Raw genomic sequence first — 144179 nt, forward strand, 5'->3', positions numbered from 1 at the left:
TTCTCTGTTATAACTCACAGACAGTGAAGCAATTTCTCTGTGATAAATCACCGACAATGCAGCAGTTTCACTGTGATAAATCACTGACATTGCAGCACTTTCTCTGTGATAACTTACCGACAGTACAGCACTTTCCCTGTGATAACCCACTAACAGTGCAGCACGTTCCCTGTGATAACCCACTAACAGTGCAGCACGTTCCCTGTGATAACCCACTGACAGTGCAGCACTTTCTCTATGATAATCCACTGACAGTGCAGCACTTTCTCTGTGATAACACACTGACAGTGCAGCACTTTCTCTGTGATCACACACTGACAGGGCAGCACTTTCTCTGTGATAACCCACTGACAGTGCAGCACTTTCTTTGTGATAAATCGCGACAGTGCAGCACTTTCTCTGTGATAACCCACCGAAAGTGCAGCACTTTCTCTGTGATAACCCACTGACAGTGCAGCACTTTCTTCGTGATAACTCGCGACAGTGCAGCACTTTCCCAGTGATAACCCACTGACAGTGCAGCACTTTCTCTGTGATAACACACTGACAGTGCAGCACTTTCTCTGTGATAACTTACTGACAGTGCAGCACTTTCTCTGTGATAACCCACTGACAGTGCAGCACTTTCTCTGTGATAACACACTGACAGTGCAGCACTTTCTCTGTGATAACCCACTGACAGTGCAGCACTTTCTCTGTGATAACTCACTGACAGTGCAGCACTTTCCCTGTGATAACCCACTGACAGTGCAGCACTTTCCCTGTGATAACCCACTGACACTGCAGCACTTTCTCTGTGATAACTTACTGACAGTGCAGCACTTTCTCTGTGATAACTTACTGACAGTGCAGCACTTTCTCTGTGATAACCCACTGACAGTGCAGCACTTTCTCTGTGATAACTTCCTGACAGTGCTGCACTTTCTCTGTGATAAATCACCGACAGTGCAGCACTTTCTCTGTGATAAATCACTGACAGTGCAGCACTTTCCCTGTGATAACTTACTGACAGTGCAGCACTTTCCCTGTGATAACTTACCGACAGTGCAGCACTTTCTCTGGGATAACCCACCGACGGTGCAGCACTTTCTCTGTGATAACCCACTGACAGTGCAGCACTTTCTCTGTGATAACACACTGACAGTGCAGCACTTTCGCCGTGATAACCCACCGACAGTACAGCACATTGTCTGTGATAACCCACTGACAGTGCAGCACTTTCTCTGTGATAACTCACCGACAGTGCAGCACTTTCTCTGTGATAAATCACCGACAGTGCAGCAGTTTCACTGTGATAACTTACCGACAGTGCAGCACTTTCTCTGTGATAACTTAACGACAGTGCAGCAGTTTCACTGTGATAACTTACCGACAGTGCAGCACTTTCTCTGTGATAAATCATTGACAGTGCAGCACTTTCTCTGTGATAACACACTGACAGTGCAGCACTTTCTCTCTGATAACCAACTGACAGTGCAGCACTTTCTCTGTGATAACCCACTGACAGTGCAGCAGTTTCCCTGTTATAACCCACTGACAGTGCAGCACTTTCTCTGTGATAACCCACTAACAGTGCAGCACTTTCTCAGTGATAACTCGCTGACAGTGCAGCACTTTCTCTGTGATAAGCCACTGACAGTGCAGCACTTTCCCTGTGATAACCCACTGACAGTGCCGCACTTTCTCAGTGGTAACTCGCTGACAGTGCAGCACTTTCTCTGTGATAACTCACCGACAGTGCAGCACTTTCTCTGTGATAACCCACTGACAGTGCAGCACTTTCTCAGTGATAACTCGCTGACAGTGCAGCACTTTCTCTGTGATAACCCACTGACAGTGCAGCACTTTCTCTGTGATAACTCACCGACAGTGCAGCACTTTCTCTGTGATAAATCACCGACAGTGCAGCAGTTTCACTGTGATAACTTACCGACAGTGCAGCACTTTCTCTGTGATAACTTAACGACAGTGCAGCAGTTTCACTGTGATAACTTACCGACAGTGCAGCACTTTCTCTGTGATAAATCACTGACAGTGCAGCACTTTCTCTGTGATAACTTACCGACAGTGCAGCACTTTCTCTGTGATAACACACTGACAGTGCAGCACTTTCTCTCTGATAACCAACTGACAGTGCAGCACTTTCTCTGTGATAACCCACTGACAGTGCAGCAGTTTCCCTGTTATAACCCACTGACAGTGCAGCACTTTCTCTGTGATAACCCACTAACAGTGCAGCACTTTCTCAGTGATAACTCGCTGACAGTGCAGCACTTTCTCTGTGATAAGCCACTGACAGTGCAGCACTTTCCCTGTGATAACCCACTGACAGTGCCGCACTTTCTCAGTGGTAACTCGCTGACAGTGCAGCACTTTCTCTGTGATAACTCACCGACAGTGCAGCACTTTCTCTGTGATAACCCACTGACAGTGCAGAACTTTCTCTGTTATAACTCACAGAGAGTGCAGCAATTTCTCTGTGATAAATCACCGACAATGCAGCACTTTCCCTGTGATAACCCACTGACAGTGCAGCACGTTCCCTGTGATAACCCACTGACAGTGCAGCACTTTCTCTGTGATAACCCACTGACAGTGCAGCACTTTCTCTGTGATAACCCACTAACAGTGCAGCACGTTCCCTGTGATAACCCACTGACAGTGCAGCACTTTCTCTATGATAATCCACTGACAGTGCAGCACTTTCTCTGTGATAACCCACTGACAGTGCAGCACTTTCTCTGTGATCACACACTGACAGGGCAGCACTTTCTCTGTGATAACCAACTGACAGTGCAGCACTTTCTTTGTGATAACTCGCGACAGTGCAGCACTTTCTCTGTGATAACCCACCGACAGTGCAGCACTTTCTCTGTGATAACCCACTGACAGTGCAGCACTTTCTTTGTGATAACTCGCGACAGTGCAGCACTTTCCCTGTGATAACCCACTGACAGTGCAGCACTTCCTCTGTGATAACACACTGACAGTGCAGCACTTTCTCTGTGATAACTTACTGACAGTGCAGCACTTTCTCTGTGATAACCCACTGACAGTGCAGCACTTTCTCTGTGATAACACACTGACAGTGCAGCACTTTCTCTGTGATAACCCACTGACAGTGCAGCACTTTCTCTGTGATAACTCACTGACAGTGCAGCACTTTCCCTGTGATAACCCACTGACAGTGCAGCACTTTCCCTGTGATAACCCACTGACAGTGCAGCACTTTCTCTGTGATAACTTACTGACAGTGCAGCACTTTCTCTGTGATAACTTACTGACAGTGCAGCACTTTCTCTGTGAAAACCCACTGACAGTGCAGCACTTTCTCTGTGATAACTTACTGACAGTGCTGCACTTTCTCTGTGATAAATCACCGACAGTGCAGCACTTTCTCTGTGATAAATCACTGACAGTGCAGCACTTTCCCTGTGATAACCCACTGACAGTGCAGCACTTTCCCTGTGATAACTTACCGACAGTGCAGCACTTTCTCTGTGATAACCCACCGACAGTGCAGCACTTTCTCTGTGATAACCCACTGACAGTGCCGCACTTTCTCTGTGATAACACACTGACAGTGCAGCACTTTCGCCGTGATAACCCACCGACAGTACAGCACTTTGTCTGTGATAACCCACTGACAGTGCAGCACTTTCTCTGTGATAACACACCGACAGTGCAGCACTTTCTCTGTGATAAATCACCGACAGTGCAGCAGTTTCACTGTGATAACTTACTGACAGTGCAGCACTTTCTCTGTGATAACCCACTGACAGTGCAGCACTTTCTCTGTGATAACACACTGACAGTGCAGCACTTTCGCCGTGATAACCCACTGACAGTGCAGCACTTTCTCTGTGATAACCCACTGACAGTGCAGCAGTTTCCCTGTTATAACCCACTGACAGTGCAGCACTTTCTCTGTGATAACCCACTAACAGTGCAGCACTTTCTCAGTGGTAACTCGCTGACAGTGCAGCACTTTCTCCGTGATAACCCACTGACAGTGCAGCACTTTCGCCGTGATAACCCACCGACAGTACAGCACTTTCTCTGTGATAACCCACTGACAGTGCAGCTCTTTCTCTGTGATAACTCACCGACAGTGCAGCACTTTCTCTGTGATAAATCACCGACAGTGCAGCAGTTTCACTGTGATAACTTACCGACAGTGCAGCACTTTCTCTGTGATAACTCACTGACAGTGCAGCAGTTTCACTGTGATAACTTACCGACAGTGCAGCACTTTCTCAGTGATAACTCGCTGACAGTGCAGCACTTTCTCTGTGAGAACCCACTGACAGTGCAGCACTTTCTCTGTGATAACCCACTGACAGTGCAGCACTTTCTCTGTGATAACCCACTAACAGTGCAGCACTTTCTCAGTGATAACTCGCTGACAGTGCAGCACTTTCTCTGTGAGAACCCACTGACAGTGCAGCACTTTCCCTGTGATAACCCACTGACAGTGCAGCACTTTCTCAGTGGTAACTCGCTGACAGTGCAGCACTTTCTCTGTGATAACTCACCGACAGTGCAGCACTTTCTCTGTGATAACCCACTGACAGTGCAGCACTTTCTCAGTGATAACTCACTGACAGTGCAGCACTTTCCCTGTGATAACCCACTGACAGTGCAGCACTTTCCCTGTGAAAACCCGCTGACACTGCAGCACTTTCTCTGTGATAACTTACTGACAGTGCAGCACTTTCTCTGTGATAAGCCACTGACAGTGCAGCACTTTCCCTGTGATAACCCACTGACAGTGCCGCACTTTCTCAGTGGTAACTCACTGACAGTGCAGCACTTTCTCTGTGATAACTCACCGACAGTGCAGCACTTTCTCTGTGATAACCCACTGACAGTGCAGCACTTTCTCTGTGATAAATCACTGACAGTGCAGCACTTTCTCTGTGATAACTTACCGACAGTGCAGCACTTTCTCTGTGATAACACACTGACAGTGCAGAACTTTCTCTGTGATAACCCACTGACAGTGCAGCACTTATTCTGTGATAACCCACTGAAGGTGCAGCAGTTTCCCTGTTATAACCCACTGACAGTGCAGCACTTTCTCTGTGATAACCCACTAACAGTGCAGCACTTCCTCAGTGATAACTCGCTGACAGTGCAGCACTTTCTCTGTGATAAGCCACTGACAGTGCAGCACTTTGCCTGTGATAACCCACTGACAGTGCCGCACTTTCTCAGTGGTAACTCGCTGACAGTGCAGCACTTTCTCTGTGATAACTCACCGACAGTGCAGCACTTTCTCTGTGATAACCCACTGACAGTGCAGCACTTTCTCAGTGATAACTCGCTGACAGTGCAGCACTTTCTCTGTGATAACCCACTGACAGTGCAGCACTTTCTCTGTTATAACTCACAGAGAGTGCAGCAATTTCTCTGTGATAAATCACCGACAATGCAGCACTTTCCCTGTGATAACCCACTGACAGTGCAGCACGTTCCCTGTGATAACCCACTGACAGTGCAGCACTTTCTCTGTGATAACCCACTGACAGTGCAGCACTTTCTCTGTGATCACACACTGACAGGGCAGCACTTTCTCTGTGATAACCCACTGACAGTGCAGCACTTTCTTTGTGATAACTCGCGACAGTGCAGCACTTTCTCTGTGATAACCCACCGACAGTGCAGCACTTTCTCTGTGATAACCCACTGACAGTGCAGCACTTTCTTTGTGATAACTCGTGACAGTGCAGCACTTTCCCTGTGATAACCCACTGACAGTGCAGCACTTTCTATGTGATCACACACTGACAGTGCAGCACTTTCTCTATGATAATCCACTGACAGTGCAGCACTTTCTCTGTGATAACCCACTGACAGTGCAGCACTTTCTCTGTGATCACACACTGACAGGGCAGCACTTTCTCTGTGATAACCAACTGACAGTGCAGCACTTTCTTTGTGATAACTCGCGACAGTGCAGCACTTTCTCTGTGATAACCCACCGACAGTGCAGCACTTTCTCTGTGATAACCCACTGACAGTGCAGCACTTTCTTTGTGATAACTCGTGACAGTGCAGCACTTTCCCTGTGATAACCCACTGACAGTGCAGCACTTTCTATGTGATCACACACTGACAGTGCAGCACTTTCTCTGTGATAACCCACTGACAGTGCAGCACTTTCTTTGTGATAACTCGCGACAGTGCAGCACTTTCTCTGTGATAACCCACCGACAGTGCAGCACTTTCTCTGTGATAACCCACTGACAGTGCAGCACTTTCTTTGTGATAACTCGCGACAGTGCAGCACTTTCCCTGTGATAACGCACTGACAGTGCAGCACTTCCTCTGTGATAACACACTGACAGTGCAGCACTTTCTCTGTGATAACTTACTGACAGTGCAGCACTTTCTCTGTGATAACCCACTGACAGTGCAGCACTTTCTCTGTGATAACACACTGACAGTGCAGCACTTTCTCTGTGATAACCCACTGACAGTGCAGCACTTTCTCTGTGATAACTCACTGACAGTGCAGCACTTTCCCTGTGATAACCCACTGACAGTGCAGCACTTTCCCTGTGATAACCCACTGACAGTGCAGCACTTTCGCCGTGATAACCCACCGACAGTACAGCACTTTGTCTGTGATAACCCACTGACAGTGCAGCACTTTCTCTGTGATAACACACCGACAGTGCAGCACTTTCTCTGTGATAACTCACTGACAGTGCAGCACTTTCCCTGTGATAACCCACTGACAGTGCAGCACTTTCCCTGTGATAACCCACTGACAGTGCAGCACTTTCGCCGTGATAACCCACCGACAGTACAGCACTTTGTCTGTGATAACCCACTGACAGTGCAGCACTTTCTCTGTGATAACACACTGACAGTGCAGCACTTTCGCCGTGATAACCCACTGACAGTGCAGCACTTTCTCTGTGATAACCCACTGACAGTGCAGCAGTTTCCCTGTTATAACCCACTGACAGTGCAGCACTTTCTCTGTGATAACCCACTAACAGTGCAGCACTTTCTCAGTGGTAACTCGCTGACAGTGCAGCACTTTCCCTGTGATAACCCACTGACAGTGCAGCACTTTCGCCGTGATAACCCACCGACAGTACAGCACTTTCTCTGTGATAACCCACTGACAGTGCAGCACTTTCTCTGTGATAACTCACCGACAGTGCAGCACTTTCTCTGTGATAAATCACCGACAGTGCAGCAGTTTCACTGTGATAACTTACCGACAGTGCAGCACTTTCTCTGTGATAACTTACCGTCAGTGCAGCAGTTTCACTGTGATAACTTACCGACAGTGCAGCACTTTCTCAGTGATAACTCGCTGACAGTGCAGCACTTTCTCTGTGAGAACCCACTGACAGTGCAGCACTTTCTCTGTGATAACCCACTGACAGTGCAGCACTTTCTCTGTGATAACCCACTAACAGTGCAGCACTTTCTCAGTGATAACTCGCTGACAGTGCAGCACTTTCTCTGTGAGAACCCACTGACAGTGCAGCACTTTCCCTGTGATAACCCACTGACAGTGCAGCACTTTCTCAGTGGTAACTCGCTGATAGTGCAGCACTTTCTCGGTGATAACTCACCGACAGTGCAGCACTTTCTCTGTGATAACCCACTGACAGTGCAGCACTTTCTCAGTGATAACTCACTGACAGTGCAGCACTTTCCCTGTGATAACCCACTGACAGTGCAGCACTTTCTCTGTGATAACTTACTGACAGTGCAGCACTTTCTCTGTGATAAGCCACTGACAGTGCAGCACTTTCCCTGTGATAACCCACTGACAGTGCCGCACTTTCTCAGTGGTAACTCGCTGACAGTGCAGCACTTTCTCTGTGATAACTCACCGACAGTGCAGCACTTTCTCTGTGATAACCCACTGACAGTGCAGCACTTTCTCTGTGATAAATCACTGACAGTGCAGCACTTTCTCTGTGATAACTTACCGACAGTGCAGCACTTTCTCTGTGATAACACACTGACAGTGCAGCACTTTCTCTGTGATAACCCACTGACAGTGCAGCACTTATTCTGTGATAACCCACTGACAGTGCAGCAGTTTCCCTGTTATAACCCACTGACAGTGCAGCACTTTCTCTGTGATAACCCACTAACAGTGCAGCACATTCTCAGTGATAACTCGCTGACAGTGCAGCACTTTCTCTGTGATAAGCCACTGACAGTGCAGCACTTTCCCTGTGATAACCCACTGACAGTGCCGCACTTTCTCAGTGGTAACTCGCTGACAGTGCAGCACTTTCTCTGTGATAACTCACCGACAGTGCAGCACTTTCTCTGTGATAACCCACTGACAGTGCAGCACTTTCTCAGTGATAACTCGCTGACAGTGCAGCACTTTCTCTGTGATAACCCACTGACAGTGCAGCACTTTCTCTGTTATAACTCACAGAGAGTGCAGCAATTTCTCTGTGATAAATCACCGACAATGCAGCACTTTCCCTGTGATAACCCACTGACAGTGCAGCACGTTCCCTGTGATAACCCACTGACAGTGCAGCACTTTCTCTGTGATAACCCACTGACAGTGCAGCACTTTCTCTGTGATAACCCACTAACAGTGCTGCACGTTCCCTGTGATAACCCATTGACAGTGCAGCACTTTCTCTATGATAATCCACTGACAGTGCAGCACTTTCTCTGTGATAACTCACTGACAGTGCAGCAGTTTCACTGTGATAACTTACCGACAGTGCAGCACTTTCTCAGTGATAACTCGTTGACAGTGCAGCACTTTCTCTGTGAGAACCCACTGACAGTGCAGCACTTTCTCTGTGATAACCCACTGACAGTGCAGCACTTTCTCTGTGATAACCCACTAACAGTGCAGCACTTTCTCAGTGATAACTCGCTGACAGTGCAGCACTTTCTCTGTGAGAACCCACTGACAGTGCAGCACTTTCCCTGTGATAACCCACTGACAGTGCAGCACTTTCTCAGTGGTAACTCGCTGACAGTGCAGCACTTTCTCTGTGATAACTCACCGACAGTGCAGCACTTTCTCTGTGATAACCCACTGACAGTGCAGCACTTTCTCAGTGATAACTCACTGACAGTGCAGCACTTTCCCTGTGATAACCCACTGACAGTGCAGCACTTTCCCTGTGATAACCCACTGACACTGCAGCACTTTCTCTGTGATAACTTACTGACAGTGCAGCACTTTCTCTGTGATAAGCCACTGACAGTGCAGCACTTTCCCTGCGATAACCCACTGACAGTGCCGCACTTTCTCAGTGGTAACTCGCTGACAGTGCAGCACTTTCTCTGTGATAACTCACCGACAGTGCAGCACTTTCTCTGTGATAACCCACTGACAGTGCAGCACTTTCTCTGTGATAAGCCACTGACAGTGCAGCACTTTCCCTGTGATAATCCACTGACAGTGCCGCACTTTCTCAGTGGTAACTCGCTGACAGTGCAGCACTTTCTCTGTGATAACTCACCGACAGTGCAGCACTTTCTCTGTGATAACCCACTGACAGTGCAGCACTTTCTCAGTGATAACTCGCTGACAGTGCAGCACTTTCTCTGTGATAACCCACTGACAGTGCAGCACTTTCTCTGTCATAACTCACAGAGAGTGCAGCAATTTCTCTGTGATAAATCACCGACAATGCAGCACTTTCCCTGTGATAACCCACTGACAGTGCAGCACGTTCCCTGTGATAACCCACTGACAGTGCAGCACTTTCTCTGTGATAACCCACTGACAGTGCAGCACTTTCTCTGTGATAACCCACTAACAGTGCAGCACGTTCCCTGTGATAACCCACTGACAGTGCAGCACTTTCTCTATGATAATCCACTGACAGTGCAGCACTTTCTCTGTGATAACCCACTGACAGTGCAGCACTTTCTCTGTGATCACACACTGACAGGGCAGCACTTTCTCTGTGATAACCAACTGACAGTGCAGCACTTTCTTTGTGATAACTCGCGACAGTGCAGCACTTTCTCTGTGATAACCCACCGACAGTGCAGCACTTTCTCTGTGATAACCCACTGACAGTGCAGCACTTTCTTTGTGATAACTCGCGACAGTGCAGCACTTTCCCTGTGATAACCCACTGACAGTGCAGCACTTTCTATGTGATCACACACTGACAGTGCAGCACTTTCTCTGTGATAACCCACTGACAGTGCAGCACTTTCTTTGTGATAACTCGCGACAGTGCAGCACTTTCTCTGTGATAACCCACCGACAGTGCAGCACTTTCTCTGTGATAACCCACTGACAGTGCAGCACTTTCTTTGTGATAACTCGCGACAGTGCAGCACTTTCCCTGTGATAACCCACTGACAGTGCAGCACTTCCTCTGTGATAACACACTGACAGTGCAGCACTTTCTCTGTGATAACTTACTGACAGTGCAGCACTTTCTCTGTGATAACTCACTGACAGTGCAGCACTTTCCCTGTGATAACCCACTGACAGTGCAGCACTTTCCCTGTGATAACCCACTGACAGTGCAGCACTTTCGCCGTGATAACCCACCGACAGTACAGCACTTTGTCTGTGATAACCCACTGACAGTGCAGCACTTTCTCTGTGATAACACACCGACAGTGCAGCACTTTCTCTGTGATAAATCACCGACAGTGCAGCAGTTTCACTGTGATAACTTACTGACAGTGCGGCACTTTCTCTGTGATAACCCACTGACAGTGCAGCACTTTCTCTGTGATAACACACTGACAGTGCAGCACTTTCGCCGTGATAACCCACTGACAGTGCAGCACTTTCTCTGTGATAACCCACTGACAGTGCAGCAGTTTCCCTGTTATAACCCACTGACAGTGCAGCACTTTCTCTGTGATAACCCACTAACAGTGCAGCACTTTCTCAGTGGTAACTCGCTGACAGTGCAGCACTTTCCCTGTGATAACCCACTGACAGTGCAGCACTTTCGCCGTAATAACCCACCGACAGTACAGCACTTTCTCTGTGATAACCCACTGACAGTGCAGCACTTTCTCTGTGATAACTCACCGACAGTGCAGCACTTTCTCTGTGATAAATCACCGACAGTGCAGCAGTTTCACTGTGATAACTTACCGACAGTGCAGCACTTTCTCTGTGATAACTTACCGTCAGTGCAGCAGTTTCACTGTGATAACTTACCGACAGTGCAGCACTTTCTCAGTGATAACTCGCTGACAGTGCAGCACTTTCTCTGTGATAACTTACCGACAGTGCAGCACTTTCTCTGTGATAACACACTGACAGTGCAGCACTTTCTCTGTGATAACCCACTGACAGTGCAGCACTTATTCTGTGATAACCCACTGACAGTGCAGCAGTTTCCCTGTTATAACCCACTGACAGTGCAGCACTTTCTCTGTGATAACCCACTAACAGTGCAGCACTTTCTCAGTGATAACTCGCTGACAGTGCAGCACTTTCTCTGTGATAAGCCACTGACAGTGCAGCACTTTCCCTGTGATAACCCACTGACAGTGCCGCACTTTCTCAGTGGTAACTCGCTGACAGTGCAGCACTTTCTCTGTGATAACTCACCGACAGTGCAGCACTTTCTCTGTGATAACCCACTGACAGTGCAGCACTTTCTCAGTGATAACTCGCTGACAGTGCAGCACTTTCTCTGTGATAACCCACTGACAGTGCAGCACTTTCTCTGTTATAACTCACAGAGAGTGCAGCAATTTCTCTGTGATAAATCACCGACAATGCAGCACTTTCCCTGTGATAACCCACTGACAGTGCAGCACGTTCCCTGTGATAACCCACTGACAGTGCAGCACTTTCTCTGTGATAACCCACTGACAGTGCAGCACTTTCTCAGTGATAACTTACCGTCAGTGCAGCAGTTTCACTGTGATAACTTACCGACAGTGCAGCACTTTCTCAGTGATAACTCGCTGACAGTGCAGCACTTTCTCTGTGATAACTTACCGACAGTGCAGCACTTTCTCTGTGATAACACACTGACAGTGCAGCACTTTCTCTGTGATAACCCACTGACAGTGCAGCACTTATTCTGTGATAACCCACTGACAGTGCAGCAGTTTCCCTGTTATAACCCACTGACAGTGCAGCACTTTCTCTGTGATAACCCACTAACAGTGCAGCACTTTCTCAGTGATAACTCGCTGACAGTGCAGCACTTTCTCTGTGATAAGCCACTGACAGTGCAGCACTTTCCCTGTGATAACCCACTGACAGTGCCGCACTTTCTCAGTGGTAACTCGCTGACAGTGCAGCACTTTCTCTGTGATAACTCACCGACAGTGCAGCACTTTCTCTGTGATAACCCACTGACAGTGCAGCACTTTCTCAGTGATAACTCGCTGACAGTGCAGCACTTTCTCTGTGATAACCCACTGACAGTGCAGCACTTTCTCTGTTATAACTCACAGAGAGTGCAGCAATTTCTCTGTGATAAATCACCGACAATGCAGCACTTTCCCTGTGATAACCCACTGACAGTGCAGCACGTTCCCTGTGATAACCCACTGACAGTGCAGCACTTTCTCTGTGATAACCCACTGACAGTGCAGCACTTTCTCAGTGATAACCCACTAACAGTGCTGCACGTTCCCTGTGATAACCCACTGACAGTGCAGCACTTTCTCTATGATAATCCACTGACAGTGCAGCACTTTCTCTGTGATAACCCACTGACAGTGCAGCACTTTCTCTGTGATCACACACTGACAGGGCAGCACTTTCTCTGTGATAACCAACTGACAGTGCAGCACTTTCTTTGTGATAACTCGCGACAGTGCAGCACTTTCTCTGTGATAACCCACTGACAGTGCAGCACTTTCTCTGTGATAACACACTGACAGTGCAGCACTTTCGCCGTGATAACCCACTGACAGTGCAGCACTTTCTCTGTGATAACCCACTGACAGTGCAGCAGTTTCCCTGTTATAACCCACTGACAGTGCAGCACTTTCTCTGTGATAACCCACTAACAGTGCAGCACTTTCTCAGTGGTAACTCGCTGACAGTGCAGCACTTTCCCTGTGATAACCCACTGACAGTGCAGCACTTTCGCCGTGATAACCCACCGACAGTACAGCACTTTCTCTGTGATAACCCACTGACAGTGCAGCACTTTCTCTGTGATAACTCACCGACAGTGCAGCACTTTCTCTGTGATAAATCACCGACAGTGCAGCAGTTTCACTGTGATAACTTACCGACAGTGCAGCACTTTCTCTGTGATAACTCACTGACAGTGCAGCAGTTTCACTGTGATAACTTACCGACAGTGCAGCACTTTCTCAGTGATAACTCGTTGACAGTGCAGCACTTTCTCTGTGAGAACCCACTGACAGTGCAGCACTTTCTCTGTGATAACCCACTGACAGTGCAGCACTTTCTCTGTGATAACCCACTAACAGTGCAGCACTTTCTCTGTGATAACCCACTGACAGTGCAGCACTTTCTCAGTGATAACTCACTGACAGTGCAGCACTTTCCCTGTGATAACCCACTGACAGTGCAGCACTTTCCCTGTGATAACCCACTGACACTGCAGCACTTTCTCTGTGATAACTTACTGACAGTGCAGCACTTTCTCTGTGATAAGCCACTGACAGTGCAGCACTTTCCCTGCGATAACCCACTGACAGTGCCGCACTTTCTCAGTGGTAACTCGCTGACAGTGCAGCACTTTCTCTGTGATAACTCACCGACAGTGCAGCACTTTCTCTGTGATAACCCACTGACAGTGCAGCACTTTCTCTGTGATAAATCACTGACAGTGCAGCACTTTCTCTGTGATAACTTACCGACAGTGCAGCACTTTCTCTGTGATAACACACTGACAGTGCAGCACTTTCTCTGTGATAACCCACTGACAGTGCAGCACTTATTCTGTGATAACCCACTGACAGTGCAGCAGTTTCCCTGTTATAACCCACTGACAGTGCAGCACTTTCTCTGTGATAACCCACTAACAGTGCAGCACTTTCTCAGTGATAACTCGCTGACAGTGCAGCACTTTCTCTGTGATAAGCCACTGACAGTGCAGCACTTTCCCTGTGATAATCCACTGACAGTGCCGCACTTTCTCAGTGGTAACTCGCTGACAGTGCAGCACTTTCTCTGTGATAACTCACCGACAGTGCAGCACTTTCTCTGTGATAACCCACTGACAGTGCAGCACTTTCTCAGTGATAACTCGCTGACAGTGCAGCACTTTCTCTGTGATAACCCACTGACAGTGCAGCACTTTCTCTGTTATAACTCACAGAGAGTGCAGCAATTTCTCTGTGATAAATCACCGACAATGCAGCACTTTCCCTGTGATAACCCACTGACAGTGCAGCACGTTCCCTGTGATAACCCACTGACAGTGCAGCACTTTCTCTGTGATAACCCACTGACAGTGCAGCACTTTCTCTGTGATAACCCACTAACAGTGCAGCACGTTCCCTGTGATAACCCACTGACAGTGCAGCACTTTCTCTATGATAATCCAATGATAGTGCATCACTTTCTCTGTGATAACCCACTGACAGTGCAGCACTTTCTCTGTGATCACACACTGACAGGGCAGCACTTTCTCTGTGATAACCAACTGACAGTGCAGCACTTTCTTTGTGATAACTCGCGACAGTGCAGCACTTTCTCTGTGATAACCCACCGACAGTGCAGCACTTTCTCTGTGATAACCCACTGACAGTGCAGCACTTTCTTTGTGATAACTCGCGACAGTGCAGCACTTTCCCTGTGATAACCCACTGACAGTGCAGCACTTTCTATGTGATCACACACTGACAGTGCAGCACTTTCTCTGTGATAACCCACTGACAGTGCAGCACTTTCTTTGTGATAACTCGCGACAGTGCAGCACTTTCTCTGTGATAACCCACCGACAGTGCAGCACTTTCTCTGTGATAACCCACTGACAGTGCAGCACTTTCTTTGTGATAACTCGCGACAGTGCAGCACTTTCCCTGTGATAACCCACTGACAGTGCAGCACTTCCTCTGTGATAACACACTGACAGTGCAGCACTTTCTCTGTGATAACTTACTGACAGTGCAGCACTTTCTCTGTGATAACCCACTGACAGTGCAGCACTTTCTCTGTGATAACACACTGACAGTGCAGCACTTTCTCTGTGATAACCCACTGACAGTGCAGCACTTTCTCTGTGATAACTCACTGACAGTGCAGCACTTTCCCTGTGATAACCCACTGACAGTGCAGCACTTTCCCTGTGATAACCCACTGACAGTGCAGCACTTTCGCCGTGATAACCCACCGACAGTACAGCACTTTGTCTGTGATAACCCACTGACAGTGCAGCACTTTCTCTGTGATAACACACCGACAGTGCAGCACTTTCTCTGTGATAAATCACCGACAGTGCAGCAGTTTCACTGTGATAACTTACTGACAGTGCAGCACTTTCTCTGTGATAACCCACTGACAGTGCAGCACTTTCTCTGTGATAACACACTGACAGTGCAGCACTTTCGCCGTGATAACCCACTGACAGTGCAGCACTTTCTCTGTGATAACCCACTGACAGTGCAGCAGTTTCCCTGTTATAACCCACTGACAGTGCAGCACTTTCTCTGTGATAACCCACTAACAGTGCAGCACTTTCTCAGTGGTAACTCGCTGACAGTGCAGCACTTTCCCTGTGATAACCCACTGACAGTGCAGCACTTTCGCCGTGATAACCCACCGACAGTACAGCACTTTCTCTGTGATAACCCACTGACAGTGCAGCACTTTCTCTGTGATAACTCACCGACAGTGCAGCACTTTCTCTGTGATAAATCACCGACAGTGCAGCAGTTTCACTGTGATAACTTACCGACAGTGCAGCACTTTCTCTGTGATAACTTACCGTCAGTGCAGCAGTTTCACTGTGATAACTTACCGACAGTGCAGCACTTTCTCAGTGATAACTCGCTGACAGTGCAGCACTTTCTCTGTGAGAACCCACTGACAGTGCAGCACTTTCTCTGTGATAACCAATGACAGTGCAGCACTTTCTCTGTGATAACCCACTAACAGTGCAGCACTTTCTCAGTGATAACTCGCTGACAGTGCAGCACTTTCTCTGTGAGAACCCACTGACAGTGCAGCACTTTCCCTGTGATAACCCACTGACAGTGCAGCACTTTCTCAGTGGTAACTCGCTGACAGTGCAGCACTTTCTCTGTGATAACTCACCGACAGTGCAGCACTTTCTCTGTGATAACCCACTGACAGTGAAGCACTTTCTCAGTGATAACTCACTGACAGTGCAGCACTTTCCCTGTGATAACCCACTGACAGTGCAGCACTTTCCCTGTGATAACCCACTGACACTGCAGCACTTTCTCTGTGATAACTTACTGACAGTGCAGCACTTTCTCTGTGATAAGCCACTGACAGTGCAGCACTTTCCCTGTGATAACCCACTGACAGTGCCGCACTTTCTCAGTGGTAACTCGCTGACAGTGCAGCACTTTCTCTGTGATAACTCACCGACAGTGCAGCACTTTCTCTGTGACAACCCACTGACAGTGCAGCACTTTCTCTGTGATAAATCACTGACAGTGCTGCAATTTCTCTGTGATAACTTACCGACAATGCAGCACTTTCTCTGTGATAACACACTGACAGTGCAGCACTTTCTCTGTGATAACCCACTGACAGTGCAGCACTTATTCTGTGATAACCCACTGACAGTGCAGCAGTTTCCCTGTTCTAACCCACTGACAGTGCAGCACTTTCTCTGTGATAACCCACTAACAGTGCAGCACTTCCTCAGTGATAACTCGCTGACAGTGCAGCACTTTCTCTGTGATAAGCCACTGACAGTGCAGCACTTTCCCTGTGATAACCCACTGACAGTGCAGCACTTTCTCAGTGGTAACTCGCTGACAGTGCAGCACTTTCTCTGTGATAACTCACCGACAGTGCAGCACTTTCTCTGTGATAACCCACTGACAGTGCAGCACTTTCTCAGTGATAACTCGCTGACAGTGCAGCACTTTCTCTGTGATAACCCACTGACAGTGCAGCACTTTCTCTGTTATAACTCACAGAGAGTGCAGCAATTTCTCTGTGATAAATCACCGACAATGCAGCACTTTCCCTGTGATAACCCACTGACAGTGCAGCACGTTCCCTGTGATAACCCACTGACAGTGCAGCACTTTCTCTGTGATAACCCACTGACAGTGCAGCACTTTCTCTGTGATAACCCACTAACAGTGCTGCACGTTCCCTGTGATAACCCACTGACAGTGCAGCACTTTCTCTATGATAATCCACTGACAGTGCAGCACTTTCTCTGTGATAACCCACTGACAGTGCAGCACTTTCTCTGTTATCACACACTGACAGGGCAGCACTTTCTCTGTGATAACCAACTGACAGTGCAGCACTTTCTTTGTGATAACTCGCGACAGTGCAGCACTTTCTCTGTGATAACCCACCGACAGTGCAGCACTTTCTCTGTGATAACCCACTGACAGTGCAGCACTTTCTTTGTGATAACTCGCGACAGTGCAGCACTTTCCCTGTGATAACCCACTGAAAGTGCAGCACTTTCTATGTGATCACACACTGACAGTGCAGCACTTTCTCTGTGATAACCCACTGACAGTGCAGCACTTTCTTTGTGATAACTCGCGACAGTGCAGCACTTTCTCTGTGATAACCCACCGACAGTGCAGCACTTTCTCTGTGATAACCCACTGACAGTGCAGCACTTTCTTTGTGATAACTCGCGACAGTGCAGCACTTTCCCTGTGATAACCCACTGACAGTGCAGCACTTCCTCTGTGATAACACACTGACAGTGCAGCACTTTCTCTGTGATAACTTACTGACAGTGCAGCACTTTCTCTGTGATAACCCACTGACAGTGCAGCACTTTCTCTGTGATAACACACTGACAGTGCAGCACTTTCTCTGTGATAACCCACTGACAGTGCAGCACTTTCTCTGTGATAACTCACTGACAGTGCAGCACTTTCCCTGTGATAACCCACTGACAGTGCAGCACTTTCCCTGTGATAACCCACTGACAGTGCAGCACTTTCTCTGTGATAACTTACTGACAGTGCAGCACTTTCTCTGTGATAACTTACTGACAGTGCAGCACTTTCTCTGTGATAACCCACTGACAGTGCAGCACTTTCTCTGTGATAACTTACTGACAGTGCTGCACTTTCTCTGTGATAAATCACCGACAGTGCAGCACTTTCTCTGTGATAAATCACTGACAGTGCAGCACTTTCCCTGTGATAACTTACTGACAGTGCAGCACTTTCCCTGTGATAACTTACCGACAGTGCAGCACTTTCTCTGTGATAACCCACCGACAGTGCAGCACTTTCTCTGGGATAACTCACTGACAGTGCAGCACTTTCTCTGTGATAACACACAGACAGTGCAGCACTTTCGCCGTGATAACCCACCGACAGTACAGCACTTTGTCTGTGATAACCCACTGACAGTGCAGCACTTTCTCTGTGATAACACACCGACAGTGCAGCACTATCTCTGTGATAAATCACCGACAGTGCAGCAGTTTCACTGTGATAACTTACTGACAGTGCAGCACTTTCTCTGTGATAACCCACTGACAGTGCAGCACTTTCTCTGTGATAACACACTGACAGTGCAGCACTTTCGCCGTGATAACCCACTGACAGTGCAGCACTTTCTCTGTGATAACCCACTGACAGTGCAGCAGTTTCCCTGTTATAACCCACTGACAGTGCAGCACTTTCTCTGTGATAACCCAATAACAGTGCAGCACTTTCTCAGTGGTAACTCGCTGACAGTGCAGCACTTTCCCTGTGATAACCCACTGACAGTGCAGCACTTTCGCCGTGATAACCCACCGACAGTACAGCACTTTCTCTGTGATAACCCACTGACAGTGCAGCACTTTCTCTGTGATAACCCACCGACAGTGCAGCACTTTCTCTGTGATAAATCACCGACAGTGCAGCAGTTTCACTGTGATAAATTACCGACAGTGCAGCACTTTCTCTGTGATAACTTACCGTCAGTGCAGCAGTTTCACTGTGATAACTTACCGACAGTGCAGCACTTTCTCTGTGATAAATCACTGACAGTGCAGCACTTTCTCTGTGATAACTTACCGACAGTGCAGCACTTTCTCTGTGATAACACACTGACAGTGCAGCACTTTCTCTGTGATAACCCACTGACAGTGCAGCACTTTCTCTGTGATAACCCACTGACAGTGCAGCAGTTTCCCTGTTATAACCGACTGACAGTGCAGCACTTTCTCTGTGATAACCCACTAACAGTGCAGCACTTTCTCAGTGATAACTCGCTGACAGTGCAGCACTTTCTCTGTGATAACCCACTGACAGTGCAGCACTTTCCCTGTGATAACCCACTGACAGTGCAGCACTTTCTCAGTGGTAACTCGCTGACAGTGCAGCACTTTCTCTGTGATAACTCACCGACAGTGCAGCACTTTCTCTGTGATAACCCACTGACAGTGCAGCACTTTCTCAGTGATAACTCGCTGACAGTGCAGCACTTTCCCTGTGATAACCCACTGACAGTGCAGCACTTTCCCTGTGATAACCCACTGACACTGCAGCACTTTCTCTGTGATAACTTACTGACAGTGCAGCACTTTCTCTGTGATAACTTACTGACACTGCAGCACTTTCTCTGTGATAACCCACTGACAGTGCAGCACTTTCTCTGTGATAACTTACTGACAGTGCTGCACTTTCTCTGTGATAAATCACCGACAGTGCAGCACTTTTTCTGTGATAAATCACTGACAGTGCAGCACTTTCCCTGTGATAACTTACTGACAGTGCAGCACTTTCCCTGTGATAACTTACCGACAGTGCAGCACTTTCTCTGTGATAACCCACCGACAGTGCAGCACTTTCTCTGTGATAACCCACTGACAGTGCAGCACTTTCTCTGTGATAACACACTGACAGTGCAGCACTTTCTCTGTGATAACTTACCGACAGTGCAGCAGTTTCACTGTGATAACTTACCGACAGTGCAGCACATTCTCTGTGATAAATCACTGACAGTGCAGTACTTTCTCTGTGATAACTTACCGACAGTGCAGCACTTTCTCTGTGATAACACGCTGACAGTGCAGCACTTTCTCTGTGATAACCCACTGACAGTGCAGCACTTTCTCTGTGATAACCCACTGACAGTGCAGCAGTTTCCCTGTGATAACCCACTGACAGTGCAGCACTTTCTCTGTGATAACCCACTGACAGTGCAGCACTTTCTCAGTGATAACTCGCTGACAGTGCAGCACTTTCTCTGTGATAAATCACCGACATTGCAGCCGTTTCACTGTGATAAATCACTGACATTGCAGCATTTTCTCTGTGATAACTTACCGACAGTGCAGCACTTTCTCTGTGATAACCCACTGACAGTGCAGCACTTTCTTTGTGATAACTCGCGACAGTGCAGCACTTTCTCTGTGATAACCCACTGACAGTGCAGCACTTTCTCAGTGAAAACTCGCTGACAGTGCAGCACTTTCTCTGTGATAACCCACTGAGAGTACAGCACTTTCCCTGTGATAACACACTAACAGTGCAGCACGTTCCCTGTGATAACCCACTGACAGTGCAGCGCTTTCTCTGTGATAACCCACTGACAGTGCAGCACGTTCCCTGTGATAACCCACTGACAGTGCAGCACTTTCTCTGTGATAATCCACTGTCAGTGCAGCACTTTCTCTGTGATAACCCACTGACAGGGCAGCACTTTCTCTGTGATAACCCACTGACAGTGCAGCACTTTCTTTGTGATAACTCGCGACAGTGCAGCACTTTCTCTGTGATAACCCACTGACAGTGCAGCACTTTCTCAGTGATAACTCGCTGACAGTGCAGCACTTTCTCTGTGATAACCCACTGACAGTGCAGCACTTTCTCTGTGATAACCCACTAACAGTGCTGCACGTTCCCTGTGATAACCCACTGACAGTGCAGCACTTTCTCTATGATAATCCACTGACAGTGCAGCACTTTCTCTGTGATAACCCACTGACAGTGCAGCACTTTCTCTGTGATCACACACTGACAGGGCAGCACTTTCTCTGTGATAACCAACTGACAGTGCAGCACTTTCTTTGTGATAACTCGCGACAGTGCAGCACTTTCTCTGTGATAACCCACCGACAGTGCAGCACTTTCTCTGTGATAACCCACTGACAGTGCAGCACTTTCTTTGTGATAACTCGCGACAGTGCAGCACTTTCCCTGTGATAACCCACTGAAAGTGCAGCACTTTCTATGTGATCACACACTGACAGTGCAGCACTTTCTCTGTGATAACCCACTGACAGTGCAGCACTTTCTTTGTGATAACTCGCGACAGTGCAGCACTTTCTCTGTGATAACCCACCGACAGTGCAGCACTTTCTCTGTGATAACCCACTGACAGTGCAGCACTTTCTTTGTGATAACTCGCGACAGTGCAGCACTTTCCCTGTGATAACCCACTGACAGTGCAGCACTTCCTCTGTGATAACACACTGACAGTGCAGCACTTTCTCTGTGATAACTTACTGACAGTGCAGCACTTTCTCTGTGATAACCCACTGACAGTGCAGCACTTTCTCTGTGATAACACACTGACAGTGCAGCACTTTCTCTGTGATAACCCACTGACAGTGCAGCACTTTCTCTGTGATAACTCACTGACAGTGCAGCACTTTCCCTGTGATAACCCACTGACAGTGCAGCACTTTCCCTGTGATAACCCACTGACAGTGCAGCACTTTCTCTGTGATAACTTACTGACAGTGCAGCACTTTCTCTGTGATAACTTACTGACAGTGCAGCACTTTCTCTGTGATAACCCACTGACAGTGCAGCACTTTCTCTGTGATAACTTACTGACAGTGCTGCACTTTCTCTGTGATAAATCACCGACAGTGCAGCACTTTCTCTGTGATAAATCACTGACAGTGCAGCACTTTCCCTGTGATAACTTACTGACAGTGCAGCACTTTCCCTGTGATAACTTACCGACAGTGCAGCACTTTCTCTGTGATAACCCACCGACAGTGCAGCACTTTCTCTGGGATAACTCACTGACAGTGCAGCACTTTCTCTGTGATAACACACTGACAGTGCAGCACTTTCGCCGTGATAACCCACCGACAGTACAGCACTTTGTCTGTGATAACCCACTGACAGTGCAGCACTTTCTCTGTGATAACACACCGACAGTGCAGCACTTTCTCTGTGATAAATCACCGACAGTGCAGCAGTTTCACTGTGATAACTTACTGACAGTGCAGCACTTTCTCTGTGATAACCCACTGACAGTGCCGCACTTTCTCTGTGATAACACACTGACAGTGCAGCACTTTCGCCGTGATAACCCACTGACAGTGCAGCACTTTCTCTGTGATAACCCACTGACAGTGCAGCAGTTTCCCTGTTATAACCCACTGACAGTGCAGCACTTTCTCTGTGATAACCCAATAACAGTGCAGCACTTTCTCAGTGGTAACTCGCTGACAGTGCAGCACTTTCCCTGTGATAACCCACTGACAGTGCAGCACTTTCGCCGTGATAACCCACCGACAGTACAGCACTTTCTCTGTGATAACCCACTGACAGTGCAGCACTTTCTCTGTGATAACCCACCGACAGTGCAGCACTTTCTCTGTGATAAATCACCGACAGTGCAGCAGTTTCACTGTGATAAATTACCGACAGTGCAGCACTTTCTCTGTGATAACTTACCGTCAGTGCAGCAGTTTCACTGTGATAACTTACCGACAGTGCAGCACTTTCTCTGTGATAAATCACTGACAGTGCAGCACTTTCTCTGTGATAACTTACCGACAGTGCAGCACTTTCTCTGTGATAACACACTGACAGTGCAGCACTTTCTCTGTGATAACCCACTGACAGTGCAGCACTTTCTCTGTGATAACCCACTGACAGTGCAGCAGTTTCCCTGTTATAACCGACTGACAGTGCAGCACTTTCTCTGTGATAACCCACTAACAGTGCAGCACTTTCTCAGTGGTAACTCGCTGACAGTGCAGCACTTTCTCTGTAATAACCCACTGACAGTGCAGCACTTTCCCTGTGATAACCCACTGACAGTGCAGCACTTTCTCAGTGGTAACTCGCTGACAGTGCAGCACTTTCTCTGTGATAACTCACCGACAGTGCAGCACTTTCTCTGTGATAACCCACTGACAGTGCAGCACTTTCTCAGTGATAACTCGCTGACAGTGCAGCACTTTCCCTGTGATAACCCACTGACAGTGCAGCACTTTCCCTGTGATAACCCACTGACACTGCAGCACTTTCTCTGTGATAACTTACTGACAGTGCAGCACTTTCTCTGTGATAACTTACTGACACTGCAGCACTTTCTCTGTGATAACCCACTGACAGTGCAGCACTTTCTCTGTGATAACTTACTGACAGTGCTGCACTTTCTCTGTGATAAATCACCGACAGTGCAGCACTTTTTCTGTGATAAATCACTGACAGTGCAGCACTTTCCCTGTGATAACTTACTGACAGTGCAGCACTTTCCCTGTGATAACTTACCGACAGTGCAGCACTTTCTCTGTGATAACCCACCGACAGTGCAGCACTTTCTCTGTGATAACCCACTGACAGTGCAGCACTTTCTCTGTGATAACACACTGACAGTGCAGCACTTTCTCTGTGATAACTTACCGACAGTGCAGCAGTTTCACTGTGATAACTTACCGACAGTGCAGCACATTCTCTGTGATAAATCACTGACAGTGCAGTACTTTCTCTGTGATAACTTACCGACAGTGCAGCACTTTCTCTGTGATAACACGCTGACAGTGCAGCACTTTCTCTGTGATAACCCACTGACAGTGCAGCAGTTTCCCTGTGATAACCCACTGACAGTGCAGCACTTTCTCTGTGATAACCCACTGACAGTGCAGCACTTTCTCAGTGATAACTCGCTGACAGTGCAGCACTTTCTCTGTGATAAATCACCGACATTGCAGCCGTTTCACTGTGATAAATCACTGACATTGCAGCATTTTCTCTGTGATAACTTACCGACAGTGCAGCACTTTCTCTGTGATAACCCACTGACAGTGCAGCACTTTCTTTGTGATAACTCGCGACAGTGCAGCACTTTCCCTGTGATAACCCACTGAAAGTGCAGCACTTTCTATGTGATCACACACTGACAGTGCAGCACTTTCTCTGTGATAACCCACGGACAGTGCAGCACTTTCTTTGTGATAACTCGCGACAGTGCAGCACTTTCTCTGTGATAACCCACCGACAGTGCAGCACTTTCTCTGTGATAACCCACTGACAGTGCAGCACTTTCTTTGTGATAACTCGCGACAGTGCAGCACTTTCCCTGTGATAACCCACTGACAGTGCAGCACTTCCTCTGTGATAACACACTGACAGTGCAGCACTTTCTCTGTGATAACTTACTGACAGTGCAGCACTTTCTCTGTGATAACCCACTGACAGTGCAGCACTTTCTCTGTGATAACACACTGACAGTGCAGCACTTTCTCTGTGATAACCCACTGACAGTGCAGCACTTTCTCTGTGATAACTCACTGACAGTGCAGCACTTTCCCTGTGATAACCCACTGACAGTGCAGCACTTTCCCTGTGATAACCCACTGACAGTGCAGCACTTTCTCTGTGATAACTTACTGACAGTGCAGCACTTTCTCTGTGATAACTTACTGACAGTGCAGCACTTTCTCTGTGATAACCCACTGACAGTGCAGCACTTTCTCTGTGATAACTTACTGACAGTGCTGCACTTTCTCTGTGATAAATCACCGACAGTGCAGCACTTTCTCTGTGATAAATCACTGACAGTGCAGCACTTTCCCTGTGATAACTTACTGACAGTGCAGCACTTTCCCTGTGATAACTTACCGACAGTGCAGCACTTTCTCTGTGATAACCCACCGACAGTGCAGCACTTTCTCTGGGATAACTCACTGACAGTGCAGCACTTTCTCTGTGATAACACACAGACAGTGCAGCACTTTCGCCGTGATAACCCACCGACAGTACAGCACTTTGTCTGTGATAACCCACTGACAGTGCAGCACTTTCTCTGTGATAACACACCGACAGTGCAGCACTATCTCTGTGATAAATCACCGACAGTGCAGCAGTTTCACTGTGATAACTTACTGACAGTGCAGCACTTTCTCTGTGATAACCCACTGACAGTGCAGCACTTTCTCTGTGATAACACACTGACAGTGCAGCACTTTCGCCGTGATAACCCACTGACAGTGCAGCACTTTCTCTGTGATAACCCACTGACAGTGCAGCAGTTTCCCTGTTATAACCCACTGACAGTGCAGCACTTTCTCTGTGATAACCCAATAACAGTGCAGCACTTTCTCAGTGGTAACTCGCTGACAGTGCAGCACTTTCCCTGTGATAACCCACTGACAGTGCAGCACTTTCGCCGTGATAACCCACCGACAGTACAGCACTTTCTCTGTGATAACCCACTGACAGTGCAGCACTTTCTCTGTGATAACCCACCGACAGTGCAGCACTTTCTCTGTGATAAATCACCGACAGTGCAGCAGTTTCACTGTGATAAATTACCGACAGTGCAGCACTTTCTCTGTGATAACTTACCGTCAGTGCAGCAGTTTCACTGTGATAACTTACCGACAGTGCAGCACTTTCTCTGTGATAAATCACTGACAGTGCAGCACTTTCTCTGTGATAACTTACCGACAGTGCAGCACTTTCTCTGTGATAACACACTGACAGTGCAGCACTTTCTCTGTGATAACCCACTGACAGTGCAGCACTTTCTCTGTGATAACCCACTGACAGTGCAGCAGTTTCCCTGTTATAACCGACTGACAGTGCAGCACTTTCTCTGTGATAACCCACTAACAGTGCAGCACTTTCTCAGTGATAACTCGCTAACAGTGCAGCACATTCTCTGTGATAACCCACTGACAGTGCAGCACTTTCCCTGTGATAACCCACTGACAGTGCAGCACTTTCTCAGAGGTAACTCGCTGACAGTGCAGCACTTTCTCTGTGATAACTCACCGACAGTGCAGCACTTTCTCTGTGATAACCCACTGACAGTGCAGCACTTTCTCAGTGATAACTCGCTGACAGTGCAGCACTTTCCCTGTGATAACCCACTGACAGTGCAGCACTTTCCCTGTGATAACCCACTGACACTGCAGCACTTTCTCTGTGATAACTTACTGACAGTGCAGCACTTTCTCTGTGATAACTTACTGACACTGCAGCACTTTCTCTGTGATAACCCACTGACAGTGCAGCACTTTCTCTGTGATAACTTACTGACAGTGCTGCACTTTCTCTGTGATAAATCACCGACAGTGCAGCACTTTTTCTGTGATAAATCACTGACAGTGCAGCACTTTCCCTGTGATAACTTACTGACAGTGCAGCACTTTCCCTGTGATAACTTACCGACAGTGCAGCACTTTCTCTGTGATAACCCACCGACAGTGCAGCACTTTCTCTGTGATAACCCACTGACAGTGCAGCACTTTCTCTGTGATAACACACTGACAGTGCAGCACTTTCTCTGTGATAACTTACCGACAGTGCAGCAGTTTCACTGTGATAACTTACCGACAGTGCAGCACATTCTCTGTGATAAATCACTGACAGTGCAGTACTTTCTCTGTGATAACTTACCGACAGTGCAGCACTTTCTCTGTGATAACACGCTGACAGTGCAGCACTTTCTCTGTGATAACCCACTGACAGTGCAGCACTTTCTCTGTGATAACCCACTGACAGTGCAGCAGTTTCCCTGTGATAACCCACTGACAGTGCAGCACTTTCTCTGTGATAACCCACTGACAGTGCAGCACTTTCTCAGTGATAACTCGCTGACAGTGCAGCACTTTCTCTGTGATAAATCACCGACATTGCAGCCGTTTCACTGTGATAAATCACTGACATTGCAGCATTTTCTCTGTGATAACTTACCGACAGTGCAGCACTTTCTCTGTGATAACCCACTGACAGTGCAGCACTTTCTTTGTGATAACTCGCGACAGTGCAGCACTTTCTCTGTGATAACCCACTGACAGTGCAGCACTTTCTCAGTGATAACTCGCTGAGAGTGCAGCACTTTCTCTGTGATAACCCACTGAGAGTACAGCACTTTCCCTGTGATAACACACTAACAGTGCAGCACGTTCCCTGTGATAACCCACTGACAGTGCAGCGCTTTCTCTGTGATAACCCACTGACAGTGCAGCACGTTCCCTGTGATAACCCACTGACAGTGCAGCACTTTCTCTGTGATAATCCACTGTCAGTGCAGCACTTTCTCTGTGATAACCCACTGACAGGGCAGCACTTTCTCTGTGATAACCCACTGACAGTGCAGCACTTTCTTTGTGATAACTCGCGACAGTGCAGCACTTTCTCTGTGATAACCCACTGACAGTGCAGCACTTTCTCAGTGATAACTCGCTGACAGTGCAGCACTTTCTCTGTGATAACCCACTGACAGTGCAGCACTTTCTCTGTGATAACCCACTAACAGTGCTGCACGTTCCCTGTGATAACCCACTGACAGTGCAGCACTTTCTCTATGATAATCCACTGACAGTGCAGCACTTTCTCTGTGATAACCCACTGACAGTGCAGCACTTTCTCTGTGATCACACACTGACAGGGCAGCACTTTCTCTGTGATAACCAACTGACAGTGCAGCACTTTCTTTGTGATAACTCGCGACAGTGCAGCACTTTCTCTGTGATAACCCACCGACAGTGCAGCACTTTCTCTGTGATAACCCACTGACAGTGCAGCACTTTCTTTGTGATAACTCGCGACAGTGCAGCACTTTCCCTGTGATAACCCACTGAAAGTGCAGCACTTTCTATGTGATCACACACTGACAGTGCAGCACTTTCTCTGTGATAACCCACTGACAGTGCAGCACTTTCTTTGTGATAACTCGCGACAGTGCAGCACTTTCTCTGTGATAACCCACCGACAGTGCAGCACTTTCTCTGTGATAACCCACTGACAGTGCAGCACTTTCTTTGTGATAACTCGCGACAGTGCAGCACTTTCCCTGTGATAACCCACTGACAGTGCAGCACTTCCTCTGTGATAACACACTGACAGTGCAGCACTTTCTCTGTGATAACTTACTGACAGTGCAGCACTTTCTCTGTGATAACCCACTGACAGTGCAGCACTTTCTCTGTGATAACACACTGACAGTGCAGCACTTTCTCTGTGATAACCCACTGACAGTGCAGCACTTTCTCTGTGATAACTCACTGACAGTGCAGCACTTTCCCTGTGATAACCCACTGACAGTGCAGCACTTTCCCTGTGATAACCCACTGACAGTGCAGCACTTTCTCTGTGATAACTTACTGACAGTGCAGCACTTTCTCTGTGATAACTTACTGACAGTGCAGCACTTTCTCTGTGATAACCCACTGACAGTGCAGCACTTTCTCTGTGATAACTTACTGACAGTGCTGCACTTTCTCTGTGATAAATCACCGACAGTGCAGCACTTTCTCTGTGATAAATCACTGACAGTGCAGCACTTTCCCTGTGATAACTTACTGACAGTGCAGCACTTTCCCTGTGATAACTTACCGACAGTGCAGCACTTTCTCTGTGATAACCCACCGACAGTGCAGCACTTTCTCTGGGATAACTCACTGACAGTGCAGCACTTTCTCTGTGATAACACACTGACAGTGCAGCACTTTCGCCGTGATAACCCACCGACAGTACAGCACTTTGTCTGTGATAACCCACTGACAGTGCAGCACTTTCTCTGTGATAACACACCGACAGTGCAGCACTTTCTCTGTGATAAATCACCGACAGTGCAGCAGTTTCACTGTGATAACTTACTGACAGTGCAGCACTTTCTCTGTGATAACCCACTGACAGTGCCGCACTTTCTCTGTGATAACACACTGACAGTGCAGCACTTTCGCCGTGATAACCCACTGACAGTGCAGCACTTTCTCTGTGATAACCCACTGACAGTGCAGCAGTTTCCCTGTTATAACCCACTGACAGTGCAGCACTTTCTCTGTGATAACCCAATAACAGTGCAGCACTTTCTCAGTGGTAACTCGCTGACAGTGCAGCACTTTCCCTGTGATAACCCACTGACAGTGCAGCACTTTCGCCGTGATAACCCACCGACAGTACAGCACTTTCTCTGTGATAACCCACTGACAGTGCAGCACTTTCTCTGTGATAACCCACCGACAGTGCAGCACTTTCTCTGTGATAAATCACCGACAGTGCAGCAGTTTCACTGTGATAAATTACCGACAGTGCAGCACTTTCTCTGTGATAACTTACCGTCAGTGCAGCAGTTTCACTGTGATAACTTACCGACAGTGCAGCACTTTCTCTGTGATAAATCACTGACAGTGCAGCACTTTCTCTGTGATAACTTACCGACAGTGCAGCACTTTCTCTGTGATAACACACTGACAGTGCAGCACTTTCTCTGTGATAACCCACTGACAGTGCAGCACTTTCTCTGTGATAACCCACTGACAGTGCAGCAGTTTCCCTGTTATAACCGACTGACAGTGCAGCACTTTCTCTGTGATAACCCACTAACAGTGCAGCACTTTCTCAGTGGTAACTCGCTGACAGTGCAGCACTTTCTCTGTGATAACCCACTGACAGTGCAGCACTTTCCCTGTGATAACCCACTGACAGTGCAGCACTTTCTCAGTGGTAACTCGCTGACAGTGCAGCACTTTCTCTGTGATAACTCACCGACAGTGCAGCACTTTCTCTGTGATAACCCACTGACAGTGCAGCACTTTCTCAGTGATAACTCGCTGACAGTGCAGCACTTTCCCTGTGATAACCCACTGACAGTGCAGCACTTTCCCTGTGATAACCCACTGACACTGCAGCACTTTCTCTGTGATAACTTACTGACAGTGCAGCACTTTCTCTGTGATAACTTACTGACACTGCAGCACTTTCTCTGTGATAACCCACTGACAGTGCAGCACTTTCTCTGTGATAACTTACTGACAGTGCTGCACTTTCTCTGTGATAAATCACCGACAGTGCAGCACTTTTTCTGTGATAAATCACTGACAGTGCAGCACTTTCCCTGTGATAACTTACTGACAGTGCAGCACTTTCCCTGTGATAACTTACCGACAGTGCAGCACTTTCTCTGTGATAACCCACCGACAGTGCAGCACTTTCTCTGTGATAACCCACTGACAGTGCAGCACTTTCTCTGTGATAACACACTGACAGTGCAGCACTTTCTCTGTGATAACTTACCGACAGTGCAGCAGTTTCACTGTGATAACTTACCGACAGTGCAGCACATTCTCTGTGATAAATCACTGACAGTGCAGTACTTTCTCTGTGATAACTTACCGACAGTGCAGCACTTTCTCTGTGATAACACGCTGACAGTGCAGCACTTTCTCTGTGATAACCCACTGACAGTGCAGCAGTTTCCCTGTGATAACCCACTGACAGTGCAGCACTTTCTCTGTGATAACCCACTGACAGTGCAGCACTTTCTCAGTGATAACTCGCTGACAGTGCAGCACTTTCTCTGTGATAAATCACCGACATTGCAGCCGTTTCACTGTGATAAATCACTGACATTGCAGCATTTTCTCTGTGATAACTTACCGACAGTGCAGCACTTTCTCTGTGATAACCCACTGACAGTGCAGCACTTTCTTTGTGATAACTCGCGACAGTGCAGCACTTTCTCTGTGATAACCCACTGACAGTGCAGCACTTTCTCAGTGATAACTCGCTGACAGTGCAGCACTTTCTCTGTGATAACCCACTGAGAGTACAGCACTTTCCCTGTGATAACACACTAACAGTGCAGCACGTTCCCTGTGATAACCCACTGACAGTGCAGCGCTTTCTCTGTGATAACCCACTGACAGTGCAGCACGTTCCCTGTGATAACCCACTGACAGTGCAGCACTTTCTCTGTGATAATCCACTGTCAGTGCAGCACTTTCTCTGTGATAACCCACTGACAGGGCAGCACTTTCTCTGTGATAACCCACTGACAGTGCAGCACTTTCTTTGTGATAACTCGCGACAGTGCAGCACTTTCTCTGTGATAACCCACTGACAGTGCAGCACTTTCTCAGTGATAACTCGCTGACAGTGCAGCACTTTCTCTGTGATAACCCACTGACAGTGCAGCACTTTCTCTGTTATAACTCACAGACAGTGCAGCAATTTCTTTGTGATAAATCACCGACAATGCAGCACTTTCCCTGTGATAACCCACTGACAGTGCAGCACGTTCCCTGTGATAACCCACTGACAGTGCAGCACTTTCTCTGTGATAACCCACTGACAGTGCAGCACTTTCTCTGTGATAACCCACTAACAGTGCAGCACGTTCCCTGTGATAACCCACTGACAGTGCAGCACTTTCTCTATGATAATCCACTGACAGTGCAGCACTTTCTCTGTGATAACCAACTGACAGTGCAGCACTTTCTCTGTGATAACACACTGACAGTGCAGCACTTTCTCTGTGATAACCCACTGACAGTGCAGCACTTTCTCTGTGATAACCCACTGACAGTGCAGCACTTTCTCTGTGATAACTCACTGACAGTGCAGCACTTTCCCTGTGATAATCCACTGACAGTGCAGCACTTTCCCTGTGATAATCCACTGACACTGCAGCACTTTCTCTGTGATAACTTACTGACAGTGCAGCACTTTCTCTGTGATAAATTACTGACAGTGCAGCACTTTCTCTGTGATAACCCACTGACAGTGCAGCACTTTCTCTGTGATAACTTACTGACAGTGCTGCACCTTCTCTGTGATAAATCACCGACAGTGCAGCACTTTCTCTGTGATAAATCACTGACAGTGCAGCACTTTCCCTGTGATAACTTACTGACAGTGTAGCACTTTCCCTGTGATAACTTACTGACAGTGCAGCACTTTCCCTGTGATAACTTACCGACAGTGCAGCACTTTCTCTGTGATAACCCACCAGCAGTGCAGCACTTTCTCTGTGATAACCCACTGACAGTGCAGCACTTTCTCTGTGATAACACACTGACAGTGCAGCACTTTGGCCGTGATAACCCACCGACAGTACAGCAGTTTCACTGTGATAACTTACCGACAGTGCAGCAGTTTCACTGTGATAACTTACCGACAGTGCAGCACTTTCTCTGTGATAAATCACTGACAGTGCAGCACTTTCTCTGTGATAACTTACCGACAATGCAGCACTTTCTCTGTGATAACACACTGACTGTGCAGCACTTTCTCTGTGATAACCCACTGACAGTGCAGCACTTTCTCTGTGATAACCCACTAACAGTGCAGCACTTTCTCAGTGATAACTCGCTGACTGTGCAGCACTTTCTCTGTGATAACCCACTGACAGTGCAGCACTTTCTCTGTGATAACTCACCGACAGTGCAGCACTTTCTCTGTGATAACCCACTGACAGTGCAGCATTTTCTCAGTGATAACTCGCTGACAGTGCAGCACTTTCTCTGTGATAACCCACTGACAGTGCAGCACTTTCTCTGTTATAACTCACAGACAGTGCAGCAATTTCTCTGTGATATATCACCGACAATGCAGCACTTTCCCTGTTATAACCCACTGACAGTGCAGCACGTTCCCTGTGATAACCCACTGACAGTGCAGCACTTTCTCTGTGATAACCCACTGACAGTGCAGCACTTTCTCTGTGATAACCCACTAACAGTGCAGCACGTTCCCTGTGATAACCCACTGACAGTGCAGCACTTTCTCTATGATAATCCACTGAAAGTGCAGCACTTTCTCTGTGATAACCCACTGACAGTGCAGCACTTTCTCTGTGATCACACACTGACAGGGCAGCACTTTCTCTGTGATAACCCACTGACAGTGCAGCACTTTCTTTGTGATAACTCGCGACAGTGCAGCTCTTTCTCTGTGATAACCCACCGACAGTGCAGCACTTTCTCTGTGATAACCCACTGACAGTGCAGCACTTTCTTTGTGATAACTCGCGACAGTGCAGCACTTTCCCTGTGATAACCCACTGACAGTGCAGCACTTTCTCTGTGATAACACACTGACAGTGCAGCACTTTCTCTGTGATAACTTACTGACAGTGCAGCACTTTCTCTGTGATAACCCACTGACAGTGCAGCACTTTCTCTGTGATAACACACTGACAGTGCAGCACTATCTCTGTGATAACCCACTGACAGTGCAGCACTTTCTCTGTGATAACTCACTGACAGTGCAGCACTTTCCCTGTGATAACCCACTGACAGTGCAGCACTTTCCCTGTGATAACCCACTGACACTGCAGCACTTTCTCTGTGATAACTTACTGACAGTGCAGCACTTTCTCTGTGATAACTTACTGACAGTGCAGCACTTTCTCTGTGATAACCCACTGACAGTGCAGCACTTTCTCTGTGATAACTTACTGACAGTGCTGCACTTTCTCTGTGATAAATCACCGACAGTGCAGCACTTTCTCTGTGATAAATCACTGACAGTGCAGCACTTTCCCTGTGATAACTTACTGACAGTGCAGCACTTTCCCTGTGATAACTTACCGACAGTGCAGCACTTTCTCTGTGATAACCCACTGACAGTGCAGCACTTTCTCTGTGATAACCCACTGACATTGCAGCACTTTCCCTGTGATAACCCACTGACAGTGCAGCACTTTCGCCGTGATAACCCCCCGACAGTACAGCACTTTCTCTGTGATAACCCACTGACAGTGCAGCACTTTCTCTGTGATAACTCACTGACAGTGCAGCACTTTCCCTGTGATAATCCACTGACAGTGCAGCACTTTCCCTGTGATAATCCACTGACACTGCAGCACTTTCTCTGTGATAACTTACTGACAGTGCAGCACTTTCTCTGTGATAAATTACTGACAGTGCAGCACTTTCTCTGTGATAACCCACTGACAGTGCAGCACTTTCTCTGTGATAACTTACTGACAGTGCTGCACCTTCTCTGTGATAAATCACCGACAGTGCAGCACTTTCTCTGTGATAAATCACTGACAGTGCAGCACTTTCCCTGTGATAACTTACTGACAGTGTAGCACTTTCCCTGTGATAACTTACTGACAGTGCAGCACTTTCCCTGTGATAACTTACCGACAGTGCAGCACTTTCTCTGTGATAACCCACCAGCAGTGCAGCACTTTCTCTGTGATAACCCACTGACAGTGCAGCACTTTCTCTGTGATAACACACTGACAGTGCAGCACTTTGGCCGTGATAACCCACCGACAGTACAGCAGTTTCACTGTGATAACTTACCGACAGTGCAGCAGTTTCACTGTGATAACTTACCGACAGTGCAGCACTTTCTCTGTGATAAATCACTGACAGTGCAGCACTTTCTCTGTGATAACTTACCGACAATGCAGCACTTTCTCTGTGATAACACACTGACTGTGCAGCACTTTCTCTGTGATAACCCACTGACAGTGCAGCACTTTCTCTGTGATAACCCACTAACAGTGCAGCACTTTCTCAGTGATAACTCGCTGACTGTGCAGCACTTTCTCTGTGATAACCCACTGACAGTGCAGCACTTTCTCTGTGATAACTCACCGACAGTGCAGCACTTTCTCTGTGATAACCCACTGACAGTGCAGCATTTTCTCAGTGATAACTCGCTGACAGTGCAGCACTTTCTCTGTGATAACCCACTGACAGTGCAGCACTTTCTCTGTTATAACTCACAGACAGTGCAGCAATTTCTCTGTGATATATCACCGACAATGCAGCACTTTCCCTGTTATAACCCACTGACAGTGCAGCACGTTCCCTGTGATAACCCACTGACAGTGCAGCACTTTCTCTGTGATAACCCACTGACAGTGCAGCACTTTCTCTGTGATAACCCACTAACAGTGCAGCACGTTCCCTGTGATAACCCACTGACAGTGCAGCACTTTCTCTATGATAATCCACTGAAAGTGCAGCACTTTCTCTGTGATAACCCACTGACAGTGCAGCACTTTCTCTGTGATCACACACTGACAGGGCAGCACTTTCTCTGTGATAACCCACTGACAGTGCAGCACTTTCTTTGTGATAACTCGCGACAGTGCAGCTCTTTCTCTGTGATAACCCACCGACAGTGCAGCACTTTCTCTGTGATAACCCACTGACAGTGCAGCACTTTCTTTGTGATAACTCGCGACAGTGCAGCACTTTCCCTGTGATAACCCACTGACAGTGCAGCACTTTCTCTGTGATAACACACTGACAGTGCAGCACTTTCTCTGTGATAACTTACTGACAGTGCAGCACTTTCTCTGTGATAACCCACTGACAGTGCAGCACTTTCTCTGTGATAACACACTGACAGTGCAGCACTATCTCTGTGATAACCCACTGACAGTGCAGCACTTTCTCTGTGATAACTCACTGACAGTGCAGCACTTTCCCTGTGATAACCCACTGACAGTGCAGCACTTTCCCTGTGATAACCCACTGACACTGCAGCACTTTCTCTGTGATAACTTACTGACAGTGCAGCACTTTCTCTGTGATAACTTACTGACAGTGCAGCACTTTCTCTGTGATAACCCACTGACAGTGCAGCACTTTCTCTGTGATAACTTACTGACAGTGCTGCACTTTCTCTGTGATAAATCACCGACAGTGCAGCACTTTCTCTGTGATAAATCACTGACAGTGCAGCACTTTCCCTGTGATAACTTACTGACAGTGCAGCACTTTCCCTGTGATAACTTACCGACAGTGCAGCACTTTCTCTGTGATAACCCACTGACAGTGCAGCACTTTCTCTGTGATAACCCACTGACATTGCAGCACTTTCCCTGTGATAACCCACTGACAGTGCAGCACTTTCGCCGTGATAACCCCCGACAGTACAGCACTTTCTCTGTGATAACCCACTGACAGTGCAGCACTTTCTCTGTGATAACTCACCGACAGTGCAGCACTTTCTCTGTGATAAATCACTGACAGTGCAGCAGTTTCACTGTGATAACTTACCGACAGTGCAGCACATTCTCTGTGATAACTTACCGTCAGTGCAGCAGTTTCACTGTGATAACTTACCGACAGTGCAGCACTTTCTCTGTGATAAATCACTGACAGTGCAGCACTTTCTCTGTGATAACTTACCGACAGTGCAGCACTTTCGCTGTGATAACACACTGACAGTGCAGCACTTTCTCTGTGATAACCCACTGACAGTGCAGCACTTTCTCTGTGATAACCCACTGACAGTGCAGCAGTTTCCCTGTTATAACCCACTGACAGTGCAGCACTTTCTCTGTGATAACCCACTAACAGTGCAGCACTTTCTCACTGATAACTAGCTGACAGTGCAGCACTTTCTCTGTGATAACCCACTGACAGTGCAGCACTTTCCCTATGATAACCCACTGACAGTGAAGCACTTTCTCAGTGGTAACTCGCTGACAGTGCAGCACTTTCTCTGTGATAACTCACCGACAGTGCAGCACTTTCTCTGTGATAACCCACTGACAGTGCAGCACTTTCTCAGTGATAACTCGCTGACAGTGCAGCACTTTCCCTGTGATAACCCACTGACAGTGCAGCACTTTCCCTGTGATAACCCACAGACACTGCAGCACTTTCTCTGTGATAACTTACTGACAGTGCAGCACTTCTCTGTGATAACTTACTGACAGTGCAGCACTTTCTCTGTGATAACCCACTGACAGTGCAGCACTTTCTCTGTGATAACTTACTGACAGTGCTGCACTTTCTCTGTGATAAATCACCGACAGTGCAGCACTTTTTCTGTGATAAATCACTGACAGTGCAGCACTTTCCCTGTGATAACTTACTGACAGTGCAGCACTTTCCCTGTGATAACATACCGACAGTGCAGCACTTTCTCTGTGATAACCCACCGACAGTGCAGCACTTTCTCTGTGATAACCCACTGACAGTGCAGCACTTTCTCTGTGATAACACACTGACAGTGCAGCACTTTCTCTGTGATAACCCACTGACAGTCCAGCACTTTCTCTGAGATAACTCACTGACAGTGCAGCACTTTCCCTGTGAGAACCCACTGACAGTGCAGCACTTTCCCTGTGATAACCCACTGACAGTGCAGCACTTTCTCTGTGATAACCCACTGACAGTGCAGCACTTTCTCTGTGATAACCCACTGACAGTGCAGCACTTTCTCTGTGATAACCCGCCGACAGTGCAGCACTTTCTCTGTGATAACCTACTGACAGTGCAGCACTTTCTCTGTGATAACCCACTGACAGTGCAGCACTTTCTCTGTGATAACCCACTGACAGTGCAGCACTTTCTGTGTGATAACCCACTGACAGTGCAGCACTTTCTCTGTGTTAACCCACTGACAGTGCAGCACTTTCTCTGTGATAACACATTGACAGTGCAGCACTTTCCCTGTGATAACCCACTGACAGTGCAGCACTTTCTCCGTGATAACCCACCGACAGTACAGCACTTTCTCTGTGATAACCGACTGACAGTGCAGCACTTTCTCTGTGATAAATCACCGCCAGTGCAGCAGTTTCACTGTGATAACTTACCGACAGTGCAGCACTTTCTCTGTGATAAATCACTGACAGTGCAGCACTTTCTCTGTGATAACTTACCGACAGTGCAGCATTTTCTCTGTGATAACTTACCGACAGTGCAGCAGTTTCACTGTGATAACTTACCGACAGTGCAGCACATTCTCTGTGATAAATCACTGACAGTGCAGTACTTTCTCTGTGATAACTTACCGACAGTGCAGCACTTTCTCTGTGATAACACGCTGACAGTGCAGCACTTTCTCTGTGATAACCCACTGACAGTGCAGCACTTTCTCTTTGATAACCCACTGACAGTGCAGCAGTTTCCCTGTGATAACCCACTGACAGTGCAGCACTTTCTCTGTGATAACCCACTGACAGTGCAGCACTTTCTCAGTGATAACTCGCTGACAGTGCAGCACTTTCTCTGTGATAAATCACCGACATTGCAGACGTTTCACTGTGATAAATCACTGACATTGCAGCACTTTCTCTGTGATAACTTACCGACAGTGCAGCACTTTCTCTGTGATAACTCACCGACAGTACAGCACTTTCCCTGTGATAACCCACTGACAGTGCAGCACGTTCCCTGTGATAACCCACTGACACTGCAGCACTTTCTCTGTGATAACCCACTGACAGTGCAGCGCTTTCTCTGTGATAACCCACTGACAGTGCAGCACGTTCCCTGTGGTAACCCACTGACAGTGCAGCACTTTCTCTGTGATAATCCACTGTCAGTGCAGCACTTTCTCTGTGATAACCCACTGACAGGGCAGCACTTTCTCTGTGATAACCCACTGACAGTGCAGCACTTTCTTTGTGATAACTCGCGACAGTGCAGCACTTTCTCTGTGATAACACACCGACAGTGCAGCACTTTCTCTGTGATAACCCACTGACAGGGCAGCACTTTCTCTGTGATAACCCACTGACAGTGCAGCACTTTCTTTGTGATAACTCGCGACAGTGCAGCACTTTCCCTGTGATAAATCACTGACAGTGCAGCACTTTCCCTGTGATAACCCACTGACAGTGCAGCACTTTCTCTGTGACAACCCACTGACATTGCAGCACTTTCTCTGTGATAACCCACCGACAGTGCAGCACTTTCTCTGTGATAACCCACATTCAGTGCAGCACTTTCTCTGTGATAACACACTGACAGTGCAGCACTTTCTCTGTGATAACCCACTGACAGTGCAGCACTTTCTCTGTGATAACCCACTGACAGTGCAGCAGTTTCCCTGTGATAACCCACTGACAGTGCAGCACTTTCTCTGTGATAACCCACTGACAGTGCAGCAGTTTCCCTGTGATAACCCACTGACAGTGCAGCACTTTCTCTGTGATAACCCACTGACAGTGCAGCACTTTCTCTGTGACAACCCACTGACAGTGCAGCACTTTCTCTGTGATAACCCACCGACAGTGCAGCACTTTCTCTGTGATAACCCACTTTCAGTGCAGCACTTTCTCTGTGATAACACACTGACAGTGCAGCACTTTCTCTGTGATAACCCACTGACAGAGCAGCACTTTCTCTGTGATAACACACCGACAGTGCAGCACTTTTTCTGTGATAACCCACTGACAGGGCAGCACTTTCTCTGTGATAACCCACTGACAGTGCAGCACTTTCTCTGTGATAACTCGCTGACAGTGCAGCACTTTCTCTGTGATAACCCACTGACAGTGCAGCACTTTCTCTGTGATAACCCACTGACAGTGCAGCAGTTTCCCTGTGATAACCCACTGACAGTGCAGCACTTTCTCAGTGATCACCCACTGACAGTGCAGCACTTTCTCAGTGATAACTCGCTGACAGTGCAGCACTTTCTCTGTGATAAATCACCGACATTGCAGACGTTTCACTGTGATAAATCACTGACATTGCAGCACTTTCTCTGTGATAACTTACCGACAGTGCAGCACTTTCTCTGTGATAACTCACCGACAGTACAGCACTTTCCCTGTGATAACTTACTGACAGTGCAGCACTTTCTCTGTGATAACCCACTGACAGTGCAGCACTTTCTCTGTGATAACTTACTGACAGTGCTGCACTTTCTCTGTGATAAATCACCGACAGTGCAGCACTTTCTCTGTGATAAATCACTGACAGTGCAGCACTTTCCCTGTGATAACTTACTGACAGTGCAGCACTTTCCCTGTGATAACTTACCGTCAGTGCAGCACTTTCTCTGTGATAACCCACTGACAGTGCAGCACTTTCTCTGTGATAACCCACTTATATTGCAGCACTTTCCCTGTGATAACCCACTGACAGTGCAGCACTTTCGCCGTGATAACCCACCGACAGTACAGCACTTTCTCTGTGATAACCCACTGACAGTGCAACACTTTCTCTGTGATAACTCACCGACAGTGCAGCACTTTCTCTGTGATAAATCACCGACAGTGCAGCAGTTTCACTGTGATAACTTACCGACAATGCAGCACTTTCTCTGTGATAACTTACCGTCAGTCCAGCAGTTTCACTGTGATAACTTACCGACAGTGCAGCACTTTCTCTGTGATAAATCACTGACAGTGCAGCACTTTCTCTGTGATAACTTACCGACAGTGCAGCACTTTCGCTGTGATAACACACTGACAGTGCAGCACTTTCTCTGTGATAACCCACTGACAGTGCAGCACTTTCTCTGTGATAACCCACGGACAGTGCAGCAGTTTCCCTGTTATAACCCACTGACAGTGCAGCACTTTCTCTGTGATAACCCACTAACAGTGCAGCACTTTCTCAGTGATAACTAGCTGACAGTGCAGCACTTTCTCTGTGATAACCCACTGACAGTGCAGCACTTTCCCTGTGATAACCCACTGACAGTGCAGCACTTTCTCAGTGGTAACTCGCTGACAGTGCAGCACTTTCTCTGTGATAACTCACCGACAGTGCAGCACTTTCTCTGTGATAACCCACTGACAGTGCAGCACTTTCTCAGTGATAACTCGCTGACAGTGCAGCACTTTCCCTGTGATAACCCACTGACAGTGCAGCACTTTCCCTGTGATAACCCACTGACACTGCAGCACTTTCTCTGTGATAACTTACTGACAGTGCAGCACTTTCTCTGTGATAACTTACTGACAGTGCAGCACTTTCTCTGTGATAACCCACTGACAGTGCAGCACTTTCTCTGTGATAACTTACTGACAGTGCTGCACTTTCTCTGTGATAAATCACCGACAGTGCAGCACTTTTTCTGTGATAAATCACTGACAGTGCAGCACTTTCCCTGTGATAACTTACTGACAGTGCAGCACTTTCCCTGTGATAACTTACCGACAGTGCAGCACTTTCTCTGTGATAACCCACCGAACGTGCAGCACTTTCTCTGTGATAACCCACTGACAGTGCAGCACTTTCTCTGTGATAACACACTGACAGTGCAGCACTTTCTCTGTGATAACCCACTGACAGTGCAGCACTTTCTCTGAGATAACTCACTGACAGTGCAGCACTTTACCTGTGAGAACCCACTGACAGTGCAGCACTTTCCCTGTGATAACCCACTGACAGTGCAGCACTTTCTCTGTGATAACCCACTGACAGTGCAGCACTTTCTCTGTGATAACCCACTGACAGTGCAGCACTTTCTCTGTGATAACCCGCCGACAGTGCAGCACTTTCTCTGTGATAACCTACTGACAGTGCAGCACTTTCTCTGTGATAACCCACTGACAGTGCAGCACTTTCTGTGTGATAACCCACTGACAGTGCAGCACTTTCTCTGTGTTAACCCACTGACAGTGCAGCACTTTCTCTGTGATAACACACTGACAGTGCAGCACTTTCCCTGTGATAACCCACTGACAGTGCAGCACTTTCTCCGTGATAACCCACCGACAGTACAGCACTTTCTCTGTGATAACCGACTGGCAGTGCAGCACTTTCTCTGTGATAACTCACCGACAGTGCAGCACTTTCTCTGTGATAAATCACCGCCAGTGCAGCAGTTTCACTGTGATAACTTACCGACAGTGCAGCACTTTCTCTGTGATAATCCACTGACAGTGCAGCACGTTCCCTGTGATAACCCACTGACAGTGCAGCACTTTCTCTGTGATAATCCACTGTCAGTGCAGCACTTTCTCTGTGATAACCCACTGACAGGGCAGCACTTTCTCTGTGATAACCCACTGACAGTGCAGCACTTTCTTTGTGATAACTCGCGACAGTGCAGCACTTTCTCTGTGATAACACACCGACAGTGCAGCACTTTCTCTGTGATAACCCACTGACAGGGCAGCACTTTCTCTGTGATAACCCACTGACAGTGCAGCACTTTCTTTGTGATAACTCGCGACAGTGCAGCACTTTCCCTGTGATAAATCACTGACAGTGCAGCACTTTCCCTGTGATAACCCACTGACAGTGCAGCACTTTCTCTGTGACAACCCACTGACATTGCAGCACTTTCTCTGTGATAACCCACCGACAGTGCAGCACTTTCTCTGTGATAACCCACATTCAGTGCAGCACTTTCTCTGTGATAACACACTGACAGTGCAGCACTTTCTCTGTGATAACCCACTGACAGTGCAGCACTTTCTCTGTGATAACCCACTGACAGTGCAGCAGTTTCCCTGTGATAACCCACTGACAGTGCAGCACTTTCTCTGTGATAACCCACTGACAGTGCAGCAGTTTCCCTGTGATAACCCACTGACAGTGCAGCACTTTCTCTGTGATAACCCACTGACAGTGCAGCACTTTCTCTGTGACAACCCACTGACAGTGCAGCACTTTCTCTGTGATAACCCACCGACAGTGCAGCACTTTCTCTGTGATAACCCACTTTCAGTGCAGCACTTTCTCTGTGATAACACACTGACAGTGCAGCACTTTCTCTGTGATAACCCACTGACAGAGCAGCACTTTCTCTGTGATAACACACCGACAGTGCAGCACTTTTTCTGTGATAACCCACTGACAGGGCAGCACTTTCTCTGTGATAACCCACTGACAGTGCAGCACTTTCTCTGTGATAACTCGCTGACAGTGCAGCACTTTCTCTGTGATAACCCACTGACAGTGCAGCACTTTCTCTGTGATAACCCACTGACAGTGCAGCAGTTTCCCTGTGATAACCCACTGACAGTGCAGCACTTTCTCTGTGATCACCCACTGACAGTGCAGCACTTTCTCAGTGATAACTCGCTGACAGTGCAGCACTTTCTCTGTGATAAATCACCGACATTGCAGACGTTTCACTGTGATAAATCACTGACATTGCAGCACTTTCTCTGTGATAACTTACCGACAGTGCAGCACTTTCTCTGTGATAACTCACCGACAGTACAGCACTTTCCCTGTGATAACTTACTGACAGTGCAGCACTTTCTCTGTGATAACCCACTGACAGTGCAGCACTTTCTCTGTGATAACTTACTGACAGTGCTGCACTTTCTCTGTGATAAATCACCGACAGTGCAGCACTTTCTCTGTGATAAATCACTGACAGTGCAGCACTTTCCCTGTGATAACTTACTGACAGTGCAGCACTTTCCCTGTGATAACTTACCGACAGTGCAGCACTTTCTCTGTGATAACCCACTGACAGTGCAGCACTTTCTCTGTGATAACCCACTGACATTGCAGCACTTTCCCTGTGATAACCCACTGACAGTGCAGCACTTTCGCCGTGATAACCCACCGACAGTACAGCACTTTCTCTGTGATAACCCACTGACAGTGCAGCACTTTCTCTGTGATAACTCACCGACAGTGCAGCACTTTCTCTGTGATAAATCACCGACAGTGCAGCAGTTTCACTGTGATAACTTACCGACAATGCAGCACTTTCTCTGTGATAACTTACCGTCAGTCCAGCAGTTTCACTGTGATAACTTACCGACAGTGCAGCACTTTCTCTGTGATAAATCACTGACAGTGCAGCACTTTCTCTGTGATAACTTACCGACAGTGCAGCACTTTCGCTGTGATAACACACTGACAGTGCAGCACTTTCTCTGTGATAACCCACTGACAGTGCAGCACTTTCTCTGTGATAACCCACGGACAGTGCAGCAGTTTCCCTGTTATAACCCACTGACAGTGCAGCACTTTCTCTGTGATAACCCACTAACAGTGCAGCACTTTCTCAGTGATAACTAGCTGACAGTGCAGCACTTTCTCTGTGATAACCCACTGACAGTGCAGCACTTTCCCTGTGATAACCCACTGACAGTGCAGCACTTTCTCAGTGGTAACTCGCTGACAGTGCAGCACTTTCTCTGTGATAACTCACCGACAGTGCAGCACTTTCTCTGTGATAACCCACTGACAGTGCAGCACTTTCTCAGTGATAACTCGCTGACAGTGCAGCACTTTCCCTGTGATAACCCACTGACAGTGCAGCACTTTCCCTGTGATAACCCACTGACACTGCAGCACTTTCTCTGTGATAACTTACTGACAGTGCAGCACTTTCTCTGTGATAACTTACTGACAGTGCAGCACTTTCTCTGTGATAACCCACTGACAGTGCAGCACTTTCTCTGTGATAACTTACTGACAGTGCTGCACTTTCTCTGTGATAAATCACCGACAGTGCAGCACTTTTTCTGTGATAAATCACTGACAGTGCAGCACTTTCCCTGTGATAACTTACTGACAGTGCAGCACTTTCCCTGTGATAACTTACCGACAGTGCAGCACTTTCTCTGTGATAACCCACCGAACGTGCAGCACTTTCTCTGTGATAACCCACTGACAGTGCAGCACTTTCTCCGTGATAACCCACTGACAGTGCAGCACTTTCTCTGTGATAACCCACTGACAGTCCAGCACTTTCTCTGAGATAACTCACTGACAGTGCAGCACTTTCCCTGTGAGAACCCACTGACAGTGCAGCACTTTCCCTGTGATAACCCACTGACAGTGCAGCACTTTCTCTGTGATAACCCACTGACAGTGCAGCACTTTCTCTGTGATAACCCACTGACAGTGCAGCACTTTCTCTGTGATAACCCGCCGACAGTGCAGCACTTTCTCTGTGATAACCTACTGACAGTGCAGCACTTTCTCTGTGATAACCCACTGACAGTGCAGCACTTTCTGTGTGATAACCCACTGACAGTGCAGCACTTTCTCTGTGTTAACCCACTGACAGTGCAGCACTTTCTCTGTGATAACACACTGACAGTGCAGCACTTTCCCTGTGATAACCCACTGACAGTGCAGCACTTTCTCCGTGATAACCCACCGACAGTACAGCACTTTCTCTGTGATAACCGACTGGCAGTGCAGCACTTTCTCTGTGATAACTCACCGACAGTGCAGCACTTTCTCTGTGATAAATCACCGCCAGTGCAGCAGTTTCACTGTGATAACTTACCGACAGTGCAGCACTTTCTCTGTGATAAATCACTGACAGTGCAGCACTTTCTCTGTGATAACTTACCGACAGTGCAGCATTTTCTCTGTGATAACTTACCGACAGTGCAGCAGTTTCACTGTGATAACTTACCGACAGTGCAGCACATTCTCTGTGATAAATCACTGACAGTGCAGTACTTTCTCTGTGATAACTTACCGACAGTGCAGCACTTTCTCTGTGATAACACGCTGACAGTGCAGCACTTTCTCTGTGATAACCCACTGACAGTGCAGCACTTTCTCTGTGATAACCCACTGACAGTGCAGCAGTTTCCCTGTGATAACCCACTGACTGTGCAGCACTTTCTCTGTGATAACCCACTGACAGTGCAGCACTTTCTCAGTGATAACTCGCTGACAGTGCAGCACTTTCTCTGTGATAAATCACCGACATTGCAGACGTTTCACTGTGATAAATCACTGACATTGCAGCACTTTCTCTGTGATAACTTACCGACAGTGCAGCACTTTCTCTGTGATAACCCACTGACAGTGCAGCACTTTCTTTGTGATAACTCGCGACAGTGCAGCACTTTCTCTGTGATAACACACCGACAGTGCAGCACTTTCTCTGTGATAACCCACTGTCAGTGCAGCACTTTCTCTGTGATAACCCACTGACAGGGCAGCACTTTCTCTGTGATAACCCACTGACAGTGCAGCACTTTCTTTGTGATAACTCGCGACAGTGCAGCACTTTCTCTGTGATAACACACCGACAGTGCAGCACTTTCTCTGTGATAACCCACTGACAGGGCAGCACTTTCTCTGTGATAACCCACTGACAGTGCAGCACTTTCTTTGTGATAACTCGCGACAGTGCAGCACTTTCCCTGTGATAACTCTTTGACAGTGCAGCACTTTCCCTGTGATAACCCACTGACAGTGCAGCACTTTCTCTGTGACAACCCACTGACAGTGCAGCACTTTCTCTGTGATAACCCACCGACAGTGCAGCACTTTCTCTGTGATAACCCACATTCAGTGCAGCACTTTCTCTGTGATAACACACTGACAGTGCAGCACTTTCTCTGTGATAACCCACTTACAGTGCAGCACTTTCTCTGTGATAACCCACTGACAGTGCAGCAGTTTCCCTGTGATAACCCACTGACAGTGCAGCACTTTCTCTGTGATAACCCACTGACAGTGCAGCAGTTTCCCTGTGATAACCCACTGACAGTGCAGCACTTTCTCTGTGATAACCCACTGACAGTGCAGCACTTTCTCTGTGATAACACACTGACAGTGCAGCACTTTCTCTGTGATAACCCACTGACAGTGCAGCACTTTCTCTGTGATAACCCACTGACAGTGCAGCACTTTCTCTGTGACAACCCACTGACAGTGCAGCACTTTCTCTGTGATAACCCACCGACAGTGCAGCACTTTCTCTGTGATAACCCACTTTCAGTGCTGCACTTTCTCTGTGATTACACACTGACAGTGCAGCACTTTCTCTGTGATAACCCACTGACAGTGCAGCACTTTCTCTGTGATAACACACCGACAGTGCAGCACTTTCTCTGTGATAACCCACTGACAGGGCAGCACTTTCTCTGTGATAACCCACTGACAGTGCAGCACTTTCTCTGTGATAACTCGCTGACAGTGCAGCACTTTCTCTGTGATAACCCACTGACAGTGCAGCACTTTCTCTGTGATAACCCACTGACAGTGCAGCAGTTTCCCTGTGATAACCCACTGACAGTGCAGCACTTTCTCTGTGATCACCCACTGACAGTGCAACACTTTCTCAGTGATAACTCGCTGACAGTGCAGCACTTTCTCTCTGATAAATCACCGACATTGCAGACGTTTCACTGTGATAAATCAATGACATTGCAGCACTTTCTCTGTGATAACTTACCGACAGTGCACCACTTTCTCTGTGATAACTCACCGACAGTACAGCACTTTCCCTGTGATAACCCACTGACAGTGCAGCACGTTCCCTGTGATAACCCACTGACAGTGCAGCACTTTCTCTGTGATAACCCACTGACAGTGCAGCGCTTTCTCTGTGATAACCCACTGACAGTGCAGCACGTTCCCTGTGATAACCCACTGACAGTGCAGCACTTTCTCTGTGATAATCCACTGTCAGTGCAGCACTTTCTCTGTGATAACCCACTGACAGGGCAGCACTTTCTCTGTGATAACCCACTGACAGTGCAGCACTTTCTCTGTGATAACCCACCGACAGTACAGCACTTTCTCTGTGTTAACCCACCGACAGTGCAGCACTTTCTCTGTGATAAATCACCGACAGTGCAACAGTTTCACTGTGATAACTTACCGACAGTGCAGCACTTTCTCTGTGATAACCCACTGACAGTGCACCACTTTCTCTGTGATAACACACTGACAGTACAGCACTATCCCTGTGATAACCGACTGACAGTACAGCACTTTCCCTGTGATAACCCACTGACAGTGCATCACTTTCCCTATGATAACCCACTGACAGTACAGCACTTTAAATGTGTTAACCCACTGACAGTGCAGCACTTTCTCTGTGATAACACACTGACAGTGCAGCACTTTCCCTGTGATAACCCACTGACAGTACAGCACTTTCAATGTGTTAACCCACTGACAGTGCAGCACTTTCTCTGTGATAACACACTGACAGTGCAGTACTTTCTCTGTGATAACTTACCGACAGTGCAGCACTTTCTCTGTGATAACACACTGACAGTGCAGCACTTTCTCTGTGATAACCCACTGACAGTGCAGCACTTTCTCTGTGATAACCCACTGACAGTGCAGCACTTTCTCTGTGATAACCCGCCGACAGTGCAGCACTTTCTCTGTGATAACCTACTGACAGTGCAGCACTTTCTCTGTGATAACCCACTGACAGTGCAGCACTTTCTGTGTGATAACCCACTGACAGTGCAGCACTTTCTCTGTGTTAACCCACTGACAGTGCAGCACTTTCTCTGTGATAACACACTGACAGTGCAGCACTTTCCCTGTGATAACCCACTGACAGTGCAGCACTTTCTCCGTGATAACCCACCGACAGTACAGCACTTTCTCTGTGATAACCGACTGGCAGTGCAGCACTTTCTCTGTGATAACTCACCGACAGTGCAGCACTTTCTCTGTGATAAATCACCGCCAGTGCAGCAGTTTCACTGTGATAACTTACCGACAGTGCAGCACTTTCTCTGTGATAAATCACTGACAGTGCAGCACTTTCTCTGTGATAACTTACCGACAGTGCAGCATTTTCTCTGTGATAACTTACCGACAGTGCAGCAGTTTCACTGTGATAACTTACCGACAGTGCAGCACATTCTCTGTGATAAATCACTGACAGTGCAGTACTTTCTCTGTGATAACTTACCGACAGTGCAGCACTTTCTCTGTGATAACACGCTGACAGTGCAGCACTTTCTCTGTGATAACCCACTGACAGTGCAGCACTTTCTCTGTGATAACCCACTGACAGTGCAGCAGTTTCCCTGTGATAACCCACTGACTGTGCAGCACTTTCTCTGTGATAACCCACTGACAGTGCAGCACTTTCTCAGTGATAACTCGCTGACAGTGCAGCACTTTCTCTGTGATAAATCACCGACATTGCAGACGTTTCACTGTGATAAATCACTGACATTGCAGCACTTTCTCTGTGATAACTTACCGAGAGTGCAGCACTTTCTCTGTGATAACCCACTGACAGTGCAGCACGTTCCCTGTGATAACCCACTGACAGTGCAGCACTTTCTCTGTGATAACCCACTGACAGTGCAGCACTTTCTTTGTGATAACTCGCGACAGTGCAGCACTTTCTCTGTGATAACACACCGACAGTGCAGCACTTTCTCTGTGATAACCCACTGTCAGTGCAGCACTTTCTCTGTGATAACCCACTGACAGGGCAGCACTTTCTCTGTGATAACCCACTGACAGTGCAGCACTTTCTTTGTGATAACTCGCGACAGTGCAGCACTTTCTCTGTGATAACACACCGACAGTGCAGCACTTTCTCTGTGATAACCCACTGACAGGGCAGCACTTTCTCTGTGATAACCCACTGACAGTGCAGCACTTTCTTTGTGATAACTCGCGACAGTGCAGCACTTTCCCTGTGATAACTCTTTGACAGTGCAGCACTTTCCCTGTGATAACCCACTGACAGTGCAGCACTTTCTCTGTGACAACCCACTGACAGTGCAGCACTTTCTCTGTGATAACCCACCGACAGTGCAGCACTTTCTCTGTGATAACCCACATTCAGTGCAGCACTTTCTCTGTGATAACACACTGACAGTGCAGCACTTTCTCTGTGATAACCCACTGACAGTGCAGCACTTTCTCTGTGATAACCCACTGACAGTGCAGCAGTTTCCCTGTGATAACCCACTGACAGTGCAGCACTTTCTCTGTGATAACCCACTGACAGTGCAGCAGTTTCCCTGTGATAACCCACTGACAGTGCAGCACTTTCTCTGTGATAACCCACTGACAGTGCAGCACTTTCTCTGTGACAACCCACTGACAGTGCAGCACTTTCTCTGTGATAACCCACCGACAGTGCAGCACTTTCTCTGTGATAACCCACTTTCAGTGCTGCACTTTCTCTGTGATTACACACTGACAGTGCAGCACTTTCTCTGTGATAACCCACTGACAGTGCAGCACTTTCTCTGTGATAACACACCGACAGTGCAGCACTTTCTCTGTGATAACCCACTGACAGGGCAGCACTTTCTCTGTGATAACCCACTGACAGTGCAGCACTTTCTCTGTGATAACTCGCTGACAGTGCAGCACTTTCTCTGTGATAACCCACTGACAGTGCAGCACTTTCTCTGTGATAACCCACTGACAGTGCAGCAGTTTCCCTGTGATAACCCACTGACAGTGCAGCACTTTCTCTGTGATCACCCACTGACAGTGCAACACTTTCTCAGTGATAACTCGCTGACAGTGCAGCACTTTCTCTCTGATAAATCACCGACATTGCAGACGTTTCACTGTGATAAATCAATGACATTGCAGCACTTTCTCTGTGATAACTTACCGACAGTGCACCACTTTCTCTGTGATAACTCACCGACAGTACAGCACTTTCCCTGTGATAACCCACTGACAGTGCAGCACGTTCCCTGTGATAACCCACTGACAGTGCAGCACTTTCTCTGTGATAACCCACTGACAGTGCAGCGCTTTCTCTGTGATAACCCACTGACAGTGCAGCACGTTCCCTGTGATAACCCACTGACAGTGCAGCACTTTCTCTGTGATAATCCACTGTCAGTGCAGCACTTTCTCTGTGATAACCCACTGACAGGGCAGCACTTTCTCTGTGATAACCCACTGACAGTGCAGCACTTTCTCTGTGATAACCCACCGACAGTACAGCACTTTCTCTGTGTTAACCCACCGACAGTGCAGCACTTTCTCTGTGATAAATCACCGACAGTGCAACAGTTTCACTGTGATAACTTACCGACAGTGCAGCACTTTCTCTGTGATAACCCACTGACAGTGCACCACTTTCTCTGTGATAACACACTGACAGTACAGCACTATCCCTGTGATAACCGACTGACAGTACAGCACTTTCCCTGTGATAACCCACTGACAGTGCATCACTTTCCCTATGATAACCCACTGACAGTACAGCACTTTAAATGTGTTAACCCACTGACAGTGCAGCACTTTCTCTGTGATAACACACTGACAGTGCAGCACTTTCCCTGTGATAACCCACTGACAGTACAGCACTTTCAATGTGTTAACCCACTGACAGTGCAGCACTTTCTCTGTGATAACACACTGACAGTGCAGTACTTTCTCTGTGATAACTTACCGACAGTGCAGCACTTTCTCTGTGATAACACACTGACAGTGCAGCACTTTCTCTGTGATAACCCACTGACAGTGCAGCACTTTCTCTGTGATAACCCACTGACAGTGCAGCACTTTCTCTGTGATAACCCGCCGACAGTGCAGCACTTTCTCTGTGATAACCTACTGACAGTGCAGCACTTTCTCTGTGATAACCCACTGACAGTGCAGCACTTTCTGTGTGATAACCCACTGACAGTGCAGCACTTTCTCTGTGTTAACCCACTGACAGTGCAGCACTTTCTCTGTGATAACACACTGACAGTGCAGCACTTTCCCTGTGATAACCCACTGACAGTGCAGCACTTTCTCCGTGATAACCCACCGACAGTACAGCACTTTCTCTGTGATAACCGACTGGCAGTGCAGCACTTTCTCTGTGATAACTCACCGACAGTGCAGCACTTTCTCTGTGATAAATCACCGCCAGTGCAGCAGTTTCACTGTGATAACTTACCGACAGTGCAGCACTTTCTCTGTGATAAATCACTGACAGTGCAGCACTTTCTCTGTGATAACTTACCGACAGTGCAGCATTTTCTCTGTGATAACTTACCGACAGTGCAGCAGTTTCACTGTGATAACTTACCGACAGTGCAGCACATTCTCTGTGATAAATCACTGACAGTGCAGTACTTTCTCTGTGATAACTTACCGACAGTGCAGCACTTTCTCTGTGATAACACGCTGACAGTGCAGCACTTTCTCTGTGATAACCCACTGACAGTGCAGCACTTTCTCTGTGATAACCCACTGACAGTGCAGCAGTTTCCCTGTGATAACCCACTGACTGTGCAGCACTTTCTCTGTGATAACCCACTGACAGTGCAGCACTTTCTCAGTGATAACTCGCTGACAGTGCAGCACTTTCTCTGTGATAAATCACCGACATTGCAGACGTTTCACTGTGATAAATCACTGACATTGCAGCACTTTCTCTGTGATAACTTACCGAGAGTGCAGCACTTTCTCTGTGATAACCCACTGACAGTGCAGCACGTTCCCTGTGATAACCCACTGACAGTGCAGCACTTTCTCTGTGATAACCCACTGACAGTGCAGCACTTTCTTTGTGATAACTCGCGACAGTGCAGCACTTTCTCTGTGATAACACACCGACAGTGCAGCACTTTCTCTGTGATAACCCACTGTCAGTGCAGCACTTTCTCTGTGATAACCCACTGACAGGGCAGCACTTTCTCTGTGATAACCCACTGACAGTGCAGCACTTTCTTTGTGATAACTCGCGACAGTGCAGCACTTTCTCTGTGATAACACACCGACAGTGCAGCACTTTCTCTGTGATAACCCACTGACAGGGCAGCACTTTCTCTGTGATAACCCACTGACAGTGCAGCACTTTCTTTGTGATAACTCGCGACAGTGCAGCACTTTCCCTGTGATAACTCTTTGACAGTGCAGCACTTTCCCTGTGATAACCCACTGACAGTGCAGCACTTTCTCTGTGACAACCCACTGACAGTGCAGCACTTTCTCTGTGATAACCCACCGACAGTGCAGCACTTTCTCTGTGATAACCCACATTCAGTGCAGCACTTTCTCTGTGATAACACACTGACAGTGCAGCACTTTCTCTGTGATAACCCACTGACAGTGCAGCACTTTCTCTGTGATAACCCACTGACAGTGCAGCAGTTTCCCTGTGATAACCCACTGACAGTGCAGCACTTTCTCTGTGATAACCCACTGACAGTGCAGCAGTTTCCCTGTGATAACCCACTGACAGTGCAGCACTTTCTCTGTGATAACCCACTGACAGTGCAGCACTTTCTCTGTGACAACCCACTGACAGTGCAGCACTTTCTCTGTGATAACCCACCGACAGTGCAGCACTTTCTCTGTGATAACCCACTTTCAGTGCTGCACTTTCTCTGTGATTACACACTGACAGTGCAGCACTTTCTCTGTGATAACCCACTGACAGTGCAGCACTTTCTCTGTGATAACACACCGACAGTGCAGCACTTTCTCTGTGATAACCCACTGACAGGGCAGCACTTTCTCTGTGATAACCCACTGACAGTGCAGCACTTTCTCTGTGATAACTCGCTGACAGTGCAGCACTTTCTCTGTGATAACCCACTGACAGTGCAGCACTTTCTCTGTGATAACCCACTGACAGTGCAGCAGTTTCCCTGTGATAACCCACTGACAGTGCAGCACTTTCTCTGTGATCACCCACTGACAGTGCAACACTTTCTCAGTGATAACTCGCTGACAGTGCAGCACTTTCTCTCTGATAAATCACCGACATTGCAGACGTTTCACTGTGATAAATCAATGACATTGCAGCACTTTCTCTGTGATAACTTACCGACAGTGCACCACTTTCTCTGTGATAACTCACCGACAGTACAGCACTTTCCCTGTGATAACCCACTGACAGTGCAGCACGTTCCCTGTGATAACCCACTGACAGTGCAGCACTTTCTCTGTGATAACCCACTGACAGTGCAGCGCTTTCTCTGTGATAACCCACTGACAGTGCAGCACGTTCCCTGTGATAACCCACTGACAGTGCAGCACTTTCTCTGTGATAATCCACTGTCAGTGCAGCACTTTCTCTGTGATAACCCACTGACAGGGCAGCACTTTCTCTGTGATAACCCACTGACAGTGCAGCACTTTCTCTGTGATAACCCACCGACAGTACAGCACTTTCTCTGTGTTAACCCACCGACAGTGCAGCACTTTCTCTGTGATAAATCACCGACAGTGCAACAGTTTCACTGTGATAACTTACCGACAGTGCAGCACTTTCTCTGTGATAACCCACTGACAGTGCACCACTTTATCTGTGATAACACACTGACAGTACAGCACTATCCCTGTGATAACCGACTGACAGTACAGCACTTTCCCTGTGATAACCCACTGACAGTGCATCACTTTCCCTATGATAACCCACTGACAGTACAGCACTTTAAATGTGTTAACCCACTGACAGTGCAGCACTTTCTCTGTGATAACACACTGACAGTGCAGCACTTTCCCTGTGATAACCCACTGACAGTACAGCACTTTCAATATGTTAACCCACTGACAGTGCAGCACTTTCTCTGTGATAACACACTGACAGTGCAGTACTTTCTCTGTGATAACTTACCGACAGTGCAGCACTTTCTCTGTGATAACACACTGACAGTGCAGCACTTTCTCTGTGATAACCCACTGACAGTGCAGCACTTTCTCTGTGATAACCCACTGACAGTGCAGCACTTTCTCTGTGATAGCCTACTGACAGTACAGCACTTTCCCTGTGATAACCCACTGACAGGGCAGAACTTTCTCTGTGATAACCCACTGACAGTGCAGCACTTTCTTTGTGATAACTCGCGACAGTGCAGCACTTTCTCTGTGAAAACACGCCGACAGTGCAGCACTTTCTCTGTGATAACCCACTGACAGGGCAGCACTTTCTCTGGGATAACCCACTGACAGTGCAGCACTTTCTTTGTGATAACTCGCGACAGTGCAGCAGTTTCCCTGTGATAACCCACTGACAGTGCAGCACTTTCTCTGTGATAACCCACTGACAGTGCAGCACGTTCCCTGTGATAACCCACTGACAGTGCAGCACTTTCTCTGTGATAATCCACTGACAGTGCAGCACTTTCTCTGTGATAACCCACTGACAGTGCAGCACTTTCTCTGTGATAACTTACTGACAGTGCAGCACTTTCTCTGTGATAACCCACTGACAGTGCAGCACTTTCTCTGTGATAACCCACTGACAGTGCAGCACTTTCTCTGTGATAACCCACTGACAGTGCAGCACTTTCTCTGTGATAACTTACTGACAGTACAGCACTTTCTATGTGATAACCCACTGACAGTGCATCACTTTGCCTGTGATAACCCACTGACAGTACAGCACTTTCTCTGTGACAACTTACTGACAGTGCAGCACTTTCTCTGTGATAACCCACTGACAGTGCAGCACTTTCTCTGTGATAACACTCTGACAGTGCAGCACTTTCTCTGTGATAACCCACTGACAGTGCAGCTCTTTCTCTGTGATAACTTACTGACAGTGCAGCACTTTCCCTGTGATAACCCACTGACAGTGCAGCACATTCTCCGTGATAACCCACCGACAGTACAGCACTTTCTCTGTGATAACCGACTGACAGTGCAGCAGTTTCTCTGTGATAACTCACCGACAGTGCAGCACTTTCTCTGTGATAAATCACCGACAGTGCAACAGTTTCACTGTGATAACTTACCGACAGTGCAGCACTTTCTCTGTGATAAATCTCTGACAGTGCAGCACTTTCTCTGGGATAACTTACCGACAGTGCAGCACTTTCTCTGTGATAACTTACCGGCAGTGCAGCAGTTTCACTGTGATAACTTACCGACAGTGCAGCACTTTCTCTGTGATAACTTACCGACAGTGCAGCACTTTCTCTGTGATAAATCACTGACAGTGCAGTACTTTCTCTGTGATAACTTACCGACAGTGCAGCACTTTCTCTGTGATAACACACTGACAGTGCAGCACTTTCTCTGTGATAACCCACTGACAGTGCAGCACTTTCTCTGTGATAACCCACTGACAGTGCAGCAGTTTCCCTGTGGTAACCCACTGACAGTGCAGCACTTTCTCTGTGATAACACACTGACAGTGCAGCACTTTCTCAGTGATAACTCGCTGACAGTGCAGCACTTTCTCTGTGATAACCCACTGACAGTGCAGCACTTTCCCTGTGATAACCCACTGACAGTCCAGCACTTTCTCAGTGATAACTCGCTGACAGTGCAGCACTTTCTCTGTGATAACTCACCGACAGTGCAGCACTTTCTCTGTGAAAACCCACTGACAGTGCAGCACTTTCTCTGTGATAACCCACTGACAGTGCAGCACTTTCTCAGTGATAACTCGCTGACAGGGCAGCACTTTCTCTGTGATAACTTACCGACAGTGCAGCACTTTCTCTGTGATAACTCACAGAGAGTGCAGCACTTTCTCTGTGATAAATCTCCGACAGTGCAGCAGTTTCACTGTGATAAATCACTGACATTGCAGCACTTTCTCTGTGATAACTTACCGACAGTGCAGCACTTTCTCTGTGATAACTCACCGCCAGTACAGCACTTTCCCTGTGATAACCCACCGAAACTGCAGCACGCTCCCTGTGATAACCCACTGACAGTGCAGCACTTTCTCTGTGATAACCCACTGACAGTGCAGCACTTTCTCTGTGATAACCCATTGACAGTGCAGCACGTTCCCTGTGATAACCCACTGACAGTGCAGCAGTTTCTCTGTGATAACCCAATGACAGTGCAGCACTTTCTCTGTGATAGCCTACTGACAGTACAGCACTTTCCCTGTGATAACCCACTGACAGGGCAGAACTTTCTCTGTGATAACCCACTGACAGTGCAGCACTTTCTTTGTGATAACTCGCGACAGTGCAGCACTTTCTCTGTGAAAACACGCCGACAGTGCAGCACTTTCTCTGTGATAACCCACTGACAGGGCAGCACTTTCTCTGGGATAACCCACTGACAGTGCAGCACTTTCTTTGTGATAACTCGCGACAGTGCAGCAGTTTCCCTGTGATAACCCACTGACAGTGCAGCACTTTCTCTGTGATAACCCACTGACAGTGAAGCACGTTCCCTGTGATAACCCACTGACAGTGCAGCACTTTCTCTGTGATAATCCACTGACAGTGCAGCACTTTCTCTGTGATAACCCACTGACAGTGCAGCACTTTCTCTGTGATAACTTACTGACAGTGCAGCACTTTCTCTGTGATAACCCACTGACAGTGCAGCACTTTCTCTGTGATAACCCACTGACAGTGCACCACTTTCTCTGTGATAACCCACGGACAGTGCAGCACTTTCTCTGTGATAACTTACTGACAGTACAGCACTTTCTATGTGATAACCCACTGACAGTGCATCACTTTCCCTGTGATATCCCACTGACAGTACAGCACTTTCTCTGTGACAACTTACTGACAGTGCAGCACTTTCTCTGTGATAACCCACTGACAGTGCAGCACTTTCTCTGTGATAACACACTGACAGTGCAGCACTTTCTCTGTGATAACCCACTGACAGTGCAGCTCTTTCTCTGTGATAACTCACTGACAGTGCAGCACTTTCCCTGTGATAACCCACTGACAGTGCAGCACTTTCTCTGTGATAACCCACTGACAGTGCAGCACTTTCTCTGTGATAAATCACTGACAGTGCAGCACTTTACCTGTGATAACTTACTGACAGTGCAGCACTTTCCCTGTGATAACTTACTGACAGTGTAGCACTTTCTCTGTGATAACACACTGACAGTGCAGCACTTTCTCTGTGATAACCCACTGACAGTGCAGCACTTTCTCTGTGATAACTTACTGACAGTGCAGCACTTTCTCTGTGATAAATCACCGACAGTGCAGCACTTTCTCTGTGATAAATCACTGACAGTGCAGCACTTTCCCTGTGATAACTTACTGACAGTGCAGCACTTTCCCTGTGAGAACTTACCGACAGTGCAGCACTTTCTCTGTGATAACCCACCGACAGTGCCGCACTTTCTCTGTGATAACCCACTGACAGTGCAGCACTTTCTCTGTGATAACACACTGACAGTGCAGCACTTTCTCTGTGATAACTTACTGACAGTGCAGCACTTTCTCTGTGATAAATCACCGACAGTGCAGCACTTTCTCTGTGATAAATCACTGACAGTGCAGCACTTTCCCTGTGATAACTTACTGACAGTGCAGCACTTTCTCTGTGATAAATCACCGACAGTGCAGCACTTTCTCTGTGATAAATCACTGACAGTGCAGCACTTTCCCTGTGATAACTTACTGACAGTGCAGCACTTTCTCTGTGATAACCCACCGACAGTGCAGCACTTTCTCTGTGATAACCCACTGACAGTGCAGCACTTTCTCTTTGATAGCCTACTGACAGTGCAGCAATTTCCCTGTGATAACCCACTGACAGTGCAGCACTTTCTCTGTGATAACCCACTGACATGCAGCACTTTCCCTGTGATAACCCACTGACAGTACAGCACTTTCTCTGTGATAACCCACTGACAGTGCAGCACTTTCTGTGTGATAACCCACTGACAGTGCAGCACTTTCTCTGTGATAACCCACTGACAGTGCAGCACTTTCCCTGTGATAACACACTGACAGTACAGCACTTTCCCTGTGATAACCCACTGACAGTACAGCACTTTCCCTGTGATAACCCACTGACAGTACAGCACCTTCTCTGTGATAACCCACTGACAGGCAGGAACATTCTCTGTGATAACCCACTGACAGTGCAGCACTTTCCCTGTGATAACCCACTGACAGTGCAGCACTTTCTCTGTGATAACCCACTGACAGTGCAGCACTTTCTCTGTGATAACCCACTGACAGTGCAGCACTTTCTCTGTGATAACCCACCGACAGTACAGCACTTTCTCTGTGATAACCCACCGACAGTACAGCACTTTCCCTGTGATAACCCACTGACAGTGCAGCACTTTCTCTGTGATAACTTACCGACAGTGCAGCACTTTCTCTGTGATAACCCACTGACAGTGCACCACTTTCTCTGTGATAACACACTGATAGTCCAGCACTATCCCTGTGATAACCCACTGACAGTACAGCACTTTCCCTGTGATAACCCACTGACAGTGCATCACTTTCCCTGTGATAACCCACTGACAGTACAGCATTTTCCCTGTGTTAACCCACTGACAGTGCAGCACATTCTATGTGATAACTCACTGACAGTGCAGCACTTTCTCTGTGATAACCCACCGACAGTGCAGCACTTTCTCTGTGATATCACACTGAGAGTGCAGCACTTTCTCTGTGATAACCCACTGACAGTGCAGCACTTTCTCTGTGATAACTTACTGACAGTGCAGCACTTTCTCTGTGATAAATCACCGACAGTGCAGCACTTTCTCTGTGATAAATCACTGACAGTGCAGCACTTTCCCTGTGATAACTTACTGACAGTGCAGCACTTTCCCTGTGATAACTTACTGACAGTGTAGCACTTTCTCTGTGATAACCCACTGACAGTGCAGCACTTTCTCTGTGATAACGCACTGACAGTGCACAACTTCCTCTGTGAAAACCCGCCGACAGTGCAGCACTTTCTCTGTGATAGCCTACTGACAGTGCAGCACTTTCTCTGTGATAACCCACTGACAGTGCAGCACTTTCTCTGTGATAACCCACTGACAGTGCAGCACTTTCTCTGTGATAACCCACTGACAGTGCAGCACTTTCCCAGTGATAACCCACTGACAGTACAGCACTTTCTCTGTGATAACCCACTGACAGTGCAGCACTTTCTCTGTGATAACCCACTGACAGTGCAGCACTTTCTCTGTGATAACCCACTGACAGTGCAGCACTTTCCCTGTGATAACACACTGACAGTACAGCACTTTCCCTGTGATAACCCACTGACAGTACAGCACTTTCCCTGTGATAACCCACTGACAGTACAGCACCTTCTCTGTGATAACCCACTGACAGGCAGGAACATTCTCTGTGATAACCCACTGACAGTACAGCACTTTCCCTGTGATAACCCACTGACAGTGCAGCACTTTCTCTGTGATAACCCACTGACAGTGCAGCACTTTCTCTGTGATAACCCACTGACATGCAGCACTTTCTCTGTGATAACCCACCGACAGTACAGCACTTTCTCTGTGATAACCCACCGATAGTAGAGCACTTTCCCTGTGATAACCCACTGACAGTGCAGCACTTTCTCTGTGATAACTTACCGACAGTGCAGCACTTTCTCTGTGATAACCCACTGACAGTGCACCACTTTCTCTGTGATAACACACTGACAGTACAGCACTTTCTCTGTGATAACCCACTGACAGTACAGCACTTTCCCTGTGTTAACCCACTGACAGTGCAGCACTTTCTCTGTGATAACACACTGACAGTGCAGCACTTTCCCTGTGATAACCCACTGACAGTGCAGCACTTTCTCCGTGATAACCCACCGACAGTACAGCACTTTTTCTGTGATAACCCACTGACAGTGCAGCACTTTCTCTGTGATAACTTACCGACAGTACAGCACTTTTTCTGTGATAACCCACTGACAGTGCAGCACTTTCTCTGTGATAACTTACCGACAGTGCAGCACTTTCTCTGTGATAACCCACTGACAGTGCACCACTTTCTCTGTGATAACACACTGACAGTACAGCACTTTCTCTGTGATAACCCACTGACAGTGCAGCACTTTCTCTGTGATAACCCACTGACATGCAGCACTTTCTCTGTGATAACCCACTGACAGTGCAGCACTTTCTCTGTGATAACCCACCGACAGTAGAGCACTTTCCCTGTGATAACCCACTGACAGTGCAGCACTTTCTCTGTGATAACTTACCGACAGTGCAGCACTTTCTCTGTGCTAACCCACTGACAGTACAGCACTTTCCCTGTGATAACCCACTGACAGTACAGCACTTTCCCTGTGATAACCCACTGACAGTACAGCACTTTCCCTGTGTTAACCCACTGACAGTGCAGCACTTTCTCTGTGATAACACACTGACAGTGCAGCACTTTCCCTGTGATAACCCACTGACAGTGCAGCACTTTCTCCGTGATAACCCACCGACAGTACAGCACTTTTTCTGTGATAACCGACTGAGAGTGCAGCACTTTCTCTGTGATAACTCCCCGACAGTGCAGCACTTTCTCTGTGATAAATCACCGACAGTGCAGCAGTTTCACTGTGATAACTTACCGACAGTGCAGCACTTTCTCTGTGATAAATCACTGACAGTGCAGCACTTTCTCTGTGATAACTTACCGACAGTGCAGCATTTTCTCTGTGATAACTTACCGACAGTGCAGCAGTTTCACTGTGATAACTTACCGACAGTGTAGCACTTTCTCTGTGATAAATCACTGACAGTGCAGCATTTTCTCTGTGATAACTTACCGACAGTGCAGCACTTTCTCTGTGATAACACACTGACAGTGCAGCACTTTCTCTGTGATAACCCACTGACAGTGCAGCACTTTCTCTGTGATAACCCACTGACAGTGCAGCAGTTTCCCTGTGATAACCCACTGACAGTGCAGCACTTTCTCTGTGATAACCCACTGACAGTGCAGCACTTTCTCAGTGATAACTCGCTGACAGTGCAACACTTTCTCTGTGATAACCCACTGTCAGTGCAGCTCTTTCTCTGTGATAACTCACTGACAGTTCAGCAATTTCCCTGTGATAATCCACTGACAGTGCAGCACTTTCCCTGTGATAACCCACTGACAGTGCAGCTCTTTCTCTGTGATAACTCACTGACAGTGCAGCACTTTCCCTGTGATAACCCACCGACAGTGCAGCACTTTCCCTGTGATAACCCACTGACAGTGCAGCACTATCTCTGTGATAACCCACCGACAGTGCAGCACTTTCTCTGTGATAACCCACTGACAGTGCAGCACTTTCTCTGTGATAACTTACTGTCAGTGCAGCACTTTCTCTGTGATAACTTATTGACAGTGCAGCACTTTCTCTGTGATAACCCACTGACAGTGCAGCACTTTCTCTGTGATAACTTACTGACAGTGCAGCACTTTCTCTGTGATAAATCACCGACAGTGCAGCACTTTCTCTGTGATAAATCACTGACAGTGCAGCACTTTCCCTGTGAAAACTTACTGACAGTGCAGCACTTTCCCTGTGATAACTTACCGACAGAGCAGCACTTTCTCTGTGATAACCCACCGACAGTGCAGCACTTTCTCTGTGATAACCCACTGACAGTGCAGCACTTTCTCTGTGATAACACACTGACAGTGCAGCAGTTTCTCTGTGATAACCCACTGACAGTGCAGCACTTTCTCTGTGATAGCCTACTGACAGTGCAGCAATTTCCCTGTGATAGCCCACTGACAGTGCAGCACTTTCTCTGTGATAACCCACTGACATGCAGCACTTTCTCTGTGATAACCCACCGACAGTACAGCACTTTCTCTGTGATAACGCACTGACAGTGCAGCACTTTCTCTGTGATAAATCACTGACAGTGCAGCACTTTACCTGTGATAACTTACTGACAGTGTAGCACTTTCTCTGTGATAACCCACTGACAGTGCAGCACTATCTCTGTGATAACACACTGACAGTGCAGCACTTTCTCTGTGATAACCCACTGACAGTGCAGCACTTTCTCTGTGATAACGCACTGACAGTGCACAACTTCCTCTGTGAAAACCCGCCGACAGTGCAGCACTTTCTCTGTGATAGCCTACTGACAGTGCAGCACTTTCTCTGTGATAACCCACTGACAGTGCAGCACTTTCTCTGTGATAACCCACTGACAGTGCAGAACTTTCTCTGTGATAACCCACTGACAGTGCAGCACTTTCCCTGTGATAACCCACTGACAGTACAGCACTTTCTCTGTGATAACCCACTGACAGTGCAGCACTTTCTGTGTGATAACCCACTTACAGTGCAGCACTTTCTCAGTGATAACCCACTGACAGTGCAGCACTTTCCCTGTGATAACACACTGACAGTACAGCACTTTCCCTGTGATAGCCCACTGACAGTACAGCACGTTCCCTGTGATAACCCACTGACAGTACAGGACCTTCTCTGTGATAACCCACTGACAGGCAGCAACATTCTCTGTGATAACCCACTGACAGTGCAGCACTTTCCCTGTGATAACCCACTGACAGTGCAGCACTTTCTCTGTGATAACCCACTGACAGTGCAGCACTTTCTCTGTGATAACCCACTGATATGCAGCACTTTCTCTGTGATAACCCACCGACAGTACAGCACTTTCTCTGTGATAACCCACCGACAGTACAGCACTTTCCCTGTGATAACCCACTGACAGTGCAGCACTTTCTCTGTGATAACTAACCGACAGTGCAGCACTTTCTCTGTGATAACCCACTGACAGTGCACCACTTTCTCTGTGATAACACACTGACAGTACATCACTTTCCCTGTGCTAACCCACTGACAGTACAGCACTTTCCCTGTGATAACCCACTGACAGTGCATCACTTTCTCTGTGATAACCCACTGACAGTACAGCACTTTCCCTGTGTTAACCCACTGACAGTGCATCACTTTCTCTGTGATTACCCACTGACAGTACAGCACTTTCCCTGTGATAACCCACTGACAGTACAGCACTTTCCCTGTGATAACCCACTGACAGTACAGCACCTTCTCTGTGATAATCCACTGACAGGCAGGAACATTCTCTGTGATAACCCACTGACAGTACAGCACTTTCCCTGTGATAACCCACTGACAGTGCAGCACTTTCTCTGTGATAACCCACTGACAGTGCAGCACTTTCTCTGTGATAATCCACTGACATGCAGCACTTTCTCTGTGATAACCCACCGACAGTACAGCACTTTCTCTGTGATAACCCACTGACATGCAGCACTTTCTCTGTGATAACCCACCGACAGTACAGCACTTTCTCTGTGATAACCCACCGACAGTAGAGCACTTTCCCTGTGATAACCCACTGACAGTACAGCACTTTCCCTGTGATAACCCACTGACAGTGCAGCACTTTCTCTGTGATAACCCACTGACAGTGCAGCACTTTCTCTGTGATAACCCACTGACATGCAGCACTTTCTCTGTGATAACCCACCGACAGTACAGCACTTTCTCTGTGATAACCCACCGACAGTAGAGCACTTTCCCTGTGATAACCCACTGACAGTGCAGCACTTTCTCTGTGATAACTTACCGACAGTGCAGCACTTTCTCTGTGATAACCCACTGACAGTGCACCACTTTCTCTGTGATAACACACTGACAGTACAGCACTTTCCCTGTGCTAACCCACTGACAGTACAGCACTTTCCCTGTGATAACCCACTGACAGTGCATCACTTTCTCTGTGATAACCCACTGACAGTACAGCACTTTCCCTGTGTTAACCCACTGACAGTGCAGCACTTTCTCTGTGATAACACACTGACAGTGCAGCACTTTCCCTGTGATAACCCACTGACAGTGCAGCACTTTCTCCGTGATAACCCACTGACAGTGCATCACTTTCTCTGTGATAAATCACTGACAGTGCAGCACTTTCTCTGTGATAACTTACCGACAGTGCAGCATTTTCTCTGTGAAAACTTACCGACAGTGCAGCAGTTTCACTGTGATAACTTACCGACAGTGTAGCACATTCTCTGTGATAAATCACTGATAGTGCAGCACTTTCTCTGTGATAACTTACCGACAGTGCAGCACTTTCTCTGTGATAACACACTGACAGTGCAGCATTTTCTCTGTGACAACCCACTGACAGTGCAGCACTTTCTCTGTGATAACCCACTGACAGTGCAGCAGTTTCCCTGTGATAACCCACTGACAGTGCAGCACTTTCTCTGTGATAACCCACTGACAGTGCAGCACTTTCTCAGTGATAACTCGCTGACAGTGCAACACTTTCTCTGTGATAACCCACTGTCAGTGCAGCTCTTTCTCTGTGATAACTCACTGACAGTTCAGCACTTTCCCTGTGATAACCCACTGACAGTGCAGCACTTTCCCTGTGATAACCCACTGACAGTGCAGCACTTTCTCTGTGATAACTCACTGACAGTACAGCACTTTCCCTGTGATAACCCACCGACAGTGCAGCACTTTCCCTGTGATAACCCACTGACAGTGCAGCACTATCTCTGTGATAACCCACCGACAGTGCAGCACTTTCTCTGTGATAACCCACTGACAGTGCAGCACTTTCTCTGTGATAACTTACTGTCAGTGCAGCACTTTCTCTGTGATAACTTACTGACAGTGCAGCACTTTCTCTGTGATAACCCACTGACAGTGCAGCACTTTCTCTGTGATAACTTACTGACAGTGCAGCACTTTCTCTGTGATAAATTACCGACAGTGCAGCACTTTCTCTGTGATAAATCACTGACAGTGCAGCACTTTCCCTGTGATAACTTACTGACAGTGCAGCACTTTCCCTGTGATAACTTACCGACAGTGAAGCACTTTCTCTGTGATAACCCACCGACAGTGCAGCACTTTCTCTGTGATATCCCACTGACAATGCAGCACTTTCTCTGTGATAACACACTGACAGTGCAGCAGTTTCTCTGTGATAACCCACTGACAGTGCAGCACTTTCTCTGTGATAGCCTACTGACAGTGCAGCAATTTCCCTGTGATAACCCACTGACAGTGCAGCACTTTCTCTGTGATAACCCACTGACATGCAGCACTTTCTCTGTGATAACCCACCGACAGTACACCACTTTCTCTGTGATAACGCACTGACAGTGCAGCACTTTCTCTGTGATAAATCACTGACAGTGCAGCACTTTACCTGTGATAACTTACTGACAGTGCAGCACTTTCCCTGTGATAACTTACTGACAGTGTAGCACTTTCTCTGTGATAACCCACTGACAGGTGCAGCACTTTCTCTGTGATAACACACTGACAGTGCAGCACTTTCTCTGTGATAACCCACTGACAGTGCAGCACTTTCTCTGTGATAACGCACTGACAGTGCACAACTTTCTCTGTGATAACCCACTGACAGTGCAGCACTTTCTCTGTGATAACCCACTGACAGTGCAGCACTTTCTCTGTGATAACCCACTGACAGTGCAGCACTTTCCCTGTGATAACCCACTGACAGTACAGCACTTTCTCTGTGATAACCCACTGACAGTGCAGCACTTTCTGTGTGATAACCCACTTACAGTGCAGCACTTTCTCTGTGATAACCCACTGACAGTGCAGCACTTTCCCTGTGATAACACACTGACAGTACAGCACTTTCCCTGTGATAGCCCACTGACAGTACAGCATTTTCCCTGTGATAACCCACAGACAGTACAGGACCTTCTCTGTGATAACCCACTGACAGGCAGCAACATTCTCTGTGATAACCCACTGACAGTGCAGCACTTTCCCTGTGATAACCCACTGACAGTGCAGCACTTTCTCTGTGATAACCCACTGACAGTGCAGCACTTTCTCTGTGATAACCCACTGACATGCAGCACTTTCTCTGTGATAACCCACCGACAGTACAGCACTTTCTCTGTGATAACCCACCGACAGTACAGCACTTTCCCTGTGATAACCCACTGACAGTGCAGCACTTTCTCTGTGATAACTTACCGACAGTGCAGCACTTTCTCTGTGATAACCGACTGACAGTGCACCACTTTCTCTGTGATAACACACTGACAGTACAGCACTTTCCCTGTGCTAACCCACTGACAGTACAGCACTTTCTCTGTGATAACCCACTGACAGTACAGCACTTTCCCTGTGTTAACCCACTGACAGTGCAGCACTTTCTCTGTGATAACACACTGACAGTGCAGCACTTTCCCTGTGATAACCCACTGACAGTGCAGCACTTTCTCCGTGATAACCCACCGACAGTACAGCACTTTTTCTGTGATAACCGACTGACAGTGCAGCACTTTCTCTGTGATAACTCACCGACAGTGCAGCACTTTCTCTGTGATAAATCCCCGACAGTGCAGCAGTTTCACTGTGATAACTTACCGACAGTGCAGCACTTTCTCTGTGATAAATCACTGACAGTGCAGCACTTTCTCTGTGATAACTTACCGACAGTGCAGCATTTTCTCTGTCATAACTTACCGACAGTGCAGCAGTTTCACTGTGATAACTTACCGACAGTGTAGCACTTTCTCTGTGATAAATCATTGACAGTGCAGCACTTTCTCTGTGATAACTTACCGACAGTGCAGCACTTTCTCTGTGATAACACACTGACAGTGCAGCACTTTCTCTGTGATAACCCACTGACAGTGCAGCACTTTCTCTGTGATAACCCACTGACAGTGCAGCAGTATCCTGTGATAACCCACTGACAGTGCAGCACTTTCTCTGTGATAACCCACTGAATGTGCAGCACTTTCTCAGTGGTAACTCGCTGACAGTGCAACACTTTCTCTGTGATAACCCACTTTCAGTGCAGCTCTTTCTCTGTGATAACTCACTGACAGTGCAGCACTTTCCCTGTGATAACCCACTGACAGTGCAGCACTTTCCCTGTGATAACCCACTGACAGTGCAGCTCTTTCTCTGTTATAACTCACTGACAGTGCAGCACTTTCCCTGTGATAACCCACTGACAGTGCAGCACTTTCCCTGTGATAACCCACTGACAGTGCAGCACTATCTCTGTGATAACCCACCGACAGTGCAGCACTTTCTCTGTGATAACCCACTGACAGTGCAGCACTTTCTCTGTGATAACTTACTGACAGTGCAGCACTTTCTCAATGATAACTTACTGACAGTGCAGCACTTTCTCTGTGATAACCCACTGACAGTGCAGCACATTCTCTGTGATAACTTACTGACAGTGCAGCACTTTCTCTGTGATAAATCACCGACAGTGCAGCACTTTCTCTGTGATAAATCACTGACAGTGCAGCACTTTCTCTGTGATAACCCACTGACAGTGCAGCAGTATCCTGTGATAACCCACTGACAGTGCAGCACTTTCTCTGTGATAACCCACTGAATGTGCAGCACTTTCTCAGTGGTAACTCGCTGACAGTGCAACACTTTCTCTGTGATAACCCACTGTCAGTGCAGCTCTTTCTCTGTGATATCTCACTGACAGTGCAGCACTTTCCCTGTGATAACCCACTGACAGTGCAGCACTTTCCCTGTGATAACCCACTGACAGTGCAGCTCTTTCTCTGTTATAACTCACTGACAGTGCAGCACTTTCCCTGTGATAACCCACTGACAGTGCAGCACTTTCCCTGTGATAACCCACTGACAGTGCAGCACTATCTCTGTGATAACCCACCGACAGTGCAGCACTTTCTCTGTGATAACCCACTGACAGTGCAGCACTTTCTCTGTGATAACTTACTGACAGTGCAGCACTTTCTCAATGATAACTTACTGACAGTGCAGCACTTTCTCTGTGATAACCCACTGACAGTGCAGCACATTCTCTGTGATAACTTACTGACAGTGCAGCACTTTCTCTGTGATAAATCACCGACAGTGCAGCACTTTCTCTGTGATAAATCACTGACAGTGCAGCACTTTCCCTGTGATAACTTACCGACAGTGCAGCACTTTCTCTGTGATAACCCACCGACAGTGCAGCACTTTCTCTGTGATAACCAACTGACAGTGCAGCACTTTCTCTGTGATAACACACTGACAGTGCAGCACTTTCTCTGTGATAACCCACTGACAGTGCAGCACTTTCTCTGTGATAGCCTACTGACAGTGCAGCAATTTCCCTGTGATAACCAACTGACAGTGCAGCACTTTCTCTGTGATAACCCACCGACAGTGCAGCACTTTCTCTGTGATAACACACTGAGAGTGCAGCACTTTCTCTGTGATAACCCACTGACATTGCAGCACTATCTCTGTGATAACTTACTGACAGTGCAGCACTTTCTCTGTGATAAATCACCGACAGTGCAGCACTTTCTCTGTGATAAATCACTGACAGTGCAGCACCTTACCTGTGATAACTTACTGACAGTGCAGCACTTTCCCTGTGATAACTTACTGACAGTGTAGCTCTTTCTCTGTGATAACCCACTGACAGTGCAGCACTTTCTCTGTGATAACACACTGACAGTGCAGCACTTTCTCTGTGATTACCCACTGACAGTGCAGCACTTTCTCTGTGATAACGCACTGACAGTGCACAACTTCCTCTGTGAAAACCCGCCGACAGTGCAGCACTTTCTCTGTGATAGCCTACTGACAGTGCAGCACTTTCTCTGTGATAACCCACTGACAGTGCAGCACTTTCTCTGTGATAACCCACTGACAGTGCAGCACTTTCTCTGTGATAACCCACTGACAGTGCAGCACTTTCCCTGTGATAACCCACTGACAGTACAGCACTTTCTCTGTGATAACCCACTGAGAGTGCAGCACTTTCTGTGTGATAACCCACTGACAGTGCAGCACTTTCTCTGTGATAAATCACCGACAGTGCAGCAGTTTCACTGTGATAACTTACAGACAGTGCAGCACTTTCTCTGTGATAAATCACTGACAGTGCAGCACGTTCTCTGTGATAACTTACCGACAGTGCAGCATTTTCTCTGTGATAACTTACCGACAGTGCAGCAGTTTCACTGTGATAACTTACCGACAGTGTAGCACTTTCTCTGTGATAAATCACTGACAGTGCAGCATTTTCTCTGTGATAACTTACCGACAGTGCAGCACTTTCTCTGTGATAACACACTGACAGTGCAGCACTTTCTCTGTGATAACCCACTGACAGTGCAGCACTTTCTCTGTGATAACCCACTGACAGTGCAGCAGTTTCCCTGTGATAACCCACTGACAGTGCAGCACTTTCTCTGTGATAACCCACTGACAGTGCAGCACTTTCTCAATGATAACTTACTGACAGTGCAGCACTTTCTCTGTGATAACCCACTGACAGTGCAGCACATTCTCTGTGATAACTTACTGACAGTGCAGCACTTTCTCTGTGATAAATCACCGACAGTGCAGCACTTTCTCTGTGATAAATCACTGACAGTGCAGCACTTTCCCTGTGATAACTTACCGACAGTGCAGCACTTTCTCTGTGATAACCCACCGACAGTGCAGCACTTTCTCTGTGATAACCAACTGACAGTGCAGCACTTTCTCTGTGATAACACACTGACAGTGCAGCACTTTCTCTGTGATAACCCACTGACAGTGCAGCACTTTCTCTGTGATAGCCTACTGACAGTGCAGCAATTTCCCTGTGATAACCAACTGACAGTGCAGCACTTTCTCTGTGATAACCCACCGACAGTGCAGCACTTTCTCTGTGATAACACACTGAGAGTGCAGCACTTTCTCTGTGATAACCCACTGACATTGCAGCACTATCTCTGTGATAACTTACTGACAGTGCAGCACTTTCTCTGTGATAAATCACCGACAGTGCAGCACTTTCTCTGTGATAAATCACTGACAGTGCAGCACCTTACCTGTGATAACTTACTGACAGTGCAGCACTTTCCCTGTGATAACTTACTGACAGTGTAGCTCTTTCTCTGTGATAACCCACTGACAGTGCAGCACTTTCTCTGTGATAACACACTGACAGTGCAGCACTTTCTCTGTGATTACCCACTGACAGTGCAGCACTTTCTCTGTGATAACGCACTGACAGTGCACAACTTCCTCTGTGAAAACCCGCCGACAGTGCAGCACTTTCTCTGTGATAGCCTACTGACAGTGCAGCACTTTCTCTGTGATAACCCACTGACAGTGCAGCACTTTCTCTGTGATAACCCACTGACAGTGCAGCACTTTCTCTGTGATAACCCACTGACAGTGCAGCACTTTCCCTGTGATAACCCACTGACAGTACAGCACTTTCTCTGTGATAACCCACTGAGAGTGCAGCACTTTCTGTGTGATAACCCACTGACAGTGCAGCACTTTCTCTGTGATAAATCACCGACAGTGCAGCAGTTTCACTGTGATAACTTACAGACAGTGCAGCACTTTCTCTGTGATAAATCACTGACAGTGCAGCACGTTCTCTGTGATAACTTACCGACAGTGCAGCATTTTCTCTGTGATAACTTACCGACAGTGCAGCAGTTTCACTGTGATAACTTACCGACAGTGTAGCACTTTCTCTGTGATAAATCACTGACAGTGCAGCATTTTCTCTGTGATAACTTACCGACAGTGCAGCACTTTCTCTGTGATAACACACTGACAGTGCAGCACTTTCTCTGTGATAACCCACTGACAGTGCAGCATTTTCTCTGTGATAACCCACTGACAGTGCAGCAGTTTCCCTGTGATAACCCACTGACAGTGCAGCACTTTCTCTGTGATAACCCACTGACAGTGCAGCACTTTCTCAGTGATAACCCGCTGACAGTGCAACACTTTCTCTGTGATAACCCACTGTCAGTGCAGCTCTTTCTCTGTGATAACTCACTGACAGTTTAGCACTTTCACTGTGATAACCCACTGACAGTGCAGCACTTTCCCTGTGATAACCCACTGGCAGTGCAGCTCTTTCTCTGTGATAACTCACTGACAGTGCAGCACTTTCCCTGTGATAACCCACCGACAGTGCAGCACTTTCCCTGTGATAACCCACTGACAGTGCAGCACTATCTCTGTGATAACCCACCGACAGTGCAGCACTTTCTCTGTGATAACCCACTGACAGTGCAGCACTTTCTCTGTGATAACTTACTGTCAGTGCAGCACTTTCTCTGTGATAACTTACTGACAGTGCAGCACTTTCTCTGTGATAACCCACTGACAGTGCAGCACTTTCTCTGTGATAACTTACTGACTGTGCAGCACTTTCTCTGTGATAAATCACCGACAGTGCAGCACTTTCTCTGTGATAAATCACTGACAGTGCAGCACTTTCCCTGTGATAACTTACTGACAGTGCAGCACTTTCCCTGTGATAACTTACCGACAGTGCAGCACTTTCTCTGTGATAACCCACCGACAGTGCAGCACTTTCTCTGTGATAACCCACTGACAGTGCAGCACTTTCTCTGTGATAACACACTGACAGTGCAGCAGTTTCTCTGTGATAACCCACTGACAGTGCAGAACTTTCTCTGTGATAGCCTACTGACAGAGCAGTAATTTCCCTGTGATAACCCACTGACAGTGCAGCACTTTCTCTGTGATAACCCACTGACATGCAGCACTTTCTCTGTGAGAACCCACCGACAGTACAGCACTTTCTCTGTGATAACGCACTGACAGTGCAGCTCTTTCTCTGTGATAAATCACTGACAGTGTAGCACTTTCTCTGTGATAACCCACTGACAGTGCAGCACTTTCTCTGTGATAACACACTGACAGTGCAGCACTTTCTCTGTGATAACCCACTGACAGTGCAGCACTTTCTCTGTGATAACGCACTGACAGTGCACAACTTCCTCTGTGAAAACCCGCCGACAGTGCAGCACTTTCTCTGTGATAGCCTACTGACAGTGCAGCACTTTCTCTGTGATAACCCACTGACAGTGCAGCACTTTCTCTGTGATAACCCACTGACAGTGCAGAACTTTCTCTGTGATAACCCACTGACAGTGCAGCACTTTCCCTGTGATAACCCACTGACAGTACAGCACTTTCTCTGTGATAACCCACTGAGAGTGCAGCACTTTCTGTGTGATAACCCACTTACAGTGCAGCACTTTCTCTGTGATAACCCACTGACAGTGCAGCACTTTCCCTGTGATAACACACTGACAGTACAGCACTTTCCCTGTGATAGCCCACTGACAGTACTGCACTTTCCCTGTGATAACCCACTGACAGTACAGGACCTTCTCTGTGATAACCCACTGACAGGCAGCAACATTCTCTGTGATAACCCACTGACAGTGCAGCACTTTCCCTGTGATAACCCACTGACAGTGCAGCACTTTCTCTGTGATAACCCACTGACAGTGCAGCACTTTCTCTGTGATAACCCACTGACATGCAGCACTTTCTCTGTGTTAACCCACCGACAGTACAGCACTTTCTCTGTGATAACCCACCGACAGTACAGCACTTTCCCTGTGATAACCCACTGACAGTGCAGCACTTTCTCTGTGATAACTTACCGACAGTGCAGCACTTTCTCTGTGATAACCCACTGACAGTGCACCACTTTCTCTGTGATAACACACTGACAGTACAGCACTTTCCCTGTGCTAACCCACTGACAGTACAGCACTTTCCCTGTGATAACCCACTGACAGTGCATCACTTTCTCTGTGATAACCCACTGACAGTACAGCACTTTCCCTGTGTTAACCCACTGACAGTGCATCACTTTCTCTGTGATAACCCACTGACAGTACAGCACTTTCCCTGTGATAACCCACTGACAGTACAGCACTTTCCCTGTGATAACCCACTGACAGTACAGCACCTTCTCTGTGATAATCCACTGACAGGCAGGAACATTCTCTGTGATAACCAACTGACAGTACAGCACTTTCCCTGTGATAACCCACTGACAGTACAGCACTTTCCCTGTGCTAACTCACTGACAGTACAGCACTTTCCCTGTGATAACCCACTGACAGTGCATCACTTTCTCTGTGATAACCCACTGACAGTACAGCACTTTCCCTGTGTTAACCCACTGACAGTGCAGCACTTTCTCTGTGATAACACACTGACAGTGCAGCACTTTCCCTGTGATAACCCACTGACAGTGCAGCACTTTCTCCGTGATAACCCACTGACAGTGCATCACTTTCTCTGTGATAACCCACTGACAGTACAGCACTTTCCCTGTGTTAACCCACTGACAGTGCAGCACTTTCTCTGTGATAACTCCCCGACAGTGCAGGACTTTCTCTGTGATAAATCACCGACAGTGCAGCAGTTTCACTGTGATAACTTACCGACAGTGCAGCACTTTCTCTGTGATAAATCACTGACAGTGCAGCACTTTCTCTGTGATAACTTACCGACAGTGCAGCATTTTCTCTGTGATAACTTACCGACAGTGCAGCAGTTTCACTGTGATAACTTACCGACAGTGTAGCACTTTCTCTGTGATAAATCACTGACAGTGCAGCACTTTCTCTGTGATAACTTACCGACAGTGCAGCACTTTCTCTGTGATAACACACTGACAGTGCAGCACTTTCTCTGTGATAACCCACTGACAGTGCAGCACTTTCTCTGTGATAACCCACTGACAGTGCAGCAGTTTCCCTGTGATAACCCACTGACAGTGCAGCACTTTCTCTGTGATAACCCACTGACAGTGCAGCACTTTCTCAGTGATAACTCGCTGACAGTGCAACACTTTCTCTGTGATAACCCACTGTCAGTGCAGCTCTTTCTCTGTGATAACTCACTGACAGTGCAGCACTTTCCCTGTGATAACCCACTGACAGTGCAGCACTTTCCCTGTGATAACCCACTGACAGTGCAGCTCTTTCTCTGTGATAACTCACTGACAGTGCAGCACTTTCCCTGTGATAACCCACCGACAGTGCAGCACTTTCCCTGTGATAACCCACTGACAGTGCAGCACTATCTCTGTGATAACCCACCGACAGTGCAGCACTTTCTCTGTGATAACCCACTGACAGTGCAGCACTTTCTCTGTGATAACTTACTGTCAGTGCAGCACTTTCTCTGTGATAACTTACTGACAGTGCAGCACTTTCTCTGTGATAACCCACTGACAGTGCAGCACTTTCTCTGTGATAACTTACTGACAGTGCAGCACTTTCTCTGTGATAAATCACCGACAGTGCAGCACTTTCTCTGTGATAAATCACTGACAGTGCAGCACTTTCCCTGTGATAACTTACTGACAGTGCAGCACTTTCCCTGTGAGAACTTACCGACAGTGCAGCACTTTCTCTGTGATAACCCACCGACAGTGCAGCACTTTCTCTGTGATAACCCACTGACAATGCAGCACTTTCTCTGTGATAACACACTGACAGTGAAGCAGTTTCTCTGTGATAACCCACTGACAGTGCAGCACTTTCTCTGTGATAGCCTACTGACAGTGCAGCAATTTCCCTGTGATAACCCACTGACAGTGCAGCACTTTCTCTGTGATAACCCACTGACATGCAGCACTTTCTCTGTGATAACCCACCGACAGTACACCACTTTCTCTGTGATAACGCACTGACAGTGCAGCACTTTCTCTGTGATAAATCACTGACAGTGCAGCACTTTACCTGTGATAACTTACTGACAGTGCAGCACTTTCCCTGTGATAACTTACTGACAGTGTAGCACTTTCTCTGTGATAACCCACTGACAGTGCAGCACTTTCTCTGTGATAACACACTGACAGTGCAGCACTTTCTCTGTGATAACCCACTGACAGTGCAGCACTTTCTCTGTGATAACGCACTGACAGTGCACAACTTTCTCTGTGAAAACCCGCCGACAGTGCAGCACTTTCTCTGTGATAGCCTACTGACAGTGCAGCACTTTCTCTGTGATAACCCACTGACAGTGCAGCACTTTCTCTGTGATAACCCACTGACAGTGCAGCACTTTCTCTGTGATAACCCACTGACAGTGCAGCACTTTCCCTGTGATAACCCACTGACAGTACAGCACTTTCTCTGTGATAACCCACTGACAGTGCAGCACTTTCTGTGTGATAACCCACTTACAGTGCAGCACTTTCTCTGTGATAACCCACTGACAGTGCAGCACTTTCCCTGTGATAACACACTGACAGTACAGCACTTTCCCTGTGATAGCCCACTGACAGTACAGCACTTTCCCTGTGATAACCCACTGACAGTACAGGACCTTCTCTGTGATAACCCACTGACAGTCAGCAACATTCTCTGTGATAACCCACTGACAGTGCAGCACTTTCCCTGTGATAACCCACTGACAGTGCAGCACTTTCTCTGTGATAACCCACTGACAGTGCAGCACTTTCTCTGTGATAACCCACTGACATGCAGCACTTTCTCTGTGATAACCCACCGACAGTACAGCACTTTCTCTGTGATAACCCACCGACAGTACAGCACTTTCCCTGTGATAACCCACTGACAGTGCAGCACTTTCTCTGTGATAACTTACCGACAGTGCAGCACTTTCTCTGTGATAACCCACTGACAGTGCACCACTTTCTCTGTGATAACACACTGACAGTACAGCACTTTCCCTGTGCTAACCCACTGACAGTACAGCACTTTCCCTGTGATAACCCACTGACAGTGCATCACTTTCTCTGTGATAACCCACTGACAGTACAGCACTTTCCCTGTGTTAACCCACTGACAGTGCAGCACTTTCTCTGTGATAACACACTGACAGTGCAGCACTTTCCCTGTGATAACCCACTGACAGTGCAGCACTTTCTCCGTGATAACCCACCGACAGTACAGCACTTTTTCTGTGATAACCGACTGACAGTGCAGCACTTTCTCTGTGATAACTCACCGACAGTGCAGCACATTCTCTGTGATAAATCACCGACAGTGCAGCAGTTTCACTGTGATAACTCACCGACAGTGCAGCACTTTCTCTGTGATAAATCACTGACAGTGCAGCACTTTCTCTGTGATAACTTACCGACAGTGCAGCATTTTCTCTGTGATAACTTACCGACAGTGCAGCAGTTTCACTGTGATAACTTACCGACAGTGTAGCACTTTCTCTGTGATAAATCATTGACAGTGCAGCACTTTCTCTGTGATAACTTACCGACAGTGCAGCACTTTCTCTGTGATAACACACTGACAGTGCAGCACTTTCTCTGTGATAACCCACTGACAGTGCAGCACTTTCTCTGTGATAACCCACTGACAGTGCAGCAGTTTCCCTGTGATAACCCACTGACAGTGCAGCACTTTCTCTGTGATAACCCACTGACAGTGCAGCACTTTCTCAGTGGTAACTCGCTGACAGTGCAACACTTTCTCTGTGATAACCCACTGTCAGTGCAGCTCTTTCTCCATGATAACTCACTGACAGTGCAGCACTTTCCCTGTGATAACCCACTGACAGTGCAGCACTTTCCCTGTGATAACCCACTGACAGTGCAGCTCTTTCTCTGTTATAACTCACTGACAGTGCAGCACTTTCCCTGTGATAACCCACTGACAGTGCAGCACTTTCCCTGTGATAACGCACTGACAGTGCAGCACTATCTCTGTGATAACCCACCGACAGTGCAGCACTTTCTCTGTGATAACCCACTGACAGTGCAGCACTTTCTCTGTGATAACTTACTGACAGTGCAGCACTTTCTCTGTGATAACCCACCGACAGTGCAGCACTTTCTCTGTGATAACCCACTGACAGTGCAGCACTTTCTCTGTGATAACTTACTGACAGTGCAGCACTTTCTCTGTGATAACTTACTGACAGTGCAGCACTTTCTCTGTGATAACCCACTGACAGTGCAGCACTTTCTCTGTGATAACTTACTGACAGTGCAGCACATTCTCTGTGATAAATCACCGACAGTGCAGCACTTTCTCTGTGATAAATCACTGACAGTGCAGCACTTTCCCTGTGATAACTTACTGACAGTGCAGCACTTTCCCTGTGATAACTTACCGACAGTGCAGCACTTTCTCTGTGATAACCCACCGACAGTGCAGCACTTTCTCTGTGATAACCCACTGACAGTGCAGCACTTTCTCTGTGATAACACACTGACAGTGCAGCACTTTCTCTGTGATAACCCACTGACAGTGCAGCACTTTCTCTGTGATAGCCTACTGACAGTGCAGCAATTTCCCTGTGATAACCCACTGACAGTGCAGCACTTTCTCTGTGATAACCCAACGACAGTGCAGCACTTTCTCTGTGAAAACACACTGAGAGTGCAGCACTTTCTCTGTGATAACCCACTGACAGTGCAGCACTTTCTCTGTGATAACTTACTGACAGTGCAGCACTTTCTCTGTGATAAATCACCGACAGTGCAGCACTTTCTATGTGATAAATCACTGACAGTGCAGCACCTTACCTGTGATAACTTACTGACAGTGCAGCACTTTCCCTGTGATAACTTACTGACAGTGTAGCACTTTCTCTGTGATAACCCACTGACAGTGCAGCACTTTCTCTGTGATAACACACTGACAGTGCAGCACTTTCTCTGTGATAACCCACTGACAGTGCAGCACTTTCTCTATGATAACGCACTGACAGTGCACAACTTCCTCTGTGAAAACCCGCCGACAGTGCAGCACTTTCTCTGTGATAGCCTACTGACAGTGCAGCACTTTCTCTGTGATAACCCACTGACAGTGCAGCACTTTCTCAGTGATAACCCACTGACAGTGCAGCACTTTCTCTGTGATAACCCACTGACAGTGCAGCACTTTCCCTGTGATAACCCACTGACAGTACAGCACTTTCTCTGTGATAACCCACTGACAGTGCAGCACTTTCTGTGTGATAACCCACTGACAGTGCAGCACTTTCTCTGTGATAACCCACTGACAGTGCAGCACTTTCCCTGTGATAACACACTGACAGTACAGCACTTTCCCTGTGATAACCCACTGACAGTACAGCACTTTCCCTGTGATAACCCACTGACAGTACAGCACCTTCTCTGTGATAACCCACTGACAGGCAGGAACTTTCTCTGTGATAACCCACTGACAGTGCAGCACTTTCCCTGTGATAACCCACTGACAGTGCAGCACTTTCACTGTGATAGCCCACTGACAGTGCAGGACTTTCTCTGTGATAACCCACTGACATGCAGCACTTTCTCTGTGATAACCCACCGACAGTACAGCACTTTCTCTGTGATAACCCACCGACAGTCCAGCACTTTCCCTATGATAACCCACTGACAGTGCAGAACTTTCTCTGTGATAACTTACCGACAGTGCAGCACTTTCTCTGTGATAACCCACTGACAGTGCACCACTTTCTCTGTGATAACACACTGACAGTACAGCACTTTCCCTGTGCTAACCCACTGACAGTACAGCACTTTCTCTGTGATAACACACTGACAGTGCAGCACTTTCCCTGTGATAACCCACTGACAGTGCAGAACTTTCTCTGTGATAACTTACCGACAGTGCAGCACTTTCTCTGTGATAACCCACTGACAGTGCATCACTTTCTCTGTGATAACCCACTGACAGTACAGCACTTTCCCTGTGTTAACCCACTGACAGTGCAGCACTTTCTCTGTGATAACACACTGACAGTGCAGCACTTTCCCTGTGATAACCCACTGACAGTGCAGCACTTTCTCCGTGATAACCCACCGACAGTACAGCACTTTTTCTGTGATAACCCACTGACAGTGCAGCACTATCTCTGTGATAACCCACCGACAGTGCAGCACTTTCTCTGTGATAACCCACTGACAGTGCAGCACTTTCTCTGTGATAACTTACTGTCAGTGCAGCACTTTCTCTGTGATAACTTACTGACAGTGCAGCACTTTCTCTGTGATAACCCACTGACAGTGCAGCACTTTCTCTGTGATAACTTACTGACAGTGCAGCACTTTCCCTGTGATAACCCACTGACAGTGCAGCACTATCTCTGTGATAACCCACCGACAGTGCAGCACTTTCTCTGTGATAACCCACTGACAGTGCAGCACTTTCTCTGTGATAACTTACTGTCAGTGCAGCACTTTCTCTGTGATAACTTACTGACAGTGCAGCACTTTCTCTGTGATAACCCACTGACAGTGCAGCACTCTCTCTGTGATAACTTACTGACAGTGCAGCACTTTCTCTGTGATAAATCACCGACAGTGCAGGACTTTCTCTGTGATAAATCACTGACAGTGCAGCACTTTCCCTGTGATAACTTACTGACAGTGCAGCACTTTCCCTGTGAGAACTTACCGACAGTGCAGCACTTTCTCTGTGATAACCCACCGACAGTGCAGCACTTTCTCTGTGATAACCCACTGACAATGCAGCACTTTCTCTGTGATAACACACTGACAGTGCAGCAGTTTCTCTGTGATAACCCACTGACAGTGCAGCACTTTCTCTGTGATAGCCTACTGACAGTGCAGCAATTTCCCTGTGATAACCCACTGACAGTGCAGCACTTTCTCTGTGATAACCCACTGACATGCAGCACTTTCTCTGTGATAACCCACCGACAGTACACCACTTTCTCTGTGATAACGCACTGACAGTGCAGCACTTTCTCTGTGATAAATCACTGACTGTGCAGCACTTTACCTGTGATAACTTACTGACAGTGCAGCACTTTCCCTGTGATAACTTACTGACAGTGTAGCACTTTCTCTGTGATAACCCACTGACAGTGCAGCACTTTCTCTGTGATAACACACTGACAGTGCAGCACTTTCTCTGTGATAACCCACTGACAGTGCAGCACTTTCTCTGTGATAACGCACTGGCAGTGCACAACTTTCTCTGTGAAAACCCGCCGACAGTGCAGCACTTTCTCTGTGATAGCCTACTGACAGTGCAGCACTTTCTCTGTGATAACCCACTGACAGAGCAGCACTTTCTCTGTGATAACCCACTGACAGTGCAGCACTTTCTCTGTGATAACCCACTGACAGTGCAGCACTTTCCCTGTGATAACCCACTGACAGTACAGCACTTTCTCTGTGATAACCCACTGACAGTGCAGCACTTTCTGTGTGATAACCCACTTACAGTGCAGCACTTTCTCTGTGATAACCCACTGACAGTGCAGCACTTTCCCTGTGATAACACACTGACAGTACAGCACTTTCCCTGTGATAGCCCACTGACAGTACAGCACTTTCCCTGTGATAACCCACTGACAGTACAGGACCTTCTCTGTGATAACCCACTGACAGGCAGCAACATTCTCTGTGATAACCCACTGACAGTGCAGCACTTTCCTTGTGATAACCCACTGACAGTGCAGCACTTTCTCTGTGATAACCCACTGACAGTGCAGCACTTTCTCTGTGATAACCCACTGACATGCAGCACTTTCTCTGTGATAACCCACCGACAGTACAGCACTTTCTCTGTGATAACCCACCGACAGTACAGCACTTTCCCTGTGATAACCCACTGACAGTGCAGCACTTTCTCTGTGATAACTTACCGACAGTGCAGCACTTTCTCTGTGATAACCCACTGACAGTGCACCACTTTCTCTGTGATAACACACTGACAGTACAGCACTTTCCCTGTGCTAACCCACTGACAGTACAGCACTTTCCCTGTGATAACCCACTGACAGTGCATCACTTTCTCTGTGATAACCCACTGACAGTACAGCACTTTCCCTGTGTTAACCCACTGACAGTGCAGCACTTTCTCTGTGATAACACACTGACAGTGCAGCACTTTCCCTGTGATAACCCACTGACAGTGCAGCACTTTCTCCGTGATAACCCACCGACAGTACAGCACTTTTTCTGTGATAACCGACTGACAGTGCAGCACTTTCTCTGTGATAACACACCGACAGTGCAGCACATTCTCTGTGATAAATCACCGACAGTGCAGCAGTTTCACTGTGATAACTTACCGACAGTGCAGCACTTTCTCTGTGATAAATCACTGACAGTGCAGCACTTTCTCTGTGATAACTTACCGACAGTGCAGCATTTTCTCTGTGATAACTTACCGACAGTGCAGCAGTTTCACTGTGATAACTTACCGACAGTGTAGCACTTTCTCTGTGATAAATCATTGACAGTGCAGCACTTTCTCTGTGATAACTTACCGACAGTGCAGCACTTTCTCTGTGATAACACACTGACAGTGCAGCACTTTCTCTGTGATAACCCACTGACAGTGCAGCACTTTCTCTGTGATAACCCACTGACAGTGCAGCAGTTTCCCTGTGATAACCCACTGACAGTGCAGCACTTTCTCTGTGATAACCCACTGACAGTGCAGCACTTTCTCAGTGGTAACTCGCTGACAGTGCAACACTTTCTCTGTGATAACCCACTGTCAGTGCAGCTCTTTCTCTGTGATAACTCACTGACAGTGCAGCACTTTCCCTGTGATAACCCACTGACAGTGCAGCACTTTCCCTGTGATAACCCACTGACAGTGCAGCTCTTTCTCTGTTATAACTCACTGACAGTGCAGAACTTTCCCTGTGATAACCCACTGACAGTGCAGCACTTTCCCTGTGATAACGCACTGACAGTGCAGCACTATCTCTGTGATAACCCACCGACAGTGCAGCACTTTCTCTGTGATAACCCACTGACAGTGCAGCACTTTCTCTGTGATAACTTACTGACAGTGCAGCACTTTCTCTGTGATAACTTACTGACAGTGCAGCACTTTCTCTGTGATAACCCACTGACAGTGCAGCACCTTCTCTGTGATAACTTACTGACAGTGCAGCACTTTCTCTGTGATAAATCACCGACAGTGCAGCACTTTCTCTGTGATAAATCACTGACAGTGCAGCACTTTCCCTGTGATAACTTACCGACAGTGCAGCACTTTCTCTGTGATAACCCACCGACAGTGCAGCACTTTCTCTGTGATAACCCACTGACAGTGCAGCACTTTCTCTGTGATAACACACTGACAGTGCAGCACTTTCTCTGTGATAACCCACTGACAGTGCAGCACTTTCTCTGTGATAGCCTACTGACAGTGCAGCAATTTCCCTGTGATAACCCACTGACAGTGCAGCACTTTCTCTGTGATAACCCACCGACAGTGCAGCACTTTCTCTGTGATAACACACTGAGAGTGCAGCACTTTCTCTGTGATAACCCACTGACAGTGCAGCACTTTCTCTGTGATAACTTACTGACAGTGCAGCACTTTCTCTGTGATAAATCACCGACAGTGCAGCACTTTCTCTGTGATAAATCACTGACAGTGCAGCACCTTACCTGTGATAACTTACTGACAGTGCAGCACTTTCCCTGTGATAACTTACTGACAGTGTAGCACTTTCTCTGTGATAACCCACTGACAGTGCAGCACTTTCTCTGTGATAACACACTGACAGTGCAGCACTTTCTCTGTGATAACCCACTGACAGTGCAGCACTTTCTCTATGATAACGCACTGACAGTGCACAACTTCCTCTGTGAAAACCCGCCGACAGTGCAGCACTTTCTCTGTGATAGCCTACTGACAGTGCAGCACTTTCTCTGTGATAACCCACTGACAGTGCAGCACTTTCTCTGTGATAACCCACTGACAGTGCAGCACTTTCTCTGTGATAACCCAGTGACAGTGCAGCACTTTCCCTGTGATAACCCACTGACAGAACAGCACTTTCTCTGTGATAACCCACTGACAGTGCAGCACTTTCTGTGTGATAACCCACTGACAGTGCAGCACTTTCTCTGTGATAACCCACTGACAGTGCAGCACTTTCCCTGTGATAACACACTGACAGTACAGCACTTTCCCTGTGATAACCCACTGACAGTACAGCACTTTCCCTGTGATAACCCACTGACAGTACAGCACCTTCTCTGTGATAACCCACTGACAGGCAGGAACTTTCTCTGTGATAACCCACTGACAGTGCAGCACTTTCCCTGTGATAACCCACTGACAGTGCAGCACTTTCACTGTGATAGCCCACTGACAGTGCAGCACTTTCTCTGTGATAAACCACTGACATGCAGCACTTTCTCTGTGATAACCCACCGACAGTACAGCACTTTCTCTGTGATAACCCACCGACAGTCCAGCACTTTCCCTGTGATAACCCACTGACAGTGCAGAACTTTTTCTGTGATAACTTACCGACAGTGCAGCACTTTCTCTGTGATAAATCACTGACAGTGCAGCACTTTCCCTGTGATAACTTACCGACAGTGCAGCACTTTCTCTGTGATAACCCACCGACAGTGCAGCACTTTCTCTGTGATAACCCACTGACAGTGCAGCACTTTCTCTGTGATAACACACTGACAGTGCAGCACTTTCTCTGTGATAACCCACTGACAGTGCAGCACTTTCTCTGTGATAGCCTACTGACAGTGCAGCAATTTCCCTGTGATAACCCACTGACAGTGCAGCACTTTCTCTGTGATAACCCACCGACAGTGCAGCACTTTCTCTGTGATAACACACTGAGAGTGCAGCACTTTCTCTGTGATAACCCACTGACAGTGCAGCACTTTCTCTGTGATAACTTACTGACAGTGCAGCACTTTCTCTGTGATAAATCACCGACAGTGCAGCACTTTCTCTGTGATAAATCACTGACAGTGCAGCACCTTACCTGTGATAACTTACTGACAGTGCAGCACTTTCCCTGTGATAACTTACTGACAGTGTAGCACTTTCTCTGTGATAACCCACTGACAGTGCAGCACTTTCTCTGTGATAACACACTGACAGTGCAGCACTTTCTCTGTGATAACCCACTGACAGTGCAGCACTTTCTCTATGATAACGCACTGACAGTGCACAACTTCCTCTGTGAAAACCCGCCGACAGTGCAGCACTTTCTCTGTGATAGCCTACTGACAGTGCAGCACTTTCTCTGTGATAACCCACTGACAGTGCAGCACTTTCTCTGTGATAACCCACTGACAGTGCAGCACTTTCTCTGTGATAACCCAGTGACAGTGCAGCACTTTCCCTGTGATAACCCACTGACAGTACAGCACTTTCTCTGTGATAACCCACTGACAGTGCAGCACTTTCTGTGTGATAACCCACTGACAGTGCAGCACTTTCTCTGTGATAACCCACTGACAGTGCAGCACTTTCCCTGTGATAACACACTGACAGTACAGCACTTTCCCTGTGATAACCCACTGACAGTACAGCACTTTCCCTGTGATAACCCACTGACAGTACAGCACCTTCTCTGTGATAACCCACTGACAGGCAGGAACTTTCTCTGTGATAACCCACTGACAGTGCAGCACTTTCCCTGTGATAACCCACTGACAGTGCAGCACTTTCACTGTGATAGCCCACTGACAGTGCAGCACTTTCTCTGTGATAACCCACTGACATGCAGCACTTTCTCTGTGATAACCCACCGACAGTACAGCACTTTCTCTGTGATAACCCACCGACAGTCCAGCACTTTCCCTGTGATAACCCACTGAAAGTGCAGAACTTTCTCTGTGATAACTTACCGACAGTGCAGCACTTTCTCTGTGATAACCCACTGACAGTGCAGCACTATCTCTGTGATAACCCACCGACAGTGCAGCACTTTCTCTGTGATAACCCACTGACAGTGCAGCACTTTCTCTGTGATAACTTACTGTCAGTGCAGCACTTTCTCTGTGATAACTTACTGACAGTGCAGCACTTTCTCTGTGATAACCCACTGACAGTGCAGCACTTTCTCTGTGATAACTTACTGACAGTGCAGCACTTTCTCTGTGATAAATCACCGACAGTGCAGCACTTTCTCTGTGATAAATCACTGACAGTGCAGCACTTTCCCTGTGATAACTTACTGACAGTGCAGCACTTTCCCTGTGAGAACTTACCGACAGTGCAGCACTTTCTCTGTGATAACCCACCGACAGTGCAGCACTTTCTCTGTGATAACCCACTGACAATGCAGCACTTTCTCTGTGATAACACACTGATAGTGCAGCAGTTTCTCTGTGATAACCCACTGACAGTGCAGCACTTTCTCTGTGATAGCCTACTGACAGTGCAGCAATTTCCCTGTGATAACCCACTGACAGTGCAGCACTTTCTCTGTGATAACTTACTGACAGTGCAGCACTTTCTCTGTGATAAATCACCGACAGTGCAGCACTTTCTCTGTGATAAATCACTGACAGTGCAGCACTTTCCCTGTGATAACTTACTGACAGTGCAGCACTTTCCCTGTGAGAACTTACCGACAGTGCAGCACTTTCTCTGTGATAAATCACTGACAGTGCAGCACTTTACCTGTGATAACTTACTGACAGTGCAACACTTTCCCTGTGATAACTTACTGACAGTGTAGCACTTTCTCTGTGATAACCCACTGACAGTGCAGCACTTTCTCTGTGATAACACACTGACAGTGCAGCACTTTCTCTGTGATAACCCACTGACAGTGCAGCACTTTCTCTGTGATAACGCACTGACAGTGCACAACTTTCTCTGTGAAAACCCGCCGACAGTGCAGCACTTTCTCTGTGATAGCCTACTGACAGTGCAGCACTTTCTCTGTGATAACCCACTGACAGTGCAGCACTTTCTCTGTGATAACCCACTGACAGTGCAGCACTTTCTCTGTGATAACCCACTGACAGTGCAGCACTTTCCCTGTGATAACCCACTGACAGTACAGCACTTTCTCTGTGATAACCCACTGACAGTGCAGCACTTTCTGTGTGATAACCCACTTACAGTGCAGCACTTTCTCTGTGATAACCCACTGACAGTGCACCACTTTCCCTGTGATAACACACTGACAGTACAGCACTTTCCCTGTGATAGCCCACTGACAGTACAGCACTTTCCCTGTGATAACCCACTGACAGTACAGGACCTTCTCTGAGATAACCCACTGACAGGCAGCAACATTCTCTGTGATAACCCACTGACAGTGCAGCACTTTCCTTGTGATAACCCACTGACAGTGCAGCACTTTCTCTGTGATAACCCACTGACAGTGCAGCACTTTCTCTGTGATAACCCACTGACATGCAGCACTTTCTCTGTGATAACCCACCGACAGTACAGCACTTTCTCTGTGATAACCCACCGACAGTACAGCACTTTCCCTGTGATAACCCACTGACAGTGCAGCCCTTTCTCTGTGATAACTTACCGACAGTGCAGCACTTTCTCTGTGATAACCCACTGACAGTGCACCACTTTCTCTGTGATAACACACTGACAGTACAGCACTTTCCCTGTGCTAACCCACTGACAGTACAGCACTTTCCCTGTGATAACCCACTGACAGTGCATCACTTTCTCTGTGATAACCCACTGACAGTACAGCACTTTCCCTGTGTTAACCCACTGACAGTGCAGCACTTTCTCTGTGATAACACACTGACAGTGCAGCACTTTCCCTGTGATAACCCACTGACAGTGCAGCACTTTCTCCGTGATAACCCACCGACAGTACAGCACTTTTTCTGTGATAACCGACTGACAGTGCAGCACTTTCTCTGTGATAACTCACCGACAGTGCAGCACATTCTCTGTGATAAATCACCGACAGTGCAGCAGTTTCACTGTGATAACTTACCGACAGTGCAGCACTTTCTCTGTGATAAATCACTGACAGTGCAGCACTTTCTCTGTGATAACTTACCGACAGTGCAGCATTTTCTCTGTGATAACTTACCGACAGTGCAGCAGTTTCACTGTGATAACTTACCGACAGTGTAGCACTTTCTCTGTGATAAATCATTGACAGTGCAGCACTTTCTCTGTGATAACTTACCGACAGTGCAGCACTTTCTCTGTGATAACACACTGACAGTGCAGCACTTTCTCTGTGATAACCCACTGACAGTGCAGCACTTTCTCTGTGATAACCCACTGACAGTGCAGCAGTTTCCCTGTGATAACCCACTGACAGTGCAGCACTTTCTCTGTGATAACCCACTGACAGTGCAGCACTTTCTCAGTGGTAACTCGCTGACAGTGCAACACTTTCTCTGTGATAACCCACTGTCAGTGCAGCTCTTTCTCTGTGATAACTCACTGACAGTGCAGCACTTTCCCTGTGATAACCCACTGACAGTGCAGCACTTTCCCTGTGATAACCCACTGACAGTGCAGCTCTTTCTCTGTTATAACTCACTGACAGTGCAGCACTTTCCCTGTGATAACCCACTGACAGTGCAGCACTTTCCCTGTGATAACGCACTGACAGTGCAGCACTATCTCTGTGATAACCCACCGACAGTGCAGCACTTTCTCTGTGATAACCCACTGACAGTGCAGCACTTTCTCTGTGATAACTTACTGACAGTGCAGCACTTTCTCTGTGATAACTTACTGACAGTGCAGCACTTTCTCTGTGATAACCCACTGACAGTGCAGCACCTTCTCTGTGATAACTTACTGACAGTGCAGCACTTTCTCTGTGATAAATCACCGACAGTGCAGCACTTTCTCTGTGATAAATCACTGACAGTGCAGCACTTTCCCTGTGATAACTTACCGACAGTGCAGCACTTTCTCTGTGATAACCCACCGACAGTGCAGCACTTTCTCTGTGATAACCCACTGACAGTGCAGCACTTTCTCTGTGATAACACACTGACAGTGCAGCACTTTCTCTGTGATAACCCACTGACAGTGCAGCACTTTCTCTGTGATAGCCTACTGACAGTGCAGCAATTTCCCTGTGATAACCCACTGACAGTGCAGCACTTTCTCTGTGATAACCCACCGACAGTGCAGCACTTTCTCTGTGATAACACACTGAGAGTGCAGCACTTTCTCTGTGATAACCCACTGACAGTGCAGCACTTTCTCTGTGATAACTTACTGACAGTGCAGCACTTTCTCTGTGATAAATCACCGACAGTGCAGCACTTTCTCTGTGATAAATCACTGACAGTGCAGCACCTTACCTGTGATAACTTACTGACAGTGCAGCACTTTCCCTGTGATAACTTACTGACAGTGTAGCACTTTCTCTGTGATAACCCACTGACAGTGCAGCACTTTCTCTGTGATAACACACTGACAGTGCAGCACTTTCTCTGTGATAACCCACTGACAGTGCAGCACTTTCTCTATGATAACGCACTGACAGTGCACAACTTCCTCTGTGAAAACCCGCCGACAGTGCAGCACTTTCTCTGTGATAGCCTACTGACAGTGCAGCACTTTCTCTGTGATAACCCACTGACAGTGCAGCACTTTCTCTGTGATAACCCACTGACAGTGCAGCACTTTCTCTGTGATAACCCAGTGACAGTGCAGCACTTTCCCTGTGATAACCCACTGACAGTACAGCACTTTCTCTGTGATAACCCACTGACAGTGCAGCACTTTCTGTGTGATAACCCACTGACAGTGCAGCACTTTCTCTGTGATAACCCACTGACAGTGCAGCACTTTCCCTGTGATAACACACTGACAGTACAGCACTTTCCCTGTGATAACCCACTGACAATACAGCACTTTCCCTGTGATAACCCACTGACAGTACAGCACCTTCTCAGTGATAACCCACTGACAGGCAGGAACTTTCTCTGTGATATCCCACTGACAGTGCAGCACTTTCCCTGTGATAACCCACTGACAGTGCAGCACTTTCACTGTGATAGCCCACTGACAGTGCAGCACTTTCTCTGTGATAACCCACTGACATGCAGCACTTTCTCTGTGATAACCCACCGACAGTACAGCACTTTCTCTGTGATAACCCACCGACAGTCCAGCACTTTCCCTGTGATAACCCACTGACAGTGCAGAACTTTCTCTGTGATAACTTACCGACAGTGCAGCACTTTCTCTGTGATAACCCACTGACAGTGCACCACTTTCTCTGTGATAACACACTGACAGTACAGCAATTTCCCTGTGCTAACCCACTGACAGTACAGCACTTTCTCTGTGATAACACACTGACAGTGCAGCACTTTCCCTGTGATAACCCACTGACAGTGCAGAACTTTCTCTGTGATAACTTACCGACAGTGCAGCACTTTCTCTGTGATAACCCACTGACAGTGCATCACTTTCTCTGTGATAACCCACTGACAGTACAGCACTTTCCCTGTGTTAACCCACTGACAGTGCAGCACTTTCTCTGTGATAACACACTGACAGTGCAGCACTTTCCCTGTGATAACCCACTGACAGTGCAGCACTTTCTCCGTGATAACCCACCGACAGTACAGCACTTTTTCTGTGATAACCGACTGACAGTGCAGCACTTTCTCTGTGATAACTCACCGACAGTGCAGCACATTCTCTGTGATAAATCACCGACAGTGCAGCAGTTTCACTGTGATAACTTACCGACAGTGCAGCAGTTTCTCTGTGATAAATCACTGACAGTGCAGCACTTTCTCTGTGATAACTTACCGACAGTGCAGCATTTTCTCTGTGATAACTTACCGACAGTGCAGCAGTTTCACTGTGATAACTTACCGACAGTGTAGCACTTTCTCTGTGATAAATCATTGACAGTGCAGCACTTTCTCTGTGATAACTTACCGACAGTGCAGCACGTTCTCTGTGATAACACACTGACAGTGCAGCACTTTCTCTGTGATAACCCACTGACAGTGCAGCACTTTCTCTGTGATAACCCACTGACAGTGCAGCAGTTTCCCTGTGATAACCCACTGACAGTGCAGCACTTTCTCTGTGATAACCCACTGACAGTGCAGCACTTTCTCAGTGGTAACTCGCTGACAGTGCAACACTTTCTCTGTGATAACCCACTGCCAGTGCAGCTCTTTCTCTGTGATAACTCACTGACAGTGCAGCACTTTCCCTGTGATAACCCACTGACAGTGCAGCACTTTCCCTGTGATAACCCACTGACAGTGCAGCTCTTTCTCTGTTATAACTCACTGACAGTGCAGCACTTTCCCTGTGATAACCCACTGACAGTGCAGCTCTTTCTCTGTTATAACTCACTGACAGTGCAGCACTTTCCCTGTGATAACCCACTGACAGTGCAGCACTTTCCCTGTGATAACGCACTAACAGTGCAGCACTATCTCTGTGATAACCCACCGACAGTGCAGCACTTTCTCTGTGATAACCCACTGACAGTGCAGCACTTTCTCTGTGATAACTTACTGACAGTGCAGCACTTTCTCTGTGATAACTTACTGACAGTGCAGCACTTTCTCTGTGATAACCCACTGACAGTGCAGCACTTTCTCTGTGATAACTTACTGACAGTGCAGCACTTTCTCTGTGATAACTTACTGACAGTGCAGCACTTTCCATGTGATAACTCACTGACAGTGTAGCACTTTCTCTGTGATAACCCACTGACAGTGCAGCACTTTCTCTGTGATAACACACTGACAGTGCAGCACTTTCTCTGTGATAACCCACTGACAGTGCAGCACTTTCTCTATGATAACGCACTGACAGTGCACAACTTCCTCTGTGAAAACCCGCCGACAGTGCAGCACTTTCTCTGTGATAGCCTACTGACAGTGCAGCACTTTCTCTGTGATAACCCACTGACAGTGCAGCACTTTCTCTGTGATAACCCACTGACAGTGCAGCACTTTCTCTGTGATAACCCACTGACAGTGCAGCACTTTCCCTGTGATAACCCACTGACAGTACAGCACTTTCTCTGTGATAACCCACTGACAGTGCAGCACTTTCTGTGTGATAACCCACTGACAGTGCAGCACTTTCTCTGTGATAACCCACTGACAGTGCAGCACTTTCCCTGTGATAACACACTGACAGTACAGCACTTTCCCTGTGATAACCCACTGACAGTACAGCACATTCCCTGTGATAACCCACTGACAGTACAGCACCTTCTCTGTGATAACCCACTGACAGGCAGGAACTTTCTCTGTGATAACCCACTGACAGTGCAGCACTTTCCCTGTGATAACCCACTGACAGTGCAGCACTTTCACTGTGATAGCCCACTGACAGTGCAGCACTTTCTCTGTGATAACCCACTGACATGCAGCACTTTCTCTGTGATAACCCACCGACAGTACAGCACTTTCTCTGTGATAACCCACCGACAGTACAGCACTTTCCCTGTGATAACCCACTGACAGTGCAGAACTTTCTCTGTGATAACTTACCGACAGTGCAGCACTTTCTCTGTGATAACCCACTGACAGTGCACCACTTTCTCTGTGATAACACACTGACAGTACAGCACTTTCCCTGTGCTAACCCACTGACAGTACAGCACTTTCTCTGTGATAACACACTGACAGTGCAGCACTTTCCCTGTGATAACCCACTGACAGTGCAGAACTTTCTCTGTGATAACTTACCGACAGTGCAGCACTTTCTCTGTGATAACCCACTGACAGTGCATCACTTTCTCTGTGATAACCCACTGACAGTACAGCACTTTCCCTGTGTTAACCCACTGACAGTGCAGCACTTTCTCTGTGATAACACACTGACAGTGCAGCACTTTCCCTGTGATAACCCACTGACAGTGCAGCACTGTCTCCGTGATAACCCACCGACAGTACTGCACTTTTTCTGTGATAACCGACTGACAGTGCAGCACTTTCTCTGTGATAACTCACCGACAGTGCAGCACTTTCTCTGTGATAAATCACCGACAGTGCAGCAGTTTCACTGTGATAACTTACCGACAGTGCAGCACTTTCTCTGTGATAAATCACTGACAGTGCAGCACTTTCTCTGTGATAACTTACCGACAGTGCAGCATTTTCTCTGTGATAACTTACCGACAGTGCAGCAGTTTCACTGTGATAACTTACCGACAGTGTAGCACTTTCTCTGTGATAAATCACTGACAGTGCAGCACTTTCTCTGTGATAACTTACCGACTGTGGAGCACTTTCTCTGTGATAACACACTGACAGTGCAGCACTTTCTCTGTGATAACCCACTGACAGTGCAGCATTTTCTCTGTGATAACCCACTGACAGTGCAGCAGTTTCCCTGTGATAACCCACTGACAGTGCAGCACTTTCTCTGTGATAACCCACTGACAGTGCAGCACTTTCTCAGTGATAACTCGCTGACAGTGCAACACTTTCTCTGTGATAACCCACTGACAGTGCAGCGCTTTCTCTGGGATAACTCACTGACAGTGCAGCACTTTCCCTGTGATAACCCACTGACAGTGCAACACTTTCCCTGTGATAACCCACTGACAGTGCAGCTCTTTCTCTGTGATAACTCACTGACAGTGCAGCACTTTCCCTGTGATAACCCACTGACAGTGCAGCACTTTCCCTGTGATAACCCACTGACAGTGCAGCACTATCTCTGTGATAACCCACCGACAGTGCAGCACTTTCTCTGTGATAACCCACTGACAGTGCAGCACTTTCTCTGTGATAACTTACTGACAGTGCAGCACTTTCTCTGTGATAACTTACTGACAGTGCAGCACTTTCTCTGTGATAACTTACTGACAGTGCAGCACTTTCTCTGTGATAAATCACCGACAGTGCAGCACTTTCTCTGTGATAAATCACCGACAGTGCAGCACTTTCTCTGTGATAAATCACTGACAGTGCAGCACTTTCCCTGTGATAACTTACCGACAGTGCAGCACTTTCTCTGTGATAACCCACCGACAGTGCAGCACTTTCTCTGTGATAACCCACTGACAGTGCAGCACTTTCTCTGTGATAACACACTGACAGTGCAGCACTTTCTCTGTGATAACCCACTGACAGTGCAACACTTTCTCTGTGATAGCCAACTGACAGTGCAGCAATTTCCCTGTGAAAACCCACTGACAGTGCAGCACTTTCTCTGTGATAACCCACGGACAGTGCAGCACTTTCCCTGTGATAACCCACTGACAGTGCAGCACTTTCTCTGTGATAACCCACTGACAGTGCAGCACTTTCTCTGTGATAACCCACTGACAGTGCAGCACTTTCTCTGTGATAACCCACTGACAGTGCAGCACTTTCCCTGTGATAACACAGTGACAGTACAGCACTTTCCCTGTGATAACCCACTGACAGTACAGCACTTTCCCTGTGATAACCCACTGACAGTACAGCACTTTCTCTGTGATAACCCAGTGACAGGCAGGAACTTTCTCTGTGATAACCCACTGACAGTGCAGCACTTTCTCTGTGATAACCCACCGACAGTACAGCACTTTCTCTGTGATAACCCACCGACAGTACAGCACTTTCCCTGTGATAACCCACTGACAGTGCAGCACTTTCTCTGTGATAACTTACCGACAGTGCAGCACTTTCTCTGTGATAACCCACTGACAGTGCACCACTTTTTCTGTGATAACACACTGATCGTCCAGCACTATCCCTGTGTTAACCCACTGAGAGTACAGCACTTTCCCTGTGATAACCCACTGACAGTGCATCACTTTCCCTGTGATAAAACACTGACAGTACAGCACTTTCCCTGTGTTAACCCACTGACAGTGCAGCACTTTCTATGTGATAACTCACTGACAGTGCAGCACTTTCTCTGTGATAACCCAACGACAGTGCAGCACTTTCTCTGTGATAACACACTGAGAGTGCAGCACTTTCTCTGTGATAAACCACTGACAGTGCAGCACTTTCTCTGTGATAACTTACTGACAGTGCAGCACTTTCTCTGTGATAAATCACCGACAGTGCAGCACTTTCTCTGTGATAAATCACTGACAGTGCAGCACGTTCCCTGTGATAACTTACTGAGAGTGCAGCACTTTCCCTGTGATAACTTACTGACAGTGTAGCACTTTCTCTGTGATAACCCACTGACAGTGCAGCACTTTCTCTGTGATAACTCACTGACAGTGCAGCACTTTCTCTGTGATAACTTACTGACTGTGCAGCACTTTCTCTGTGATAACCCACTGACAGTGCAGCACTTTCTCTGTGATAACTTACTGACAGTGCAGCACTTTCTCTGTGATAAATCACCGACAGTGCAGTACTTTCTCTGTGATAAATCACTGACAGTGCAGCACTTTCCCTGTGATAACTTACTGACAGTGCAGCACTTTCCCTGTGATAACTTACCGACAGTGCAGCACTTTCTCTGTGATAGCCTACTGACAGTGCAGCAATTTCCCTGTGATAACCCACTGACAGTGCAGCACTTTCTCTGTGATAACCCACTGACAGTGCAGCACTTTCCCTGTGATAACCCACTGACAGTGCAGCACTTTCTCTGTGATAACCCACTGACAGTGCAGCACTTTCTCTGTGATAACCCACTGACAGTGCAGCAATTTCTCTGTGATAACCCACTGACAGTGCAGCACTTTCCCTGTGATAACACACTGACAGTACAGCACTTTCCCTGTGATAACCCACTGACAGTACAGCACTTTCCCTGTGATAACCCACTGACAGTACAGCACTTTCTCTGTGATAACCCACTGACAGGCAGGAACTTTCTCTGTGATAACCCACTGACAGTGCAGCACTTTCCCTGTGATAACCCACTGACAGTGCAGCACTTTCTCTGTGATAACCCACTGACGGTGCAGCACTTTCGCTGTGATAACCCACTGACAGTGCAGCACTTTCTCTGTGATAACCCACCGACAGTACAGCACTTTCCCTGTGATAACCCACCGACAGTACAGCACTTTCCTTGTGATAACCCACTGACAGTGCAGCACTTTCTCTGTGATAACTTACCGACAGTGCAGCACTTTCTCTGTGATAACCCACTGACAGTGCACCACTTTCTCTGTGATAACACACTGATAATCCAGCACTATCCCTGTGATAACCCACTGACAGTACAGCACTTTCCCTGTGATAACCCACTGACAGTGCATCACTTTCCCTGTGATAACCCACTGACAGTACAACACTTTCCCTGTGTTAACCCACTGACAGTGCAGCACTTTCTCTGTGATAACCCACCGACAGTGCAGCACTTTCTCTGTGATAACACACTGAGAGTGCAGCACTTTCTCTGTGATAACCCACTGACAGTGCAGCACTTTCTCTGTGATAACTTACTGACAGTGCAGCACTTTCTCTGTGATAAATCACCGACAGTGCAGCACTTTCTCTGTGATAAATCACTGACAGTGCAGCACTTTCCCTGTGATGAATTACTGACAGTGCAGCACTTTCCCTGTGATAACTTACTGACAGTGTAGCACTTTCTCTGTGATAACCCACTCACAGTGCAGCACTTTCTCTGTGATAACACACTGACAGCGCAGCACTTTCTCTGTGTTAACCCACTGACAGTGCAGCACTTTCTCTGTGATAACGCACTGACAGTGCACAACTTCCTCTGTGAAAACCCGCCGACAGTGCAGCACTTTCTCTGTGATAACTTACTGACAGTGCAGCACTTTCTCTGTGATAACCCACTGACAGTGCAGAACTTTCTCTGTGATAACCCACTAACAGTGCAGCACTTTCTCTGTGATAACCCACTGACAGTGCAGCACTTTCCCTGTGATAAACCACTGACAGTGCAGCACTTTCTCTGTGATAACCCACTGACAGTGCAGCACTTTCCCTGTGATAACCCACTGACAGTGCAGCACTTTCTCTGTGATAACCCACTGACAGTGCAGCACTTTCTCTGTGATAACCCACTGACAGTGCAGCACGTTCTCTGTGATAACACACTGACAGTACAGCACTTTCCCTGTGATTACCCACTGACAGTACAGCACTTTCCCTGTGATAACCCACTGACAGTACAGCACTTTCTCTGTGATAACGCACTGACAGGCAGGAACATTCTCTGTGATAACCCGTGGACAGTGCAGCACTTTCCCTGTGATAACCCACTGACAGTGCAGCACTTTCTCTGTGATAACCCACTGACAGTACAGCACTTTCTCTGTGATAACCCACTGACAGTGCAGCACTTTCTCTGTGATAACCCACCGACAGTACAGCACGTTCCCTGTGATAACCCACTGACAGTGCAGCACTTTCTCAGTGATAACTTACCGACAGTGCAGCACTTTCTCTGTGATAACCCACTGACAGTGCACCACTTTCTCTGTGATAACACACTGACAGTACAGCACTTTCCCTGGGCTAACCCACTGACAGTACAGCACTTTCCCTGTGATAACCCACTGACAGTGCATCACTTTCTCAGTGATAACTTACCGACAGTGCAGCAGTTTCACTGTGATAACCCACCGACAGTACAGCACGTTCCCTGTGATAACCCACTGACAGTGCAGCACTTTCTCAGTGATAACTTACCGACAGTGCAGCACTTTCTCTGTGATAACCCACTGACAGTACAGCACTTTCCCTGTGTTAACCCACTGACAGTGCAGCACTTTCTCTGTGATAACACACTGACAGTGCACCACTTTCCCTGTGATAACCCACTGACAGTGCAGCACTTTCTCCGTGATAACCCACCGACAGTACAGCACTTTCTCTGTGATATCCGACTGACAGTGCAGCACATTCTCTGTGATAACTCACCGACAGTGCAGCACTTTCTCTGTGATAAATCACCGACAGTGCAGCAGTTTCACTGTGATAACTTACCGAGAGTGCAGCACTTTCTCTGTGATAAATCACTGACAGTGCAGCACGTTCTCTGTGATTACTCGCGACAGTGCAGCACTTTCCCTGTGATAACGCACTGACAGTGCAGCACTTTCTCTGTGATAACCCACTGACAGTGCATCACTTTCCCTGTGATAACCCACTGACAGTGCAGCACTTTCTATGTGATAACCCACCGACAGTGCAGAACTTTCTCTGTGATAACCCACTGACAGTGCAGCGCTTTCTCTGTGATAACACACTGACAGTGCAGCACATTCTCTGTGATAACCCACTGACAGTGCAGCACTTTCTCTGTGATAACTTACTGACAGTGCAGCACTTTCTCTTTGATAACCCACTGACAGTGCAGCACTTTCACTGTGATAACACACTGACAGTGCAGCACTTTCTCTGTGATAACCCACTGACAGTGCAGCACTTTCTCTGTGATAACTCACTGACAGTGCAGCACTTTCCCTGTGATAACCCACTGACAGTGCAGCACTTTCCCTGTGATAACCCACTGACAGTGCAGCACTTTCTCTGTGATAACACACTGACAGTGCAGCGCTTTCTCTGTGATAACCCACTGACAGTGCAGCACTTTCTCTGTGATAACTCACTGACAGTGCAGCACTTTCCCTGTGATAACACACTGACAGTGCAGCACTTTCCCTGTGATAACACACTGACAGTGCAGCACTTTCTCTGTGATAATTCACCGACAGTGCAGCACTTTCTCTGTGATAAATCACTGACAGTGCAGCACTTTCCCTGTGATAACTTACTGACAGTGCAGCACTTTCCCTGTGATAACTTACCGACAGTGCAGCACTTTCTCTGCGATAACCCACCGACAGTGCAGCACTTTCTCTGTGATAACCCTCTGACAGTGCAGCACTTTCTCTGTGATAACACACTGACAGTGCAGCACTTTCTCTGTGAAAACCCACTGACAGTGCAGCACTTTCTCTGTGATAGCCTACTGACAGTGCAGCACTTTCTCTGTGATAACCCACTGACAGTGCAGCACTTTCCCGGTGATAAACCACTGACAGTGCAGCACTTTCTCTGTGAAAACCCACTGACAGTGCAGCACTTTCCCTGTGATAACCCACAGACAGTGCAGCACTTTCTCTGTGATAACCCACTGACAGTGCAGCACTTTCTCTGTGATAACCGACTGACAGTGCAGCACTTTCCCTGTGATAACCCACTGACAGTGCAGCACGTTCCCTGTGATAACACACTGACAGTACAGCACTTTCCCTGTGATAACCCACTGACAGTACAGCACTTTCCCTGTGATAACCGACAGTACAGCACGTTCTCTGTGATAACCCACTGACAGGCAGGAACTTTCTCTCTGATAACCCACTGACGGTGCAGCACTTTCTCTGTGATAACCCACTGACAGTGCAGCACTTTCCCTGTGATAACCCACTGACAGTGCAGCACTTTCTCTGTGATAACCCACTGACGGTGCAGCACTTTCTCTGTGATAACCCACTGACAGTGCAGCACTTTCTCTGTGATAACCCACCGACAGTACAGCACTTTCCCTGTGATAACCCACCGACAGTACAGCACTTTCCTTGTGATAACCCACTGACAGTGCAGCACTTTCTCTGTGATAACTTACCGACAGTGCAGCACTTTCTCTGTGATAACCCACTGACAGTGCACCACTTTCTCTGTGATAACACACTGATAATCCAGCACTATCCCTGTGATAACCCACTGACAGTACAGCACTTTCCCTGTGATAACCCACTGACAGTGCATCACTTTCCCTGTGATAACCCACTGACAGTACAACACTTTCCCTGTGTTAACCCACTGACAGTGCAGCACTTTCTATTTGATAACTCACTGACAGTGCAGCACTTTCTCTGTGATAACCCACCGACAGTGCAGCACTTTCTCTGTGATAACACACTGAGAGTGCAGCACTTTCTCTGTGATAACCCACTGACAGTGCAGCACTTTCTCTGTGATAACTTACTGACAGTGCAGCACTTTCTCTGTGATAAATCACCGACAGTGCAGCACTTTCTCTGTGATAAATCACTGACAGTGCAGCACTTTCCCTGTGATGAATTACTGACAGTGCAGCACTTTCCCTGTGATAACTTACTGACAGTGTAGCACTTTCTCTGTGATAACCCACTGACAGTGCAGCACTTTCTCTGTGATAACACACTGACAGCGCAGCACTTTCTCTGTGTTAACCCACTGACAGTGCAGCACTTTCTCTGTGATAACGCACTGACAGTGCACAACTTCCTCTGTGAAAACCCGCCGACAGTGCAGCACTTTCTCTGTGATAACTTACTGACAGTGCAGCACTTTCTCTGTGATAACCCACTGACAGTGCAGAACTTTCTCTGTGATAACCCACTAACAGTGCAGCACTTTCTCTGTGATAACCCACTGACAGTGCAGCACTTTCCCTGTGATAACCCACTGACAGTGCAGCACTTTCTCTGTGATAACCCACTGACAGTGCAGCACTTTCCCTGTGATAACCCACTGACAGTGCAGCACTTTCTCTGTGATAACCCACTGACAGTGCAGCACTTTCTCTGTGATAACCCACTGACAGTGCAGCACGTTCTCTGTGATAACACACTGACAGTACAGCACTTTCCCTGTGATTACCCACTGACAGTACAGCACTTTCCCTGTGATAACCCACTGACAGTACAGCACTTTCTCTGTGATAACGCACTGACAGGCAGGAACATTCTCTGTGATAACCCGTGGACAGTGCAGCACTTTCCCTGTGATAACCCACTGACAGTGCAGCACTTTCTCTGTGATAACCCACTGACAGTACAGCACTTTCTCTGTGATAACCCACTGACAGTGCAGCACTTTCTCTGTGATAACCCACCGACAGTACAGCACGTTCCCTGTGATAACCCACTGACAGTGCAGCACTTTCTCAGTGATAACTTACCGACAGTGCAGCACTTTCTCTGTGATAACCCACTGACAGTGCACCACTTTCTCTGTGATAACACACTGACAGTACAGCACTTTCCCTGGGCTAACCCACTGACAGTACAGCACTTTCCCTGTGATAACCCACTGACAGTGCATCACTTTCCCTGTGATAACCCACTGACAGTACAGCACTTTCCCTGTGTTAACCCACTGACAGTGCAGCATTTTCTCTGTGATAACACACTGACAGTGCACCACTTTCCCTGTGATAACCCACTGACAGTGCAGCACTTTCTCCGTGATAACCCACCGACAGTACAGCACTTTCTCTGTGATATCCGACTGACAGTGCAGCACATTCTCTGTGATAACTCACCGACAGTGCAGCACGTTCTCTGTGATAAATCACCGACAGTGCAGCAGTTTCACTGTGATAACTTACCGAGAGTGCAGCACTTTCTCTGTGATAAATCACTGACAGTGCAGCACGTTCTCTGTGATTACTCGCGACAGTGCAGCACTTTCCCTGTGATAACGCACTGACAGTGCAGCACTTTCTCTGTGATAACCCACTGACAGTGCATCACTTTCCCTGTGATAACCCACTGACAGTGCAGCACTTTCTATGTGATAACCCACCGACAGTGCAGAACTTTCTCTGTGATAACCCACTGACAGTGCAGCGCTTTCTCTGTGATAACACACTGACAGTGCAGCACTTTCTCTGTGATAACCCACTGACAGTGCAGCACTTTCTCTGTGATAACTTACTGACAGTGCAGCACTTTCTCTTTGATAACCCACTGACAGTGCAGCACTTTCACTGTGATAACACACTGACAGTGCAGCACTTTCTCTGTGATAACCCACTGACAGTGCAGCACTTTCTCTGTGATAACTCACTGACAGTGCAGCACTTTCCCTGTGATAACCCACTGACAGTGCAGCACTTTCCCTGTGATAACCCACTGACAGTGCAGCACTTTCTCTGTGATAACACACTGACAGTGCAGCGCTTTCTCTGTGATAACCCACTGACAGTGCAGCACTTTCTCTGTGATAACTCACTGACAGTGCAGCACTTTCCCTGTGATAACACACTGACAGTGCAGCACTTTCCCTGTGATAACACACTGACAGTGCAGCACTTTCTCTGTGATAATTCACCGACAGTGCAGCACTTTCTCTGTGATAAATCACTGACAGTGCAGCACTTTCCCTGTGATAACTTACTGACAGTGCAGCACTTTCCCTGTGATAACTTACCGACAGTGCAGCACTTTCTCTGCGATAACCCACCGACAGTGCAGCACTTTCTCTGTGATAACCCTCTGACAGTGCAGCACTTTCTCTGTGATAACACACTGACAGTGCAGCACTTTCTCTGTGAAAACCCACTGACAGTGCAGCACTTTCCCTGTGATAACCCACAGACAGTGCAGCACTTTCTCTGTGATAACCCACTGACAGTGCAGCACTTTCTCTGTGATAACCGACTGACAGTGCAGCACTTTCCCTGTGATAACCCACTGACAGTGCAGCACGTTCCCTGTGATAACACACTGACAGTACAGCACTTTCCCTGTGATAACCCACTGACAGTACAGCACTTTCCCTGTGATAACCGACAGTACAGCACGTTCTCTGTGATAACCCACTGACAGGCAGGAACTTTCTCTCTGATAACCCACTGACGGTGCAGCACTTTCTCTGTGATAACCCACTGACAATGCAGGACTTTCTCTGTGATAACCCACCGACAGTACAGCACTTTCTCTGTGATAACCCACCGACAGTACAGGACTTTCCCTGTGATAAACCACTCACAGTGCAGCACTTTCTCTGAGATAACTTACCGACAGTGCAGCACTTTCTCTGTGATAACCCACTGACAGTGCACCACTTTCTCTGTGATAACACACTGACAGTACAGCACTGTCCCTGTGATAACCCACTGACAGTACAGCACATTCCCTGTGATAACCGACTGACAGCGCAGCACTTTCTCTGTGATAACTCACCGACAGTGCAGCACTTTCTCTGTGATAAATCACCGACAGTGCAGCAGTTTCACTGTGATAACTTACCGACAGTGCATCACTTTCTCTGTGATAAATCACTGACAGTGCAGCACTTTCTCTGTGATAACTTACCGACAGTGCAGCACTTTCTCTGTGATAACTTACCGACAGTGCAGCAGTTTCACTGTGATAACTTACCGACAGTGCAGCACTTTCTCTGTGATAACTTACCGACAGTGCAGCACTTTCTCTGTGATAAATCACTGACAGTGCATCACTTTCTCTGTGATAAATTACCGACAGTGCAGCACTTTCTCTGTGATAACACACTGACAGTGCAGCACTTCCTCTGTGATAACCCACTGACAGTGCAGCACTTTCTCTGTGATAACCCACTGACAGTCCAGCACTTTCTCAGTGATAACTCGCTGACAGTGCAGCACTTTCTCTGTGATAACTCACCGACAGTGCAGCACTTTCTCTGTGATAACGCACTGACAGTGCAGCACTTTCTCTGTGATAACCCACTGACAGTGCAGCACTTTCTCTGTGATAACCCATCGACAGTACAGCACTTCCTCTGTGATAACCCACCGACAGTCCAGCACTTTCCCTGTGATAACCCACTGACAGTGCAGCACTTTTTCTGTGATAACTTACTGATAGTGCAGCACTTTCTCTGTGATATACCACTGACAGTGCACCACTTTCTCTGTGAGAACACACTGACAGTACAGCACTTTCCCTGTGCTAACCCACTGACAGTACAGCACTTTCCCTGTGATAACCCACTGACAGTGCATCACTTTCCCTGTGATAACCCACTGACAGTACAGCACTTTCCCTGTGTTAACCCACTGACAGTGCAGCACTTTCTCTGTGATAACACACTGACAGTGCAGCACTTTCCCTGTGAAAACCCACCGACAGTGCAGAACTTTCTCTGTGATAACCCACTGACAGTGCATCGCTTTCTCTGTGATAACCCACTGACAGTGCAGCACTTTCTCTGTGATAACCCACTGACAGTGCAGCACTTTCTCTGTGATAACTTACTGACAGTGGAGCACTTTCTCTTTGATAACCCACTGACAGTGCAGCACTTTCTCTGTGATAACACACTGACAGTGCAGCACTTTCTCTGTGATAACCCACTGACAGTGCAGCACTTTCTCTGTGATAACTCACTGACAGTGCAGCACTTTCCCTGTGATAACCCACTGACAGTGCAGCACTTTCCCTGTGATAACCCACTGACAGTGCAGCACTTTCTCTGTGATAACACACTGACAGTGCAGCGCTTTCTCTGTGATAACCCACTGACAGTGCAGCACTTTCTCTGTGATAACTCACTGACAGTGCAGCACTTTCCCTGTGATAACACACTGACAGTGCAGCACTTTCCCTGTGATAACACACTGACAGTGCAGCACTTTCTCTGTGATAAATCACCGACACTGCAGCACTTTCTCTGTGATAAATCACTGACAGTGCAGCACTTTCCCTGTGATAACTTACCGAGAGTGCAGCACTTTCTCTGCGATAACCCACCGACAGTGCAGCACTTTCTCTGTGATAACCCACTGACAGTGCAGCACTTTCTCTGTGATAACACACTGACAGTGCAGCACTTTCTCTGTGATAACCCACTGACAGTGCAGCACTTTCTCTGTGATAGCCTACTGACAGTGCAGCACTTTCTCTGTGATAACCCACTGACAGTGCAGCACTATCCCTGTATAAACCACTGACAGTGCAGCACTTTCTCTGTGAAAACCCACTGACAGTGCAGCACTTTCCCTGTGATAACCCACTGACAGTGCAGCACTTTCTCTGTGATAACCCACTGACAGTGCAGCACTTTCTCTGTGATAACCCACTGACAGTGCAGCACGTTCCCTGTGATAACCCACTGACAGTGCAGCACTTTCCCTGTGATAACACACTGACAGTACAGCACTTTCCCTGTGATAACCCACTGACAGTACAGCACTTTCCCTGTGATAACCCACTGAGAGTACAGCACTTTCTCTGTGATAACCCACTGAAAGGCAGGAACTTTCTCTGTGATAACCCACTGACAGTGCAGCACTTTCCCTGTGATAACCCACTGACAGTGCAGGACTTTCTCTGTGATAACCCACTGACGGTGCAGCACTTTCTCTGTGATAACCCACTGACAATGCAGGACTTTCTCTGTGATAACCCACCGACAGTACAGCACTTTCTCTGTGATAACCCACCGACAGTACAGGACTTTCCCTGTGATAAACCACTCACAGTGCAGCACTTTCTCTGTGATAACTTACCGACAGTGCAGCACTTTCTCTGTGATAACCCACTGACAGTGCACCACTTTCTCTGTGATAACACACTGACAGTACAGCACTGTCCCTGTGCTAACCAACTGACAGTACAGCACTTTCCCTGTGATAACCCACTGACAGTGCATCACTTTCCCTGTGATAACCCACTGACAGTACAGCACTTTCCCTGTGTTAACCCACTGACAGTGCAGCACTTTCTCTGTGATAACACACTGACAGTGCAGCACTTTCCCTGTGATAACCCACTGACAGTGCAGGACTTTCTCCGTGATAACCCACCGACAGTACAGCACTTTCTCTGTGATATCCGACTGACAGTGCAGCACTTTCTCTGTGATAACTCACCGACAGTGCAGCACTTTCTCTGTGATAAATCACCGACAGTGCAGCAGTTTCACTGTGATAACTTACCAACAGTGCAGCACTTTCTCTGTGATAAATCACTGACAGTGCAGCACGTTCCCTGTGATTACTCGCGACAGTGCAGCACTTTCCCTGTGATAACGCACGGACAGTGCAGCACTTTCTCTGTGATAACCCACTGACAGTGCATCACTTTCCCTGTGATAACCCACTGACAGTGCAGCACTTTCTCTGTGATAACCCACCGACAGTGCAGAACTTTCTCTGTGATAACCCACTGACAGTGCAGCGCTTTCTCTGTGATAACTTACTGACAGTGCAGCACTTTCTCTGTGATAACCCACTGACAGTGCAGCACTTTCTCTGTGATAACTTACTGACAGTGCAGCACTTTCTCTTTGATAACCCACTGACAGTGCAGCACTTTCTCTGTGATAACACACTGACAGTGCAGCACTTTCTCTGTGATAACCCACTGACAGTGCAGCACTTTCTCTGTGATAACTCACTGACAGTGCAGCACTTTCCCTGTGATAACCCACTGACAGTGCAGCACTTTCCCTGTGATAACCCACTGACAGTGCAGCACTTTCTCTGTGATAACACACTGACAGTGCAGCGCTTTCTCTGTGATAACCCACTGACAGTGCAGCACTTTCTCTGTGATAACTCACTGACAGTGCAGCACTTTCCCTGTGATAACACACTGACAGTGCAGCACTTTCCCTGTGATAACACACTGACAGTGCAGCACTTTCTCTGTGATAAATCACCGACAGTGCAGCACTTTCTCTGTGATAAATCACTGACAGTGCAGCACTTTCCCTGTGATAACTTACTGACAGTGCAGCACTTTCTCTGTGATAAATCACCGACAGTGCAGCACTTTCTCTGTGATAAATCACTGACAGTGCAGCACTTTCTCTGCGATAACCCACCGACAGTGCAGCATTTTCTCTGCGATAACCCACCGACAGTGCAGCACTTTCTCTGTGATAAATCACCGACAGTGCAGCACTTTCTCTGTGATAAATCACTGACAGTGCAGCACTTTCCCTGTGATAACTTACCGACAGTGCAGCATTTCCTCTGTGATAACTTACCGACCGTGCAGCAGTTTCACTGTGATAACTTACCGACAGTGCAGCACTTTCTCTGTGATAAATCACTGACAGTGCAGCACTTTCTCTGTGATAACTTATCGACAGTGCAGCACATTCTCTGTGATAACACACTGACAGTGCAGCACTTTCTCTGTGATAACCCACTGACAGTGCAGCACTTTCTCTGTGATAACCCACTGACAGTGCAGCACTTTCTCTGTGATAACACACTGACAGTGCCGCACTTTCCCTGTGATAACCCACTGACAGTGCAGCACATTCTCCGTGATAACCCACCGACAGTCCAGCACTTTCTCTGTGATAACCGACTGACAGCGCAGCACTTTCTCTGTGATAACTCACCGACAGTGCAGCACTTTCTCTGTGATAAATCACCGACAGTGCAGCAGTTTCACTGTGATAACTTACCGACAGTGCATCACTTTCTCTGTGATAAATCACTGACAGTGCAGCACTTTCTCTGTGATAACTTACCGACAGTGCAGCACTTTCTCTGTGATAACTTACCGACAGTGCAGCAGTTTCACTGTGATAACTTACCGACAGTGCAGCACTTTCTCTGTGATAACTTACCGACAGTGCAGCACTTTCTCTGTGATAAATCACTGACAGTGCAGCACTTTCTCTGTGATAAATTACCGACAGTGCAGCACTTTCTCTGTGATAACACACTGACAGTGCAGCACTTCCTCTGTGATAACCCACTGACAGTGCAGCACTTTCTCTGTGATAACCCACTGACAGTCCAGCACTTTCTCAGTGATAACTCGCTGACAGTGCAGCACTTTCTCTGTGATAACTCACCGACAGTGCAGCACTTTCTCTGTGATAACGCACTGACAGTGCAGCACTTTCTCTGTGATAACCCACTGACAGTGCAGCACTTTCTCTGTGATAACCCATCGACAGTACAGCACTTTCTCTGTGATAACCCACTGACAGTGCACCACTTTCTCTGTGATAACACACTGACAGTACAGCACCTTCTCTGTGATAACCCACTGACAGGCAGGAACTTTCTCTGTGATAACCCACTGACAGTGCAGCACTTTCCCTGTGCTAACCCACTGACAGTACAGCACTTTCCCTGTGATAACCCACTGACAGTGCATCACTTTCCCTGTGATAACCCACTGACAGGACAGCACTTTCCCTGTGTTAACCCACTGACAGTGCAGCACTTTCTCTGTGATAACACACTGACAGTGCAGCACTTTCCCTGTGATAACCCACTGACAGTGCAGCACTTTCTCTGTGATAACCCACCGACAGTGCAGAACTTTCTCTGTGATAACCCACTGACAGTGCAGCGCTTTCTCTGTGATAACACACTGACAGTGCAGCACTTTCTCTGTCATAACCCACTGACAGTGCAGCACTTTCTCTGTGATAACTTACTGACAGTGCAGCACTTTCTCTTTGATAACCCACTGACAGTGCAGCACTTTCTCTGTGATAACACACTGACAGTGCAGCACTTTCTCTGTGATAACCCACTGACAGTGCAGCACTTTCTCTGTGATAACTCACTGACAGTGCAGCACTTTCCCTGTGATAACCCACTGACAGTGCAGCACTTTCCCTGTGATAACCGACTGACAGTGCAGCACTTTCTCTGTGATGACACACTGACAGTGCAGCACTTTCCCTGTGATAACACACTGACAGTGCAGCACTTCCCCTGTGATAACACACTGACAGTGCAGCACTTTCTCTGTGATAAATCACCGACAGTGCAGCACTTTCTCTGTGATAAATCACTGACAGTGCAGCACTTTCCCTGTGATAACTTACTGACAGTGCAGCACTTTCCCTGTGATAACTTACCGACAGTGCAGCACTTTCTCTGCGATAACCCACCGACAGTGCAGCACTTTCTCTGTGATAACCCACTGACAGTGCAGCACTTTCTCTGTGATAACACACTGACAGTGCAGCACTTTCTCTGTGATAACCCACTGACAGTGCAGCACTTTCTCTGTGATAACTTACTGACAGTGCAGCACTTTCTCTTTGATAACCCACTGACAGTGCAGCACTTTCTCTGTGATAACACACTGACAGTGCAGCACTTTCTCTGTGATAACCCACTGACAGTGCAGCACTTTCTCTGTGATAGCCTACTGACAGTGCAGCACTTTCTCTGTGATAACCCACTGACAGTGCAGCACTTTCTCTGTGATAAACCACTGACAGTGCAGCACTTTCTCTGTGAAAACCCACTGACAGTGCAGCACTTTCCCTGTGATAACCCACAGACAGTGCAGCACTTTCTCTGTGATAACCCACTGACAGTGCAGCACTTTCTCTGTGATAACCGACTGACAGTGCAGCACTTTCCCTGTGATAACCCACTGACAGTGCAGCACGTTCCCTGTGATAACACACTGACAGTACAGCACTTTCCCTGTGATAACCCACTGACAGTACAGCACTTTCCCTGTGATAACCGACAGTACAGCACGTTCTCTGTGATAACCCACTGACAGGCAGGAACTTTCTCTCTGATAACCCACTGACGGTGCAGCACTTTCTCTGTGATAACCCACTGACAATGCAGGACTTTCTCTGTGATAACCCACCGACAGTACAGCACTTTCTCTGTGATAACCCACCGACAGTACAGGACTTTCCCTGTGATAAACCACTCACAGTGCAGCACTTTCTGTGTGATAACTTACCGACAGTGCAGCACTTTCTCTGTGATAACCCACTGACAGTGCACCACTTTCTCTGTGATAACACACTGACAGTACAGCACTGTCCCTGTGATAACCCACTGACAGTACAGCACTTTCCCTGTGATAACCGACTGACAGCGCAGCACTTTCTCTGTGATAACTCACCGACAGTGCAGCACTTTCTCTGTGATAAATCACCGACAGTGCAGCAGTTTCACTGTGATAACTTACCGACAGTGCAGCACTTTCTCTGTGATAAATCACTGACAGTGCAGCACTTTCTCTGTGATAACTTACCGACAGTGCAGCACTTTCTCTGTGATAACTTACCGACAGTGCAGCAGTTTCACTGTGATAACTTACCGACAGTGCAGCACTTTCTCTGTGATAACTTACCGACAGTGCAGCACTTTCTCTGTGATAAATCACTGACAGTGCATCACTTTCTCTGTGATAAATTACCGACAGTGCAGCACTTTCTCTGTGATAACACACTGACAGTGCAGCACTTCCTCTGTGATAACCCACTGACAGTGCAGCACTTTCTCTGTGATAACCCACTGACAGACCAGCACTTTCTCAGTGATAACTCGCTGACAGTGCAGCACTTTCTCTGTGATAACTCACCGACAGTGCAGCACTTTCTCTGTGATAACGCACTGACAGTGCAGCACTTTCTCTGTGATAACCCACTGACAGTGCAGCACTTTCTCTGTGATAACCCATCGACAGTACAGCACTTCCTCTGTGATAACCCACCGACAGTCCAGCACTTTCCCTGTGATAACCCACTGACAGTGCAGCACTTTTTCTGTGATAACTTACCGACAGTGCAGCACTTTCTCTGTGATATACCACTGACAGTGCACCACTTTCTCTGTGATAACACACTGACAGTACAGCACTTTCCCTGTGCTAACCCACTGACAGTACAGCACTTTCCCTGTGATAACCCACTGACAGTGCATCACTTTCCCTGTGATAACCCACTGACAGTACAGCACTTTCCCTGTGTTAACCCACTGACAGTGCAGCACTTTCTCTGTGATAACACACTGACAGTGCAGCACTTTCCCTGTGAAAACCCACCGACAGTGCAGAACTTTCTCTGTGATAACCCACTGACAGTGCATCGCTTTCTCTGTGATAACACACTGACAGTGCAGCACTTTCTCTGTGATAACCCACTGACAGTGCAGCACTTTCTCTGTGATAACTTACTGACAGTGGAGCACTTTCTCTTTGATAACCCACTGACAGTGCAGCACTTTCTCTGTGATAACACACTGACAGTGCAGCACTTTCTCTGTGATAACCCACTGACAGTGCAGCACTTTCTCTGTGATAACTCACTGACAGTGCAGCACTTTCCCTGTGATAACCCACTGACAGTGCAGCACTTTCCCTGTGATAACCCACTGACAGTGCAGCACTTTCTCTGTGATAACACACTGACAGTGCAGCGCTTTCTCTGTGATAACCCACTGACAGTGCAGCACTTTCTCTGTGATAACTCACTGACAGTGCAGCACTTTCCCTGTGATAACACACTGACAGTGCAGCACTTTCCCTGTGATAACACACTGACAGTGCAGCACTTTCTCTGTGATAAATCACCGACACTGCAGCATTTTCTCTGTGATAAATCACTGACAGTGCAGCACTTTCCCTGTGATAACTTACTGACAGTGCAGCACTTTCCCTGTGATAACTTACCGACAGTGCAGCACTTTCTCTGCGATAACCCACCGACAGTGCAGCACTTTCTCTGTGATAACCCACTGACAGTGCAGCACTTTCTCTGTGATAACACACTGACAGTGCAGCACTTTCCCTGTGATAACCCACTGACAGTGCAGCACTTGCTCTGTGATAACCCACTGACAGTGCAGCACTTTCTCTGTGATAACCCACTGACAGTGCAGCACTTTCCCTGTGATAACCCACTGACAGTGCAGCACTTTCCCTGTGATAACACACTGACAGTACAGCACTTTCCCTGTGATAACCCACTGACAGTACAGCACTTTCCCTGTGATAACCCACTGACAGTACAGCACTTTCTCTGTGATAACCCACTGACAGGCAGGAACTTTCTCTGTGATAACCCACTGACAGTGCAGCACTTTCCCTGTGATAACCCACTGACAGTGCAGGACTTTCTCTGTGATAACCCACTGACGGTGCAGCACTTTCTCTGTGATAACCCACTGACAATGCAGGACTTTCTCTGTGATAACCCACCGACAGTACAGCACTTTCTCTGTGATAACCCACCGACAGTACAGGACTTTCCCTGTGATAAACCACTCACAGTGCAGCACTTTCTCTGTGATAACTTACCGACAGTGCAGCACTTTCTCTGTGATAACCCACTGACAGTGCACCACTTTCTCTGTGATAACACACTGACAGTACAGCACTGTCCCTGTGCTAACCAACTGACAGTACAGCACTTTCCCTGTGATAACCCACTGACAGTGCATCACTTTCCCTGTGATAACCCACTGACAGTACAGCACTTTCCCTGTGTTAACCCACTGACAGTGCAGCACTTTCTCTGTGATAACACACTGACAGTGCAGCACTTTCCCTGTGATAACCCACTGACAGTGCAGCACTTTCTCCGTGATAACCCACCGACAGTACAGCACTTTCTCTGTGATATCCGACTGACAGTGCAGCACTTTCTCTGTGATAACTCACCGACAGTGCAGCACTTTCTCTGTGATAAATCACCGACAGTGCAGCAGTTTCACTGTGATAACTTACCGACAGTGCAGCACTTTCTCTGTGATAAATCACTGACAGTGCAGCACGTTCCCTGTGATTACTCGCGACAGTGCAGCACTTTCCCTGTGATAACGCACTGACAGTGCAGCACTTTCTCTGTGATAACCCACTGACAGTGCATCACTTTCCCTGTGATAACCCACTGACAGTGCAGCACTTTCTCTGTGATAACCCACCGACAGTGCAGAACTTTCTCTGTGATAACCCACTGACAGTGCAGCGCTTTCTCTGTGATAACACACTGACAGTGCAGCACTTTCTCTGTGATAACTTACTGACAGTGCAGCACTTTCTCTTTGATAACCCACTGACAGTGCAGCACTTTCTCTGTGATAACACACTGACAGTGCAGCACTTTCTCTGTGATAACCCACTGACAGTGCAGCACTTTCTCTGTGATAACTCACTGACAGTGCAGCACTTTCCCTGTGATAACCCACTGACAGTGCAGCACTTTCCCTGTGATAACCCACTGACAGTGCAGCACTTTCTCTGTGATAACACACTGACAGTGCAGCGCTTTCTCTGTGATAACCCACTGACAGTGCAGCACTTTCTCTGTGATAACTCACTGACAGTGCAGCACTTTCCCTGTGATAACACACTGACAGTGCAGCACTTTCCCTGTGATAACACACTGACAGTGCAGCACTTTCTCTGTGATAAATCACCGACAGTGCAGCACTTTCTCTGTGATAAATCACTGGCAGTGCAGCACTTTCCCTGTGATAACTTACTGACAGTGCAGCACTTTCCCTGTGATAACTTACCGACAGTGCAGCACTTTCTCTGCGATAACCCACCGCCAGTGCAGCACTTTCTCTGCGATAACCCACCGACAGTGCAGCACTTTCTCTGTGATAAATCACCGACAGTGCAGCACTTTCTCTGTGATAAATCACTGACAGTGCAGCACTTTCCCTGTGATAACTTACCGACAGTGCAGCATTTCCTCTGTGATAACTTACCGACAGTGCAGCAGTTTCACTGTTATAACTTACCGACAGTGCAGCACTTTCTCTGTGATAAATCACTGACAGTGCAGCACTTTCTCTGTGATAACTTATCGACAGTGCAGCACTTTCTCTGTGATAACACACTGACAGTGCAGCACTTTCTCTGTGATAACCCACTGACAGTGCAGCACTTTCTCTGTGATAACCCACTGACAGTGCAGCACTTTCTCTGTGATAACACTGACAGTGCCGCACTTTCCCTGTGATAACCCACTGACAGTGCAGCACATTCTCCGTGATAACCCACCGACAGTCCAGCACTTTCTCTGTGATAACCGACTGACAGCGCAGCACTTTCTCTGTGATAACTCACCGACAGTGCAGCACTTTCTCTGTGATAAATCACCGACAGTGCAGCAGTTTCACTGTGATAACTTACCGACAGTGCATCACTTTCTCTGTGATAAATCACTGACAGTGCAGCACTTTCTCTGTGATAACTTACCGACAGTGCAGCACTTTCTCTGTGATAACTTACCGACAGTGCAGCAGTTTCACTGTGATAACTTACCGACAGTGCAGCACTTTCTCTGTGATAACTTACCGACAGTGCAGCACTTTCTCTGTGATAAATCACTGACAGTGCAGCACTTTCTCTGTGATAAATTACCGACAGTGCAGCACTTTCTCTGTGATAACACACTGACAGTGCAGCACTTCCTCTGTGATAACCCACTGACAGTGCAGCACTTTCTCTGTGATAACCCACTGACAGTCCAGCACTTTCTCAGTGATAACTCGCTGACAGTGCAGCACTTTCTCTGTGATAACTCACCGACAGTGCAGCACTTTCTCTGTGATAACGCACTGACAGTGCAGCACTTTCTCTGTGATAACCCACTGACAGTGCAGCACTTTCTCTGTGATAACACATCGACAGTACAGCACTTTCTCTGTGATAACCCACCGACAGTCCAGCACTTTCCCTCTGATAACCCACTGACAGTGCAGCACTTTCTCTGTGATAACTTACCGACAGTGCAGCACTTTCTCTGTGATAACCCACTGACAGTGCACCACTTTCTCTGTGATAACACACTGACAGTACAGCACTTTCCCTGTGCTAACCCACTGACAGTACAGCACTTTCCCTGTGATAACCCACTGACAGTGCATCACTTTCCCTGTGATAACCCACTGACAGGACAGCACTTTCCCTGTGTTAACCCACTGACAGTGCAGCACTTTCTCTGTGATAACACACTGACAGTGCAGCACTTTCCCTGTGATAACCCACTGACAGTGCAGCACTTTCTCTGTGATAACCCACCGACAGTGCAGAACTTTCTCTGTGATAACCCACTGACAGTGCAGCGCTTTCTCTGTGATAACACACTGACAGTGCAGCACTTTCTCTGTCATAACCCACTGACAGTGCAGCACTTTCTCTGTGATAACTTACTGACAGTGCAGCACTTTCTCTTTGATAACCCACTGACAGTGCAGCACTTTCTCTGTGATAACACACTGACAGTGCAGCACTTTCTCTGTGATAACCCACTGACAGTGCAGCACTTTCTCTGTGATAACTCACTGACAGTGCAGCACTTTCCCTGTGATAACCCACTGACAGTGCAGCACTTTCCCTGTGATAACCCACTGACAGTGCAGCACTTTCTCTGTGATGACACACTGACAGTGCAGCACTTTCCCTGTGATAACACACTGACAGTGCAGCACTTCCCCTGTGATAACACACTGACAGTGCAGCACTTTCTCTGTGATAAATCACCGACAGTGCAGCACTTTCTCTGTGATAAATCACTGACAGTGCAGCACTTTCCCTGTGATAACTTACTGACAGTGCAGCACTTTCCCTGTGATAACTTACCGACAGTGCAGCACTTTCTCTGCGATAACCCACCGACAGTGCAGCACTTTCTCTGTGATAACCCACTGACAGTGCAGCACTTTCTCTGTGATAACACACTGACAGTGCAGCACTTTCTCTGTGATAACCCACTGACAGTGCAGCACTTTCTCTGTGATAACTTACTGACAGTGCAGCACTTTCTCTTTGATAACCCACTGACAGTGCAGCACTTTCTCTGTGATAACACACTGACAGTGCAGCACTTTCTCTGTGATAACCCACTGACAGTGCAGCACTTTCTCTGTGATAACTCACTGACAGTGCAGCACTTTCCCTGTGATAACCCACTGACAGTGCAGCACTTTCCCTGTGATAACCCACTGACAGTGCAGCACTTTCTCTGTGATAACACACTGACAGTGCAGCGCGTTCTCTGTGATAACCCACTGACAGTGCAGCACTTTCTCTGTGATAACTCACTGACAGTGCAGCACTTTCCCTGTGATAACACACTGACAGTGCAGCACTTTCCCTGTGATAACACACTGACAGTGCAGCACTTTCTCTGTGATAAATCACCGACAGTGCAGCACTTTCTCTGTGATAAATCACTGACAGTGCAGCACTTTCCCTGTGATAACTTACTGACAGTGCAGCACTTTCCCTGTGATAACTTACCGACAGTGCAGCACTTTCTCTGCGATAACCCACCGACAGTGCAGCACTTTCTCTGTGATAACCCACTGACAGTGCAGCACTTTCTCTGTGATAACACACTGACAGTGCAGCACTTTCTCTGTGATAACCCACTGACAGTGCAGCACTTTCTCTGTGATAGCCTACTGACAGTGCAGCACTTTCTCTGTGATAACCCACTGACAGTGCAGCACTATCCCTGTGATAAACCACTGACAGTGCAGCACTCTCTCTGTGAAAACCCACTGACAGTGCAGCACTTTCCCTGTGATAACCCACTGACAGTGCAGCACTTTCTCTGTGATAACCCACTGACAGTGCAGCACTTTCTCTGTGATAACCCACTGACAGTGCAGCACTTTCCCTGTGATAACCCACTGACAGTGCAGCACTTTCCCTGTGATAACACACTGACAGTACAGCACTTTCCCTGTGATAACCCACTGACAGTACAGCACTTTCCCTGTGATAACCCACTGACAGTACAGCACTTTCTCTGTGATAACCCACTGACAGGCAGTAACTTTCTCTGTGATGACCCACTGACAGTGCAGCACTTTCCCTGTGATAACCCACTGACAGTGCAGCACTTTCTCTGTGATAACCCACTGACGGTGCAGCACTTTCTCTGTGATAACCCACTGACAATGCAGGACTTTCTCTGTGATAACCCACCGACAGTACAGCACTTTCTCTGTGATAACCCACCGACAGTACAGGACTTTCCCTGTGATAAACCACTCACAGTGCAGCACTTTCTCTGTGATAACTTACCGACAGTGCAGCACTTTCTCTGTGATAACCCACTGACAGTGCACCACTTTCTCTGTGATAACACACTGACAGTACAGCACTGTCCCTGTGCTAACCCACTGACAGTACAGCACTTTCCCTGTGATAACCCACTGACAGTGCATCACTTTCCCTGTGATAACCCACTGACAGTACAGCACTTTCCCTGTGTTAACCCACTGACAGTGCAGCACTTTCTCTGTGATAACACACTGACAGTGCAGCACTTTCCCTGTGATAACCCACTGACAGTGCAGCACTTTCTCCGTGATAACCCACCGACAGTACAGCACTTTCTCTGTGATATCCGACTGAGAGTGCAGCACTTTCTCTGTGATAACTCACCGACAGTGCAGCACTTTCTCTGTGATAAATCACCGACAGTGCAGCAGTTTCACTGTGATAACTTACCGACAGTGCAGCACATTCTCTGTGATAAATCACTGACAGTGCAGCACGTTCTCTGTGATTACTCGCGACAGTGCAGCACTTTCCCTGTGATAACGCACTGACAGTGCAGCACTTTCTCTGTGATAACTTACCGACAGTGCAGCACTTTCTCTGTGATAACTTACCGACAGTGCAGCAGTTTCACTGTGATAACTTACCGACAGTGCAGCACTTTCTCTGTGATAAATCACTGACAGTGCAGCACTTTCTCTGTGATAACTTACCGACAGTGCAGCACTTTCTCTGTGATAACACACTGACAGTGCAGCACTTTCTCTGTGATAACCCACTGACAGTGCAGCACTTTCTCTGTGATAACCCACTGACAGTGCAGCAGTTTCCCTGTGATAACCCACTGACAGTGCAGCACTTTCTCTGTGATAACCCACTGACAGTGCAGCACATTCTCAGTGATAACTCGCTGACAGTGCAACACCTTCTCTGTGATAACCCACTGACAGTGCAGCACTTTCCCTGTGAAAACCCACTGACAGTGCAGCACTTTCTCAGTGATAACTCGCTGACAGTGCAGCACTTTCTCTGTGATAACTCACCGACAGTGCAGCACTTTCTCTGTGATAACCCACTGACAGTGCAGCACTTTCTCTGTGATAACCCACTGACAGTGCAGCACTTTCTCTGTGATAACCCACTGACAGTGCAGCACTTTCTCTGTGATAACCCACTGACAGTGCAGCGCTTTCTCTGTGATAACTCACAGACAGTGGAGCACTTTCTCTGTGATAAATCACCGACAGTGCAACAGTTTCACTGTGATAAATCACTGACATTGCAGCACTTTCTCTGTGATAACTTACCGACAGTGCAGCACTTTCTCTGTGATAACTTACCGACAGTACAGCACTTTCCCTGTGATAACCCACTGACAGTGCAGCAAGTTCCCTGTGATAACTCACCGACAGTGCAGCACTTTCTCTGTGATAACCCACTGACAGTGCAGCACTTTCTCTGTGATAACCCACTGACAGTGCAGCACGTTCCCTGTGATAACCCACTGAGAGTGCAGCACTTTCTCTGTGATAATCCACTGACAGTGCAGCACTTTCTCTGTGATAACCCACTGACAGTGCAGCACTTTCTCTGTGATAACCCAACGACAGGGCAGCACTTTCTCTGTGATAACGCACTGACAGTACAGCACTTTCCCTGTGTTAACCCACTGACAGTGCAGCACTTTCTCTGTGATAACACACTGACAGTGCAGCACTTTCCCTGTGATAACCCACTGACAGTGCAGCACTTTCTCCGTGATAACCCACCGACAGTACAGCACTTTCTCTGTGATATCCGACTGACAGTGCAGCACTTTCTCTGTGATAACTCACCGACAGTGCAGCACTTTCTCTGTGATAAATCACCGACAGTGCAGCAGTTTCACTGTGATAACTTACCGACAGTGCAGCACATTCTCTGTGATAAATCACTGACAGTGCAGCACGTTCTCTGTGATTACTCGCGACAGTGCAGCACTTTCCCTGTGATAACGCACTGACAGTGCAGCACTTTCTCTGTGATAACTTACCGACAGTGCAGCACTTTCTCTGTGATAACTTACCGACAGTGCAGCAGTTTCACTGTGATAACTTACCGACAGTGCAGCACTTTCTCTGTGATAAATCACTGACAGTGCAGCACTTTCTCTGTGATAACTTACCGACAGTGCAGCACTTTCTCTGTGATAACACACTGACAGTGCAGCACTTTCTCTGTGATAACCCACTGACAGTGCAGCACTTTCTCTGTGATAACCCACTGACAGTGCAGCAGTTTCCCTGTGATAACCCACTGACAGTGCAGCACTTTCTCTGTGATAACCCACTGACAGTGCAGCACTTTCTCAGTGATAACTCGCTGACAGTGCAACACCTTCTCTGTGATAACCCACTGACAGTGCAGCACTTTCCCTGTGAAAACCCACTGACAGTGCAGCACTTTCTCAGTGATAACTCGCTGACAGTGCAGCACTTTCTCTGTGATAACTCACCGACAGTGCAGCACTTTCTCTGTGATAACCCACTGACAGTGCAGCACTTTCTCTGTGATAACCCACTGACAGTGCAGCACTTTCTCTGTGATAACTCGCTGAGAGTGCAGCACTTTCTCTGTGATAACCCACTGACAGTGCAGCGCTTTCTCTGTGATAACTCACAGACAGTGGAGCACTTTCTCTGTGATAAATCACCGACAGTGCAACAGTTTCACTGTGATAAATCACTGACATTGCAGCACATTCTCTGTGATAACTTACCGACAGTGCAGCACTTTCTCTGTGATAACTCACCGACAGTACAGCACTTTCCCTGTGATAACCCACTGACAGTGCAGCAAGTTCCCTGTGATAACTCACCGACAGTGCAGCACTTTCTCTGTGATAACCCACTGACAGTGCAGCACTTTCTCTGTGATAACCCACTGACAGTGCAGCACGTTCCCTGTGATAACCCACTGAGAGTGCAGCACTTTCTCTGTGATAATCCACTGACAGTGCAGCACTTTCTCTGTGATAACCCACTGACAGTGCAGCACTTTCTCTGTGATAACCCAACGACAGGGCAGCACTTTCTCTGTGATAACCCACTGACAGTGCAGCAGTTTCCCTGTGATAACCCACTGACAGTGCTGCACTTTCTCTGTGATAACCGACTTAGAGTGCAGCACTTTCTCTGTGATAAATCACCGACAGTGCAGCACTTTCTCTGTGATAAATCACCGACAGTGCAGCAGTTTCACTGTGATAACTTACCGACAGTGCAGCACTTTCTCTGTGATAAATCACTGACAGTGCAGCACTTTCTCTGTGATAACTTACCGACAGTGCAGCATTTCCTCTGTGATAACTTACCGACAGTGCAGCAGTTTCACTGTGATAACTTACCGACAGTGCAGCACTTTCTCTGTGATAATTCACTGACAGTGCAGCACTTTCTCTGTGATAACTTACCGACAGTGCAGCACTTTCTCTGTGATAACACACTGACAGTGCAGCACTTTCTCTGTGATAACCCACTGACAGTGCAGCACTTTCTCTGTGATAACCCACTGACAGTGCATCAGTTTCCCTGTGATAACCCACTGACAGTGCAGCACTTTCTCTGTGATAACCCACTGACAGTGCAGCACTTTCTCAGTGATAACTCGCTGACAGTGCAACACTTTCTCTGTGATAACCCACTGACAGTGCAGCACTTTCCCTGTGATAACCCACTGACAGTGCAGCACTTTCTCAGTGATAACTCGCTGACAGTGCAGCACTTTCTCTGTGATAACTCACCGACATGCAGCACTTTCTCTGTGATAACCCACTGACAGTGCAGCACTTTCTCTGTGATAACCCACTGACAGTGCAGCACTTTCTCAGTGATAACTCGCTGAGAGTGAAGCACTTTCTCTGTGATAACCCACTGACAGTGCAGCGCTTTCTCTGTCATAACTCACAGACAGTGCAGCACTTTCTCTGTGATAAATCACCGACAGTGCAACAGTTTCACTGTGATAAATCACTGACATTGCAGCACTTTCTCTGTGATAACTTACCGACAGTGCAGCACTTTGTCTGTGATAACTCACCGACAGTACAGCACTTTCCCTGTGATAACCCACTGACAGTGCAGCACGTTCCCTGTGATAACTCACCGACAGTGCAGCACTTTCCCTGTGATAACCCACTGACAGTGCATCACTTTCCCTGTGATAACCCACTGACAGTACAGCACTTTCCCTGTGTTAACCCACTGACAGTGCAGCACTTTCTCTGTGATAACACACTGACAGTGCAGCACTTTCCCTGTGATAACCCACTGACAGTGCAGCACTTTCTCCGTGATAACCCACCGACAGTACAGCACTTTCTCTGTGATATCCGACTGACAGTGCAGCACTTTCTCTGTGATAACTCACCGACAGTGCAGCACTTTCTCTGTGATAAATCACTGACAGTGCAGCAGTTTCACTGTGATAACTTACCGACAGTGCAGCACATTCTCTGTGATAAATCACTGACAGTGCAGCACGTTCTCTGTGATTACTCGCGACAGTGCAGCACTTTCCCTGTGATAACGCACTGACAGTGCAGCACTTTCTCTGTGATAACTTACCGACAGTGCAGCACTTTCTCTGTGATAACTTACCGACAGTGCAGCAGTTTCACTGTGATAACTTACCGACAGTGCAGCACTTTCTCTGTGATAAATCACTGACAGTGCAGCACTTTCTCTGTGATAACTTACCGACAGTGCAGCACTTTCTCTGTGATAACACACTGACAGTGCAGCACTTTCTCTGTGATAACCCACTGACAGTGCAGCACTTTCTCTGTGATAACCCACTGACAGTGCAGCAGTTTCCCTGTGATAACCCACTGACAGTGCAGCACTTTCTCTGTGATAACCCACTGACAGTGCAGCACATTCTCAGTGATAACTCGCTGACAGTGCAACACCTTCTCTGTGATAACCCACTGACAGTGCAGCACTTTCCCTGTGAAAACCCACTGACAGTGCAGCACTTTCTCAGTGATAACTCGCTGACAGTGCAGCACTTTCTCTGTGATAACTCACCGACAGTGCAGCACTTTCTCTGTGATAACCCACTGACAGTGCAGCACTTTCTCTGTGATAACCCACTGACAGTGCAGCACTTTCTCTGTGATAACTCGCTGAGAGTGCAGCACTTTCTCTGTGATAACCCACTGACAGTGCAGCGCTTTCTCTGTGATAACTCACAGACAGTGGAGCACTTTCTCTGTGATAAATCACCGACAGTGCAACAGTTTCACTGTGATAAATCACTGACATTGCAGCACTTTCTCTGTGATAACTTACCGACAGTGCAGCACTTTCTCTGTGATAACTTACCGACAGTACAGCACTTTCCCTGTGATAACCCACTGACAGTGCAGCAAGTTCCCTGTGATAACTCACCGACAGTGCAGCACTTTCTCTGTGATAACCCACTGACAGTGCAGCACTTTCTCTGTGATAACCCACTGACAGTGCAGCACGTTCCCTGTGATAACCCACTGAGAGTGCAGCACTTTCTCTGTGATAATCCACTGACAGTGCAGCACTTTCTCTGTGATAACCCACTGACAGTGCAGCACTTTCTCTGTGATAACCCAACGACAGGGCAGCACTTTCTCTGTGATAACGCACTGACAGTACAGCACTTTCCCTGTGTTAACCCACTGACAGTGCAGCACTTTCTCTGTGATAACACACTGACAGTGCAGCACTTTCCCTGTGATAACCCACTGACAGTGCAGCACTTTCTCCGTGATAACCCACCGACAGTACAGCACTTTCTCTGTGATATCCGACTGACAGTGCAGCACTTTCTCTGTGATAACTCACCGACAGTGCAGCACTTTCTCTGTGATAAATCACCGACAGTGCAGCAGTTTCACTGTGATAACTTACCGACAGTGCAGCACATTCTCTGTGATAAATCACTGACAGTGCAGCACGTTCTCTGTGATTACTCGCGACAGTGCAGCACTTTCCCTGTGATAACGCACTGACAGTGCAGCACTTTCTCTGTGATAACTTACCGACAGTGCAGCACTTTCTCTGTGATAACTTACCGACAGTGCAGCAGTTTCACTGTGATAACTTACCGACAGTGCAGCACTTTCTCTGTGATAAATCACTGACAGTGCAGCACTTTCTCTGTGATAACTTACCGACAGTGCAGCACTTTCTCTGTGATAACACACTGACAGTGCAGCACTTTCTCTGTGATAACCCACTGACAGTGCAGCACTTTCTCTGTGATAACCCACTGACAGTGCAGCAGTTTCCCTGTGATAACCCACTGACAGTGCAGCACTTTCTCTGTGATAACCCACTGACAGTGCAGCACTTTCTCAGTGATAACTCGCTGACAGTGCAACACCTTCTCTGTGATAACCCACTGACAGTGCAGCACTTTCCCTGTGAAAACCCACTGACAGTGCAGCACTTTCTCAGTGATAACTCGCTGACAGTGCAGCACTTTCTCTGTGATAACTCACCGACAGTGCAGCACTTTCTCTGTGATAACCCACTGACAGTGCAGCACTTTCTCTGTGATAACCCACTGACAGTGCAGCACTTTCTCTGTGATAACTCGCTGAGAGTGCAGCACTTTCTCTGTGATAACCCACTGACAGTGCAGCGCTTTCTCTGTGATAACTCACAGACAGTGGAGCACTTTCTCTGTGATAAATCACCGACAGTGCAACAGTTTCACTGTGATAAATCACTGACATTGCAGCACTTTCTCTGTGATAACTTACCGACAGTGCAGCACTTTCTCTGTGATAACTCACCGACAGTACAGCACTTTCCCTGTGATAACCCACTGACAGTGCAGCAAGTTCCCTGTGATAACTCACCGACAGTGCAGCACTTTCTCTGTGATAACCCACTGACAGTGCAGCACTTTCTCTGTGATAACCCACTGACAGTGCAGCACGTTGCCTGTGATAACCCACTGAGAGTGCAGCACTTTCTCTGTGATAATCCACTGACAGTGCAGCACTTTCTCTGTGATAACCCACTGACAGTGCAGCACTTTCTCTGTGATAACCCAACGACAGGGCAGCACTTTCTCTGTGATAACCCACTGACAGTGCAGCAGTTTCCCTGTGATAACCCACTGACAGTGCTGCACTTTCTCTGTGATAACCGACTTAGAGTGCAGCACTTTCTCTGTGATAAATCACCGACAGTGCAGCACTTTCTCTGTGATAAATCACCGACAGTGCAGCAGTTTCACTGTGATAACTTACCGACAGTGCAGCACTTTCTCTGTGATAAATCACTGACAGTGCAGCACTTTCTCTGTGATAACTTACCGACAGTGCAGCATTTCCTCTGTGATAACTTACCGACAGTGCAGCAGTTTCACTGTGATAACTTACCGACAGTGCAGCACTTTCTCTGTGATAATTCACTGACAGTGCAGCACTTTCTCTGTGATAACTTACCGACAGTGCAGCACTTTCTCTGTGATAACACACTGACAGTGCAGCACTTTCTCTGTGATAACCCACTGACAGTGCAGCACTTTCTCTGTGATAACCCACTGACAGTGCATCAGTTTCCCTGTGATAACCCACTGACAGTGCAGCACTTTCTCTGTGATAACCCACTGACAGTGCAGCACTTTCTCAGTGATAACTCGCTGACAGTGCAACACTTTCTCTGTGATAACCCACTGACAGTGCAGCACTTTCCCTGTGATAACCCACTGACAGTGCAGCACTTTCTCAGTGATAACTCGCTGACAGTGCAGCACTTTTTCTGTGATAACTCACCGACAGTGCAGCACTTTCTCTGTGATAACCCACTGACAGTGCAGCACTTTCTCTGTGATAACCCACTGACAGTGCAGCACTTTCTCAGTGATAACTCGCTGAGAGTGAAGCACTTTCTCTGTGATAACCCACTGACAGTGCAGCGCTTTCTCTGTCATAACTCACAGACAGTGCAGCACTTTCTCTGTGATAAATCACCGACAGTGCAACAGTTTCACTGTGATAAATCACTGACATTGCAGCACTTTCTCTGTGATAACTTACCGACAGTGCAGCACTTTGTCTGTGATAACTCACCGACAGTACAGCACTTTCCCTGTGATAACCCACTGACAGTGCAGCACGTTCCCTGTGATAACTCACCGACAGTGCAGCACTTTCCCTGTGATAACCCACTGACAGTACAGCACTTTCCCTGTGTTAACCCACTGACAGTGCAGCACTTTCTCTGTGATAACACACTGACAGTGCAGCACTTTCCCTGTGATAACCCACTGACAGTGCAGCACTTTCTCCGTGATAACCCACCGACAGTACAGCACTTTCTCTGTGATATCCGACTGACAGTGCAGCACTTTCTCTGTGATAACTCACCGACAGTGCAGCACTTTCTCTGTGATAAATCACCGACAGTGCAGCAGTTTCACTGTGATAACTTACCGACAGTGCAGCACATTCTCTGTGATAAATCACTGACAGTGCAGCACGTTCTCTGTGATTACTCGCGACAGTGCAGCACTTTCCCTGTGATAACGCACTGACAGTGCAGCACTTTCTCTGTGATAACTTACCGACAGTGCAGCACTTTCTCTGTGATAACTTACCGACAGTGCAGCAGTTTCACTGTGATAACTTACCGACAGTGCAGCACTTTCTCTGTGATAAATCACTGACAGTGCAGCACTTTCTCTGTGATAACTTACCGACAGTGCAGCACTTTCTCTGTGATAACACACTGACAGTGCAGCACTTTCTCTGTGATAACCCACTGACAGTGCAGCACTTTCTCTGTGATAACCCACTGACAGTGCAGCAGTTTCCCTGTGATAACCCACTGACAGTGCAGCACTTTCTCTGTGATAACCCACTGACAGTGCAGCACATTCTCAGTGATAACTCGCTGACAGTGCAACACCTTCTCTGTGATAACCCACTGACAGTGCAGCACTTTCCCTGTGAAAACCCACTGACAGTGCAGCACTTTCTCAGTGATAACTCGCTGACAGTGCAGCACTTTCTCTGTGATAACTCACCGACAGTGCAGCACTTTCTCTGTGATAACCCACTGACAGTGCAGCACTTTCTCTGTGATAACCCACTGACAGTGCAGCACTTTCTCTGTGATAACTCGCTGAGAGTGCAGCACTTTCTCTGTGATAACCCACTGACAGTGCAGCGCTTTCTCTGTGATAACTCACAGACAGTGGAGCACTTTCTCTGTGATAAATCACCGACAGTGCAACAGTTTCACTGTGATAAATCACTGACATTGCAGCACTTTCTCTGTGATAACTTACCGACAGTGCAGCACTTTCTCTGTGATAACTTACCGACAGTACAGCACTTTCCCTGTGATAACCCACTGACAGTGCAGCAAGTTCCCTGTGATAACTCACCGACAGTGCAGCACTTTCTCTGTGATAACCCACTGACAGTGCAGCACTTTCTCTGTGATAACCCACTGACAGTGCAGCACGTTCCCTGTGATAACCCACTGAGAGTGCAGCACTTTCTCTGTGATAATCCACTGACAGTGCAGCACTTTCTCTGTGATAACCCACTGACAGTGCAGCACTTTCTCTGTGATAACCCAACGACAGGGCAGCACTTTCTCTGTGATAACGCACTGACAGTACAGCACTTTCCCTGTGTTAACCCACTGACAGTGCAGCACTTTCTCTGTGATAACACACTGACAGTGCAGCACTTTCCCTGTGATAACCCACTGACAGTGCAGCACTTTCTCCGTGATAACCCACCGACAGTACAGCACTTTCTCTGTGATATCCGACTGACAGTGCAGCACTTTCTCTGTGATAACTCACCGACAGTGCAGCACTTTCTCTGTGATAAATCACCGACAGTGCAGCAGTTTCACTGTGATAACTTACCGACAGTGCAGCACATTCTCTGTGATAAATCACTGACAGTGCAGCACGTTCTCTGTGATTACTCGCGACAGTGCAGCACTTTCCCTGTGATAACGCACTGACAGTGCAGCACTTTCTCTGTGATAACTTACCGACAGTGCAGCACTTTCTCTGTGATAACTTACCGACAGTGCAGCAGTTTCACTGTGATAACTTACCGACAGTGCAGCACTTTCTCTGTGATAAATCACTGACAGTGCAGCACTTTCTCTCTGATAACTTACCGACAGTGCAGCACTTTCTCTGTGATAACACACTGACAGTGCAGCACTTTCTCTGTGATAACCCACTGACAGTGCAGCACTTTCTCTGTGATAACCCACTGACAGTGCAGCAGTTTCCCTGTGATAACCCACTGACAGTGCAGCACTTTCTCTGTGATAACCCACTGACAGTGCAGCACTTTCTCAGTGATAACTCGCTGACAGTGCAACACCTTCTCTGTGATAACCCACTGACAGTGCAGCACTTTCCCTGTGAAAACCCACTGACAGTGCAGCACTTTCTCAGTGATAACTCGCTGACAGTGCAGCACTTTCTCTGTGATAACTCACCGACAGTGCAGCACTTTCTCTGTGATAACCCACTGACAGTGCAGCACTTTCTCTGTGATAACCCACTGACAGTGCAGCACTTTCTCTGTGATAACTCGCTGAGAGTGCAGCACTTTCTCTGTGATAACCCACTGACAGTGCAGCGCTTTCTCTGTGATAACTCACAGACAGTGGAGCACTTTCTCTGTGATAAATCACCGACAGTGCAACAGTTTCACTGTGATAAATCACTGACATTGCAGCACTTTCTCTGTGATAACTTACCGACAGTGCAGCACTTTCTCTGTGATAACTCACCGACAGTACAGCACTTTCCCTGTGATAACCCACTGACAGTGCAGCAAGTTCCCTGTGATAACTCACCGACAGTGCAGCACTTTCTCTGTGATAACCCAACGACAGGGCAGCACTTTCTCTGTGATAACCCACTGACAGTGCAGCAGTTTCCCTGTGATAACCCACTGACAGTGCTGCACTTTCTCTGTGATAACCGACTTAGAGTGCAGCACTTTCTCTGTGATAAATCACCGACAGTGCAGCACTTTCTCTGTGATAAATCACCGACAGTGCAGCAGTTTCACTGTGATAACTTACCGACAGTGCAGCACTTTCTCTGTGATAAATCACTGACAGTGCAGCACTTTCTCTGTGATAACTTACCGACAGTGCAGCATTTCCTCTGTGATAACTTACCGACAGTGCAGCAGTTTCACTGTGATAACTTACCGGCAGTGCAGCACTTTCTCTGTGATAATTCACTGACAGTGCAGCACTTTCTCTGTGATAACTTACCGACAGTGCAGCACTTTCTCTGTGATAACACACTGACAGTGCAGCACTTTCTCTGTGATAACCCACTGACAGTGCAGCACTTTCTCTGTGATAACCCACTGACAGTGCATCAGTTTCCCTGTGATAACCCACTGACAGTGCAGCACTTTCTCTGTGATAACCCACTGACAGTGCAGCACTTTCTCAGTGATAACTCGCTGACAGTGCAACACTTTCTCTGTGATAACCCACTGACAGTGCAGCACTTTCCCTGTGATAACCCACTGACAGTGCAGCACTTTCTCAGTGATAACTCGCTGACAGTGCAGCACTTTCTCTGTGATAACTCACCGACAGTGCAGCACTTTCTCTGTGATAACCCACTGACAGTGCAGCACTTTCTCTGTGATAACCCACTGACAGTGCAGCACTTTCTCAGTGATAACTCGCTGAGAGTGAAGCACTTTCTCTGTGATAACCCACTGACAGTGCAGCGCTTTCTCTGTCATAACTCACAGACAGTGCAGCACTTTCTCTGTGATAAATCACCGACAGTGCAACAGTTTCACTGTGATAAATCACTGACATTGCAGCACTTTCTCTGTGATAACTTACCGACAGTGCAGCACTTTGTCTGTGATAACTCACCGACAGTACAGCACTTTCCCTGTGATAACCCACTGACAGTGCAGCACGTTCCCTGTGATAACTCACCGACAGTGCAGCACTTTCCCTGTGATAACCCACTGACAGTGCATCACTTTCCCTGTGATAACCCACTGACAGTACAGCACTTTCCCTGTGTTAACCCACTGACAGTGCAGCACTTTCTCTGTGATAACACACTGACAGTGCAGCACTTTCCCTGTGATAACCCACTGACAGTGCAGCACTTTCTCCGTGATAACCCACCGACAGTACAGCACTTTCTCTGTGATATCCGACTGACAGTGCAGCACTTTCTCTGTGATAACTCACCGACAGTGCAGCACTTTCTCTGTGATAAATCACCGACAGTGCAGCAGTTTCACTGTGATAACTTACCGACAGTGCAGCACATTCTCTGTGATAAATCACTGACAGTGCAGCACGTTCTCTGTGATTACTCGCGACAGTGCAGCACTTTCCCTGTGATAACGCACTGACAGTGCAGCACTTTCTCTGTGATAACTTACCGACAGTGCAGCACTTTCTCTGTGATAACTTACCGACAGTGCAGCAGTTTCACTGTGATAACTTACCGACAGTGCAGCACTTTCTCTGTGATAAATCACTGACAGTGCAGCACTTTCTCTGTGATAACTTACCGACAGTGCAGCACTTTCTCTGTGATAACACACTGACAGTGCAGCACTTTCTCTGTGATAACCCACTGACAGTGCAGCACTTTCTCTGTGATAACTCGCTGAGAGTGCAGCACTTTCTCTGTGATAACCCACTGACAGTGCAGCGCTTTCTCTGTGATAACTCACAGACAGTGGAGCACTTTCTCTGTGATAAATCACCGACAGTGCAACAGTTTCACTGTGATAAATCACTGACATTGCAGCACTTTCTCTGTGATAACTTACCGACAGTGCAGCACTTTCTCTGTGATAACTCACCGACAGTACAGCACTTTCCCTGTGATAACCCACTGACAGTGCAGCAAGTTCCCTGTGATAACTCACCGACAGTGCAGCACTTTCTCTGTGATAACCCAACGACAGGGCAGCACTTTCTCTGTGATAACCCACTGACAGTGCAGCAGTTTCCCTGTGATAACCCACTGACAGTGCTGCACTTTCTCTGTGATAACCGACTTAGAGTGCAGCACTTTCTCTGTGATAAATCACCGACAGTGCAGCACTTTCTCTGTGATAAATCACCGACAGTGCAGCAGTTTCACTGTGATAACTTACCGACAGTGCAGCACTTTCTCTGTGATAAATCACTGACAGTGCAGCACTTTCTCTGTGATAACTTACCGACAGTGCAGCATTTCCTCTGTGATAACTTACCGACAGTGCAGCAGTTTCACTGTGATAACTTACCGACAGTGCAGCACTTTCTCTGTGATAATTCACTGACAGTGCAGCACTTTCTCTGTGATAACTTACCGACAGTGCAGCACTTTCTCTGTGATAACACACTGACAGTGCAGCACTTTCTCTGTGATAACCCACTGACAGTGCAGCACTTTCTCTGTGATAACCCACTGACAGTGCATCAGTTTCCCTGTGATAACCCACTGACAGTGCAGCACTTTCTCTGTGATAACCCACTGACAGTGCAGCACTTTCTCAGTGATAACTCGCTGACAGTGCAACACTTTCTCTGTGATAACCCACTGACAGTGCAGCACTTTCCCTGTGATAACCCACTGACAGTGCAGCACTTTCTCAGTGATAACTCGCTGACAGTGCAGCACTTTCTCTGTGATAACTCACCGACAGTGCAGCACTTTCTCTGTGATAACCCACTGACAGTGCAGCACTTTCTCTGTGATAACCCACTGACAGTGCAGCACTTTCTCAGTGATAACTCGCTGACAGTGCAGCACTTTCTCTGTGATAACTCACCGACAGTGCAGCACTTTCTCTGTGATAACCCACTGACAGTGCAGCACTTTCTCTGTGATAACCCACTGACAGTGCAGCACTTTCTCAGTGATAACTCGCTGAGAGTGAAGCACTTTCTCTGTGATAACCCACTGACAGTGCAGCGCTTTCTCTGTCATAACTCACAGACAGTGCAGCACTTTCTCTGTGATAAATCACCGACAGTGCAACAGTTTCACTGTGATAAATCACTGACATTGCAGCACTTTCTCTGTGATAACTTACCGACAGTGCAGCACTTTGTCTGTGATAACTCACCGACAGTACAGCACTTTCCCTGTGATAACCCACTGACAGTGCAGCACGTTCCCTGTGATAACTCACCGACAGTGCAGCACTTTCCCTGTGATAACCCACTGACAGTGCATCACTTTCCCTGTGATAACCCACTGACAGTACAGCACTTTCCCTGTGTTAACCCACTGACAGTGCAGCACTTTCTCTGTGATAACACACTGACAGTGCAGCACTTTCCCTGTGATAACCCACTGACAGTGCAGCACTTTCTCCGTGATAACCCACCGACAGTACAGCACTTTCTCTGTGATATCCGACTGACAGTGCAGCACTTTCTCTGTGATAACTCACCGACAGTGCAGCACTTTCTCTGTGATAAATCACCGACAGTGCAGCAGTTTCACTGTGATAACTTACCGACAGTGCAGCACATTCTCTGTGATAAATCACTGACAGTGCAGCACGTTCTCTGTGATTACTCGCGACAGTGCAGCACTTTCCCTGTGATAACGCACTGACAGTGCAGCACTTTCTCTGTGATAACTTACCGACAGTGCAGCACTTTCTCTGTGATAACTTACCGACAGTGCAGCAGTTTCACTGTGATAACTTACCGACAGTGCAGCACTTTCTCTGTGATAAATCACTGACAGTGCAGCACTTTCTCTGTGATAACTTACCGACAGTGCAGCACTTTCTCTGTGATAACACACTGACAGTGCAGCACTTTCTCTGTGATAACCCACTGACAGTGCAGCACTTTCTCTGTGATAACTCGCTGAGAGTGCAGCACTTTCTCTGTGATAACCCACTGACAGTGCAGCGCTTTCTCTGTGATAACTCACAGACAGTGGAGCACTTTCTCTGTGATAAATCACCGACAGTGCAACAGTTTCACTGTGATAAATCACTGACATTGCAGCACTTTCTCTGTGATAACTTACCGACAGTGCAGCACTTTCTCTGTGATAACTCACCGACAGTACAGCACTTTCCCTGTGATAACCCACTGACAGTGCAGCAAGTTCCCTGTGATAACTCACCGACAGTGCAGCACTTTCTCTGTGATAACCCAACGACAGGGCAGCACTTTCTCTGTGATAACCCACTGACAGTGCAGCAGTTTCCCTGTGATAACCCACTGACAGTGCTGCACTTTCTCTGTGATAACCGACTTAGAGTGCAGCACTTTCTCTGTGATAAATCACCGACAGTGCAGCACTTTCTCTGTGATAAATCACCGACAGTGCAGCAGTTTCACTGTGATAACTTACCGACAGTGCAGCACTTTCTCTGTGATAAATCACTGACAGTGCAGCACTTTCTCTGTGATAACTTACCGACAGTGCAGCATTTCCTCTGTGATAACTTACCGACAGTGCAGCAGTTTCACTGTGATAACTTACCGACAGTGCAGCACTTTCTCTGTGATAATTCACTGACAGTGCAGCACTTTCTCTGTGATAACTTACCGACAGTGCAGCACTTTCTCTGTGATAACACACTGACAGTGCAGCACTTTCTCTGTGATAACCCACTGACAGTGCAGCACTTTCTCTGTGATAACCCACTGACAGTGCATCAGTTTCCCTGTGATAACCCACTGACAGTGCAGCACTTTCTCTGTGATAACCCACTGACAGTGCAGCACTTTCTCAGTGATAACTCGCTGACAGTGCAACACTTTCTCTGTGATAACCCACTGACAGTGCAGCACTTTCCCTGTGATAACCCACTGACAGTGCAGCACTTTCTCAGTGATAACTCGCTGACAGTGCAGCACTTTCTCTGTGATAACTCACCGACAGTGCAGCACTTTCTCTGTGATAATCCACTGACAGTGCAGCACTTTCTCTGTGATAACCCACTGACAGTGCAGCACTTTCTCAGTGATAACTCGCTGAGAGTGAAGCACTTTCTCTGTGATAACCCACTGACAGTGCAGCGCTTTCTCTGTCATAACTCACAGACAGTGCAGCACTTTCTCTGTGATAAATCACCGACAGTGCAACAGTTTCACTGTGATAAATCACTGACATTGCAGCACTTTCTCTGTGATAACTTACCGACAGTGCAGCACTTTGTCTGTGATAACTCACCGACAGTACAGCACTTTCCCTGTGATAACCCACTGACAGTGCAGCACGTTCCCTGTGATAACTCACCGACAGTGCAGCACTTTCCCTGTGATAACCCACTGACAGTGCATCACTTTCCCTGTGATAACCCACTGACAGTACAGCACTTTCCCTGTGTTAACCCACTGACAGTGCAGCACTTTCTCTGTGATAACACACTGACAGTGCAGCACTTTCACTGTGATAACCCACTGACAGTGCAGCACTTTCTCCGTGATAACCCACCGACAGTACAGCACTTTCTCTGTGATATCCGACTGACAGTGCAGCACTTTCTCTGTGATAACTCACCGACAGTGCAGCACTTTCTCTGTGATAAATCACCGACAGTGCAGCAGTTTCACTGTGATAACTTACCGACAGTGCAGCACATTCTCTGTGATAAATCACTGACAGTGCAGCACGTTCTCTGTGATTACTCGCGACAGTGCAGCACTTTCCCTGTGATAACGCACTGACAGTGCAGCACTTTCTCTGTGATAACTTACCGACAGTGCAGCACTTTCTCTGTGATAACTTACCGACAGTGCAGCAGTTTCACTGTGATAACTTACCGACAGTGCAGCACTTTCTCTGTGATAAATCACTGACAGTGCAGCACTTTCTCTGTGATAACTTACCGACAGTGCAGCACTTTCTCTGTGATAACACACTGACAGTGCAGCACTTTCTCTGTGATAACCCACTGACAGTGCAGCACTTTCTCTGTGATAACCAACTGACAGTGCAGCAGTTTCCCTGTGATAACCCACTGACAGTGCAGCACTTTCTCTGTGATAACCCACTGACAGTGCAGCACATTCTCAGTGATAACTCGCTGACAGTGCAACACCTTCTCTGTGATAACCCACTGACAGTGCAGCACTTTCCCTGTGAAAACCCACTGACAGTGCAGCACTTTCTCAGTGATAACTCGCTGACAGTGCAGCACTTTCTCTGTGATAACTCACCGACAGTGCAGCACTTTCTCTGTGATAACCCACTGACAGTGCAGCACTTTCTCTGTGATAACCCACTGACAGTGCAGCACTTTCTCTGTGATAACTCGCTGAGAGTGCAGCACTTTCTCTGTGATAACCCACTGACAGTGCAGCGCTTTCTCTGTGATAACTCACAGACAGTGGAGCACTTTCTCTGTGATAAATCACCGACAGTGCAACAGTTTCACTGTGATAAATCACTGACATTGCAGCACTTTCTCTGTGATAACTTACCGACAGTGCAGCACTTTCTCTGTGATAACTTACCGACAGTACAGCACTTTCCCTGTGATAACCCACTGACAGTGCAGCAAGTTCCCTGTGATAACTCACCGACAGTGCAGCACTTTCTCTGTGATAACCCACTGACAGTGCAGCACTTTCTCTGTGATAACCCACTGACAGTGCAGCACGTTCCCTGTGATAACCCACTGAGAGTGCAGCACTTTCTCTGTGATAATCCACTGACAGTGCAGCACTTTCTCTGTGATAACCCACTGACAGTGCAGCACTTTCTCTGTGATAACCCAACGACAGGGCAGCACTTTCTCTGTGATAACGCACTGACAGTACAGCACTTTCCCTGTGTTAACCCACTGACAGTGCAGCACTTTCTCTGTGATAACACACTGACAGTGCAGCACTTTCCCTGTGATAACCCACTGACAGTGCAGCACTTTCTCCGTGATAACCCACCGACAGTACAGCACTTTCTCTGTGATATCCGACTGACAGTGCAGCACTTTCTCTGTGATAACTCACCGACAGTGCAGCACTTTCTCTGTGCTAAATCACCGACAGTGCAGCAGTTTCACTGTGATAACTTACCGACAGTGCAGCACATTCTCTGTGATAAATCACTGACAGTGCAGCACGTTCTCTGTGATTACTCGCGACAGTGCAGCACTTTCCCTGTGATAACGCACTGACAGTGCAGCACTTTCTCTGTGATAACTTACAGACAGTGCAGCACTTTCTCTGTGATAACTTACCGACAGTGCAGCAGTTTCACTGTGATAACTTACCGACAGTGCAGCACTTTCTCTGTGATAAATCACTGACAGTGCAGCACTTTCTCTGTGATAACTTACCGACAGTGCAGCACTTTCTCTGTGATAACACACTGACAGTGCAGCACTTTCTCTGTGATAACCCACTGACAGTGCAGCACTTTCTCTGTGATAACCCACTGACAGTGCAGCAGTTTCCCTGTGATAACCCACTGACAGTGCAGCACTTTCTCTGTGATAACCCACTGACAGTGCAGCACTTTCTCAGTGATAACTCGCTGACAGTGCAACACCTTCTCTGTGATAACCCACTGACAGTGCAGCACTTTCCCTGTGAAAACCCACTGACAGTGCAGCACTTTCTCAGTGATAACTCGCTGACAGTGCAGCACTTTCTCTGTGATAACTCACCGACAGTGCAGCACTTTCTCTGTGATAACCCACTGACAGTGCAGCACTTTCTCTGTGATAACCCACTGACAGTGCAGCACTTTCTCTGTGATAACTCGCTGAGAGTGCAGCACTTTCTCTGTGATAACCCACTGACAGTGCAGCGCTTTCTCTGTGATAACTCACAGACAGTGGAGCACTTTCTCTGTGATAAATCACCGACAGTGCAACAGTTTCACTGTGATAAATCACTGACATTGCAGCACTTTCTCTGTGATAACTTACCGACAGTGCAGCACTTTCTCTGTGATAACTCACCGACAGTACAGCACTTTCCCTGTGATAACCCACTGACAGTGCAGCAAGTTCCCTGTGATAACTCACCGACAGTGCAGCACTTTCTCTGTGATAACCCACTGACAGTGCAGCACTTTCTCTGTGATAACCCACTGACAGTGCAGCACGTTCCCTGTGATAACCCACTGAGAGTGCAGCACTTTCTCTGTGATAATCCACTGACAGTGCAGCACTTTCTCTGTGATAACCCACTGACAGTGCAGCACTTTCTCTGTGATAACCCAACGACAGGGCAGCACTTTCTCTGTGATAACCCACTGACAGTGCAGCAGTTTCCCTGTGATAACCCACTGACAGTGCTGCACTTTCTCTGTGATAACCGACTTAGAGTGCAGCACTTTCTCTGTGATAAATCACCGACAGTGCAGCACTTTCTCTGTGATAAATCACCGACAGTGCAGCAGTTTCACTGTGATAACTTACCGACAGTGCAGCACTTTCTCTGTGATAAATCACTGACAGTGCAGCACTTTCTCTGTGATAACTTACCGACAGTGCAGCATTTCCTCTGTGATAACTTACCGACAGTGCAGCAGTTTCACTGTGATAACTTACCGACAGTGCAGCACTTTCTCTGTGATAATTCACTGACAGTGCAGCACTTTCTCTGTGATAACTTACCGACAGTGCAGCACTTTCTCTGTGATAACACACTGACAGTGCAGCACTTTCTCTGTGATAACCCACTGACAGTGCAGCACTTTCTCTGTGATAACCCACTGACAGTGCATCAGTTTCCCTGTGATAACCCACTGACAGTGCAGCACTTTCTCTGTGATAACCCACTGACAGTGCAGCACTTTCTCAGTGATAACTCGCTGACAGTGCAACACTTTCTCTGTGATAACCCACTGACAGTGCAGCACTTTCCCTGTGATAACCCACTGACAGTGCAGCACTTTCTCAGTGATAACTCGCTGACAGTGCAGCACTTTCTCTGTGATAACTCACCGACAGTGCAGCACTTTCTCTGTGATAACCCACTGACAGTGCAGCACTTTCTCTGTGATAACCCACTGACAGTGCAGCACTTTCTCAGTGATAACTCGCTGAGAGTGAAGCACTTTCTCTGTGATAACCCACTGACAGTGCAGCGCTTTCTCTGTCATAACTCACAGACAGTGCAGCACTTTCTCTGTGATAAATCACCGACGGTGCAACAGTTTCACTGTGATAAATCACTGACATTGCAGCACTTTCTCTGTGATAACTTACCGACAGTGCAGCACTTTCTCTGTGATAACTCACCGACAGTACAGCACTTTCCCTGTGATAACCCACTGACAGTGCAGCACGTTCCCTGTGATAACTCACCGACAGTGCAGCACTTTCTCTGTGATAACCCACTGACAGTGCAGCACTTTCTCTGTGATAACCCACTGACAGTGCAGCACTTTCTCAGTGATAACTCGCTGAGAGTGAAGCACTTTCTCTGTGATAACCCACTGACAGTGCAGCACTTTCTCTGTGATAACCCACTGACAGTGCAGCACGTTCCCTGTGATAACCCACTGACAGTGCAGCACTTTCTCTGTGATAATCCACTGACAGTGCAGCACTTTCTCTGTGATAACCCACTGACAGTGCAGCACTTTCTCTGTGATAACCCACTGACAGGGCAGCACTTTCTCTGTGATAACCCACTGACAGTGCAGCACTTTCTTTGTGATAACTCGCGACAGTGCAGCACTTTCTCTGTGATAACCCACTGACAGTGCAGCACTTTCTTTGTGATAACTCGCGACAGTGCAGCACTTTCTCTGTGATAACCCACCGACAGTGCAGCACTTTCTCTGTGATAACCCACTGACAGGGCAGCACCTTCTCTGTGATAACCCACTGACAGTGCAGCACTTTCTTTGTGATAACTCGCGACAGTGCAGCACTTTCCCTGTGATAACGCACTGACAGTGCAGCACTTTCTCTGTGATAACACACTGACAGTGCAGCACTTTCTCTGTGATAACCCACCGACAGTGCAGCACTTTCTCTGTGATAACCCACTGACAGTGCAGCGCTTTCTCTGTGATAACACACTGACAGTGCAGCACTTTCTCTGTGAAAACCCACTGACAGTGCAGCACTTTCTCTGTGATAACTTACTGACAGTGCAGCACTTTCTCTTTGATAACCCACTGACAGTGCAGCACTTTCTCTGTGATAACACACTGACAGTGCAGCACTTTCTCTGTGATAACTCACTGACAGTGCAGCACTTTCCCTGTGATAACCCACTGACAGTGCAGCACTTTCCCTGTGATAACCAACTGACAGTGCAGCACTTTCACTGTGATAACACACCGACAGTGCAGCGCTTTCTCTGTGATAACTCACTAACAGTGCAGCACTTTCCCTGTGATAACACACTGACAGTGCAGCACTTTCCCTGTGATAACACACTGACAGTGCAGCACTTTCTCTGTGATAAATCACCGACAGTTCAGCACTGTCTCTGTGATAAATCACTGACAGTGCAGCACTTTCCCTGTGATAACTTACTGACAGTGCAGCACTTTCCCTGTGATAACTTACCGACAGTGCAGCACTTTCGCTGCGATAACCCACCGACAGTGCAGCACTTTCTCTGTGATAACACACTGACAGTGCAGCACTTTCTCTGTGATAACACACTGACAGTGCAGCACTTTCTCTGTGATAACCCACTGACAGTGCAGCACTTTCTCTGTGATAACCCACTGACAGTGCAGCGCTTTCTCTGTGATAACTCACAGACAGTGCAGCACTTTCTCTGTGATAAATCACCGACAGTGCAACAGTTTCACTGTGATAAATCACTGACATTGCAGCACTTTCTCTGTGATAACTCACCGACAGTACAGCACTTTCTCTGTGATAACTCACCGACAGTACAGCACTTTCCCTGTGATAACCCACTGACAGTGCAGCACTTTCTCTGTGATAACCCACTGACAGTGCAGCACTTTCTCTGTGATAACCCACTGACAGTGCAGCACTTTCCCTGTGATAACACACTGACAGTACAGCACTTTCCCTGTGATAACCCTCTGACAGTACAGCACTTTCCCTGTGATAACCCACTGACAGTACAGCACTTTCTCTGTGATAACCCACTGACAGGCAGGAACTTTCTCTGTGATAACCCACTAGCAGTGCAGCACTTTCCCTGTGATAACCCACTGACAGTGCAGCACTTTCTCTGTGATAACCCACTGACAGTGCAGCACTTTCTCTGTGATAACCCACTGACAGTGCAGCACTTTCTCTGTGATAACCCACTGACAGTGCAGCACATTCTCTGTGATAACCCACTGACAGTGCAACACTTTCCCTGTGATAAACCACTGACAGTGCAGCACTTTCTCTGTTTAAACCCACTGACAGTGCAGCACTTTCCCTGTGATAACCCACTGACAGTGCAGCACTTTCTCTGTGATAACCCACTGACAGTGCAGCACTTTCTCTGTGATAACCCACCGACAGTACAGCACTTTCTCTGTTATAACCCACTGACAGTGCAGCACTTTCTCTGTGATAACTCACCGACAATGCAGCACTTTCTCTGTGATAACACACTGACAGTGCAGCACTTTCCCTGTGATAACCCACTGAAAGTGCAGCACTTTCTCCGTGATAACCCACCGACAGTACAGCACTTTCTCTGTGATAACTCACCGACAGTGCAGCACTTTCTCTGTGATAAAACACCGACAGTGCAGCAGTTTCACTGTGATAACTTACCGACAGTGCAGCACTTTCTCTGTGATAAATCACTGACAGTGCAGCACTTTCTCTGTGATACCTTACCGACAGTGCAGCATTTCCTCTGTGATAACTTACCGACAGTGCAGCAGTTTCACTGTGATAACTTACCGACAGTGCAGCACTTTCTCTGTGATAAATCACTGACAGTGCAGCACTTTCTCTGTGATAACTTACCGACAGTGCAGCACTTTCTCTGTGATAACACACCGACAGTGCAGCACTTTCTCTGTGATAACCCACTGAGAGTGCAGCACTTTCTCTGTGATAACCCACTGACAGTGCAGCAGTTTCCCTGTGATAACCCACTGACAGTGCAGCACTTTCTCTGTGATAACCCACTGACAGTGCAGCACTTTCTCAGTGATAACTCGCTGACAGTGCAACACTTTCTCTGTGATAACCCACTGACAGTGCAGCACTTTCCCTGTGATAACCCACTGACAGTGCAGCACTTTCTCAGTGATAACTCGCTGACAGTGCAGCACTTTCTCTGTGATAACTCACCGACAGTGCAGCACTTTCTCTGTGATAACCCACTGACAGTGCAGCACTTTCTCTGTGATAACCCACTGACAGTGCAGCACTTTCTCAGTGATAACTCGCTGAGAGTGCAGCACTTTCTCTGTGATAAATCACCGACAGTGCAACAGTTTCACTGTGATAAATCACTGACATTGCAGCACTTTCTCTGTGATAACTTACCGACAGTGCAGCACTTTCTCTGTGATAACTCACCGACAGTACAGCACTTTCCCTGTGATAACCCACTGACAGTGCAGCACGTTCCCTGTGATAACTCACCGACAGTGCAGCACTTTCTCTGTGATAACCCACTGACAGTGCAGCACTTTCTCTGTGATAACCCACTGACAGTGCAGCACGTTCCCTGTGATAACCCACTGAGAGTGCAACACTTTCTCTGTGATAATCCACTGACAGTGCAGCACTTTCTCTGTGATAACCCACTGACAGTGCAGCACTTTCTCTGTGATAACTTACCGACAGTGCAGCATTTCCTCTGTGATAACTTACCGACAGTGCAGCAGTCTAACTGTGATAACTTACCGACAGTGCAGCACTTTCTCTGTGATAAATCACAGACAGTGCAGCACTTTCTCTGTGATAACTTACCGACAGTGCAGCACTTTCTCTGTGATAACACACTGACAGTGCAGCACTTTCTCTGTGATAACCCACTGACAGTGCAGCGCTTTCTCTGTGATAACACACTGACAGTGCAGCACTTTCTCTGTGATAACCCACTGACAGTGCAGCACTTTCTCTGTGATAACTTACTGACAGTGCAGCACTTTCTCTTTGATAACCCACTGACAGTGCAGCACTTTCTCTGTGATAACACACTGACAGTGCAGCACTTTCTCTGTGATAACTCACTGACAGTGCAGCACTTTCCCTGTGATAACCCACTGACAGTGCAGCACTTTCCCTGTGATAACCCACTGACAGTGCAGCACTTTCTCTGTGATAACACACCGACAGTGCAGCGCTTTCTCTGTGATAACCCACTGACAGTGCAGCACTTTCTCTGTGATAACTCACTGACAGTGCAGCACTTTCCCTGTGATAACACACTGACAGTGCAGCACTTTCCCTGTGATAACACACTGACAGTGCAGCACTTTCTCTGTGATAAATCACCGACAGTTCAGCACTGTCTCTGTGATAAATCACTGACAGTGCAGCACTTTCCCTGTGATAACTTACTGACAGTGCAGCACTTTCCCTGTGATAACTTACCGACAGTGCAGCACTTTCGCTGCGATAACCCACCGACAGTGCAGCACTTTCTCTGTGATAACCCACTGACAGTGCAGCACTTTCTCTGTGATAACACACTGACAGTGCAGCACTTTCTCTGTGATAACCCACTGACAGTGCCGCACTTTCTCTGTGATAGCCTACTGACAGTGCAGCACTTTCTCTGTGATAACCCACTGACAGTGCAGCACTTTCTCTGTGATAAATCACTGACAGTGCAGCACTTTCTCTGTGATAACTTACCGACAGTGCAGCATTTCCTCTGTGATAACTTACCGACAGTGCAGCAGTTTCACTGTGATAACTTACCGACAGTGCAGCACTTTCTCTGTGATAACCCACTGACAGTGCAGCAGTTTCCCTGTGATAACCCACTGACAGTGCAGCACTTTCTCTGTGATAACCCACTGACAGTGCAGCACTTTCTCAGTGATAACTCGCTGACAGTGCAACACTTTCTCTGTGATAACCCACTGACAGTGCAGCACTTTCCCTGTCATAACCCACTGACAGTGCAGCACTTTCTCAGTGATAACTCGCTGACAGTGCAGCACTTTCTCTGTGATAACTCACCGACAGTGCAGCACTTTCTCTGTGATAACCCACTGACAGTGCAGCACTTTCTCTGTGATAACCCACTGACAGGGCAGCACTTTCTCTGTGATAACCCACTGACAGTGCAGCAGTTTCCCTGTGATAACCCACTGACAGTGCAGCACTTTCTCTGTGATAACCGACTTACAGTGCAGCACTTTCTCTGTGATAACTCACCGACAGTGCAGCACTTTCTCTATGATAAATCACCGACAGTGCAGCAGTTTCACTGTGATAACTTACCGACAGTGCAGCACTTTCTCAGTGATAACTCGCTGAGAGTGCAGCACTTTCTCTGTGATAACCCACTGACAGTGCAGCGCTTTCTCTGTGATAACTCACAGACAGTGCAGCACTTTCTCTGTGATAAATCACAGACAGTGCAACAGTTTCACTGTGATAAATCACTGACATTGCAGCACTTTCTCTGTGATAACTTACCGACAGTGAAGCACTTTCTCTGTGATAACTCACCGACAGTACAGCACTTTCCCTGTGATAACCCACTGAGAGTGCAGCACTTTCTCTGTGATAATCCACTGACAGTGCTGCACTTTCTCTGTGATAACCCACTGACAGTGCAGCACTTTCTCTGTGATAACCCACTGACAGGGCAGCACTTACTCTGTGATAACCCACTGACAGTGCAGCAGTTTCCCTGTGATAACCCACTGACAGTGCAGCACTTTCTCTGTGATAACCGACTTACAGTGCAGCACTTTCTCTGTGATAACTCACCGACAGTGCAGCACTTTCTCTATGATAAATCACCGACAGTGCAGCAGTTTCACTGTGATAACTTACCGACAGTGCAGCACTTTCTCTGTGATAAATCACTGACAGTGCAGCACTTTCTCTGTGATAACTTACCGACAGTGCAGCATTTCCTCTGTGATAACTTACCGACAGTGCAGCAGTTTCACTGTGATAACTTACCGACAGTGCAGCACTTTCTCTGTGATAAATCACTGACAGTGCAGCACTTTCTCTGTGATAACTTACCGACAGTGCAGCACTTTCTCTGTGATAACACACTGACAGTGCAGCACTTTCTCTGTGATAACCCACTGACAGTGCAGCACTTTCTCTGTGATAACTCACTGACAGTGCAGCACTTTCCCTGTGATAACCCACTGACAGTGCATCACTTTCCCTGTGATAACCCACTGACAGTGCAGCACTTTCTCTGTGATAACCCACCGACAGTGCAGCACTTTCTCTGTGATAACCCACTGACAGTGCAGCGCTTTCTTTGTGATAACACACTGACAGTGCAGCACTTTCTCTGTGATAACTTACCGACAGTGCAGCACTTTCGCTGCGATAACCCACCGACAGTGCAGCACTTTCTCTGTGATAACCCACTGACAGTGCAGCACTTTCTCTGTGATAACACACTGACAGTGCAGCACTTTCTCTGTGATAACCCACTGACAGTGCCGCACTTTCTCTGTGATAGCCTACTGACAGTGCAGCACTTTCTCTGTGATAACCCACTGACAGTGCAGCACTTTCTCTGTGATAAATCACTGACAGTGCAGCACTTTCTCTGTGATAACTTACCGACAGTGCAGCATTTCCTCTGTGATAACTTACCTACAGTGCAGCAGTTTCACTGTGATAACTTACCGACAGTGCAGCACTTTCTCTGTGATAAATCACTGACAGTGCAGCACTCTCTCTGTGATAACTTACCGACAGTGCAGCACTTTCTCTGTGATAACACACTGACAGTGCAGCACTTTCTCTGTGATAACCCACTGACAGTGCAGCACTTTCTCTGTGATAACCCACTGACAGTGCAGCAGTTTCCCTGTGATAACCCACTGACAGTGCAGCACTTTCTCTGTGATAACCCACAGACAGTGCAGCACTTTCTCAGTGATAACTCGCTGACAGTGCAACACTTTCTCTGTGATAACCCACTGACAGTGCAGCACTTTCCCTGTGATAACCCACTGACAGTGCAGCACTTTCTCAGTGATAACTCGCTGACAGTGCAGCACTTTCTCTGTGATAACTCACCGACAGTGCAGCAGTTTCTCTGTGATAACCCACTGACAGTGCAGCACTTTCTCTGTGATAACCCACTGACAGTGCAGCACTTTCTCAGTGATAACTCGCTGAGAGTGCAGCACTTTCTCTGTGATAACCCACTGACAGTGCAGCGCTTTCTCTGTGATAACTCACAGACAGTGCAGCACTTTCTCTGTGATAAATCACCGACAGTGCAACAGTTTCACTGTGATAAATCACTGACATTGCAGCACTTTCTCTGTGATAACTTACCGACAGTGAAGCACTTTCTCTGTGATAACTCACCGACAGTACAGCACTTTCCCTGTGATAACCCACTGAGAGTGCAGCACTTTCTCTGTGATTATCCACTGACAGTGCAGCACTTTCTCTGTGATAACCCACTGACAGTGCAGCACTTTCTCTGTGATAACCCACTGACAGGGCAGCACTTTCTCTGTGATAACCCACTGACAGTGCAGCAGTTTCCCTGTGATAACCCACTGACAGTGCAGCACTTTCTCTGTGATAACCGACTTACAGTGCAGCACTTTCTCTGTGATAACTCACCGACAGTGCAGCACTTTCTCTATGATAAATCACCGACAGTGCAGCAGTTTCACTGTGATAACTTACCGACAGTGCAGCACTTTCTCTGTGATAAATCACTGACAGTGCAGCACTTTCTCTGTGATAACTTACCGACAGTGCAGCATTTCCTCTGTGATAACTTACCGACAGTGCAGCAGTTTCACTGTGATAACTTACCGACAGTGCAGCACTTTCTCTGTGATAAATCACTGACAGTGCAGCACTTTCTCTGTGATAACTTACCGACAGTGCAGCACTTTCTCTGTGATAACACACTGACAGTGCAGCACTTTCTCTGTGATAACCCACTGACAGTGCAGCACTTTCTCTGTGATAACTCACTGACAGTGCAGCACTTTCCCTGTGATAACCCACTGACAGTGCATCACTTTCCCTGTGATAACCCACTGACAGTGCAGCACTTTCTCTGTGATAACCCACCGACAGTGCAGCACTTTCTCTGTGATAACCCACTGACAGTGCAGCGCTTTCTTTGTGATAACACACTGACAGTGCAGCACTTTCTCTGTGATAACCCACTGACAGTGCAGCACTTTCTCTGTGATAACTTACTGACAGTGCAGCACTTTCTCTTTGATAACCCACTGACAGTGCAGCACTTTCTCTTTGATAACACACTGACAGTGCAGCACTTTCTCTGTGATAACTCACTGACAGTGCAGCACTTTCCCTGTGATAACCCACTGACAGTGCAGCACTTTCCCTGTGATAACCCACTGACAGTGCAGCACTTTCTCTGTGATAACACACCGACAGTGCAGCGCTTTCTCTGTGATAACCCACTGACAGTGCAGCACTTTCTCTGTGATAACTCACTGACAGTGCAGCACTTTCCCTGTGATAACACACTGACAGTGCAGCACTTTCCCTGTGATAACACACTGACAGTGCAGCACTTTCTCTGTGATAAATCACCGACAGTTCAGCACTGTCTCTGTGATAAATCACTGACAGTGCAGCACTTTCCCTGTGATAACTTACTGACAGTGCAGCACTTTCCCTGTGATAACGTACCGACAGTGCAGCACTTTCGCTGCGATAACCCACCGACAGTGCAGCACTTTCTCTGTGATAACCCACTGACAGTGCAGCACTTTCTCTGTGATAACACACTGACAGTGCAGCACTTTCTCTGTGATAACCCACTGACAGTGCAGCACTTTCTCTGTGATAGCCTACTGACAGTGCAGCACTTTCTCTGTGATAACCCACTGACAGTGCAGCACTTTCCCGGTGATAAACCACTGACAGTGCAGCACTTTCTCCGTGATAACCCACCGACAGTACAGCACTTTCTCTGTGATAACCGACTGACAGTGCAGCACTTTCTCTGTGATAACTCACCGACAGTGCAGCACTTTCTCTGTGATAAATCACCGACAGTGCAGCAGTTTCACTGTGATAACTTACCGACAGTGCAGCACTTTCTCTGTGATAAATCACTGACA

The sequence above is a fragment of the Chiloscyllium punctatum genome, chromosome 13 (assembly GCF_047496795.1).
Source record: "Chiloscyllium punctatum isolate Juve2018m chromosome 13, sChiPun1.3, whole genome shotgun sequence".
In the NCBI taxonomy this organism is placed as follows: domain Eukaryota; kingdom Metazoa; phylum Chordata; class Chondrichthyes; order Orectolobiformes; family Hemiscylliidae; genus Chiloscyllium; species Chiloscyllium punctatum.